Consider the following 144,179-nt stretch of genomic DNA (forward strand, 5'->3'; position numbering starts at 1 on the left):
AAGTTGATTTTTTGCATTTGTATGGCTATAACAGGGCCATTTAGAAAAGAGGTGTGGCAAAAATACACTCCAAAGCCTATAAATCCTAAGGAGAAACTCAAAACTTCACGAAAATTGTTGGGTATATGTGACATAACATGTTGAAGACACATGCAAAGTTTTATGGAGATCGGAGTATAGGGGGCGCTATAAGTGTTAAAAAGCTTTGAAAACCATGTATTCCCTATGGTGAATCTCTGTAATCTGGTGGGGTTAAAACCGCCACATAATATGCATATGTTATGATAGATCTTCTCATACTGAACAACTTTGCCTCTATAACCAATACTGTCAATCAAATCTTTATTTAAATATTCACAATTATGTTAAAAACCTCTAGTCCTAGGTTTTTTGCCTGATCGGAACCAAACCACAGCAGTATGATTCTCTGCACTCTCCTGATCAATTCATATTTAGACTTTATAAAGTCACTATTATAATATTTAAAATCACATTTTGTCAGTTTATCACTTCATTTCACCTGATATCTCTCAAATTCATTCAGTGCTTAAAAGCCTTTCATGCAAAAGGTGTCAAATGCTTAAAAACCTTAAATGGCTTGAACCCCGCTAAATGCTGCTCGCAGCTTTAATTATTATTATTATTATTATTATTATTCTGCCGTAAAACTCATCGTGCAGACCAAACCGTAAGGGCTAGAGACTTGAAACTTTGTCAATAGGTAGTCCAAAAATCGAGGAAAGGTTATCAAATTATGAGCCAGATTGGCCAATAGGTGGCGCTATAGCAATCAATTGCGCAAAAGGGCTCATAACTCCTAAACCGTTTGGTCCACACTCAAGTGTCTTATATCATTGGAAAGCTGAGACCTTGGCGAACAAAACGTATATCTCCGATTTCATTTCCGTCATGAAAATTTTTCCGCCATTTTGAATTTTGTCAAAAACCTACTTTTGCGAACTAGTCCCTGGTTTTTTGACATATCGAAACCAAACCAGTGCCAAAATGTTCTGTCTAGTCTGAATATCAATAATTATCAAAAAAAAGTTGAAATTTTGAATCATGAACGAAAAGGGGCGTGGAAATGTACATTTAAGGCGGAGCCTATTTTACTAAAGAGGCTATAACTCCAGCAAGAAATGAGATATATTCACCAAACTTGGTACACATGTTTATGGGCTCAGTCTTTGGTCACGATAAAAAAATCGCGACGATTGGCCACTTGGTGGCGCTATAACATGGAAAAAACACAAAAAGGGCTATAACCACGCGACCGCTAGTCCGATTGACTTGAAAATTGGTAAGCAGTGTCTTGGCCCAAGGTACCATGTCTGTCTATGAGAACATTGGCGTATCTCAAAAAACATGGCCGCCATCGGCCAATGAAATTTGAGCACCTATTAGACAGGGTTAACGGAGGTCGATCGGAACAAAACTCAGTGGGCATGTTTGACTCATGGTCCTAGAGGTCTGTAAGAATTTTGAAAGAAATCGGCCACTAGTTGGCGCTAACGAGTTTTATGGCTCTGCAATCACGTGGTGTTGCACACATCGGCAAAATATGCATATCATATGATAGATCTCCTCATGTTGAACAACTTTGCCTCTAGAACCATTGCTGTCAATCAAATCATTAAATAAATATTTGCAATTATGTTAAAAACCTACTTTTGCGAACTAGTCCCTGGTTTTTTGCCCAATCAGAACCAAACCAGTCTAGGACAATTCTCTGGACTCTCTAGATCAATAATTATCAAAAAAAGTTGATTTTTTGCATTTAGATGGCTATAAAAGGGCCATTTAGAAAAGAGGTGTGGCAAAATACACTCAAAAGCCTATAAATCCTAAGGGGAAACTCAAAACTTCACAAAAATTGTTGGGTATATGTGGCAGTTTATCACTTCATTTCACCTGATATCTCTCAAATTCATTCAGTGCTTAAAAGCCTTTCATGCAAAAGGTGTCAAATGCTTAAAAACCTTAAATGGCTTGAACCCCGCTAAATGCTGCTCGCAGCTTTAATTATTATTATTATTATTATTCTGCCGTAAAACTCATCGTGCAGACCAAACCGTAAATGCTAGAGACTTCAAACTTTGTCAATGGGTAGTCCAAAAATCGAGGAGAGGTTATCAAATTATGAGCCAGATTGGCCAATAGGTGGCGCTACAGCAACCAAAAACGCGAAATGGCTCATAACTCCTAAACCGTTCATCCTAAGGGTCAAATGTCTTATATCATTGGAAAGCTGAGACCTTGGCGAACAAAACGTATATCTCCGATTTCATTTCCGGTATGCAAATTTTTCCGCCATTTTGAATTTTGTCAAAAACCTACTTTTGCGAACTAGTCCCTGGTTTTTTGACATATCAGAACCAAACCAGTGCCAGAATGTTCTCTCTAGACTGAGTATCAATAATTATCAAAAAAAAGTTGAAATTTTGACTCATGAACGAAAAGGGGCGTGGAAATGTACATTTAAGGCGGAGCCTATTTTACTAAAGAGGCTATAACTTCAGCAAGAAATGAGATATCATCACCAAACTTGGTACACATGTTTATGGGCTCAGTTTTTGGTCACTATAAAAAAATCGCGACGATTGGCCACTTGGTGGCGCTATAACATGGAAAAAACACAAAAAGGGCTATAACCACGCGACCGCTAGTCCGATTGACTTGAAAATTGGTATGCAGTGTCTTGGCCCAAGGTACCATGTCTGTCTATGAGAACATTGGCGTATCTCAAAAAACATGGCCGCCATCGGCCAATGAAGTTTGAGCACCTATTAGACAGGGTTAACGGAGGTCGATCGGAACGAAACTCAGTAGGCATGTTTGACTCATGGTCCTAGAGGTCTGTAAGAATTTTGAAAGAAATCGGCCACTAGTTGGCGCTAACAAGTTTTATGTCTCTGCAATCACGTGGTGTTGGACACATCGGCAAAATATGCATATCATATGATAGATCTCCTCATGTTGAACAACTTTGCCTCTAGAACCATTTCTGTCAATCAAATCGTTAAATAAATATTTGCAATAATGTTAAAAACCTACTTTTGCGAACTAGTCCCTGGTTTTTTGGGCAATCAGAATTAAACCAGTCTAGGACAATTCTCTGGACTCTCTAGATCAATAATTATCAAAAAAAAGTTGATTTTTTGCATTTGTATGGCTATAACAGGGCCATTTAGAAAAGAGGTGTGGCAAAATACACTCAAAAGCCTATAAATCCTAAGGGGAAACTCAAAACTTCACGAAAATTGTTGGGTATATGTGGCATAACATGTTGAAGACACATGCAAAGTTTTATGGAGATCGGAGTATAGGGGGCGCTATAAGTGTTAAAAAGCTTTGAAAACCATGTATCCCCTATGGTGAATTGCCTGTAAATTGTATTTTCCATCTCTGTAATCAGGTGGGGTTAAAACAGCCACATAATATGCATATATTATGATAGATCTTCTCATACTGAACAACTTTGCCTCTATAACCAATACTGTCAATCAAATCTTTATTTAAATATTCACAATTATGTTAAAAACCTCGTTTTGCAAACTAGTCCTAGGTTTTTTGCCTGATCGGAACCAAACCACAGCAGTATGATTCTCTGCACTCTCCTGATCAATTCATATTTAGACTTTATAAAGTCACTATTATAATATTTAAAATCACATTTTATCAGTTAATCATTTCATTTCACCTGATATCTCTAAAATTCATTCAGTGCTTAAAAACCTTTCATGCAAAAGGTGTCAAATGCTTAAAGACCTTAAATGGCTTGAACCCCGCTAAATGCTGCTCGCAGCTTTAATTATTATTATTATTATTATTCTCCGCTAAAACGCATCGTGCAGACCAAACCGTAAGAGCTGGAAATTTGAAACTTTGTCAGATGGTAGTACTCATGTTGGGGAGACCCTGAGAAGCTATGACCCCAATTGGCCCATAGGTGGCGCTATAGCAATCAATTGCGAGAAAAGGCTCATAACTCCTAAACCGTTTGGTCCACACTCAAGTGTCATATATCATTGGAAAGCTGAGTCCTTGGCGAACAAAATGTATATCTCAGATTTTATTTCCAGTATGCAAATTTTTCCGCCATTTTGAATTTTATTGAAAACCTACTTTTGCAAACTAGTCCCTGGTTTTTTGACCGATCGGAACCAAACCAGTGTCAAAATGTTCTCTGGTCTCTGTTTATCAATAGTTATCAAAAAAAAGTTGAAATTTCGATTCATTTATGCTAATTGGCTTCAAAATGGACGTTCAGGGCGGAGCCTATTTTACTAAAAAGGCTATAACTCAAGAAGGAAATGAGATATCGTCACCAAACTTGGTACACATGTATATCGGCTCAATTTGAGGTCACGATAAAAAAATCGCGATGATTGGCCACTTGGTGGCGCTATAATGTGAAAAAAACATGAAAAGGGCTCTAACCACGCGACCGCTAGTCCGATTGACCTGAAAATTGGTATGCAGTGTCTTGGTCCAAGGCCCCATGTACGTCTATGAGGACATTGGCGTATCTCAAAAAACATGGCCGCCATCGGCCAATGAAATTTGAGCACCTATTAGATGGGGTTAACAGAGGCCTATCGGAACGAAACTTGATGGGCATGTTTGACTCATGGTCCTAGAGGTCTGTAAGAATTTTGAAAGAAATCGGCCACTAGTTGGCGCTAACGAGTTTTATGGCTCTGAAATCACGTGTTTTTTCACGCATCCACAAAATATGCATATCATATGATAGATCTCCTCATGCTGAACAAATTTGCCTCTGGAATCATTGCTGTCAATCAAATCATTAATTAAATATTCACAATTATGTTAAAAACCTACTTTTGCAAACTAGTCCCTGGTTTTTTGACCGATCGGAACCAAACCAGTGTCAAAATGTTCTCTGGTCTCTGTTTATCAATAGTTATCGAAAAAAAGTTGAAATTTCAATTCAGTTTTGCTAATTGGCTTCAAAATGGACGTTCAGGGCGGAGCCTATTTTACTAAAAAGGCTATAACTCAAGAAAGAAATGAGATATCGTCACCAAACTTGGTACACATGTATATCGGCTCAATTTGAGGTCACGATAAAAATATGGCGACGATTGGCCACTTGGTGGCGCTATAATGTGAAAAAAACATGAAAAGGGCTATAACCACGCGATCGCTAGTTTAATTAACCTGAAAATTGGTAAGCAGACATTGGCTTATCTCAAAAAACATGGCCGCCATCGGCCAATGAAATTTGAGCACCTGTTAGACAAGGTTAACAGAGGCCGATCGGAACGAAACTTGGTGGGCATGTTTGACTCATGGTCCTAGAAGTCTGTAAGATTTTTGAAAGAAATCGGCCACTAGTTGGCGCTAACTCAAAAGGGAAGCTCAAAAAATCACGAAAATTGTTGGGTATATGTAGCATGACATGCTGATGAAGCATGAAAAGTTTTAAAGAGATCGGACTATAGGTGGCGCTATAACTGTTAAAAAGCTATAAAAACCATGCATTTTTTATGGTAAATTGCCTATATTGGCTGTAAATGGACTTTTCCATCTATTATTTCAGTGTTTAAAATCTTGCTAAATAAAACTTAATGTCTTTAATGCCTATGTGCTTAAAAGGCCTTAAATGCTTGAACCCCGCTAAATGCTGCTTGCAGCTTTAATTATTATTATTATTATTATTATTCTCCGCTAAAACGCATCGTGCAGACCAAACCGTAAGAGCTGGAAATTTGAAACTTTGTCAGATGGTAGTACTCATGTTGGGGAGACCCTGAGAAGCTATGACCCCAATTGGCCCATAGGTGGCGCTATAGCAATCAATTGCGAGAAAAGGCTCATAACTCCTAAACCGTTTGGTCCACACTCAAATGTCATATATCATTGGAAAGCTGAGTCCTTGGCGAACAAAATGTATATCTCAGATTTTATTTCCAGTATGCAAATTTTTCCGCCATTTTGAATTTTATTGAAAACCTACTTTTGCAAACTAGTCCCTGGTTTTTTGACCGATCGGAACCAAACCAGTGTCAAAATGTTCTCTGGTATCTGTTTATCAATAATTATCAAAAAAAAGTTGAAATTTCGATTCATTTATGCTAATTGGCTTCAAAATGGACGTTCAGGGCGGAGCCTATTTTACTAAAAAGGCTATAACTCAAGAAGGAAATGAGATATCGTCACCAAACTTGGTACACATGTGTAACGGCTCAATTTGAGGTCACGATAAAAAAATCGCGATGATTGGCCACTTGGTGGCGCTATAATGCGAAAAAAACATGAAAAGGGCTGTAACCACGCGACCGCTAGTCCGATTGACCTGAAAATTGGTATGCAGTGTCTTGGTCCAAGGCCCCATGTACTTCTATGAGGACATTGGCGTATCTCAAAAAACATGGCCGCCATCGGCCAATGAAATTTGAGCACCTATTAGATGGGGTTAACAGAGGCCGATCGGAACGAAACTTGATGGGCATGTTTGACTCATGGTCCTAGAGGTCTGTAAGAATTTTGAAAGAAATCGGCCACTAGTTGGCGCTAACGAGTTTTATGGCTCTGAAATCACGTGTTTTTTCACGCATCCACAAAATATGCATATCATATGATAGATCTCCTCATGCTGAACAAATTTGCCTCTAGAACCATTGCTGTCAATCAAATCATTAATTAAATATTCACAATTATGTTAAAAACCTACTTTTGCAAACTAGTCCCTGGTTTTTTGACCGATCGGAACCAAACCAGTGTCAAAATGTTCTCTGGTCTCTGTTTATCAATAGTTATCGAAAAAAAGTTGAAATTTCAATTCATTTTTGCTAATTGCCTTCAAAATGGACGTTCAGGGCGGAGCCTATTTTACTAAAAAGGCTATAACTCAAGAAGGAAATGAGATATCGTCACCAAACTTGGTACACGTGTATATCGGCTCAATTTGAGGTCACGATAAAAATATTGCGACGATTGGCCACTTGGTGGCGCTATAATGTGAAAAAAAACATGAAAAAGGCTATAACCACGCGATCGCTAGTCCAATTAACCTGAAAATTGGTATGCAGACATTGGCGTATCTCAAAAAACATGGCCGCCATCGGCCAATGAAATTTGAGCACCTATTAGACAAGGTTAACAGAGGCCGATCGGAACGAAACTTGGTGGGCATGTTTGACTCATGGTCCTAGAGGTCTGTAAGATTTTTGAAAGAAATCGGCCACTAGTTGGCGCTAACTCAAAAGGGAAGCTCAAAAATTCACGAAATTTGTTGGGTATATGTAGCATGACATGCTGATGAAGCATGAAAAGTTTTAAAGAGATCGGACTATAGGTGGCGCTATAACTGTTAAAAAGCTATAAAAACCATGCATTTTTTATGGTAAATTGCCTATATTGGCTGTAAATGGACTTTTCCATCTATTATTTCAGTGTTTAAAATCTTGCTAAATAAAACTTAATGTCTTTAATGCCTATGTGCTTAAAAGGCCTTAAACGCTTGAACCCCGCTAAATGCTGCTTGCAGCTTTAATTATTATTATTATTATTATTCTCCGCTAAAACGCATCGTGCAGACCAAACCGTAAGAGCTGGAAATTTGAAACTTTGTCAGATGGTAGTACTCATGTTGGGGAGACCCTGAGAAGCTATGACCCCAATTGGCCCATAGGTGGCGCTATAGCAATCAATTGCGAGAAAAGGCTCATAACTCCTAAACCGTTTGGTCCACACTCAAGTGTCATATATCATTGGAAAGCTGAGTTCTTGGCGAACAAAATGTATATCTCAGATTTTATTTCCAGTATGCAAATTTTTCCGCCATTTTGAATTTTATTGAAAACCTACTTTTGCAAACTAGTCCCTGGTTTTTTGACCGATCGGAACCAAACCAGTGTCAAAATGTTCTCTGGTCTCTGTTTATCAATAGTTATCAAAAAAAAGTTGAAATTTCGATTCATTTATGCTAATTGGCTTCAAAATGGACGTTCAGGGCGGAGCCTATTTTACTAAAAAGGCTATAACTCAAGAAGGAAATGAGATATCGTCACCAAACTTGGTACACATGTATATCGGCTCAATTTGAGGTCACGATAAAAAAATCGCGATGATTGGCCACTTGGTGGCGCTATAATGTGAAAAAAACATGAAAAGGGCTCTAACCACGCGACCGCTAGTCCGATTGACCTGAAAATTGGTATGCAGTGTCTTGGTCCAAGGCCCCATGTACGTCTATGAGGACATTGGCGTATCTCAAAAAACATGGCCGCCATCGGCCAATGAAATTTGAGCACCTATTAGATGGGGTTAACAGAGGCCTATCGGAACGAAACTTGATGGGCATGTTTGACTCATGGTCCTAGAGGTCTGTAAGAATTTTGAAAGAAATCGGCCACTAGTTGGCGCTAACGAGTTTTATGGCTCTGAAATCACGTGTTTTTTCACGCATCCACAAAATATGCATATCATATGATAGATCTCCTCATGCTGAACAAATTTGCCTCTGGAATCATTGCTGTCAATCAAATCATTAATTAAATATTCACAATTATGTTAAAAACCTACTTTTGCAAACTAGTCCCTGGTTTTTTGACCGATCGGAACCAAACCAGTGTCAAAATGTTCTCTGGTCTCTGTTTATCAATAGTTATCGAAAAAAAGTTGAAATTTCAATTCAGTTTTGCTAATTGGCTTCAAAATGGACGTTCAGGGCGGAGCCTATTTTACTAAAAAGGCTATAACTCAAGAAAGAAATGAGATATCGTCACCAAACTTGGTACACATGTATATCGGCTCAATTTGAGGTCACGATAAAAATATTGCGACGATTGGCCACTTGGTGGCGCTATAATGTGAAAAAAACATGAAAAGGGCTATAACCACGCGATCGCTAGTTTAATTAACCTGAAAATTGGTAAGCAGACATTGGCTTATCTCAAAAAACATGGCCGCCATCGGCCAATGAAATTTGAGCACCTGTTAGACAAGGTTAACAGAGGCCGATCGGAACGAAACTTGGTGGGCATGTTTGACTCATGGTCCTAGAGGTCTGTAAGATTTTTGAAAGAAATCGGCCACTAGTTGGCGCTAACTCAAAAGGGAAGCTCAAAAAATCACGAAAATTGTTGGGTATATGTAGCATGACATGCTGATGAAGCATGAAAAGTTTTAAAGAGATCGGACTATAGGTGGCGCTATAACTGTTAAAAAGCTATAAAAACCATGCATTTTTTATGGTAAATTGCCTATATTGGCTGTAAATGGACTTTTCCATCTATTATTTCAGTGTTTAAAATCTTGCTAAATAAAACTTAATGTCTTTAATGCCTATGTGCTTAAAAGGCCTTAAATGCTTGAACCCCGCTAAATGCTGCTTGCAGCTTTAATTAGGGGTTCAAGCACGAAGTGCTGAAACCCTATTGTAATTGTACTGATTTTTATTATTATTATTATTATTATTATTATTATTATTATTATTATTATTATTATTCTCCGCTAAAACGCATCGTGCAGACCAAACCGTAAGAGCTGGAAATTTGAAACTTTGTCAGATGGTAGTACTCATGTTGGGGAGACCCTGAGAAGCTATGACCCCAATTGGCCCATAGGTGGCGCTATAGCAATCAATTGCGAGAAAAGGCTCATAACTCCTAAACCGTTTGGTCCACACTCAAATGTCATATATCATTGGAAAGCTGAGTCCTTGGCGAACAAAATGTATATCTCAGATTTTATTTCCAGTATGCAAATTTTTCCGCCATTTTGAATTTTATTGAAAACCTACTTTTGCAAACTAGTCCCTGGTTTTTTGACCGATCGGAACCAAACCAGTGTCAAAATGTTCTCTGGTATCTGTTTATCAATAATTATCAAAAAAAAGTTGAAATTTCGATTCATTTATGCTAATTGGCTTCAAAATGGACGTTCAGGGCGGAGCCTATTTTACTAAAAAGGCTATAACTCAAGAAGGAAATGAGATATCGTCACCAAACTTGGTACACATGTGTAACGGCTCAATTTGAGGTCACGATAAAAAAATCGCGATGATTGGCCACTTGGTGGCGCTATAATGCGAAAAAAACATGAAAAGGGCTGTAACCACGCGACCGCTAGTCCGATTGACCTGAAAATTGGTATGCAGTGTCTTGGTCCAAGGCCCCATGTACTTCTATGAGGACATTGGCGTATCTCAAAAAACATGGCCGCCATCGGCCAATGAAATTTGAGCACCTATTAGATGGGGTTAACAGAGGCCGATCGGAACGAAACTTGATGGGCATGTTTGACTCATGGTCCTAGAGGTCTGTAAGAATTTTGAAAGAAATCGGCCACTAGTTGGCGCTAACGAGTTTTATGGCTCTGAAATCACGTGTTTTTTCACGCATCCACAAAATATGCATATCATATGATAGATCTCCTCATGCTGAACAAATTTGCCTCTAGAACCATTGCTGTCAATCAAATCATTAATTAAATATTCACAATTATGTTAAAAACCTACTTTTGCAAACTAGTCCCTGGTTTTTTGACCGATCGGAACCAAACCAGTGTCAAAATGTTCTCTGGTCTCTGTTTATCAATAGTTATCGAAAAAAAGTTGAAATTTCAATTCATTTTTGCTAATTGCCTTCAAAATGGACGTTCAGGGCGGAGCCTATTTTACTAAAAAGGCTATAACTCAAGAAGGAAATGAGATATCGTCACCAAACTTGGTACACGTGTATATCGGCTCAATTTGAGGTCACGATAAAAATATTGCGACGATTGGCCACTTGGTGGCGCTATAATGTGAAAAAAAACATGAAAAAGGCTATAACCACGCGATCGCTAGTCCAATTAACCTGAAAATTGGTATGCAGACATTGGCGTATCTCAAAAAACATGGCCGCCATCGGCCAATGAAATTTGAGCACCTATTAGACAAGGTTAACAGAGGCCGATCGGAACGAAACTTGGTGGGCATGTTTGACTCATGGTCCTAGAGGTCTGTAAGATTTTTGAAAGAAATCGGCCACTAGTTGGCGCTAACTCAAAAGGGAAGCTCAAAAATTCACGAAATTTGTTGGGTATATGTAGCATGACATGCTGATGAAGCATGAAAAGTTTTAAAGAGATCGGACTATAGGTGGCGCTATAACTGTTAAAAAGCTATAAAAACCATGCATTTTTTATGGTAAATTGCCTATATTGGCTGTAAATGGACTTTTCCATCTATTATTTCAGTGTTTAAAATCTTGCTAAATAAAACTTAATGTCTTTAATGCCTATGTGCTTAAAAGGCCTTAAACGCTTGAACCCCGCTAAATGCTGCTTGCAGCTTTAATTATTATTAGGGGTTCAAGCACGAAGTGCTGAAACCCTATTGTAATTGTACTGATTTTTATTATTATTATTATTATTATTATTAGGGGTTCAAGCACGAAGTGCTGAAACACTATTGTAATTGTTAGGGTTTTTATTATTATTATTATTCTCCCCTAAAACGCATCGTGCAGACCAAACCGTAAGGGCTAGAGACTTGACACTTTGCCACATGGTAGCCCAAAAATCGAGGAGAGCTTATCAAATTATGACTCCGATTGGCCAATAGGGGGCGCTACAGCAATCAAAAGCGCAAAATGACTCATAACTCCTAAACCGTTTAGTCCACACTCAAGTGCCTTATATCATTCGAAAGCTGAGACCATGGCGAACAAAACGTATATCTCCGATTTTATTTCCGTCTGGAAAAATTTTCCGCCATTTTGAATTTTGTCGAAAAACTACTTTTGCAAACTAGTCCCTGGTTTTTTGACCGATTGGAACCAAACCAGTGCCAAAATGTTTTCTGTAGTCTGCATATCAATATTCATTGAAAAAAAGTTGAAATTTCGATTCAGGGAAGATAAGGGGATTCAAAATGGACGCTCAGGGCGGAGCCTATTTTACTAAAAAGACTATAACTCAATAATGAAATGAGATATGTTCACCAAACTTGGTATACATGTGTATGGGCTCAATTTGAGGTCACGATAAAAAAATCGCGACGATTGGCCACTTGGTGGCGCTATAATGTGAAAAAAACCTGCAAATAGCTATAACCATGCGACTGCTACTCCGATTTACCTGAAAATTGGTATGCAGTGTCTTGGCCCAAGGTAGCATGTATGTCTATGAGGATATTGGTGTATCTCAAAAAACATGGCCGCCATTGGCCAATGAAGTTTGAGCAACTATTACACAAGGTTATCGGAGGCCGATCGGAACGAAACTCGGTGGGCATGTTTGACTCATGGTCCTAGAGGTCTGTAAGAATTTTGAAAGAAATCGGCCACTAGTTGGCGCTAACGAGTTTTATGGCTCTGTAATCACGTGGTGTTGCACACATCGGCAAAATATGCATATCATTTGATAGATCTCCTCATGCTGAACAACTTTGCCTCTGGAACCATTGCTGTCAATCAAATCGTTAATTAAATATTTGCAATTATGTTAAAAACCTACTTTTGCGAACTAGTCCCTGGTTTTTTGGCCGACCGGAACAAAACCAGTCTAGGACAATTCTATAGACTCTCTAGATAAATATTCATTGAAAAAAAGTTGAACTTTTGCATTTGGATGGCTATAACAGGGCCAATTAGAAAAGAGGCGTGGCAAAATATACTCACAAGCCTATAAATCCTAAGGGAAAACTCAAAACTTCACGAAAATTGTTGGGTATATGTGGGATACCATGTTGATGAAGCATGCAACGTTTTACAAAGATCGGAGTATAGGTGGCGCTATAAGTGTTAAAAAGCTTTAAAAACCATGCATTTCCTATGGTAAATTGCCCATATTGGCTGTAAATGGACTTTTCCATCTATTATTTTAGTGTTAAAAATCTTGTTAAATAAAACTTAATGTCTTTAATGCCTATGTGCTTAAAAGGCCTTAAAGGCTTGAACCCCGCTAAATGCTGCTTGCAGCTTTAATTATTATTATTATTATTATTATTATTATTCTCCGCTAAAACGCATCGTGCAGACCAAACCGTAAGAGCTGGAAATTTGAAACTTTGTCAGATGGTAGTACTCATGTTGGGGAGACCCTGAGAAGCTATGACCCCAATTGGCCCATAGGTGGCGCTATAGCAATCAATTGCGAGAAAAGGCTCATAACTCCTAAACCGTTTGGTCCACACTCAAGTGTCATATATCATTGGAAAGCTGAGTCCTTGGCGAACAAAATGTATATCTCAGATTTTATTTCCAGTATGCAAATTTTTCCGCCATTTTGAATTTTATTGAAAACCTACTTTTGCAAACTAGTCCCTGGTTTTTTGACCGATCGGAACCAAACCAGTGTCAAAATGTTCTCTGGTCTCTTTTTATCAATAGTTATCAAAAAAAAGTTGAAATTTCGATTCATTTATGCTAATTGGCTTCAAAATGGACATTCAGGGCGGAGCCTATTTTACTAAAAAGGCTATAACTCAAGAAGGAAATGAGATATCGTCACCAAACTTGGTACACATGTATATCGGCTCAATTTGAGGTCACGATAAAAAAATCGCGATGATTGGCCACTTGGTGGCGCTATAATGCGAAAAAAACATGAAAAGGGCTATAACCACGCGACCGCTAGTCCGATTGACCTGAAAATTGGTATGCAGTGTCTTGGTCCAAGGCCCCATGTACGTCTATGAGGACATTGGCGTATCTCAAAAAACATGGCCGCCATCGGCCAATGAAATTTGAGCACCTATTAGATGGGGTTAACAGAGGCCGATCGGAACGAAACTTGATGGGCATGTTTAACTCATGGTCCTAGAGCTCTGTAAGAATTTTGAAAGAAATCGGCCACTAGTTGGCGCTAACGAGTTTTATGGCTCTGAAATCACGTGTTTTTTCACGCATCCACAAAATATGCATATCATATGATAGATCTCCTCATGCTGAACAAATTTGCCTCTGGAACCATTGCTGTCAATCAAATCATTAATTAAATATTCACAATTATGTTAAAAACCTACTTTTGCAAACTAGTCCCTGGTTTTTTGACCGATCGGAACCAAACCAGTGTCAAAATGTTCTCTGGTCTCTGTTTATCAATAGTTATCGAAAAAAAGTTGAAATTTCAATTCATTTTTGCTAATTGGCTTCAAAATGGACGTTCAGGGCGGAGCCTATTTTACTAAAAAGGCTATAACTCAAGAAGGAAATGAGATGTCGTCACCAAACTTGGTACACATGTATATCGGCTCAATTTGAGGTCATGATAAAAATATTGCGACGATTGGCCACTTGGTGGCGCTATAATGTGAAAAAAAAACATGAAAAGGGCTATAACCACGCGATCGCTAGTCCAATTAACCTGAAAATTGGTATGCAGACATTGGCGTATCTCAAAAAACATGGCCGCCATCGGCCAATGAAATTTGAGCACCTATTAGACAAGGTTAACAGAGGCCGATCGGAACGAAACTTGGTGGGCATGTTTGACTCATGGTCCTAGAGGTCTGTAAGATTTTTGAAAGAAATCGGCCACTAGTTGGCGCTAACTCAAAAGGGAAGCTCAAAAATTCACGAAAATTGTTGGGTATATGTAGCATGACATGCTGATGAAGCATGAAAAGTTTTAAAGAGATCGGACTATAGGTGGCGCTATAACTGTTAAAAAGCTATAAAAACCATGCATTTTTTATGGTAAATTGCCTATATTGGCTGTAAATGGACTTTTCCATTTATTATTTCAGTGTTTAAAATCTTGCTAAATAAAACTTAATGTCTTTAATTAGGGGTTCAAGCACGAAGTGCTGAAACCCTATTGTAATTGTACTGATTTTTAGGGGTTCAAGCACGAAGTGCTGAACACCTATTGTATTTGTGCTGATTTTTATTATTAGGGGTTCAAGCACGAAGTGCTGAAACCCTATTGTAATTGTACTGATTTTTATTATTATTATTATTATTATTATTATTATTAGGGGTTCAAGCACGAAGTGCTGAAACCCTATTGTAATTGTACTGATTTTTATTATTATTATTATTATTATTATTATTATTATTATTATTCTCCGCTAAAACGCATCGTGCAGACCAAACCGTAAGAGCTGGAAATTTGAAACTTTGTCAGATGGTAGTACTCATGTTGGGGAGACCCTGAGAAGCTATGACCCCAATTGGCCCATAGGTGGCGCTATAGCAATCAATTGCGAGAAAAGGCTCATAACTCCTAAACCGTTTGGTCCACACTCAAGTGTCATATATCATTGGAAAGCTGAGTCCTTGGCGAACAAAATGTATATCTCAGATTTTATTTCCAGTATGCAAATTTTTCCGCCATTTTGAATTTTATTGAAAACCTACTTTTGCAAACTAGTCCCTGGTTTTTTGACGGATCGGAACCAAACCAGTGTCAAAATGTTCTCTGGTCTCTGTTTATCAATAGTTATCAAAAAAAAGTTGAAATTTCGATTCATTTATGCTAATTGGCTTCAAAATGGACGTTCAGGGCGGAGCCTATTTTACTAAAAAGGCTATAACTCAAGAAGGAAATGAGATATCGTCACCAAACTTGGTACACATGTATATCGGCTCAATTTGAGGTCACGATAAAAAAATCGCGATGATTGGCCACTTGGTGGCGCTATAATGCGAAAAAAACATGAAAAGGGCTGTAACCACGCGACCGCTAGTCCGAATGACCTGAAAATTGGTATGCAGTGTCTTGGTCCAAGGCCCCATGTACATCTATGAGGACATTGGCGTATCTCAAAAAACATGGCCGCCATCGGCCAATGAAATTTGAGCACCTATTAGATGGGGTTAACAGAGGCCGATCGGAACGAAACTTGATGGGCATGTTTGACTCATGGTCCTAGAGGTCTGTAAGAATTTTGAAAGAAATCGGCCACTAGTTGGCGCTAACGAGTTTTATGGCTCTGAAATCACGTGTTTTTTCACGCATCCACAAAATATGCATATCATATGATAGATCTCCTCATGCTGAACAAATTTGCCTCTAGAACCATTGCTGTCAATCAAATCATTAATTAAATATTCACAATTATGTTAAAAACCTACTTTTGCAAACTAGTCCCTGGTTTTTTGACCGATCGGAACCAAACCAGTGTCAAAATGTTCTCTGGTCTCTGTTTATCAATAGTTATCGAAAAAAAGTTGAAATTTCAATTCATTTTTGCTAATTGGCTTCAAAATGGACGTTCAGGGCGGAGCCTATTTTACTAAAAAGGCTATAACTCAAGAAGGAAATGAGATATCGTCACCAAACTTGGTACACATGTATATCGGCTCAATTTGAGGTCACGATAAAAATATTGCGACGATTGGCCACTTGGTGGCGCTATAATGTGAAAAAAAACATGAAAAGGGCTATAACCACGCGATCGCTAGTCCAATTAACCTGAAAATTGGTATGCAGACATTGGCGTATCTCAAAAAACATGGCCGCCATCGGCCAATGAAATTTGAGCACCTGTTAGACAAGGTTAACAGAGGCCGATCGGAACGAAACTTGGTGGGCATGTTTGACTCATGGTCCTAGAGGTCTGTAAGATTTTTGAAAGAAATCGGCCACTAGTTGGCGCTAACTCAAAAGGGAAGCTCAAAAAATCACGAAAATTGTTGGGTATATGTAGCATGACATGCTGATGAAGCATGAAAAGTTTTAAAGAGATCGGACTATAGGTGGCGCTATAACTGTTAAAAAGCTATAAAAACCATGCATTTTTTATGGTAAATTGCCTATATTGGCTGTAAATGGACTTTTCCATCTATTATTTCAGTGTTTAAAATCTTGCTAAATAAAACTTAATGTCTTTAATGCCTATGTGCTTAAAAGGCCTTAAACGCTTGAACCCCGCTAAATGCTGCTTGTTATTAGGGGTTCAAGCACGAAGTGCTGAACACCTATTGTATTTGTGCTGATTTTTATTATTATTATTATTATTATTATTATTATTATTATTCTGCCGTAAAACTCATCGTGCAGACCAAACCGTAAATGCTAGAGACTTCAAACTTTGTCAATAGGTAGTCCAAAAATCGAGGAGAGGTTATCAAATTATGAGCCAGATTGGCCAATAGGTGGCGCTACAGCAACCAAAAACGCGAAATGGCTCATAACTCCTAAACTGTTGCTCCTAAGGGTCAAGTGTCTTATATCATTGGAAAGCTGAGACCTTGGCGAAAAAAACGTATATCTCCGATTTCATTTCCGGTATGCAAATTTTTCCGCCATTTTGAATTTTGTCAAAAACCTACTTTTGCGAACTAGTCCCTGGTTTTTTGACATATCAGAACCAAACCAGTGCCAAAAGGTTCTCTCTAGTCTGAATATCAATAATTATCAAAAAAAAGTTGAAATTTTGACTCATGAACGAAAAGGGGCGTGGAAATGTACATTTAAGGCGGAGCCTATTTTACTAAAGAGGCTATAACTCCAGCAAGAAATGAGATATCTTCACCAAACTTGGTAAACATGTTTATGGGCTCAGTGTTTGGTCACGATAAAAAAATCGCGACGATTGGCCACTTGGTGGCGCTATAACATGGAAAAAACACAAAAAGGGCTATAACCACGCGACCGCTAGTCCGATTGACTGGAAAATTGGTATGCAGTGTCTTGGCCCAAGGTACCATGTCTGTCTATGAGAACATTGGCGTATCTCAAAAAACATGGCCGCCATCGGCCAATGAAATTTGAGCACCTATTAGACAGGGTTAATGGAGGTCGATCGGAACGAAACTCAGTGGGCATGTTTAACTCATGGTCCTAGAGGTCTGTAAGAATTTTGAAAGAAATCGGCCACTAGTTGGCGCTAACGAGTTTTATGGCTCTGTAATCATGTGGTGTTGCACACATCGGCAAAATATGCATATCATATGATAGATCTCCACATGTTGAACAACTTTGCCTCTAAAACCATTGCTGTCAATCAAATCGTTAAATAAATATTTGCAATAATGTTAAAAACCTACTTTTGCGAACTAGTCCCAGGTTTTTTGCCCAATCAGAACCAAACCAGTCTAGGACAATTCTCTGGACTCTCTAGATCAATAATTATCAAAAAAAAGTTGAACTTTTGCATTTGCATGGCTATAACAGGGCCATTTAGAAAAGAGGCGTGGCAAAATACACTTAAAAGCCTATAAATCCTATGGGGAAACTCAAAACTTCACGAAAATTGTTGGGTATATGTGGCATAACATGTTGGAGACACATGCAAAGTTTTATGGAGATCGGAGTATAGGGGGCGCTATAAGTGTTAAAAAGCTTTGAAAACCATGTATTCCCTATGGTGAATCTCTGTAATCAGGTGGGGTTAAAACAGCCACATAATATGCATATATTATGATAGATCTTCTCATACTGAACAACTTTGCCTCCATAACCAATACTGTCAATCAAATCTTTATTTAAATATTCACAATTATGTTAAAAACCTCGTTTTGCAAACTAGTCCTAGGTTTTTTGCCTGATCGGAACCAAACCACAGCAGTATGATTCTCTGCACTCTCCTGATCAATTCATATTTAGACTATATAAAGTCACTATTATAATATTTAAAATCACATTTTGTCAGTTTATCACTTCATTTCACCTGATATCTCTCAAATTCATTCAGTGCTTAAAAGCCTTTCATGCAAAAGGTGTCAAATGCTTAAAGACCTTAAATGGCTTGAACCCCGCTAAATGCTGCTCGCAGCTTTAATTATTATTATTATTCTGCCGTAAAACTCATCGTGCAGACCAAACCGTAAATGCTAGAGACTTCAAACTTTGTCAATAGGTAGTCCAAAAATCGAGGAGAGGTTATCAAATTATGAGCCAGATTGGCCAATAGGTGGCGCTACAGCAACCAAAAACGCGAAATGGCTCATAACTCCTAAACCATTGCTCATAAGGGTCAAGTGTCATATATCATTGGAAAGCTGAGAACATGACGAACAAAACGTATATCTCCGATTTCATTTCCGGTATGCAAATTTTTCCGCCATTTTGAATTTTGTCAAAAACCTACTTTTGCGAACTAGTCCCTGGTTTTTTGACATATCAGAACCAAACCAGTGCCAAAATGTTCTCTCTAGTCTCAATATCAATAATTATCAAAAAAAAGTTGAAATTTTGACTCATGAACGAAAAGGGGCGTGGAAATGTACATTTAAGGCGGAGCCTATTTTACTAAAGAGGCTATAACTCCAGCAAGAAATGAGATATCTTCACCAAACTTGGTAAACATGTGTATGGGCTCAGTCTTTGGTCACTATAAAAAAATCGCGACGATTGTCCACTTGGTGGCGCTATAACATGGAAAAAACACAAAAAGGGCTATAACCACGCGACCGCTAGTCCGATTGACTTGAAAATTGGTATGTGGTGTCTTGGCCCAAGGTACCATGTCTGTCTATGAGAACATTGGCGTATCTCAAAAAACATGGCCGCCATCGGCCAATGAAATTTGAGCACCTATTAGACAGGGTTAACGGAGTTCGATCGGAACGAAACTCAGTAGGCATGTTTGACTCATGGTCCTAGAGGTCTGTAAGAATTTTGAAAGAAATCGGCCACTAGTTGGCGCTAACGAGTTTTATGGCTCTGCAATCACGTGGTGTTGCACACATCGGCAAAATATGCATATCATATGATAGATCTCCTCATGTTGAACAACTTTGCCTCTAGAACAATTTCTGTTAATCAAATCGTTAAATAAATATTTGCAATAATGTTAAAAACCTACTTTTGTGAACTAGTCCCTGGTTTTTTGCCCAATCAGAACCAAACTAGTCTAGGACAATTCTCTGGACTCTCTAGATCAATAATTATCAAAAAAAGTTGATTTTTTGCATTTGTATGGCTATAACAGGGCCATTTAGAAAAGAGGTGTGGCAAAAATACACTCAAAAGCCTATAAATCCTAAGGAGAAACTCAAAACTTCACGAAAATTGTTGGGTATATGTGACATAACATGTTGAAGACACATGCAAAGTTTTATGGAGATCGGAGTATAGGGGGCGCTATAAGTGTTAAAAAGCTTTGAAAACCATGTATTCCCTATGGTGAATCTCTGTAATCTGGTGGGGTTAAAACAGCCACATAATATGCATATATTATGATAGATCTTCTCATACTGAACAACTTTGCCTCTATAACCAATACTGTCAATCAAATCTTTATTTAAATATTCACAATTATGTTAAAAACCTCGTTTTGCAAACTAGTCCTAGGTTTTTTGCCTGATCGGAACCAAACCACAGCAGTATGATTCTCTGCACTCTCCTGATCAATTCATATTTAGACTTTATAAAGTCACTATTATAATATTTAAAATCACATTTTGTCAGTTTATCGCTTCATTTCACCTGATATCTCTCAAATTCATTCAGTGCTTAAAAGCCTTTCATGCAAAAGGTGTCAAATGCTTAAAAACCTTAAATGGCTTGAACCCCGCTAAATGCTGCTCGCAGCTTTAATTTAAATTGTTCTCTGATATCTACATATAGGGTATGTGACTTGTCCAGTTACTGTTTTAAAGCTACACTGTGTAACTTTTTTAGTTTATTCTTAGCTAAAAACACTAAAAACACAAATATATGCATCGGCCACCGTAGGAGTTAAAACGAAATCAGAATTGAGAGGAACAGAAACTATTATTCACTGGATGGTCATATACCTTTTCATCGCTAGATGGGGGAAAATATCACACAGTGTAGCTTTAAAGATCCATTTACAACCCCAGAAACTGTCCCTAGGTGGTAATGGTCTGTTTTTGCCTTATTTGGAAGGATCATGAATATTAATGTAGAGTTCGGCTCTGATTGGCTGTGTCACTGCGCTCATTTCTGTGACAGAAACACATCTACCCTATACTGTCAGTCATGGAGAGATTATGCATCCAATCTTATATTTGATCCTGTTTCTGACGAAGATAAAGATTTTGAGGAACAACCAATTGTTTTGAGATTGGAAATTGACTTTTTGAGTGGTAAAAAGGTGGGCGCTGCGCACTGGTGGTGGTTGAGGAGATTCCCCCTTCTATGTAAAGCGCTTTGAGTGCCTAGAAAAGCGCTATATAAATGTAATGAATTATTATTATTTATTTTAAGTAAGACCTGCAAAACGTAATGCCAGTACTATAACTTCAGCTTACATGTAAACTAGCATATAACATTAACTTTACACGTTAACTCGCATTGTCTGCAGTTAAAACTTTGTTTTTAGCCTTTTATAAACATTTTAATCACTGTAATGCGTCACCGTTGGATTTTACAACGATAGCTTCTTCACTTTGAATTACAAACTCTAAACAGCGAACTGGGTAACGTTAGCGTACAAATATGTTGTTTGTACAGTACAGTAGCCTACAGGTTTTTTTTTTTTAGAAATTGAAGTGCAGATGTCAAATTACTACCGTTTCAACTTAAGTGGTGGAGATGACGTTAGCTAGAAGGATCAAGCGAGCGATCTGTAAGCAACTAAACTAACATAGTTAGCTCCTGAGTTATGTGTTGTTGATGAAAATAGCCTATAGGCTAAATTATAATTCTATCCGAAAAAAAGGGATTGCCATATGTATCTATGGTTGTATTTTGTAGATTTGTATGATAACAGGAGGAAATAATATTAACTTTGACATGTGTCATACTAATGTATACTACTTGGAGTTTTCTATTGTTACTGTACTAGCATCTTGCGTTGGATCTAGACAACACAGGGGATATTATCGTTAATGTTGTCTCACTAAGAAACTTCCAGTTTAATTAGAAATAGCTTAGACAGTCAATAAGTGGATAAAATCCCTACTTACTGCTCGCGGGGATATAGCTTGAATTGCGTCTTCTCTAGTATCAGACGCTAAGTGAAGCCTGCTATTGTCCAGGTTAGAAAAACTGTCCGTGGTGAAATGGGCAGAGCAAACAAACAACTTTTAATTAAATTGTCGCGGTATCCGGTTATAGATAAACATGCCTGTTGACAGTTTTGTTCAGTGGGAAGGCAATGAAAAGTCCCCACGTCCCCTGCACAGCCTGGAACATAACATCTATTTCCATGATCTGACATTTTCGCTATCCTCGCGTGACGCATGCGCTGCGGTATACAAATGTTGGGGGCGTACATAATAATGATCCAAGTGATTGCGTCACAGTTTGCGTCACCGTTATGTTGACAATCACTTGTTTTTCTGTGGTTTTTCACAAACAAGGTTTACATATGAAGGAGGAAATAATGGTGTTTGAGACTCACTGTATGTGATGTCCATGTACTGAACACTTTTTATTCAACAATGCCATGGTTAATTAAATTTTTCATTCTAGGGCACCTTTAAAAGATTGAGCTTGGTCTGGTGATAGCCAGAAAACGTTTAAACACCACCTGGCTGAAAAAAAAAAATAGTTTTAACCAAACAATAATAATAAGAGTGAAAGCATTGTTATCACCATGAGATTATGGCACAAACTAAATTAACATTCTTAAAAAATGAAACCAACTCAAGTTATTGGACTCAGCTACCAACTATTTATTTGACAGACTACTCAGGAAAATATATTTAGCATTTCAAATGAAATGCCAACTCTAAAGAAAAACAAAACACAAGTTAGGAATAACAGGTTATTCAAACAGTGTTGTGTATTACATGCTGAGTACATGGCCATTCAAAGATGCCCGAGGAGAGTCCGATACAACGACGTGTAACAATTCAACATGTTTTCTTTCAATCTTACACCAAAAAATAGGTATACCAAAAACATTCCTGGAAAATCAGCAGGCAAAGTTGATCAAAATGCTTTATACAGATAACAAAAAGAATACAAAATGATCTTTGTCCAAAAATGTACAGGAAAAAAAAAAATTCTAAATAAAATCATTCTTTGTACAAATACCACATAACAACATCGATATTTGAATTACATTATATATAGACTGTATATATTTACTTTGTGATGTAAAACATGACAAAGAAGGCAGAAATATGGACATGAATTGAGCAGTGTTGACATTATGAGGGAAAGCTACAGCACTCTCTTATACAAAATGTACAAAACAGCTGCTTCTAGGTACAACTAGTTACAACATAATACTGTCTTTTTTCTTTCTTTCTTTCTTTCTTTTTTCTTTACAGTATGCCACAGTACAAAAAAACTTTTTGTGCCTAGAAGTGTTGAGGTGAAGCGAAAGTGACTCTGTGCTGCCCCCTTAGTCATGTGACTTCAGTCATGGACGCCGAATGGTTCTGAAAGACAGACAAAATTGGATTAAGAGTCGTGCTGTGCCGTCGCAGGCGGTAATAAGCACTTAAATGCTTATTACCCATCAGGCGCATTAATGGAAACACCAGAGCGCCACCGTGCAGAACGTGTAGTTTCTCAATTCCAATTCCCGTTTCGATTATTGTACTTGTCCAGAACGTGACAGAACACCTGATTTTTCTTGTTTCCCATACACATTGACTGGCATAGCCAGTTTTAAAGTGCACTAGGTTGTTGAGCAGGTGTCCAAAGCAAAGGAGGATTACTCTGAACATCTGTTGCTCAGGCGTTCCAGGTCGTCTGACAAAATTTTCCCTGCTGCAAAAAGCGTCAGAATGAAGCAGCTTTGGACCCCCCTCTTGTATAATGTGACAAATGCATCTTTTTGGAGAATAAATGACAAACCGCAAAATCAAAGCCATTTTGTGGCTTTTTACTCAGGGGCCAAATGGCCAAATTCCAGCCAAATACAGATCGAAACTTATGTTGGGAATACTACTGAAGGTGAAGCGTGAAAATGCACATTTCATGATGGCAAATTTACATAATTACATTATTCATTTATCACAAATTGTTGTGTAATATCCTGAAGCTATCAGATCCCTCTTAATTTATTCATCCTTTAGTATTGGAACCAGGGTTATTATAGTTAGGATATAATGTACTGTATAATGTACTGACTTTACATTCATAATATCATTTAAAATTTATCACGATTTTGAAAACTTGTGGTAAATCCTGTCCAGCCAGCATCATTCCGGCGCAGACTCAGCGCAAAACTTTGTTTTTTGAATGAGAAGAAATGGCAGAAGGCAGTGGCACACCCTTAAAAAATGCTCTTCTTATTTTTTATTTTTTTATTTTTTCCAGTCTAAACATCTAAACATTATTAAATACAGATGCATTTACTAGATAAGTAAAATGACATAAGATATTTTTTCTTGTTTTGCTTAAAACAAGCTAAATCATCTGCCAACGGGGTGAGACAAATAATCTTATTCCTTTTTGGGATAGAAACAAGAAACAAGATTTCAATCAGAAACAAGATTCTTTTTCTCACCCCATTGGCAGATCATTTTGCTACACCCTTACTCTTTTTCCGAAGGACATTCTGGGATATTTAATGACCACAGAGAGTCAGGACCTCGGTTTAACGTTTTATCCGAAGGACGAGAAATGACTTATTAATGGAAGTTATAAAATGTGTGAAATACCAAGAGATGATTGTGGGAAACGAGAGATAGATGATTTACAGAAGGCCACAGAAGATAACAATACCTGTGCGCTGAGAGTCTCCAGAGGGCTTTCCACACGGGGGAACGTCATCAAGGGAAGACCGCGGTAATCCTCCTGCTTCTGTTTGGTGGGAGTGGAGAGGGTCCCTTTAAAGTTGTTCACAACACAGATTCCCTACAATGAGAAAGGAGCTTTTGAAGATTGGGATGGTTATCATAAGATCTAAAGCCAAGCCCCTCAAAAAATAACTTTATTTTTCAATAGAAATTTGAATAAAATTGATCATCAAAAAAAAAGATAATTCAAACTAGGGCTGGGCGATATGACGAAATATATCGAAATATGTCTGGACGATAGAAAATGTCTATCGTTTAATATAAGGCTCTATCGCTTACGCCACGATAAGGCGTTTACGGCAGAATTTTATGTCAAGATGCACCTCACGCCACAGCATGCCCATGCACGCTGCAATACATAAACAACAAACATGGAGTAGTAGACGCGGTTCAGACCAGGGTAATTCTCCGAGTAATTAGCCTATGCCAGAGTGGCATAAGCGCTCAAAACAAACTTCAGACACAGACGCTGCAACGGGCTTTTACCCGTGGCACACCAGCCATATATTGAAATATTTTAATGGCAGGTGTAGGGATGGCGAAAACTAAACATTTTCTTGACCGACCACCGAGCCTCATTCGCCGGTTGAAACTGGTTAACCGATTAGTTTAAAATATGCTGCGCTATTTGAAATAACAGCCGCGAGCCGCGCTCCTGCTCCCTCTCTCTCTTACACACACACACACTGTCCTAGCGCTGCCGCCTCCCTTCCACTCATGTCACTTTTTTTAAATCCCCCACAGCGCGAAACATGAGTCCCGCAAACGTGCCACCGAGGAGCTTGTTTGTAATCTGAGGACAAAATGGCTCATTAGTTTCGAAATGGTTTGGGTACAAGGTGATCGCGTTGAAAATAAAGGCATTTGTCCAGCGTTAGAAGCTCATTTGTAACATTGCCGCGGCCATTTAAGAAAATGACAGCGCCGAAGAGACGCCGCTTTTGTTCAAGTTAGAGCTAACAATAATAAAGAAAGACGATCAACACCTTATGTGTTACCACTGAAATGTAGATGTAATATTAATTTCCAAATGTAAGCCCATCTTAAGCAAAATGCACGCTTCATACTGTCGTCTGCTCTGGCTCTAACCTCGAGGGTTTAGCCTGTTTACTTTTTGCAAACCTTGTGAGCGCGCAAACCCAAACGCTGTGATCTCGCGCCAAATGTTTTTATTGGTTTATTAAGTACAAACAGGGGAGTTATGAAAAATTGAGTGCGAGGGATATGTTCACTTCACACAAAAAGATTTTGGAATGAGATGGCTAACTGTAGTAGCGTTTAGTCCACTGTATAATAGCCTAATTTAGAGATCACATTTTTTTTTTTCAACCGACAACTTTGATCGGTTAGCGTTGATACGGTCAACCATCGGTCAAACAGTCATCGGTTAACATCCCTAGGCAGGTGTTAACTTTACCAACTGTCTTGCTTGAAAAAAGGTTCTAAATAAAATAAAAATGTAGTCCATACTACCTTTATTTGTTTTGTATATCATTTCAAACTGCATTTCCACATTGCAATTTTGTATAGACTATTCATAAACTGAATTAACAGAAAAATTGCTATATCGTTATGCATATCGTTATCGGGATATCAAATTAGCTATATCGGGATATGAATTTTTGGCCATATCGCCCAGCCCTAATTCAAACACACAAAAAAGACGGTTATTTATAAAGTGAGACCTATGGCTTTAAAAACTACAGTGGACGGGAAGATTTTCAGTAATACTTCTGGATTTAACTGGATTTACTGGATTTCTTGTGCAGCAGGTGACTGTGAAAAAAAAAATCAATCTTAAATAAACACAGTGCTTGCTCCACCTCAGGGAAATTATTGCCAATTATGAAGAATGGAATCTGAGTAAATAACCTCTTATACCTATGAAAGAGAGATAAAAAAGGGTTAAAAAAAGAAAAAACACAAACCCTGGCAATTCAACATCAACCCGACAATGAAACACATTGAAGGCCTGTTCTAAATCAGGGAGTGAAACCTGCTTTCACTCATCTGTAGTTAATTGCCTTTGCATGGCAGTGTACAGTCGGTGATATCTAGTAAATATACACTGATCAGGCATAACATTTTGACCCCTAATATATTCCTAATATTGTGTTGGTCCCTCTTTTGCTGTCAAAACAGCCCTGACCCATCGAGGCATGGACTCCACCAGACCCCAGAAGGTGTGCTGTGGTATCTGACCATGATGTTAGATGTTAGAAGTTGTGAGGTGATCAGACTCTATGGATCGGACTTGTTTGTTCAGCACATCCCACAGATGCTCGATTGGATTGAGATCTGAGGACTTTGTCAATGCTTTAACGGCTTCATGATATAATGATATACTTCAGTCAGAAAATATGGCGAACAGAAACTCTAAGGGCCCTATTTTAACGATCTAAGCACATGGTCTGAAGCGCATGCCGCAGATGCGCTTAGGACATAACCGAATCCACTTCTGCTAGTTTAACAACGGAAAAAATGGTCGGCGCATCAGGCGCATGGTCTAAAAGGGTTGTACCCAGAGTCTCATCTCCAATTCCCTTTAAAAGCCAGTTGTGCTTGCACCACGGCGGATTCGCTATTTACACGCGAACATATTAAATTAGCGAGTGGATAGACTGAAGGCTTCTCCAGAGAGGAATACTTTTATTTTTAATATTTAGCATGTTTGTATGTTGCTGCACGTCCTTGTGTGTGTAATAACATGCGAGTGTAGTGTGAGTGTACACGCATTGTGCAACCGCCTATATGCGCACATTACTAATGTGCCCTTTAAATAACCCCAAAAATATTATTGTTGTTTTGTTGGTCAATGGCGCAGTAGTTTTTGCTAGCCTCAAACTAGCAACACGCCAACACTGCGCCTGAACACACCTTGTTTTTAGATTAGCACGCCCATGGGCGAACAGATGGGTTCCAGTGCATTTGCTATTGAAACATCGTGGTGCTGGACGTGAATATGATAACTGCGTCGGGCTGAAACTAGCAAAAAAAATACTTGTCATGCCTGCCGTCGCATTGGGCTAGTATTGGGCTTAGCAAGAGGTAAATTAAGGATATTATTAATAATACTGTATGTACACTACCTTTCAAATGTTTAGAGGCGGTAAGATATTTTAATGCCAATGAAAAAAGTCTGCATTATTGCACTGTATCATAAATACAGTGAAAGCAGTAATATTGCGAAAACCTATTTAAAATAATTCCATTCCATTACAGTCTTCTGTCACATGATCCTTCAGAAATCATTCTAATATGCTTATTCGCTGCTCAAGAAACACATTGCTGATTATTAGTTAAAAGTTGAAAACAGTTAAAGTTAAGAACAGAAATTCATCCAAATATTTGCATATCAAAATGCTTGACCTATATTTTTGTTGTAAAAGACTACAAAAATCATCAAATCTATGTTGATGCATCACTCTATTTACTAAATATGTCACTTTCATATACAAATACATTGCTACATAGCACAATATTATATCAATATGGGGAAAACAAAACAGAGATAAAATAAAATAAAATATACATCAACATTTAAAAATTTGATATATCAATGTTTTACTCAAATAATAAAAACAATGACAGCAAACTGTGAAACTTACCAGAAAAAGAGCTATGGAGCTTCCTAATATGAAGCCAGCAATAACATCAGAGCAGTGATTGCGGTATTCTGATACACGGTTCAGGCCGGTGAGAAAAGCAGCGCACAGGATTCCCAGACAAAGTACAGGTTTGGCCAAACGACTGCTTTTCGTCTTGATGGTGCTCGTGATGTACATCTGAAACAGGCAAATACGCGCACACACACACACACACCCACACAGAGGAACCGATTAATTCACTGGATTTCTTGTGCAGCAGGTGACTGTGAGGAAATCAAGCTTAAATAAACACAGTGCTTGCTCCACCTCAGGGAAATTATTGCCAATAATGAAGAATGGAATCTGAGTAAATAACCTCTTATACCCATGAAAGAAAGATAAAAAAAGGGTAACAACAAAAAAAGAAAACACAAACCCTGGCAATTCAACATCAACCCAACAATGAAACACATTGAAGGCCTGTTCTAAATCAGGGAGTGAAACCTGCTTTCACTCATCTGTAGGTAATTGCCTTTGCATGGCAGTGTACAGTCGGTGATATCTAGTAAATATACACTGATCAGGCATAACATTTTGACCCCTAATATATTCCTAATATTGTGTTGGTCCCTCTTTTGCTGCCAAACAGCCCTGAACCATCGAGGCATGGACTCCACCAGACCCCTGAAGGTGTGCTGTGGTATCTGACCATGATGTTAGATGTTAGCAGCAGATCATTTAAGTCCTGTACGTTGTGAGGTGATCAGACTCTATGGATCGGACTTGTTCGTTCAGCACATCCCACAGATGCTTGATTGCATTAAGATCTGGGGAATTGAGGCCAAGTCAACGCCTTAAAATCATTGTTGTGCTCCTCAAACCATTCCTGAACATTCCTGTTTGCTGGCCACAGCCACCAGGGAATAACATTTCCATTAAAGGGTGTAGATAGGCTTGCATTCTTCCCATTGTGCATTCTGGTGCCATGTGTTCCCCAGGTAAGTGACACACACACACACCCGGCCACCCACGTGACATAAAAGAAAACCTGATTCATCAAACCAGGCCCTCTTCTTCCATTGCTCAGTGGTCTAGTTCTGATGCTCATGTGCCCACTGCTGGCGCTTTAGGCTGTGAACAGGGGTCAGCATGGGCACCCTGACTTCTCTATGGCTATGCAGCCTCATACACAACAAACTGCGATGCACTGTGTATTCTTTGACCCATTCTATCAGAACCAGCATAAACTTCTTGAGCAATTTGAGCTACAGTAGCTCGTCTGTTTGATCGAACAACACTGGCCAGCCTTCATTCCCCACGTGCATCAATGAGCCTTGGTTGGCCATGACCCTGTGGCAGTGGTTCACCACTGTTCTATCCTTGGATCATTTTTGATAGATTCTGACCACTGCAGACCGAGAACACCCCACAAGAGCTGCAGTTTTGGAGATGCTCTGACCCAGTCATCTAGACATCACAATTTTGCCCTCGCTCAAGTCCTTACTCTTGCTCATTTTTCCTGCTTCTAACACATCAACTTTGAGGACAAAATGTTCACTTGCTGCCTAATAAATCCCACTCACTAACAGGTGCTGTGATGAAGAGATAATCATTGTTATCCAATCACCTCATAATGTTATACCTGATTGGTGTATGTGAAAATATTTTTTTGCAATATAAATAAATCATTTTGTTACAAATACATAGACTCTAAAAAATGCTGGGTTGAAAAGGGACAAACACAGAAATTGGGTGGTTTGAATGGGTCCATTCACTGGGTTCAAACAAGCCAATTTCAGGGTTTGTCCATTTTAACCCAGCATTTTTTAGAGTGTAAGTTATTTTATGTTTGTACCTTGTTGTTTTATATTTGCATTTCCTTTGCATTTTATTTACTAATTGTTTATTTGAGAAATGCTATTCGATACAAGAAAAACATCATATTTTTATTTGTAATTTGTTCCATTGCTCAATTTCTTTCTAACCTTACATAATTGAGAAATATTTGGAGGATTATTTTATTTGGTATCTAAATTAATATTGAGAATTAGTATTGAGACTTGAGAATCTCTAGTATTGGTATCAGCTTTGCATAAGAATAAACAGTGACACTCCATATTAGGTGTCTTTAACTACTATGCACTTACATAAAATATTTATTAGGTTCAATGTACTTATTGTGTTGTTGTATTGCATTTGTATTGCACACTTTTACTGCTTTTGAGGTGAAATACAGGTAAAATCAGGACAGATTTGGTGGTATGGGTAGGTTTAAGGGAGGGTTAGAGGACAACTCAGGTGAAAAATGAACCTAGGTTGATTAACACATGGATTCCAAGTAGATCATTCTCTGGGATGCGTTTTCATGAAAATCGAATGCAAAAAGTTTTATCTCTAAAAACAGATTCGCTTATAACGCTGTGTATGGGGCATAGAATAAGTACAGTTAAATCGCTAGTAAATACCACTAACAAGGCTCAAAATAGCCTGACACTAACACGATAGCATAATGAGGGTCCCTACATGCAAACCGAAGCACTGAGAACTTTGTAAGTGTACAAACAGTTTAATAAGAAGATACTTTATAAAGACAGTACATTACGCATACACAAACAGTAGCCATCTTGGAAAACAGCCTCGACCAGTCGAGCCAAGAATCCTGTGCTAAGTGAGCTGATCGATAGGATTTAAGTGTGTGAAATCTAATTACACTGAAATGCATGAATTATATCTGTTTATTAAAATATATTGACTAACTACAAGGGAAGAAGGTGTCCCATATGAGATTCCAAGACACAGTTCATCACTTAGCACAGCGATCGTGGCTCACCTTGTCGAGACTGTTTTCCAAGATGGCTACTGTCTATATACACGTAATGCACTGTCTTTAAAAAGCATATTCTTATTACACTGTTTGAACACTTACAAAGTTCTAAATGCTTCGGTTTGCATGTAGGGACCCTCATTATGCTACCATGTTATTGTGAGGCTATTTTGAGCCTTGTTAGTGGTATTAACTAGCGATTTAATTGTACTTATTCTATGGCCCATAAACCAGCGTTATAAGCTAATCTTTTTTTAGAGATAAAACTCTTTACATTCATTTGAATGAAAAACGCATCCCAGAGAACGATCTACTCGCTAACCATCTGTTAATTACCCCTAGGGTCATTTTTCATGGGAGTTGTCATTACATAAATTAATTACAGCTGTATTTGCATTAAGATATTTTTAAAAAGAAGTACTATGTAAAATCATGTATGAACACAATAAGTGAAATGTATCAAATTATTATCAATTTAAATGTTATTGTAAAGTGGGACCCAATCAATTCTTTAAATCGTCGTCTTTACATTTAAAATGCAGAGTAGCTTACTTTGTTTTCCCTGTATAAAACCTGCAGGGTGAACAAAACACAAAATTAACACAATTAACCATGTTTCAAGTTTCCAGTGACAAGCATTTCAAGACTAATTGCTAGCCTTTTTATTGCACTGTACATGGTTGTGGAAAGCAAATTTCTTTTCAGTCAACAACTCGAAGTATGGACCAGATAAGACTAAGCAAGCACACTCTATTTAGGATGCACATTAGTGTCTTACAGTAACATAGACAGCAGAATAGACACTGAGGGAAGCATCCTTGGATGGGAAAGACCTCCTGGCTCTCTCAACGACCACCTGGTTCCCAGTGCAGATGTTTCCAATGGCGATGAACTGGTGGCTTAAGTGACAGTCCATCCCAGTGTAATTTGGCTTGCAGACGCTCAGGAAGTATGGCGCCAGATTGCCAGTCACGATCTGGCCCGCATTGACAAAGATGTCGGTGGCGAACAGGCCAAACGCGAAGACACCTGCAGTAAAAAAAGAAAGAAAAAAAGTGGCAAAAATATATTCAGCTTGTTATCCCAACCAAAGCCCAGAAAATATAAGCAAATCAGACAAGGGTTTGGAGGATGCCCATGAATACCAATGCAGTCTTGATGGAACAATGTTATTTTTATCTTCATCCAGAAGTAATTACAAATGCCCACTAGAGCAAAAGCTACATTTGCATACACCATTTGGCACAAACAAGACTACTCTACTAAATGTAATATCTTATGCATTTAATTATGTCCTCTAGTTATGCAAACTTTCTCAGTCTGACTTTTTCCAGCTGATTTTGTGATCTTGCAAGAAATGAATTGTCAACCAACAGGTGGTTGTGTGTTTTTGGTTTGTGTTTTCAATTCATGTTTATCATGAAATGTATTTTACTTTGTATTTCCTGGTTCACGTCATGTGATTTTTTTGTAACCCTTGTGTGATTCTATCCAGGGTTGGGTATCTTTGGATTTTATCGCTTCCGACTCTTATTGATTTCTAATTTAGATTCCAATAAGGTAACAAAAAAAAACAAACAAAAAAAATGCATTTAATTCAGGTTTGTCTTATTGCGAAACATTTAATTGAAGCCGAATACCATGAACAACAAACAACAGGCTAAAGAACACTTACATAAGGAACTTTAAAAATACCATAGCAAAAACAACTAGCTGAACTAATATAAATTTCAAGCATTATTAAATACAAGTAAACACTCATATAAATACAATTGAACAGTGTTTTATCGGGTATTTAGGTACAGAAACGAATCAAATGTAAAATAACATTTCACTTTATATATATATATATATATATATATATATATATATATATATATATATATATATATATATATATATATATATATATATATATATATATATATATATATATATATATATATATATATATAATATACATTTTGAATATCATTACAGAAGTTATTTAGTCAAGAACTGCCAGTGGATTTTCTCTGTTATTTGTAGTTTGATTAAAGGTCCTTGTCTTCATGATCCCATCTTTCAATCTTTAGTTAGTGTGTAATGTTGCTGTTAGAGCATAAATAATACCTGTAAAATTATAAAGCTCAAAGTTCAATGCCAAGCGAGATATTTTATTTAACAGAAGTTCCCTTTCAAAGCCTACAGCGAACGACCGGTTTGGACTACACCTCTGCACTTCCTGCTGTAATGACGTCACTAGAACCGTTTGTTGACTAACCCTCCGCCCACAAATACACGCAAAATAGGGGGCGTGGTCTTGTTGCTCTCCCACGTGGAGAAGAGCGCACATTGAACGCTTTCATCTCCCCGTTATGGTAAGAGGCGCGACCTTTCCGGGCAAAGTGCGCTAAGCACAACACGGGAAGCGCTGGCCCAATCAGAACTCGTTACGTATTTCTGAAGGAGGGACTTCATAGAACAAGGAAATCATCAGGACGTTTTTAGGACAGAGAAAACAGCGGCATACAGATAAGTAAATTGTGTGAAAAATACTGTGCTTCTGCACATTGTAAACACAATCAAGGCTTCAAAAACACACGAAAAACAGGACCTTTAATGTTATTATAGAGATTGCAGCAGGAATATTAGGCTGTTGTCACTTTAAGAGCTGCACGGATCCAATATACTGATGCATTTTCTTTCTCATCTGTTAACGTTCACTTGAGTCATAGCCAAATATGTTTACAAGAATATTTTGGACCCACTTTATATTAGGTGGCCTTAAGTACTATGTAATAACACTTAATAAATAATTTGATTCAATGCACTTATTGTGTACATACATGTTTTTACAATGTACTTACATTTAAAAAAAAAAAAACCTGTCACTTCCCTTACACCTAACCCTACCCTTAAACTGACCCACACCACCACACCTGTCCCTAACTCTACCTGTATCCCACCTCAATATCAGCAAAGGTGTTTTGCAATAAAATTTGAACACAGTAAGTACATTGTACTTATTTTTTGATGTAAGTACATAGTACTTAAGGCCACCTAATATAAAGTGGGGCCAATATGGAGATAATTGATGTGTGTGGATTTGTCTGGTCAAATACAAAAAGACTTGGAAGAGAACTCAGAAGGCAGCTTTCGGTGCGTACACCATTTTGGATGTGTGTGCAGCACAGAACACGTCGCACAAAGCTTATTGTGCTCTAATGGTTTAAAATCACATTAAAAGCACTTTTTCTGTGGCCGCGCGTTTTGGATTTGTGTGCAGTGCAAAAAAAAAAAAAACAGCATGCAGGTCTTCTAGTGCTTGGATAGTTTGAAGTCATATTAAAATACACACAAATGAATCGTTAAAGGTACAATATGTAAGATTTTTTGGACTAAAATATCCACAAATAAATTTTTTACTAGGACACGGATGAACCATGCGTCGCCTATCAATGACATCATACCGGCGTTACCCTCTAGTTACGTTTTAATTTCGTATAAAGTAACCATGGAAACACCAGAGACTTTAATATATGATATGCTTTTATTAGACAAGGGAACAACGTTTTGGATACATTTATTGAGAGAAAACTAATCATGTTATATAGCTCAACACATTTAGTCTTGTTTGAATCTCGAAACCGTGAGTACTGCAGTGTGCTACGAGTGTAGAGCGAACGCACAAAGTAATGTTAGTACATCATTTTTAACACACTCAAATATATCTAATATGATCAACATCGCTACATTAACCCTGAACGCTTGAACGGAAGAAGGCGAAGTGTATGTGTGATAGGCGACCTCTAGCGACCAAAACACGACATATTGTGCCTTTAAGATTTATCGGGGCTTTTATTTTATAACAAGTATCCGATTCCAGAATTTGGAATCCATTTTCAGTTCCCAAACCTAATCCTGTCTTCTGTAACGTGTTCTTTTTTCATTGGTTCTTGTTTCATTAGTTCATCTATTGGTTGGTTGTTTTTGTCACGTGATCATGCTGCTTCCATACCATTTCCATTGAAATTCACATAAATTCGAGCTGACAACAAGTGACTTTCTACTAAGCTTCCACAACTAAACATGGAGAATGCAGCTTTCAATGTTGCCGCTATAGCGTCAGATAGGAAAAAAAAGAAAGAAAATAAAAAGACAAGTATGCAAATGATTTGAAGCAAAGTGGAGAACAGCACAGACATTCTTTTCAACAAAAATAACTAGAGAAACAACTGTGTGTGTGTGTGTGTGTGTGTGTGTGTGTGTGTGTGTGTGTGTGTGTGTGTGTGTGTGTGTGTGTGTGTGTGTGTGTGTACGCTGTAGGCCTGCAGCCACTGGGCTATAATAATATTCATAGATCTAGTCTGTGTGATGTGGTTCCATATGATTTGGAAATATAGTGTCAAAATGCTAGTTAAAATTGGGCCGACTCACTGAAATTTTTAAACATGTTTAAAAATATCAGAAGGTCAGGAGGGTGCTCATAACGTAATAGCCTGTGAGCTGTACGCCTGGCTGTGGCTGTAGTCACTGTGACTTGTTTAACTGTGAAATTGTGTCTTGGAGTGAACTAGACTAGTGCCTCTGAACGTATTAAGGATTCCTATATGACCAAAAAGTTGAGCTACTGAAAACAAGGCAACCGCTGGAGAAAGAAAGACAAAAGAGAGCTGGAGTTCTCTCAGGCCCCGATTGCACAATATTGTGCAAAAGCTACAATACAATGGTCCATATCACTGCAATCCCAAGCCTCAGAGGATGCCCTTACCAGAGTCTCCACTACATTATGCCTCACATCCATTAAATCAAGTGCTCCCCATTCTTTTAATTTCATTTTACATCAAGCACTTGGAAACATGCTCTAAAATAAATATGAATACATAAAAGAAACACTGTGAGCGGGAAGTTTTCATGGTTTTTTTTGTTGATTGTGTCTTTCATTATGTCTGTGGAAAACATTTAAAATTGATGTGGTTTGGAGGTAGTGTTGTGCGTCCTGTCTGCTCCTAATCAATAAAACAGCCACAGCTCAGCAGTTTTACTTTCAAACTTTTACTTTCAAATCTCCAGGTAAATCATACCAGCAAACAAAGTCAAAGATTTATTGGATGTGTGTCGCACTTTTGAGCTCACTAAAGTATTACTATTAGTGTTTGCTTAGGTATTTTTATTTTTATTAATGAGCCAAGTTGATTAATCAGCCATTAAGAAATCATCTGCACTGACCAAAATGTCAAATACATATCCCATGACAGCTATAATTTAAACGGTTAGTTCAGCCAAAAATGAAATTCATGTCATTAATGACTCACCCTAATGTTGTTCCACACCCGTAAGACCATCGTTCATATTTAGAACACATTTTAAGATATTTTATATTTAGTCCAAAAGCTTTTCTGTTCCTTCATGAAAGTGAATGCACACTACACTGTCCATGTCCAGAAAGGGAATAAAAAAAGTAGTCCATATGTGACATCTGTTAGTGAGTTAGTATCTCTTGAAGCATCGAAAATACATTTTGTTCCAAAAATCACAAAAACGACATCTTTATTTAGCATTGTCTTCTCTTCCGGGTTTGTTTTCAATCGTCAAATAAAGTTTAAAACGGTTATGAATCAGCGGATTGATTCATGATTCGGATCGCCAATGTCATGTGATTTCAGCAGTTTGGTGGTTTGACACGAGATCTGAATCATGAATCGATTATTTGAGGATTGAAAACACACCAGAGAAGACAATGCTGAATAAAGTCGTAGTTTTTTGTTATTTTTGGACCAAAATGTATTTTCAATGCTTCAAGAGATTCTAATTAACTAACTGATGTCACATATAGACTACTTTGATGATGTTTTTATTCCCTTTCTGGACATGGACAGTAAAGTGTGCATACACTTGCATACACTGTCGGACTAAATATAAAATATCTTAAACTGTGTTCTGAAAATGAACGGAGGTCTTACGGGTGTGGAATGACATTAGGGTGAGTCATTAATAACATAAATTTCATTTTTGGGTGAACTAACCCTTTAACGCACCCATAAAAGCACAGCCGAATGGATTTGTACACAGCAATGGATCGGAAATGTATGTGAACGTACTGCTGCATCGAACTTTTGAGAATTATTTTTGTGGTGTTTCTATTAAGCGAGGCGTCTTCTCATAGAATAAGGATGTACAGTCTCAAGAATAATTATGAGACACCGTTGAGTCTAGTGTTGTCACCATACTAGAATTTCCAAGTTCGCTACAATCGATATTCGACACAATTTTTAATAACATGGGGAAAACGGCCAAATATACTGCCATTCAAACATCTTAATTAGTATCTCTTAATTCTTTGATTATTTGGGCAATGTTGTTGCAAAAGTATACACACAGCACAGGAAGGCTTATTTTGACACTAAATATACAACAAATGTAAACTCAAACTAAATTTCCAACAAAAGACAATAAAAAAGTCAGTAATCAAATAAGAACACAAAAATGGCAAATGATAGTAGGGTTGTGCCGATGGACGATGGCTGACCGATATCACGATGGAGAGCCACCATCGTGATGCCACGCATCTTCTGAATGAGTACTGAATCTCCTGCTCAAAACACGCGTGGGGAAGACGCAGTAAAACAAGCGATCGTATGTAAGCAGATGCATATGTAAAATAATGTGATCATCAACATTAAACAGCATATAAATCAAAACAATCTAATGTTACTGAATGAAATGTGGACCCAGGACGGGCTACAGGACTGTGAAGAATTAGGGGTGTTGAGGAACACCTCTCGCTCTGAATCTGATCTGGATGTAGTCTTTCACAAAAACTTGATTTTCTCAGCTTTTTGTTTAAAATTTATGAAACTTACCCATAATCAAGTGTTGGTAAAAAAAAGAAATGCATGAAGCTAGTTTTTTATTTTTATTTTTTTTTAACTAATAATAATTTGTAACATTTATATAGCGCTTTTCAAGGCACTCAAAGCGCTTTACATTGTTCTCCTCAACCACCACCAATGTGCAGCAACCACCTGGATGATGCGATGGCAGCAATATTGCGCCAGAACGCTCACCACACACCAACTTATGGTGGAGAGGAGACAGAAATTATAGCCATGATGGACAGGGACCAATAGGAAATTTTTGCAAGGATGCCGGGGTTACACCCCTACTCTTTAACAAAGGACATCCTGGGATTTTTAATGACCACAGAGAGTCGGGACCTCGGTTTAACGTCTCATCTGAAGGACGGTGCTCTTTTGCAGTACAGTGTCCCCATCACTACACTGGGGTGTTAGGACCCACACAGACCACAGGGCGAGTGCCCCCTGCTGGCCTCATTAACACCTCTACCAGCAGCTACCTAGTTTTCCCAGTTGGTCTCCCATCCAGGTACTGACCAGGCTCAACCCTGCTTAGCTTCAGTGGGAAACCATATAGTATATATTTATATACTATTTATATAGTATAATTACTATCAACGCTATAGTATATAACCAATAACTTGTCAAATGGTACCAATAACTTGTCAGATTTTTTGTTTTGTTTTTTTCTTAAGAATAAAAAGGACTAATTAGTCATTCAATAATTAACATTCAATAAGCAAACTGCTGACAAATGCATTTGTTTATCATTAACATGTTTATCATTTATATATTTTTTTTCAAGAAATGTACAGCAATCGTCCCCTAAACCCAGAATATAAAAAAAAAAACTTTTCATTTACTTTTGCCTTTATTTATGAGAAATCGCTGTCATTGCATTAACAACAATTCCAAGTATGCATTCTCTCACCATGGTGCCATCAATTTTGCCCACTGAAAAATCCATATTGGTACCAAACAATAACTGAGCTGAAATGATTAGCACTAATGAAAACAGAAGACTCACCAATGAACCGAATGATTCTGCGGATGAGAGGGTTTAGGTAGCAGCACTCTCCAGTCACAATGGTTTTCTCCTGGGCTATTAGGGCTTCTCTAGTGGACTTCATGACATACATGGAGATTTCCCCAACAAATATCTACAGACAGAAAAAAAACAGCAGTTTTTTAAGCAGTTAATGCAAGATTCATGTATATTATAATGTTTGGCCTTTTGCTCATCACTTGCATTGGAAGAACTATATTCTCGAAGGGTTAGTTCACCCAAAAATGAAAATTCTGTCATTAATTCCTCACCCTCATGTCACTCCAAACCCCTAAGACCTTCTGATCGTTGGAACACAAATATTTTTAATGAAATCCGAGAGCTCTCTGACCTCTCCATATAAAGCAATTTAATTACCACTTTCAAGGCCCAGAAAGGTAGTAAAGACTTAAAATAGTACATGTGACGAGAGTAAGACAATGTTAATTTTATGAAGTGTTGAGAATACGTAAAAAAAAAAAAAAAAAACTTTATTCAACAATATTTTCTTGTCTGTGTTAGTCTCCTAAGCAGTTTACATTATCCAGTTACTGCATCAGCATCACACACATTGCAACTTAATTCAGAAAAAAATGATTTTTTAATTATTGGACAGAAAAACTCTACAAGTAGTAACCGAGAATACTGTCTGAATACACTTGATGACTGCTCTGTCAAGCTCTCGTCGTCAGTGAGGAACCTGGGTGTGCTCTTTGATACCAATCTTTAATTTGAAAGCCACGTTTCTAGCATCTGTAAAACTGCATTCTACCATCTTAAAAATATATCTAAATTACGGCACATGCTTTCAATGCAAAATTCTGAACAGTTAGTACATGCATTCATGATTTCAAGGCTAGATTATTGTAATGCTCTACTAGGTGGTTGCCCTGCTCGCTTAATAAATAAACTCCAAATGGTCCAAAAAACAGCAGCTAGAGTTCTTACTAAAACGAGGAAGTACGATCATATTGGCCCAGTTCTGTCAACACTGCACTGGCTTCCTATTAAACATTGCATATATTTTAAAATCTTACTTATTACTTACAAAGCACTAAATGGTTTAGCTCCCCATTACTTTACAGACTGTACAGCCGAATCAAAATTTGTTGCAATATTTTCCTGTTTAACACTGTGAACTGCTTTGAAACAATTGTCAATGTAAAAGCGCTATATAAATAAAGTTGATTTGACTCGACATGCATTGTGGTGCTCACCAAAACAGCATCGACCAATGGTAAGCCGGCGTTTTGCCGGCGTTTCGTACCTCTGACGAAATTAAAAAGCACTGGACTGTATTTACTATGTCAACATCGTAGGAGATTGACGCAGACGAGAAGATATTGTTGAATAAATATTTTTGTTAAATTTTTTGCCAACAAGTATTCACTTCATATAATTAAGGTTGAACCAGTGTAGTCACTACCTTTCTGGGCCTTGAAAGCAGTATTTAAATTGCTGTCCATGGAGGGGGCAGAGAGCTCTCCGATTTCATCAGTCTGACGGGTTCGGAAAGACATACGGGTGATGAATTAATGACAGAATTTTCATTTTTGGGTGAACTAACCCTTTAAGTCCTTATATTATTCAAGGTGCCTTGCACCAAAAACAGTAACACTTTAGTGTCAATGGACACTTTGCCGCTGTCAGGCTAAAATGGTTCCAAGAACAATAAGGAATGGTTCCAGTTTTATATCCACTTGAGCTTGATTAAGCACGGCACGATTACAAACAACTTGTTTCGGCCCAGAATTCTCATCACGGTTGGCTAACCATGCTGTAGCCCGCTGGTACAGTCCGTGCGATGCATTGGATCTGTGTACTTTTACTTCTAAAAGTTCACACTAGTGGTGTTTGCTTATTATTATTATTATTTTTCATTATTATTATTCTGTAGTAGTTTTAATGGGCCAAGTTGATTATTCAGCCATTAAGAAATAATCTGCATTGGCCAGTGTCAAAATCTATCCACGTTTGTCAGTGGATAATCACATAGACTAAAAGAAAACCACCCCAAAAATGACCGTGCTGGTTGAATGGGTGTAGTGATATCGCCACTCAGGATTAGTCACTTGTCTGTTGCCTGGCTACCAGTTTCTCTGTAGCTGGCCAAGCTCACTATTACAGCAAAGCAAACACAAGTTTAAAACAGAAATATCTGATCATCCTCCATAACGCAGTCACTATTTGCATCTCATACCATCTGTAAACTCATGCGGTAACAAGGCAATGACTGACGCATTTGTATTACATTCCAAAAAGCTCCGTTATCAGTCTCACAGTGGAAAACAAAACTATCCACACTGGCTGGGCTGAATCGGCACGGAATGGAATGATTAGCCCGACGGTGAAAAGCAGTTATTTGTCATTAATGTTTCAAAATCTCAATCTAAAGGTTTAGTCACCATTTAGTTTTTGCTAATGTACGATTAAAGGGGTCATGAATTGAGAAATGTATGCAGTAATTGTACTATAAAAACATAGTGTATGTTTCAGAACTCAAAACTTCCTCATTAGTTTAAAAAAACGTTTTATTGCAACCAAGCTCTGAAGACGACTAGTTTCAGATTTTGTCACATTTATGCCGTAAAGACCACATCTGCGAAATCAGATCATCTGAATTGCCGCATCTTTGGCTCCGCTCACTGGCATGTTAGTGAGATGACGAGGAGAGAAGAGCGATCAGTGGATCACTGGACTAAAAATAACATTTATATCCAAAGGATTCTAATGCTAGGAATATGGTAATTTTGTTTAACCATGTGAATGTCTCAGAGCATTATTTTCTTGTTCGGTACAATTGAGTCGGTACAAAAAAAATACTGTGGATTCTTTGGTAAATCAGTTGCAATTTCGGCACAGGCTTTGCAGACATACTTTTACTGTAAGATATGGACCCAACAGTAATGCCACAACATGGAAGTAACTGTGTTACTGATCTGTGATGAATGATTCTGACATGTAATGATTCATGTACAGTCAGATGTTCGTCTATGTGTCAGTAAATGAAGCCTAAACAGTCAACTTCACATTGTTTCTCTTAGTAGCATGACGATAATCTGTTTTAAATTACAATTAAATAATATATAGAAAGCAATCAAAGAACCCTCCCTTTATAATCACAAGTTTATCAATGACAGAGTTCTGGACTCTCGCCAAAACTCCAGTTATAATCAAAGGCTGAATATACAGCACAATCAATCTCTCAATGTATTTACATTGTGTTTATGATGAAAGCATTCGTAAGAGTGCAGAAATCGACAAGATCACTGCATTCAAGCGCTCAACATGCCTGTCAATGGCAACAACGCTCATCACTGCAAGCTTTTATGCGATGGGAGTAGATCTAATTATAATGGTATCAGGGATGGAAATGAACTTTTTTTTGTCCACTGGTCACTGTGGCTGCGGGATTTCGGGATTTATTCCTTTTCTGGACATGGAGAGTATAGTGTGCCTACACAGATACACACTCTGACTAAATATAAAATATCTTAAACTGTGTTCTGAAGATGAACTGATGTCTTACAGTTGTGGAACGACATTGGGTTGAGACATTAATGACATCAATTTCATTTTTGGGTGAATTAACTCTTTAAATGAGTATAGGGCTCTGTGCGCCCTTTTTTTCCTGGATGTGGCATTTGGAGGATTTAAACCTTCCAGGTTTAGGGTTTTAGTCCTGACAATGAAACTATTAGTTTTGGCATCTTCTGAAGTATGTTGACGACATACAAAGCAGAACTTTGTCAGTAGGGATGCACTGAAATCAAAATGATTGTCCGAAACCGAAAAGGAGGAAACGAAGGCCAAAAACCGAAATGCAGAAAATAAATGATGCCAATTATTAGTACCATTGCATTTATGCCTAATGCTATTGACTGTGTAACTTTACTAAAAATCAAGGCATTGCAATTGCATACATTAATATTAAAGTTTCAAATAATAAATCAATTACAAATTATGCAAATATTTATTTAGCACATTGCAAAAATGCACAGTAGAAAAAAAAATTCAAACTAAAATGTTAAACTTGACCTCCCTCATGTTTGCATTGTAACGACAATGACTTATGAGTTTAATGTCTCGGGGAATAATTAACTCAAAAGGGATTTAATATTCAATATTCATGAATTTATGAATATAATTTGCTAGTCGTTCAGTATTAAAATTTTCCGATAGGGAAAATTGTTTAATTAAATACAAGTAACCCTTTACGGAATTGCTTGAAATTATCCTACTAAGTTTGTCCTGCAAATTAGTTATAGACTTTTCAAATCAATTCTCAATAAGGGATTACTGCTTTACGAGCGCATAAGAAACATTAACTTTACTGATCACGACAAGTTCAATATTTCAAATGGTCATACAGTTTACTTTACTAACATAGTAGCATAAGCAGTTAGGTAACGTTAGATCGTAAGTTTCATTGACTTTGTGTATGTGGGAGAACAACAGACTCAACTAATTAAATGTCTTTTGGAGGTTTAATAAACACAGACTAAAAATAACACTACGATTCACACAGAAAGTACACACTAAATATGCATCAAGAGAGTAGAAATATAGATATTAACGAAAGAATACAGAAAAGAGAATAATGAATAGACTGAAATTAGAGAGAGATAAAAGAGAGAGAGAGAGATGAGAGAGATGGGACAAAGAATTAGGGGTAAGAAGCAGCTTTCCTTCAGTTCATCAAATACAACTTTCACGGAGTTAACTTGTCCCAACGGGAAAATAACACACCCTCTTAACAGCAGTTTGAATTTGGAAGATAATACTTGCTCTAGTTGTGGCTTCTCGCGTGTGTGCGTGTGTTCCGAGTTCAAAAGCCCTGCGTGTACGGCGGTTCTTTCCGAGGTCGGGGGGAGCGGCTGGTTGCTTTTAGGGATGCTCCGTGTTCTCCTTCTGAAGAATGCCCTTGGGGCTAGTAAGTTGATGAAGCGAGGAGAAAAGGATTGTTGAAGATCGGATTGTAGAAGAGAAGATTTTTGGAAGAGCCGAGGCCTGTTGGCCCCATAGTGTGGTGGGCCTCGGTTTCTGGTCCCACACCGCACATGGCTCTGTGTCTGGAGCCCCTCCCTGCTTGGGGGGACGTGTTGGTTCAGCCAGGGAGAGAAGACAAGAGCATTTCGGAAGAGGAAGAGATTTTCAGAAGAGAGCGATTGTGGTCTCCACTGGTCTTTTAAGACAATTAATCCACGCCCCCTTCTGGGTAGTCTACCCAATCCAGAGGGTGAATTCTGAGCGGGAAAAGTTATCTTTGCCTTGGTTTACGACCTACTTTGCATGTTTCTGAGGTGTCGTAAAGGGGTGTTGATTTTGTATGGTTTTAATCCCAAGTTTGCTAAACATATTAATGATACATCTCACAATCCCATTTGGTGCATCGTTGAGTAAGTCAAAGAAATAGGAATATTTAGATATCAAACACCTTATGGCTGGGAGGTATTAAAGCAGAGATACATTCTTATACAGAAATACAAGCATTTAAAATAAACTTACATTGTTTCTACCCCATGATTGAGTAGGCATGAGTCAAGGAGCATGCATATATGAGGTTACCTGAACTAGTAAATTGTTAAGACAAAGACAAAAAGATGCAAAATACCATACAGAAGAAACATTTTACAAGACAGTTATGTGTTTACATATAATGTCCTGGGGTGCATGTTCATTTATAGATGGTTTGTCTATAATTTGAGGCAAAAGCGTGTGTCTTACAACCTTTAACTCTCTGTGTATGGAACTTTTCATGTGGCCAAATTCTTTTGGGCCGTAAAACTTCTTATCAGATGGTTTCCAGGGTAATGGAGAATCTTTCTCTGTTGTGTTGGGGGAAGGTCTGTTACTGAGCACAAAGCATTCAAAACATATTTGTTAAATGTAACTGGCGATTGTGTGTTTGATTCGCCTGAGTCGCTACATAATTAAATAATAATGTACAGGCCTACTGGCCTGCAGAAAGGTACAGAAATTTAATAATGTAATCAAATGTAAAATAACTGCATAATTAAGTGTTTAAATTACAGATTAATCATTATTAAACTTACAAAAGCTATTTAATCAAGAGTAGTGAGTGATGTCCTTATCTTTTGTTTGACATTAAACAGAGCAGTAAAGGCTACTGTCCCTTTAAGACCTGATGCAGGGAAATATCTTTCTCGACTGTATAAAGTTTTCTTAAGGCATGTGCAGAATATGCTAGGATACTTATCAAAATGGACATGTTGTAATACTTTGTGTGAGTTTGTCAGTTTAAGCGCAAGACTTCAAAGAGAACTCAATATTTGCTTGTGTGAGACGTGCGCGCTTTCGGGTGAGTGCACAGAGACAGATCTTCTCACAGTGTCGCTCCACAAAGGGTGATGACGGCGAAAACGACTGCTCATATTCGAATAGACGGCAGCACTCGCATGCACTGAACAAAGTTTACAAAGAGGTGAAAAAGTATGCAATATTTACCCGCCACCGTGGCCAGTAGGTGAAGCGTGTTTACCCGCCACAACTCAATCACCCACATTTGGCTGGAGGCGGGTGCTAATTTCCATCCCTGAATGGTATAGATCTAAATATAAATGCTATAATCAACACTTTTCACAGTTATTTAATATCGACAGCTGTAATAGTAAAAACACAGTAAAAGTTTCAGAGAGAGCTCCACATGTAATACTTTTTTCATATGCGAAGACGTTGGCCAATCACAGCAGTAGCAGATACGCACATTTAAATATTGTTCGAATCAGAGGGCTAAAATCACAGCATGACAAGCCAGACCCACATCAAGATGTTTGGTCTGGAAACTCACCATTGACAGGGCTCAATCCGAGGGGGCGGGATAAACGGTTGTCTTTCAAACTCCCTCTGCACGCAATTGGATAGCGCTACACCAACCAGAGCAACGAAGGTGAAGCAGAGCTTGTTGACTGATTAAACATTCGCCGTATCCGGTCAGCAAAACTCCGAACACTTCCCTTTTTAAGAATGACTTCAGTGCCGTTCTTTGTTCTTTTCTCAGAGAAAAGCTTAACTCCAAGTCTTCCAGAATCGCGGTCAAAGCTGATTCAAAAGACCGCTGTTCGGCAGTTTCTGTGTTTACTAGAAGCACGCAAACGCAACTCGGCCGTCGTCATTATGGCCCCGCCCACCGACTCTATACACGATGTGATTGGCCTGACAAGAGTTTGGCGATTACAGCTCAGAAGGGTATTGAGAGTTGCTAGACGACACTCGCGGGCAGATTAGATTTGCTGCCACTAGGGTACGTCTAGATTTCTAGGCTACTAAAATCAGGGTAGAAAATTACCTTTCCTTTATAAATTAGGAACATTTTTGATGTAAAAATCATACTAACATTATAAGTGCACCTCAGGAAACATTAAAAAAATGCAGTTCATCATGCCTTTAAGACATCTGTATGTAAATGGAATGTGATGTGATTGGCTAACTTCATTACATGTGAAAACAGGAGCGGTTCACACTTGCACATCGGGACGGGTTGCTGAACTGCCACACAGGCATCGCTATATAAATGTAGGCAGTCATTCGGTAATGAGCTCCTGTTCATAATTTCATAACCATGATGATTTCTTGGCATAAGAGTTTTCAAAGAATTTTTATATAAGAGTCTCCATCTCCATTTTACAGCAAAATCAGATTTTAAAAGTCCTTTGTGCGTGAAATTGAGTGAACCCCTAATGATCAGTTCACTTTGCCCCTGTATTATTTTTAATAAGCCAACTGTGACTAAACATGGAGTTTCGCACTAATGGTAATAATAATGACAATGTACAAACCAAATTCATACTCTGTCACCTGGCACAGATTTTATTTGTTGAAAAGTAGCAATATTAATAGCATAAACTATTATAAACACAATTAAGGAATATTTGATAACACTTTATTTACAGTGTCCTTGTTACACATTGCATGTATTTACTACAAACTAACCCTAAACCCAACCCTAGTTTGTAGTTAATTATTATTAATCAGTACTTAAATGTATAATTACACTGTAACACTGACACCTTAAAATAAAGTGTAAAACCCACTATTTCACCCAAAAACTAAAACTGTCAGCGTTTATTCACCCTCATGTTGTTCCAAACCCATATGCTGCCATTTTATTTGTGGCACACAAAAGGAGCATTTAAATTTATTTATTTTTTCCCCATACATCCCTTCCATCATATCTCTAAAAATATCATCATTAAAGGTGCACTCTGTAGTATTTTTGCAGTAAAAAATCCAAAAACCACTAGGCCAGTGTTATACATTTTGTTCAGTTGAGTACTTTCAATATCCCAAATGTTTCCAACTATTTGTAAATTGTGAGAAAATTGCTATTTTACCTAAGGACCCGGGACGTGTCAGCATAGCGTTTGGGGGAGTCGCCTGTCAATTGCGTCATATCTGCGCTACCCTCAGTTTTATTTGGCAGAAGCGCATGTCACCGCAGCACCGAGTGAACACACAGAGTAACGTCATAACATAATTTTAAAAAATCTTAAATGTATCTAATATGATAAACAGAGCTGCTTTAACTCATAATCATGACAGGAAATACGGAAGTTGGCGACTGTGTCCCGTCCTTTCATAATAAAAGTCCCGGTGCTGGCGAGCCGTGTGTTTGTTTAAGCAGCCGTGCTCAGCTCCACAACACTCGGTCCTGCTCTGCTTTACACTACAGTAACGTTAATAACCGCATCCATGAACATGATTTCTGCCAGAGTCCTATTTTCCACCGGCTGTGAGGTGAAGACCACATGTCCCAAGATACTGCGCTCACACTTGGCGTCATCAAACTAAGCCTTTGTTTAGAATAGGCGCCCTCCAGTGGTCACTCACGTGAGATTGACCAATAGCAAACCACAACCATCCAATCAATTCCCCACGGACCAAATGAAGCCCCGCTGTTCTCTTTCCAAAAGCCGTTACACTCGGATGTGTCACAAAAGACTAATCTCAACTTCTGTTTCATGCCAAATTTAAATTATTTTTCTTTTCCTCACACGAAAATGTGTTTTATTTATTTATCCCCAATCAATGATAAAATCGCATGAACTTTTCAAAGGTTTCAAAGGAAGTATACAAGCTTCATATGCATGCACATAAACCTACTTCCTTAGAAAATCAACATACAGTAGTGTAGACTCTTTTGGAAACTTAAAAACATTTAAATTCCACAGTTTAATAAAGTGCATTTTCAGTTTCCCACAGCATCAGTCATATTTTGCACATGCATGGGTTTCTTTACAAATGTCAAAACATACATAAAACATAACAGCAAAGTTAAAAGACAGAACTGACCAAGAAAGACCTGTTGATGGAGCAAATTTGCATAGAAAAGACACGTTTGAGCTGAAATATATATATATATATATATATATATATATATATATATATATATATATATATATATATATATATATATATTGATAATGACAAAAGTAAAGCCGTTTGGGGAATTTGCATTTCACAGGTCACTTTGAAGTCAGATATTTCTCAGCCACTGACCAATTCTCAAGTTACCAAATGCAAAAAATGTTTTTTCTTTCTTTCTGCCATATAGAGGAGAGAGAATGTTTTGTGTCACAGGGAAGGAAAAATTCAAGACCAGAGGCTGCTGCTGCAGTTCTTCATATCTCTGGAGTAAAACTGGAGTAAAAGCTGATTTCTGTGCTTGGAATTGGACTGCAGTTTTCATCTCTTAGAATAGTACAGTACAGATGAAAATCCAGCCTGTTGCTTGAGATATAGGCAGGGTTATAAAGATTAAAACTACACTACGTCCAAACTGAATGAACAAGGTAACCTACCGGTTGGACATATATTTGTACATGTTCAGTCATAATTAATAAAGCTATATAAAATTATGTTAACAATTTTTGGTTGCGCTGTGAAATTTTCATGATACGTACAGTATGCATATCTATTGAAAATAGTTTTCGCCACAGAACATATTTTCCATCTATCTATCTATCTATCTATCTATCTATCTATCTATCTATCTATCTATCTATCTATCTATCTATCTATCTATCTATCTATCTATCTATCTATCTATCTATCTATCTATCTATCTATCTATCTATCTATCTATCTATCTGGACACATTACTATTTGTAATGTTTTTGAAAGAAGTTTCTTCTGCTCATCAAGCCTGCATGTATTTGATTAAAAATACATAATTTTTTAAAATATTTTGATATATAATTACAATTTAAAATAATTGGTTTTCAATTTATTATACTTTAAATTATCATTTATTTCTGTGATGAAAACCTACATTTTCAGTATCATTCCTCCAGTCTTCAGTACCACATGATCCTTCAGAAATCATTCTAATATGATGATTCATTTTCAAAGTTAAAAACAGTTCTGCTGCTTAATATTTTTTTTTTCATAACCTGTGCTACTTTTTTATAATACTTTGATGAATAAAACGTCAAAAAAAAGAAGCAAATGTTTTACAAATAGAAATCTTTCGTAACAACAATATACACTACTGGTCAGTAATTTGGGGTCAGTCATTTTTCTTTTTTTTTTTCTTTTTTTAAATAAATCAATAATTTTATTCAGTATCATGGATGTGTTAAATTGATAAAAATTGATAGTAAAGGAGATTTATATTATTTGAAAATATGTTTTTATTTTGAATAAATGCAGTTATTTTGAACCTTTCATTCATCAAATATATTAGGCAGCAGTTTCCAACACTCATAACAAATCAGAATATTAGAATGATTTCTGAAGAATCATGTGATAGACTGGATGTGACATGTGATACTGAAGACTGGATTCAGCTTTGCATATATATACTTTTTTCTGAATATTATTTTTAATTAATTGTTTAATTTAATTAATTAATTAATTAATAACGGGACTTTAACATGTTAATTATGATTAATTCCGCAAAAATAAATAATTTTAACCACTCTTATTTTTGCATCGCAGAACGTTTTTCAATGAATGAGTTTCGACGGGCCGATTATACTGGAACACCAACTAGTGTTCACGAGTCACGACGGTCACGACCTATGGTCACGACAACAACAAACCATAGTAAACATGAACGAAGAAGCTGATGAGACCGCTTTGCTTGGTTCCGTGGATGGGAAATTTTGTTTTAAAAAAACAAAAGGATGGAAGCGTCGACAAGAGCATGGTTGTGTGAAAGCTATACAACAAGGAATTTGCGTATCACCGCAGCACATCGAGCCTCAAATATCACAAATATGCTTTTGCTACACTTAATGGCAAACATTGCACTGGTCTGCTGGAATGAAATAAATAAACAGTATTTTGTTGATTAAGCTTATGTATTCATTCATTATTCAATGGTATACTAAAAATCCATGTGAAAAATTACTTCTCATTGTTCCAGGTCAAATATTTATATGCAATTAAAATGCGATTAATTAATTACAAATAATTTTTTTTATCGAGTCCGGCCCCAATATACTGACATTCACCTTAGAATTCTGACCTTTTTCTTGCAATTCCGAAAAGAAAACAAATCTGAACTGCGAGTTTTGAAGGGGTCATGAACTGAGAAATCAAATTTTCCTTGAGCTTTTGACATAAGAGGTCATCACACTATAAGAATCCCCTGTAAGTTTCAGAACTGAAAACGTCCTTGTTAGTCCAGTAAAGGTTTTATTGACACCAGGTTTTTCAAAGTGGGGATCTATGATGTCAAAGGGAGGCAAGCACCGCGTCTGAAGAAGATCAACGCCTACTTCATCACTGCCTGTTTAGCCCCGCCCACCGATTCACGCATGACATGCAATAGAATAGGTAGCCTAAGTAACATAGGCCTATGTGGTGTTAAGCCAGATCGAACTACCAAGCAATAAACATGCTGTTGAGGATACTGCAGGGGCGGAGGGGGAACCCAGCACGCTAGAGTTGATGAGAGAGAGAGAGAGAGAGAGAGAGAGAGAGAGAGAGAGAGAGAGAGAGAGAGAGAGAGAGAGAGAGAGAGAGAGAGAGAGAGAGAGAGAGAGAGAGAGAGAGAGAGAGAGAGAGAGAGAGAGAGAGAGAGAGAGAGAGAGAGAGAGAGCGCTCTGACAACAGAAAGCAGCATTTTTAATGCATTTTTGTCTGATGATCATGCGCTGCTTTAAATTGAAATCTAGTGTAATTAGCGGCGCTGTTATATCAGTCACACAGTTACTAAACACATATAGACATACAGAGAAAATTAATAAAAAAGAAAACTGAAGCAGCCGAGTCTGCCACCCCAATATATGAGCGGACAGAGCGGCCCAACGTGAATTCTCCCGACTCTCCTGATGGCCACTCCGCCCCTGCTGCCTGGGCTCGACAGTAATGCAACATGTAAGCAACTGTGTTAATTCTAATGCATGATCTGACATGTAATGATTCATGTACAGTCAAATGTTCTTTGCCAGTGTGTGTCTGTAAATCAAACAAGTGACTAAATGTCAACTTGTTTCTCTTACGATGAAAATAATCTGATATTTAACAGTGATTCAATTCTAGAAAGAAATCGATCAAAGAAAGTTCCCGTGCTGGAGCTGTCAATCTTATTCAACAAAGCTCTTAACTATATCAGGTTTGCACTGTTAGTGAAGATGAAAGCATTTGTTAGTGTACAGAAACTGAGTTCCAATCTTGAGATCCTGCTTTCATGCGTTCAACATGTGTGTGATCGCCTACAATAATCATTTCTGCAACAATCTTAATATAATGCCATTGATCGAAATGTAATGCAACATTTTTCACGATTAGTTAGCCATGAGAGCAGTAATAGTAAAACATTGTGAAGAAAACAAAATTGTGAAGAAAAAATATATATAAATTTTAATGGCAACTTTATTATTGTGAGATATAAACTGTGAGAATTGTGAGATATAAACTGTGAAAAACAAACAAAAGAGAATTGGGAATGTGTATGAGGCTAGTTTCCAACAAAAATAAAACGTTATTTCACAATTCTGGCTTTTTTCCTCTCAATAGCGAGTACTCAAATTTCTGGGGGGGAAAAAGTCAGAATTGTGATATAGAAACAAGATTTTAAAAAAGATAATTGCTACTTTTTATCTTGTTTGTCTTGTAATTCTGACTGTGTGAGGGGGAAAAAGCCAGATTTGTAAAACAAAGTGTTTTTCTGGCAGAAAGAAGCTTCCATATATTCCAATTTCATATTACCATAATTAAAAAAACAAATAAATAATAATAAAATATTAGATTTTTACCATAAAGCTATGGTAGTATTTGTTGTACTGCCTTAATTTGTGTGCTAAAGAGATTGCTTTAGGCCATTCGATTTTTTTGCCTGGTTAACAATAAAATGAGCAATAAACCTTAATATCTCAGAGACTTGGCAGTGGGTTTTTGAGCCAGTAACAGACCACCCAGAACACACTCACAAAAAAAGACCTGTATAACTCCTAACAGCTCCATAGCACATTTGATGAAGTTCCAAACAAAGACTGTACAAATTAGATCATTTTCAGCAGAAATTAAATAAATTTGCTCTAATTTTCTTTAGTGGTTGATATGTTATGGTCCGTGTGCCTATTAAAAGTATATGGGTCACAAAGAAACCCCACTCTGGAGATTACATTTATTTTCCCATTTATGTTTTACACTATAGAAGTAAAGCAATATAAGCTTAGAGAAAACTCCAATAAAACATTTATTAACTGAATACTTTTGCTTAAAAAAATGCATGTAGTATTTGTGTGTGCTGGTTTTGCAGTGCCCTCTGCTGTTCATGTCCAACACTCACAAGAAACTAACTATTGGAGAAAAAAAAAAATCATTATATTTTGGATCATTTATTTAAAAAGGTAACACTTTACAATAAGGTTTTATTTTTTAATATTAGTTAACTATTTACCTCATTATCTTGTAAAATGACTGCTGATTACAAATCAGCAGAAACTAAAAACCAGAATGTAAAAAAAAAAGAAGAAAGAACGAAAGTTGACCTCAATAATTAACTAGTACATAAACTAGTTTGGGTCACTATTCAACCATCTTGACCCACTGCTACTTCCAAGGATTAAAAACCAAAATGTAACAAAAAAAATTATACAACACATTTTTATATAGTGGAGATCAAAATTAGAGAAACAATTTCCTAAATTTCAAGGTCACTGCTTAGTCCTTTTTGAAATGATCCTAACAGGAGCAGAAGGGCAATTTTTTAAACACATTTCACAAGTTAAATATATTCTGAACTACAGTATATACAACTTAAATAAGACAACTGAAAAATAATACGAAATACAAAAATAATACAAAAATAAGACAACTGAAAAATAATGCTGGTCAAAATTAGAGACCACTTTCAGATACCTTCAAGCTTTGGGTGTCACGAAACGAGTGTTTATGTGAGAAAACGAACCGTATTTATATCGTTTTTACCTCTTGTACACCACTACGCATGTTTCCTGTGGTGTACAGAGGTAACAATGATATAAATACAGTTCGTTTTCTCACATAAACCGCTCGATTCGTGTCTGAGGCCATCAGTTGTGTACTTACGATGGGGGATTGTTTAATTTGGACTTCTCTGTGTATGCTCTTTGAGGTGGTGACCATAGACCTGCATTATGTGAGGCACAGACAAGAACAGTTTGACCTAAAATGATTAAAATTGAAACTACTGGGGAAACAAAATACTCCTACATCTCGGATACCCATGAGGTAAGCTAAAACATATCAAAATTTAATTTCAAAGTGAACTATCCCTTTAATCTGGGACTTGGTGCTAATTTCTGTAATAATCTGGCAAACCCTATTTAACTTGAAGCAAACTTTCCAATTTTCACTAGCTTTGCAAGATGGCAAGCCACTCTAAGGTGACTGAAACCCTACGACACCAGGTTGTCAAGATGAAGGCCAAAGGGATGACCCTTTCAGCTATTGCAAAAGAAGTTGGTCATTCCAAATCTGTAATTTCTAGAATACTGAAGCTTTACAAAGACACTAATTCATTCAAGTACCCAAAAAGGTACGCAAGACCAAAGCACGAGAGGACAGGACAATACGAGACTTTCAATGTGGAATCGGTTCAACACTGCAGCTGGAATTACTCGCCAGTTCAGAGCTGAACACAGTAAGGATCTGTCTCGCCATACAGTGTCTTGTCATTTAAGAGAATTTAGACTGAAAGCTCACTCTGCAGGACCAAGCCTCTCATCAGCAGAAAGAATCAAAAGGCCAGACTAACCTTTGCTGAGGAGCATGTTGTGTGAACAGAGGAGAACTGGTCCAAAGTTCATTTTAGTGATGAATGCAAGTTTAATTTATTTGGCTCCAATGGGAAACATTATGTTCGGCATCAAAACGGGGAAAGATTGAACCCAAAAAGCCCAAAGAAGTCAGTGAAAGATGGAGGACGAAGAGGAATGGTTTTGGGGATGTTTCTGCAGCAGGAGTTGGGTCTATTATACAGCTACATGGCAGACCCTCAGAACCTGTTTATCAGAACCTCCTTTGACAACATGTGCTTCCTTCACTGCGAGCATCTCCCAATCAGCCCGCAATTTCTATTCAAGACAATGCCCCCTATCACACTGCACAATGGGTTAAGCAGTTCCTTGAATGTGAGAACATTAAAATAATGAAATGGCCAGCCTGGAGTCGGATCTAAACCTCATTGAAAATCTATATAAAATCATTGGTGACAAAATTATGGCTAAGAAACCAATATTATGTATGTATGTATGTATGTATGTATGTATATATATATGTATATATATATGTATATGTATATGTATGTATATATATATATATACACACACACACACATCACATTGCTATATATTACTTTATATCTATAAAACAAGTTGGTCAGTTTGGACCGCCTTGATCCATCTCTACTCACAATGGCCGTGGGCGCAGCAGCCACCACGCAGTACAGGATAAGAGGAGGGATGAAGCTGCTCTCCTCCGGCCCGGGATAGGGCTTCATCAGGTCAGGGTCATTACAGAAGAAACCCTGGATATGGATCCCAAATGTGTCTGTGCACTCAAAGTAGTACGCCAGCAGCACCGTCCCGGCCATGATGACCAACTGCAAAGACAACACAAAAAACAAACTTAACAGAACTATCTGTCGAGATCTTTCACCATTTCACCAACACTTTTTTTCTTTTCTTGATGTTGTTTCTTTATGCTCTTCTTGTTGTTGGGCCTAGAGCCTCTAATAAAGTGTATATACTTCTCAAAAATGTGTCTCATCTCTGCTCAGAAAGCCTCTTGTAAGCAGCTGTGTCCATCGGTTTTTCTGTTTACATTAGATCCACGTGCAAGTCATATTTGTATCCTCTTTCATTTCCAGCAGGGAAACATAAAGGGCATTTCATGTGAGGCAGCCTTGCAGGGAGTATAGCTGAAGGCACAGTTTGCATAATGTGATATATTATACAACCTACACTACTGATCAAATGTTTGGGGTCAGTTGCTGGCCCCCATTGACTTCCATAGTATGAACAAAAATGGTTACACTTCACTTTAAAGGTGCAGTGTGAAGTAATATTTATGAGGATTTATGAGGATTTATTGACAGAAATGCAATATAATATACATAACAATGTTTTCATTTGTATATAAAGTGGACCTTACATTATAAACCATTATGTTTTCATTACCTTAGAATGAGCCATTTCTATCAACATACCACTGGTCCCCTTACAGTGAAGTCGCCATTTTGTGCCGCCACGTTTCCCTAAATGGACAAACTGCTCTACAGAGTTCTAGCTACTCTCTGCTGTCTCAGACTATGACATCTTTGTCCTGTATTTTATGTGTGAACTTTATTCCGACTCAGTCCTGCCCAATAGTCCACCCCTGCAAGTCTATAGAATTGTTTCGTGTCACAGATGTTTACTGAGTTTTAACCACTAGCAAGGGCAACAACCTTTAAATTGAATTATAGTTCAACACCACCATATCAGAAGTCATATCAGGACAGAAGAGAATATTTTAAACCAGGTTGAATGTTGTCTGCACTTCTCATACAACTGAAGCCTGCAGCAATGTACTGAGTCAGCACATCATTAGTATTTCATGATCCGATGTACCATGATTCCTCACGCTTGACTTAAATGATAATATAAAAGGCATCATACAGAGCCGAAGGGTAAGCACGTCTAACCCAATTACAATTGCTTTCCACTGACTCAGCACTTGTTTCAGTAGCTGAATTTAAAAAAAAAATCTGCCCCAAACAATAGGAGGAACATTAGAGCTGTGTTTGAAATTCACTATTCACATTCACTATTCCCTACATTATTAGTGCACTAATTTAGTCCACTTGAAGGAGTGAATGAAAAAAAAAGAGCAAATTTGGAAGGGTTGCCGCTTTTGCAGTTTGTTTTTGCTTTTTATTAATCATTTGAAACTTAGCAAACTGGCAGCTCCAGTAGCAATGAAAACATTTATCTTGAACAATGCATTAATCAATTAAAAAGGAATTTATATTTGTATGATATTACTCACATTAGACCAGCAGTTTGCAAAATGCATGAATCATTCAGCTGAAGGCGCCATCTTCTGTCAAGACACAGGAATTCATTTGGCGTGATGTCACAGTGCATTATGGGTACCCGTTGAGTGTACATTGGTTAAACACTCATTATTGCAGTGCATTGAGGGTGTGACGTCACTGACATGCGACACAAAGAAAACGGTCTGTAACATTTGTTAAAGGTCCCATTCTTCGCGTGTTTTCGAAGCTTTGACTATGTTTACAGTGTGCAATATAACATGAGTTCATGTTTCGCGTGTAAAAAAAAACAGTATTTTTCACACAATTTACTTATCTGTATACCGGTGTTTCCCCAGTCCTAAAAACGGCCTGATGATTTCCTTGTTCTATGAAGTCCCTCCTTCAGAAACACGTAACGAGTTCTGATTAGGCCAGCGCTTCCCGCGCTGTGATTGGACAGCAGCTTAGCACGTTGCCCGGAAAGGTCAATTTTATTGCAAAAATGTCTATTTTGCCTTATCAATTTGAGTCAGAATCAGACCCGGAGAATATCGAAGAGGATCGATTACAACCTGCTCAGGAAAGACTTTTGCTGGATGTTTCAGAATGGTAAGCTGTCTATTCAGTAGATTAAACTGATCATTACGAACACCAACAATCGATGGTGTCTGAATGAATTACTACACTTTTATAAACTAAGTTTTTGGGATTAGTTTCAATTACCATCTAACGTTAGTTAACAAAGCTAAACAGCGTTGCACTTTGTGTCATGAGTTACATAAACTGTTAAACGGACCAACTTAAATAATGAGATACACTTACTGGTTGTGGTCCATAAACAACGCCTTCTCCAGACAAAGAGGGAACTGCATCATCTTTTTAGAATAATCTTTCTGCGAATCCGGCATTAAACTGATTGAGATTGAGGAAGCAGTCCTCAGCAAAATGTGCTGCACATAGTTTTAAATTGTGATTATAATTTTCCGGAACCGAGTTAAACATAAACTGTAGCCATTGATCTCTACGTACATCGTCCGTGGGAAGGCCAAACAAAGGTGATTTGACTCCGGGATGAAAATAACAGCGTTTCAATGGCATGGCGACAAACACACTCTACAAAAACAACGCTTCTCTCGACCTGCGAGAGCAAAAGGACAACGCCCCTGAATCTGCGTGTTCTTGTGGGCGGAGGGTTCGTCAACAAACGGTTTTAGTTGCGTCATTAAAGCAAGAAGTGCAGGGCTGTAGTCCAAACCGGCCGTTCGCTGTAGGCTTTGAAAGGGAACTTCTGTTAAATAAAATATCTCGCTTGGCATTGAACTTTGAGCTTTATAATTTTACAGGTATTATTTATGCTCTAACAGCAACATTACACACTAACTAAAGTTTGAAAGATGGAATCGCAGAGAATGGGACCTTTAAAATAGATGATTTATCTAGATTTAAACATTGTTGGAAACATTTGCGATAATGCAAGTACACAGGTCAACAAACTACGTAACATTTTTATAGTGGTTTTGGGATATTTTAAATCTGAAGATCGTCCATAATCTGAATAGCTAGCTAGTGTTAGCGAACATTTTTGTTACTTTTCGCACTTGCCAGCTGGCCAGTGTTATTAGTCGAGGTTTTTCTGCCATTGTGGTGTGCCAATTCAAGTGTTTGTTTACCATCTATTTCTTGATTTCCATTCAGCCTGACTGCAAATCTGGGGTAAAATCAGTGTTAAAGTCAGGTAATGACATCTAGCCTTTAGTCACAACAAAAAACTAAGTTTAGTCAATTACAGTTGAGTAGCGATGTTGTAACTGATGTATACTCACCTAAAGGATTATTAGGAACACCATACTAAAACTGTGTTTGACCCCCTTTTGCCTTCAGAAGTGCCTTAATTATACGTGGAATTGATTTTACAAGGAGCTAAAACAAGGCCCATATTGATCGTATAGCATCTTGCAGTTGATGGAGATTTGTGGGATGCACATCCAGGGCACGAAGCTCCTGTTCCACCACATCCCAAAGATGCTCTATTGGGTTGAGATCTGGTGACTGTGGGGGACATTTTAGTACAGTGAACTCATTGTCATGTTCAAGAAACCAATTTGAAATGATTCAAGCTTTGTGACATGGTGTGTTATCCTGCTAAGTAGCCATCAGAGGATGGGAACATGGTGGTCATAAAGGGATGGACATGGTCAGAAACAAGGCTCAGGTAGGCAGTGGTATTTAAACTAAACACTAAAGGGCCTAAAGTGTGCCAAGAAAACATACCCCACACCATTACACCACCAGCAGCCTGCACAGTGGTAACAAGGCATGATGGATCAATGTTCTTATTCTGTTTACGACAAATTCTGACTCTACCATCTGAATGTATCAACAGAAATCAAGACTCATCAGACAAGGCAACCTTTTTCCAGTCTTCAACTGTCCAATTTTGGTGAGCTTGTGCAAATTGTAGCCTCTTATTCCTATTTGTAGTGGAGATGAGTGGTACCCGGTGGGGTCTTCTGCTGTTGTAGCCCATCCGCCTCAAGGTTGTGCATGTTGTGGCTTCACAAATGCTTTGCTGCATACCTTGGTTGTAAAGAGTGGTTATTTCAGTCAAAGTTGCTCTTCTATCAGCTTGAATCATTCGGCCCATTCTCCCCTGACCTCTAGCATCAACAAGGCATTTTCGCCCACAGGACTGCCGCATACTGGATGTGTTTCCCTTTTCACACCATTCTTTGTAAACCCTCGAAATGGTTGTGCGTGAAAATCCCAGTAATTGAGCAGATTGTGAAATACTCAGACCGGCCCGTCTGGCACCAACAACCATGCCACGCTCAAAAATTGTCAGTGATGCGTAACTCTTAAATCACCTTTCTTTCCCATTCTGACATTCAGTTTGGAGTTCAGGAGATCGTCTTGACCAGGACCACACCCCTAATGCATTGAAGCAACTGCCTTGTGATTGGTTGATTAGATAATTGCATTAATGAGAAATTGAACAGGTGTTCCTAATAATCCTTTAGGTAAGTATGTTTCAACCTGATCCCATGTCAAAACAATTTTGTGGAGATTGTGTGAAAAAAGTATGTTTTAGAAAAAGTAAGTAAGAAGGTTTACTACCTAAACCTGATCATCTGTGGGACCTCCATATTAGATTATACAAGATCATACAAATTAGCCAGCAATTTGCTAAACATAAAATAGTTATGAATAGCCATTAATGTTGTGCATTTTTAACGTATTTTACTTTTGTGCGGTACAATGGTTTTAAATGTGTCCTATTTTTTCTGTCTTTTGTTTTTAACACACTGATCAAGCGTAATGCACTGCTATATTAAATTTTTAATACTTTCTAATAAATAATTAGCAATGTTCCAAATATATGTCGAACTATTGCCCTGTGAATGCACAGAATGCCAAACCACAGCGTACACGTGGGTAATAAAGTATTTCCCAGTACATGAAAGCTTTATACTTACAAACCCTAAGGACTGAACACAGTTCACTTAAAAAGTGCTTTACAACAAAGGGCTCTGAGCAAAGCCCATAAAGATGAAAATCGAGAAAAACACTGCACTACAAACAACAAGATCTCTCCCTAGAGGTTCTTAAACAGGCTTTCATATGACAGAACGAGAGGCTGCCCTACAAATAAGTAATATCCGTCACTCTCTATTGGAACTGTTTAATTTTCTAATAATTGCAAATATGTCATTCCAGGGGGGAAAATAGGCACCTTTTTTTTCAAGTGCAACAAATAAAATAAAAATATGTGTTTTAATTTTGTCATATGTTTTCATATCTGCCCTCCTTTTACAGCACCAGCATTTTCATCCAGCTTGTGGATGTCCTTGGAACTAAAATTCACTTAAAGTAGGAACTGAATTGCTTTTCCAACTATAGTTTGGAATTCTCCTATTCCATTGCAGGAGTTCCATTGTAATACTGATTTGCCAACATTGTCGCTATGATAAATTAAAATAAGCTGATAACATCACTGTTTTCGCCAGAATGACTGTACAGCCAAATAAAAGTTTGTTGCAATATATTGCAATGTTTAACACTGTGAAGCTGCTTTGACACAATTGTCATTGTAAAAGCACTGTACAAATTAAAGTTGATTGATTGATTAATTTATTGTCTATTATGTATGTTTGATATTGCCATGATACAGCCAACATTAACATATTAAAGGGGTCATATAATGGTACATGCACTTTTACAAGCTGATTGTATGAACATGTGTGTTGGCAGTGCCTGAACACAAGCATCCTATAGTAATAACGTTTTTTTTTTTTTCTCCTGTCTCAAATAGAGCTGTTCGACCATGTGACGTCACACAATCGAACGCCCCTCCCACGACAGTTGATTGTTGATTGACAATGTTGATTGACAGCAGATTCACCTCAGAGCCGCATTGAGCGAGCTCAAGCTGTCGTCGTCATAGCCCACCATTGTGGATACCCTGGAGCAGAATGTCGTCTAAGTGGTTGTGGTGTTCTGTTTTTGGGTGTAATAATGAACACAGCAGTCATTTTGATGTTCCTAAATCCGCTGAAGAGTTTTTGAGTTTTTTTTCCACCAAAACTTTAATGTTCACTCAAGCAGCGAAACATTTCTCACCAGACCTCTTTATTACCAAGGTTCAGTAACTTATAAAGAAGATTTTGCTAAGAAGCTGCTCCTGGATAAAGGATTGAGATCTGTACATGCTCTTTGTGTTCCTGCTGCATCTCCAGAAGAAGTGAGTGTAGTTTGAAAAGCTTCACGATGAATGTGGCTAAAGTGGGTAAGTTAAACAATGGCATGCTTTCTATGTACGACGTTCTAAATATAATTCAGAATCCCACGTTTATAATGAACAACACGTAATGGTTATTGTGTTATTACAAACGGTGTACGCTGGTTTTAAAGTAAACATGGACGTGGTAACACTACACTAAGCTTAATTATGTAGATGGTTTATAACTGTCTCTGTTACTGTCCAAAAAAAATAAAAAATCGTGTTGTAACAGTTATTACAATGCCTAGATAACGTTACGCATCACTGACAAACCGACATTAACAGAAAGAATTTATTGGCATTAGCTGTAACAATCTGTCAATTAATTAACATACACATCAGTAAACAGATAGCATTTGCATCTTACTACACTAAAGTTATCCTGCCAGTACATAAAGATAGGTCAAAGTGACATTATATTAACCAACCATTCAGAAGCGTCCTGTTTAGCCTTAATTGTCGAATTTTATTAGTGCCGTCATCTTGTCCCGGGTCTGACTACGGTTAAAATTGATAAAGTTGCACAGATCTGTCTCCAGAGACTCCTGTTGCCATTCTTTCGCCTCTACTATTGTAAAGGTCAACTGCTCCATGTGTTGGGCCGGCCCACAGAACAGAGGTGGGGGGTCATTTATCATTTAAAGCCGTATACACCCAAATGGCTTGGTGAAAACAGAATGGTTTTTAAGCAGGTATTTTTAATTAAAGTATATTACACAGTTTTTATTTAGACACTTAAGAATCATATTAACTAGTACAAAAATGGCATTATATGACCCCTTTAAGTAATTAAAAATTACATTAATTGGCAAAGAACAAGCAATACCCTTGCAAAAAAAAAAAAAAAAAACTTTTAAAAGTACATACAAAAATAATATACCTTAAAAGACAATACTTAAATGCATTTTTTATATTTTCAGAGACTTTACTGCAATTAATGTATTATAGTTTAAATTGATATTAAATGCAATCAGCTGAACTTTTTTACCCAATTTTTTACCCACTTAAATTGGACTTGTACATATTTACATGTAATTTCATAATTATTACTTCTGCTATCTTTGAAATATGGTTATAGTTACTGTTGAATTTACTGGCATTTATGGTAAATATACTTGAATGTCATTTCTATTGAAACATCTATGGAGGGGTCAGACAGGTCTAGGATTTCATCAAAAATATCTTAATTTGTGTCTTATCGGTTTGGAACGACATGAAGCTGGTAAATGTTCTCTCTTTCATGTCTTTGTCATTATCTCATGCTAACACACTCATCACATCTTTAATGGGTAAAGGGATGAAGATTGAGACCAAATCTGTTCCGCTGTTAAAGTGATTTAATGCTGGATACACAAATTACAACTCGTCCTTTAGATCTCTTGATCATTTTCCAACACACAATGCAATAATCAGCATGATACAAAACAAGACACAATGCCACACACTGCCTCAGCTCTCCTACAGATGGCAGTGTTTGACTACAAACGAGAACAACATGGACAAGACCAACATAATGTGTGTGCAGAGAGAGAGAGATGCTTACTACTATGCTCACTACATACTGATCTGAAATCACTGTATTCTGCTTACTATTCTAATAAATTAAGCAGTAGGGATTAAAAATAGTTCATGCTACAATTCTGACACAACTGCATTGTTGTCTGTGAGGGACATTTAGTTATCGGGGGGGGGGGGGGGGGGTTATAAAATTATAATCAGTCCATGTGTGCGCGTGCGTGTGGATGACCATGTCTGGTCAGCCACCAATGAAGACCATTTCTGACCCAGGAAAAACCCTGTATATTTTTCCATGGTATCAATGTCAAATTTGTGGCTACTGAAAATGGTAAGTGGCTAGCTCAGTTTTTTTGGGCCGATTTAGCATGGTAAATCAGCGTTGGGTCATCTGTGAGAGAGAGAGAACTCTGATTGGCTGTTCAGCTTAGCAAACGAGTCAGTGCACGAGACTAAGATTAAGCGTAAGTGATGAAAATGAGAAAAGTAGTCAAGACTGTAAAGACAGAAAGACATGTTATAATGTTACATCATCTTACCTGATCGGATAGATTTTCAAAATTATAAGCTTTGTTTGCTATTTGTATCTGCAGTCCTAGTTCCCTTCTTTTACTGAATAATGTCTTAGACAGACATTTCCTCACACAAAGGCACAGAAAGCACATGCTAGCTGACATTTGCCTTTATTCCTTTTGGTGTGTACAATGCACAACTTTATGGTCGAGACACAGCAGACGAAAGGCGACAGCACAGCTTCCTTCACCGCTAGTTCTTTGACGTTGGCTTGGTGTCCCAGGCTTTATAGATAAGCAAGCACATCGGATCAGCTTCACTTCCAGTAAGAGCAGATCAAATCTAAAACTAAACACTACAGCTGTTCCAAAGAACCAGAATCAATCATAACAGGCTGTATGCATCATAAACACAACCAGTCAGCCAACTTACAACACCAGCGGTTCAGTTGGACACGGCCTTAAAACGCACATGACGAACGACTTCAGAGAACCATTATTCATCATTCTGCTCAACCCTGAATCAAAGCAATTACATGTGGAGATGCTTCACTCTATTTTCAGAATGTGTGCTGTAAAAATAGTTTACACTGTGGCAGCGTGCTTGACACTGCATGATCATACGAGTCCCATATTGAGTTTATGGGGTTAGGCAGATCTATATAATAATAACTGATCATATTTTTTCTTCTGAATTAAAAAATTTCATGCACTTGAAATGCAAAAGTACACCTGGATATACACCGTTTTCTTACTGATGACACAATGGAGGCAGAAGCGGATACATTTTTACATCAACTGTTTAATGTTGATTGTGTAGCTAATTGAAAAAGCTCTTGATGGCTGCAAAAAAATAGCATTTGCATAATGATTATTTTTTTGATAAAAATCAAAATCAAAGGAAGCTCACAAGCAATTACATTTTCAAAGAGACATGACCTACTAACTAACTAATGTGACCAGACTTCAGAAGATTAAGGAAGCTCAAATTTTAATGCTGTTTCTATGGAACACACACAGAAAATCATTCTTTTTTTCACATATAATAGGCAGCATACACCATTTTGCCAAAAGTTTTGAGACACCTGCCTATACATGCACATGAACTTTAAATGATATTCATAGGGAACCTTAACCCATAGGGTTTAATATGTATTTGGCCCACCCTTTGCAGCTATAACAGCTTCAAATCTTCTGAGAATGTATTCCACACAAGGTTTAGGAGTGTGCTTATGGGAATTTGTATCCATTCTTATAGAAGTACATTTGTGAGGCCAAGCACTGATGTTGGACGAGAAGGCCTGGCTCGCAGTCTCTGCTCTAATTCATCCCAAATGTCTTTGACCAGTTTGAGGTCAGGACTCAAACCGATCAAAGGAGGAAGTTGCAGGCCAGTCAACTTCCTCCACAACAATCCATGTCTTTATGGACATTGCTTTGTGCACTGGTGCGCAGTCATGTTGGAACAGGAAGGGGCCCACCCCAAACTGTTCCCACAAAGTTGGAAGCATGAAATTGTCCAAAATGTCTTAATGTGCAGAAGTATTATGAACTCCTTACACTGGAACTAAGGGGCCAAGCCCAACCGCTGAAAAAAACAAAAACAAACCATAACCATTGGAGGTCTGTAGCTATTGAATCTATAGAAAGTTGGCATCTTCTGCGCACTGTGTGCCTCAGCATGCCCCTCTGTGATTTTACGGTCTACAACTTCGTGGCTGAGTTGATGTTATTCACAATTGCCCCGTTTTGAAAACCTGCGTAAAATTCAGAAGATTCCAAAAAAAGATAAGAGAATGAATGTAGTGTTATTGGTGCTGGAGAACAGATTGTTCTTAAATGTTCTTTACACAGACTATAATTTCTATTATTTTATTACATTCATCATGCAATCTGCTGTTTTCTTTGTGCGTGTCTGTTATGAGCCAGACATCTAATTCGCTCTTGAGCAATCAATCATATTCTATGATCATAACTCCTGCCCTTTCTGAATGACGACATTGTGTTCAGTGAAACTGCCTTTAAATCAAAAACAAACAAAAAAATCTGACCGACCGCATGTAGTAAAGCTGCAAAAATGACCAAAAAGGCACTAAAGTTGTCCATATTAGGGCATAAGGCATTAAACTTTAGTGCCTTTATGGTTATTTTTTGTCATTAGCACACTTACATTAGTTTTGTGTAAGGAAAGGTACAAAATGCAAGCTTTTATTTCTTGAAAATGACGCCCTCTGCAGCAACCCAACACGTATTAGCCCTTTGTGATCAGTTATGACATATATATTTTCATATTTCACTGAATATTTCAGACCAATCGTCAGACCAATCGACTGTAAAAATGCTCTGTGTGATATTGTACTATGAACTGTCATTGTATGGAAAAAGAGTTGGAGATTCTTCCAAAATTGACCATTTGCACAAATAACAGCATAAAAGTATGGAATGACATGAGGGAGTATAAAAATTACAATTTCCAGATTCTGGGATTAATGTGTGCTTGTGGAAAAGAGAAAGCCGTTTGCGCAGTCGAATTTGATTCAGCTCATTTATTTTAATAGGTTAATTACATCTCCTCAAAAATATTCACCAGTGGGCCTGTCCTAAACTCTCGTACAAATAATTAGACAGGCAGCACTTAAAGCATTTGCTGTTTTCGGTATTCAGATTTGTTTGCCGCCAAGAGTTTTCTAGAGCATGTGTCAATCATGTATATGCCTGGATTTGAGCAGCTTTACTACGTTCTTCCATGAACATACTGTCAAACTGTCTCAGGTTATTGGTTACATCACTGATTCTCTGCAGGGTTTAAAAGAGCTGAAATTCTGTTATCATTCTTGCATCTTCTGACTGATTGTGATGCAATGCATTTGAAATCTTATATGCAACTGAGAATCAACTGGCAGCACAATACATGCAGGCCATGTTTAAACAGGTGTACAACAGAGTGGTTAAATCAGACTAAGTGTATGTTTAAACGACACCGTTTTCATATGAAAACGGTAAACGTATGCGGTTTTGGCTAGGGGTGTACCATTTCGAACCATTTCAGTACAGGGCATTCGGTTCGATGCACGTGTGTACCGAATGCTTTCGAATACAAATTTTAACATTTAACAGCCGGCTTGTTTTAAGCGCAGAACACACTTCAATCCAAATTCCCACACGAACATATTAAGTATTCAGTCCATTTTATCACAAAAGCCGCTTTGACATGTTTTAATGTGACATGACTGATCACAGTATAGGCGCGGCGTCAGTTCAAATGGCGACGCGGTGCGCGATCATCTCTTCCTAAAGAATAAACGTGAATTAATATCTCTTAAGGTATGTTGAGGATACATTACAACATACTGAAATGTATCATATGTCGTGTAATCGCTGAATCAGCGTTTCAACCGCGGAAAGATAAAACAGTTTGCAATGTCCCGTAGCATCACATTTACCTCAGAAGTCATTCAGAGTCATCAGCTGTTAGTTCACTAGAGAAGCAAACACTTTCACTGAATATATGCACCCATAGCCATATTTTGAAAGTATGTTTCAGTAAAAAAAAACATCACGATTAGTTTAGTTGGCACTTGGTGCATGTCTTATAAAATATGAACAATATAAACGTCTGGGAGAAAGAGTAAGAATCGGAGAATATCAGAAGTGTATCAGTGTTTTGGATCCGTGCATTCGGCCTTAAAGTGACAGCAGCTTTGTAAAGAGCTTTGTAACTTATATGCAAGTATTTAAAATAGTTTGAGTTAGTCGTATGCTAGTATGTCAGATGGAGCATCACTGACTGGCCTAAACCATAATGACAGTGTGCATTTATACAACAATAATAAAATTATGCATTGGCATAAAAAAGGAAATTTGCTTTAGATACTTAAGTACTTTTGATAACAAATACTTCTGTACTTTTACTTGTTTTTACAACTTTCAATAAGTAAGTAATATTTGACCAGTAGTACTTTTACTTTTTTCTCAAGTAATAGAGTTGTGTACTTTGTCCAACTCTGCCATTTTCTAAATTATAGCGAATAAACTGTGAAATGTTTAAGGTGTCTGAATACATTTTGGTTTGACTTCTTTTGTAAACTAGTCCTAGGTTTTCCCGCACTATCGGAAGCAAAAACATTATTTTTGAGTCTGATTGTCCATTTCAATTGACGTCCACAACAGGACACCAAAACATTGTGGCACTAGAGCACTGAAAAATTTAAAAGAAATTGGCCACCAGGTTTTTTTTGCAAATGCCAACGATATTAATAACATATGGTAGAACTCCTGATTCTGAGCAACTTTGTCTCTAGGAGCACCGCTGTCAATCGTACCTTTTGAGATTTTTTTCAAAAACCTACTTTTGCAAGCTAGTCCTAGGTTTCTGGCTCAACCTTGGTAACTGTTAAAAAGCTTAAAAAGGTATATTTCCTTATTAAATTTAATCTATAGGTGGTTACAGGCTTGCTGAATAAAACAATACCCATGTGCTTAAAGGCCTTTAAGTGCTTGAATCTCATTAAATTCTGCTTGCAGCTATATTTCTAAGTTGTTGTTTTTTTTACAAGAAAATAGTAAAGTTTTTTTCTACTTTAAAACTTAATTCAATTCAATGTGTTACTCGCGATTTCTTGGTAAATATTTGCAAGATTTACAAGCAATTTCTGATTGAAAATTGAGCCCCACTTTATTTTAGGTGGCCTTAACTACTATGTTCTTACATCAAAAAATAAGTACAATGTACTTGTGTTCATACTGTATTGCAAAATACGTTTGCGGTTATTGAGGTGGGATACGGGTAGATTTAGGGACAGGTGTAGTGATATGGGTCAGTTTAAGGGTAGGGTTAGGTGTAAGGGAAGTGCCAACTGTGTAATTACAAATGTAACTACAGAAATTTATTACAGATGTAATTACATACAGGTATTTTTAAAAATGTAAGTACAATGTAAAACATGTTTGTACACAATTAGTGCATTGTATCAAATTATTAATTATAATTTTAAGACACAGTAGTTAAGTCTACCTAATATAAAGTTGGTCTGAAAATTGTTTCTACACCACAGTACAGTCCATATTCTACCTTTAGGCCTAAAATAGCCACTTTTACATCCGTTCCAAGAATGGAATGATCTCATTTATATTTCCACTTGAGCTTGGTTAACACGGAACGATTACAAACTGTTCTCGACCTAGGGTCCGTTCTTTGTACCTTACAGATCCCAGATCTTCTAATCATGATAACTGATCTCTGGCTAATTTGGTTCTTCAAACAAATTTGTGGATTGGATTAAAATATCTGAATTAATTTATCTAAGATTACTGTGCATTCTTGTGTGCCCTGAAGAGGGCAGATGCATCGATACTGGAAACCACGATCGGCAATGCAGTGATTGGCTGGTGTCAAGACAACGTAATGAGATCATATAATTAAAAAAGCCACCTGGCAAAAACAAAAACAAAACAACAACAAAAAAAAAACAAAAAATTTTGGACCTTTATAAGGAAACAGCCAAACGACAAAACTAACATAAAAGTTAGATAAATTAAATGTGCACTGTTTTGATGAACATGATTCCCAATTATTTATATTCATGATTTTATAGTATTTGTACACCTTTGTACACACATTTTTATTTCTATGTTGTAATTTAATTTTAAATCAATTTGAAGCAGATTTGTTATTTGACAATATTAATTAAAGTTTCTTAACAGTCAAGATCAAATTATCTGCATCTCTTGAGCTGCATCAAGCCACTCCCATAATATCCGTCACTCAAATGAATGCATGACGCAGATTAAATGCACGTGTGTAAACTTCCAATGCAACTATAAAAAAAAAACTATAAACTATATATTATTAACAAAGAAATCTCTCAATCAAGTGTATGCGTATTTAGTATTGTATTATATGCACCTTTTACACAACATTATACTATTCAAATAAACTTTCACATTATTATTATTATTATTATTATTATTATTATTATTATTATTAATAAAAAATCATTATTGCCCCTGGTTTAATCAGGAATTTTTGTAATGAAGTAGCAGTGGCTGGGACAGATTTTAAGTATCACCTCAAGATGCAATCTATTCCTGTTTACATGAAGTAAGCCTGCTCCTGAGGCTTTTTTTAGCGACGTACGAAAAACGGGCCCCTGGAGTTATCATCACGGTTGGCTAATTGCTGGTAGATTGTGTGTAATGATGTGGCCACACAGGATTGGTCACTTGTCTGTTGTCTGTCTAGCAGTTTTTCTGTAGCTGGCCAAGCGTGCTATTTGATCAAATGTAAACAAGTTAATAACAACAATATCTGACCATCCTCCATAACAGGGTCATTATTTACATCTCATGCCGTCTGCAAGCTCTTGATTTAACAAGGCAACTAAAGAGATCCGTTGTCAGCCCTGCAGTGGAAAATGAAACTGATTAATCAATGAGAACAGTTTATGGCGGAAAAGAGCCTAATGTTACCTTTCAAACAATGTTTTGGTTCTTAGTTTAGTTTCAGGCTGATTCATTTGCAGATTTTACGACATAAAAAAAAAAAACTTTAGTTTTAGCTTTAAAAATCTTAATTTCAGCTATTCAGCTAACTACAGCACTCTAGTGGATGGCTGGAGAGTACAGCACTTTGTGGCTGGACTTTTAAGATTAATAATTAATTGTGTCTGATGTTATTGGGGAATAGGTGGTTTCTTAACGGGGAACAGACCTCAAGAAGCCGGCTGAGTGAGTGGTGTCTCTAAGGCAGGGTCCAAATTTAACTTTTGGAGTAAAGTTGAGAAAATGTGCACGGCAAAATTTGTTTTGACTATGAAACTTTATTTAGCATTGTTATATAATACACACATTCTCAATAATACATAAAAGGTAAAATTGACAGCTATTTTCTACATGGTAGTTGCAGGAAAGTACCTTTTTTTTCTTTCTTTTTTATGTCTTCATGGAATCAGGACTACTGGATTATGTTGACATTCCTCCAAAAAAGATGCAAATGAATGAAATGCTCATAACAGAATATTTGTATTCCAGTCATTGTATATAGGCAAAAACAAGAATTGTACAACATGTCATTGGCCTATTGGCTGAAAAAAATAAAAACACAAACAAGATGTGATTCATTAAGCCATAATCGGATACCTCGGGTCATTAGCGACCCGGGACATCATTCATTACCCTCATTCTCATAATTGTTTTAAGTTAAACATCAACCTTCTTAGTATTCCTTAATCAATTTATTATAAACAATATAACAAGAAAAAAATATCATATTTTAAAAGAATGCCTGCTTTTCCAATCATTTTACACATTACACTAATTTCAGGAGAGTTTTATATTTTCGCGAGATCTACCCGTGTTAGATATAGATCTGGGTCGCTAAAGACCCGAATATGTTAGAATGATTGATGAAACAGTCATGCATTTAAGGGTAAACAGTCTAGTTTCTAAAAGTATTTGGTATTTCACTGGTTTTGCCTCTCTGAAGCCAATAATTCACTCAACATTTACTCTCAAAATACCGTAATTCCTCAAATAAAGACCGGGGCCTTTATTTACCTGAACTGCCGATGGAAACCGGCTTTTATTTGAAGCAGGCTTCTATTAGGGGCAGGCCTGTATTTCTAATTCCATCTGTTTGAAATATAATTGCTTTATGTAAACCGTTTTCAATTTAAAGTGATCGTTCCAGTGGACAAATATCATAGATTTTTGTAAGAAATATTTGCAAAAATATCACCATACAACAACATAATACGTATTTTTTGTAACTCCGCGTGCAGCTCCGCATCCAAATATGAACGAGTTCTCAGCGAATCTAGCCGAGCATGACGTCTCATTACACCGGCCCCAGTTTGAAATTGGCCATTTTAAATAAAGATCCATGTTTAATCAAATAAATAAATAAATCACGACATTATAGTTTAGTGAAATTAGGAAATATTTAAGAGATTGTTAATTTAGTGCATATTTTGTTCTCATGTCACAAGTAATAATATCAAGCCAAGGTTTACTGAGTTTTGCACGATTCTTTTGTAGTGTGGTTTCTGGTGAAATGTACTAAAATAAATATCATCACCTGTGCACGTTAGCCAACTTCTTCTCGACGCTTTTTCCTCATGGTTTATAGCACAATTACTCCAAATTGCCCTCTGTCGTTTCAAAGAATAGCACAACGGCGAGTGCGTCAAGTATAAACGCCTCGTCCGTTTGGGGAGGAGCGCGCGCAGTCAGCGGAGGCTCGCGCAGCGGAGACAGGCGAAAGTATAAACAAGGCGCGAGACGCGGCTGTGCGGAGCTGAGCTTCGAGGCTTGGGTGCGACCCCCTTAAGAAGACATAAAAGAGACGAGCGGCTAATATTAGGTGCGTCTTAATCAGCTCCCTATTTTAGTAGTCAGGGCACTGATCAGGACATACCGGTAAGTCAATGGGCTGACTCCCTGATCAGTGCCCTGACTACAGACGGAGCAGATTGCGCATTGTGAAGATCGATATTTGTAGCCTGCCTGGTGACACGGTATTTTCAAAGACGTCACATCTCTCATAGACTACAGTAGCCTATTTAAAATGGCACATGCATCCGTTATATTCTCAATTTCATTTACAAAGCAATCCCTGTAAAGTGTTTAGGTTAACTATAGAAGAGACCAGGATTAGTGTGTGCCGCACTGGCAATTAAATTAACGCCATTTAGGAGATTATCCACTCATTTTCCCCCGCTTTTATTTGAGACCGGCCTTTATTTGTTGGTGCTGACCACGCCCCCGGCCACTATCAGAGGGCCGGCGTTTATTTGACTGCAGGCTTTTATTTGAGGAAATACGGTACACACAATTAAATGTTTATTTGCCTTTGTATTTTCTACTGAACACAGAACTTTATAGCCTGACGTCATACTCAATTCTAAATTGAATTAAATTGAAACTGCTCCATTGGGCTGTGATTATGGGGCGTGTTTCAACCGCACCAGGAAAGACCTCAATTGGATAGACCTACAACCAATCAGAGCAACGAAGCGACGCATTGTCAAATGTCAACAGAACTCAACTGCACTATGTTGCCAAGTGCGAATTTTAGTAGCAACCAAAATAACACACATTTTACCCCCCAAACACCATTTTTTTCCAGAGAACCCCCCCGAGAAGCTATTCTTTAGGGCTAGAAGTTGGCGGGTTTTGTTGTAAAAACTTGCCAACCCTATCTGCACGTGCTGGAATAAACGATCTTTGCAAAAATAAAAGAATTTAAGGATACACAGAGTACTTACCCAACATTTTTGAGAGAAATTGTGAAGGTGAATGCATATACAAACAAGCTCTCCGTTTAGGATTAGAACAAATATAACCCCAACCCCTTTGATGACGTGCATGATTACGTTACTGTTTATCATCTGTCCGTCATCGTCTAAAGCCCGCCCTGATGATTTCATTGGTCCAAACAGTTTCTGTTCGGGGATAATTACTCCTCTATGGATCGAGGCCAGACCGAACCGCCCGACCTAAAAAATTTGGGACTAAGTTCGGTTGGCATCCAGGCATTTTGTAAAGTTCTTGGCATCCAAGAACTTTACAAAATGGCACGTAAATTAAATTTCCTTTATTGACTTGCACAGTGTTTCCCACAATTCCCAAAGCGTTTCCCACAATTCCCAAAGCGAGGGGGCGGGCAGATGGATGAATGGGGAACCATTATTTTAGTTAAAACCTGATACCTTCTTATTGGTTGAGCAAGCTTGTAACTTTCCCTCTCTGCGTTTAAATTTTTTTTTTTTAATCATTAAAGGGGGGGTGAAACACTCAGTTTCAGTCAGTGTCATGTCAATCTTGAGTACCTATAGAGTAGCATTGCATCCTGCATATCTCCGAAAAGTCTTTATTTTTTTTATAATTATATAAGAAAGATGCGCTGTTCCGAGTCTTTCCGAAAAAAGCCGAGCGGGTGGGGGCGTATCGTGTGAGCGGAGCTAAAGAATGACGTGTGCGCGCTGCTGCTATTGTGTTGAGTCGAGTGCGTCGTAAAGCTGTGTCATCCCTAACAGCGGGAAAAACTTTATTCAAAATAAAAATATGGCTTTTAATCAGATACAGCCATACATCTATGATCCGGAATCAGACCCAGAGGCTGCAGTTGAACAGGAGTAGCAGCAAAAACGACTAGAGCAGGACGTCTCTATGTGGTACAGGTTATACACTAACTATAGTATGCTTAGCGACTTGTGTTTATTCTTGAATTATATCGTCGTATTTTTGTCTTTGAAGGTGTACATGTGGGAAGTGCAGTTGTGCACGTGTGTGTGTGTGTTTACGCGTGGTTTGTGTAGACAATTGTAACGTTATTAAGCGGACTGGTTTTGCACGGCAGGCTAAGTTAGTGTTTACATAGAAAGACACGGAATAGTAGCGCATTTGAATGAAGAAGCGCGCTTATTTAGTTCAACATATTTCCCCACTCTTTGTGTATTGTTTTTTGGAGTGCTTTTACAATACACAAACATAAAGTTACACATATATATTGGCCAGCTAAACAAATGTACACGCACTACACATCGCATGCTCCATTGATCAATTTCTATATATAGTAATATATATAGTAACTATACGTGATCATGTTTGGGCTACTTGATGAGCATAGGCAAAAACACAGACATTTGAAGCAGTCTAACTCACCGCCCGCGGTTCTAACGTTGGGACCTTTATCGTTGGGACTGCTCCATCATTCAGCATTAGGCGATTGGAAAATCCGGCGTCAAGCTGGGCCTTGTTTATGAAACAGTCGGCACCGAAATGCAGCGAACAGATATAAACATTCGCGCAACTCAGTTGCTGATCCGGAAAAGCAAATTCCATCCACTGTTGCCTTACCGCGGGGTTTTTGGGGAATCTGTGCAGGACTGTCTTGGTCTGGTAACCAAAAACGCACTTTTTGATGTCATTGTTAATTGTGCACATCACCTGTGCAGCGCAGCCTACGAGCCAGCGCTTTGATGGGCGTAGCCTGTTACTTTCGCTCTCTCCCTCTCTCTCTCTCACGCTCTTCCGGTAGAATTGTCCGTAAGGCCCATACAAGGAAATTCCGCCCCCATTAACGTCAAAGGGGACGCATGATCGCAAAAAACTTGCCGAAACTTATGACTAACCGGAAGTAGTATTTTTGACAAAGAAATACTCCCATCAAACGTCCACCTTAACTTTTGAAACTTTGTCTATGTTTAGTATGGGATTCCATGTCTTTAACAGTGTAAAAAGATTAGTATGCATGAAACAGCATTTCACCCCCCCTTTAATCCTCTTAACTTCCACGGCCCCAGAATATATATTTTTTAATGAATAGACCTTAAGTAGCCCCGCCCCTTTTGTCTTCCGGTTTGTATTTCCACAGCATGAAGGCAAGATCTTGTTTTTCTAAATATAATTCCTAAATCTCTGTGTAGATTTATGAATGAACCGCTCGTTTTAAAATCTTCCCGGTCTACTGACAATTTGTTATTAGCCTAGAAATCTAGACGCACACTAGCGGCAGCAAATCTAATTCAATCTGCAGCGAGTGTCATCTAGCAACTCTCCATAAACTTGCGAGCTGGAAAAACCAAACTCTGGTCAGGCCAATCACATCGTGTATAGAGTCGGTGGGCGGGACTTAACAATGACGGCAGAGTTGCGGAGGTTCCACGTAGTACTTGTAAACAAAGAAGCTGGCGAACAGCGGCCTTTCAAATGAGCTTTGGCCGTGACCCTGGAAGACTTGGAGTTAAGCTTTTCTTTGAGAAAAGAACAAAGGACGGCAATGAAATCATTCTTAAGAACGGAAGATGTCTTCGGAGTTTTGCAGCGAAAGTTTAATCTATCAACTAGCTCCGCTTCACGTTGCTCTGGTTGGTTGTAGCGCTATCCAATTGTGTGCAGAGGGAATTTGAAAGACAACCGTTTATCCCGCCCCACTGATTGAGCCCTGCCAATGGTCAGTTCCCAGACCAAACATCTTGATGCGTGTCTGGCTTGTCGGGCTAATTTGTTATGCCATCTGCTTCAAACATTGCAATGCTCCTGATAACGTCCGTTAACTCTACATTAAGTAGATCCACTAAAAGATCAGCTAATTGCTCTTTGACAGCAATGGCATAGAAATATAGAGAGCTACTGCAAAAACAAAATTCTAAAGCTGTCTGAGTGCTTGTTTCTCTGGTGCATACGCAGTATATCAAAATAAAGAAAACAGCCTCTGCTTTTTATTCTAGCTTCATTCATTATTTTTTATTAACACTTACAACAACATTTTGAACAAAAAGAAAAAGCCAACGTTTCTTTGTGCATTTTGTGGATTGCCGGAAGTTTCAAATGCTCCACTTAGGTCCTGAGTTTCATCAAACACTGCTCAAACATAGAATTCCTCTTGAGGGCTTGGGATGCATCATGGGTAAACACCTTTTTTTGATAAATTCATGAAATTGCCTCTGAAGCTGACACAAAGTAATAATGCATATGGTATAATTACAGCCAGCAATTTCTGAATATTACTTTGATCAGAGCCAACAGTAAAAATAGGTCAACAGATGGTTGTGGTGCAGTCCAGGTATACGGCCGTCATTACTGGTGAAGACATGTAGTTTGCTTCAAATAAGTCTAACAGAAATGTATAACCAAGAAAAGCCCATCAAATTATTTGTACTAGACAAGATCTTATAGCGGCAGCCAATCATTCATTGCTCGCTTGCCTAATTATTTGGCGATCAGTGAAAAACAGGCTCAATCACTGACCACATAAACAGGAACAACATGATCAGAAGATGGCCAGTGTCCAGTTCCTGCACAGTCAGAAGCTGGAAGAGAAAGGTAGCTGGCATATGTCACCATATTGGATACGCTTCTCAGATCGGGAGCCTTTTCACAGGAATAATCTCTCTAAAGAAACTGAGCACACGACTGTATTTCTCAGCGCCTTCACGTCTTCACTAAGCAAGTATTAGGCTGCATGATCGTTTATGTGTGGCCTAGTTTCCGTCTCAGATGTGTCTTGAAAGCTTCAAGCAGATCCAGAGGCAGAGGAACAGAAACACACACTCACACACGTCCATTTAGTGGAAAGCACTGAGGAATTGAGGATTCGCCCTGTAAAAGGAATCTCTGTGACAAGCTGTGATTTCAAGTGCATTTCATCTCAGTTTGCATGAAGAGTCCCCAACTGTAGTCTGTTTGAGAAGCTACTAGTATAGACATTTTTTATTTCTATATTACACCGTTTGGAAGTGGTCTGGCACTTTGCTGCCAATGTGCAATCCCTCTATTGTACGCAGTTACAAAAGGAAAGAATCACTAAAAGGGAAAGTTAACTGTCATTCAAGCGCACACTCAGTAGGCAACTAAGAATCAAAAACAGTTATAAGTATGGAATAGCAGACTATAGATCACTAGTCACGATCACAGATCTTAAATAATGTCCACCATGGTTTCGGCTGTCCCCTCAAAAGTGCCCTATTTAAATGAAAAGGTTGCGATTCCAGACACATCCCTTTCCCCTGTCTGTTTAATTATTTAATTCACCGTTTCCTACGTATTCATTTTCTATTATTATTAAAAGCCTGTCTCCTTGAAGTCTTCACTGTCGTTCCCTGATATGTATCGCGATAGACACAATCGATATTAATTTAAAAAATAAGTTCGATCAAACGTTCGATCTTTTTTTTTTTTTTCGTCGGAAGAAGCAAGTTTGGTTGCAGGAACAAAGTAACTCGCTCTCTGGTAACCTAGCAACATTGGGAGTGACAGGCTAGCAGCCAATCATGTACCAGTATCAAGTTTGGTTGCCCCATATTGTTGTCCTGTGTTGGACTCTTTAAGTAAACAGAATCAGCGTGGAGTGATGTCGTCTGCCAATTTTGCAAGACCGTCGTCCCCACCAAGACTGGCAATACCATACACTTTTTTAACACCTTAAAGTGTAACTTCAGAGATTAGCATATGGCTTTGTATCAGTAGAAACCCCGGAGTATATTCAAATGATTTCAGTTTTGGGTGAACTAGGCTTTAAGAGGGGCATTTCCCCCACTCTATATTGAAGACAGAAATGGGAGATTATTTATAATAAACATGCTGAAACAACAAAAAAACTTATGAATTAAGTAAATGTTACACAATTAGAATTAAAGATGATAAGCCTCTGTTGTTATTGATAGCCACCGGAAGTTAAAGGTGCCCTAAAATGAAAAATGTAATAAACCTTGCCATAGTGAAATGATAAGAGTTCAGTACATGGACATTACATACTGTGAGTCTCAAACACCATTGCCTCCTCCTTCATATGTAAATCTTGTGCATGAAAAACACCATGGAAAATTAAGTGATTCTCAACATAACGCCACCTGTGACGCTGGGATCATTAATATGTACGCCTCCAACATTTGCATATGTCTAAATATGCTCAGGCAGAACTGACGGAGCCGAATCATCAGGATCTCCAGGTAAACAAGCGACACTCGAGGATAGCGAAAACGGCAGCTCTCATGAACACAAACGTCATGTTCCAGGCTGTGCAGGGACATGAGGATTTTTCATACCCTTCCCACAGACAAAAAAATGTCAACAATCTCACTCTCACTGGATATTTTCTTTTTAATAATTTGTTAATTATTACGGCATTTTTCAAAATGTAACTTGCGAGTGTAATGATGCAAATTATAACAAATAATATTACAATCTTTCTTTTATAACTATGTAAAACCTCTGTCACGATACTGAAATTTCCAACTTCGATACGATACCTTTAATATAACCAAAATATTGGTATTTGATGCCCTTTTTGATACCATGGGGGAAACTGCCATATATACTCTAAAACTGATTTTTCTCTCATTATTTTTATTTTTATAATTTGTGTAATGTTGCTGCAATAGCTTAACACACAGCACGTGGCTTTTCTGAAACTTCAAACTAAATTTACACACACACACACACACACAAAAAAAATATGAATTAATTGCAAATGATAGCACAAATAAATACATAATAATAAAGACACATTAAATAAGCACAGCTTTAAGTTTTTCAGGAGGGATAATATAGTTTACATTTTGCAATGATGCAAGCAATCAAATACTGAAGATATGATATACTATATTGTATATTGTCCTTCACATGCATACTTATAGCTGGGTGATATTTCCTGAACCAGCCTAACAACTGCCATTGAGATGAATGTGAATGTGTATAGGTAGCTCTCTCCAGGTATTATAAACCCAACTGCACTGCATGAGTAACCTGAGGCATCATGATCATAGATCCAATGGTGATTCCTCAACCCTTATAGAGCTTGAAACTAGATCTTTGACCACTAGGCTACAACTCAACCACATGATTTATGAACCCATACTAGCGCATAATTCTGCTGTAGAACAAAGCTGGATGTCCTAAATACTCCTCCAACTGTATCAGCAGCACACAGCTCTGGATATCTGGCATCCAACATTCTCAGGTTCAGACAAATGGCACAGCGGTTCATCTCACAAACCCAACAGTGCTGTCTGAGAGATATGCTCAACTCGTCTCGTGGAGGGAGAAGAGCGCTTTGAAGTGCCGACACACAGTTCCCAGTGATTCAACTGGATTTGACAGCAATTTTTAATTAAATACCCAGCCAGTTTCAGAAAGAAAAGACATATTAAAGCCGTATCAGAGACTAAGGAACAGCACAATAACTAGTGAATAGAATATGATAGCAAGCGGAAAATAAATGCAGTTAAATGTTAAGTGTTTTGGCTGTAAAATAAACTTACCTCTACAAATATGAAGCATGGTATGATGGAGTAACTACGGTGTGTATTATCTGAAGCCATTTTGCATCGATTCAGTCAAAGTTCCACAGTTGGCAATCTAAAGGAGAAATAAGTAAAACATGTCAAATGAATGCATTTAATAAAAATCATGTATTTACTACCATTCTGTGAAATGCAGAGACATGGAAAAAGGAGAAACAATTTGGAGAAACAAGAAATAGTTATCACACTTGTAAGGAGACATTTCATGTCACATTTTTCTTTTAAAAAAAAAAAAATACTACAACTACTACTAATAATAATAATTATTATTATTGCATTTACATTTAATCATTTAGCAGATGCTTTTATCCAAAGCGACTTACAAAAAAGGGGAATAATAATAAAAATAATAATAATTATTATTATTATAGTAATGATAATAGAATGAACATTAACATTCAAAAGGTGGCTGTACATTTTGTTTTAAGAAATAAAAAAACGTATATAATTATATAGCAAAGAACACATTACATTGATCAGAGACAGCAAATACATAACATAACATAAACATTGTCCTGTTCGCGACCCCATCTTTCAAACTTTAGTTAGTGTGAAATGTTGCTGTTAGAGCATGAATAATATCTGTAAAATTACAAAGCTCAAAGCCAAGGGAGATATTTTATTTAACCGAAGTTCCCTTTCAAAGCCTACAGGATGCTGCTGTAATGACATCACTAGAACCGTTTGTTGACTAACCCTCCGCCCACAAGAATACGCAAAAAAGGAGGCGTGGTCTTGTTGCTCTCCCACGTGGAGAAGAGCGCACATTGAACGCTTGCATCTCCCCGTTATAGTAAGAGGCGGGACCTTTCCGGGCAACGTGCGCTAAGCTGCTGCCCAATCACAACACAGGAACCGCTGGCCCAATCAGAACTCGTAAAGTATTTCTGAAGGAGGGACTTCATTGAACAAGGAAATCATCAGGCCGTTTTTAGGAAAAATGGGACCTTTAAATAAACCCTTTGTTTTGAAAATATATTAATTTAAGAATCCTAAAATAATCTGTTTTCAAAAATATATGAAGCAGCACTGTGTTCAACATTGATGCTAATGAGATTTTTTTTTTTTCTTGAGCAGCAAATCAAAAATATTAACTCAAACACAGTCAAACAGAATTTTCCATTATTTGAGAGAAAACACAGAAATTTCTGTGTTTCCGTGTTTCCACTGTTAGCTGAAAGGGGAAACTATTACGCATTTTCTGAATGAGTACAGAATCTCCAGATCAAAACAAATGTAAACAGTAAAACAAGCAATTGTATGCAAGCAGATGCATGCATATGTAAAAAAAAAAAAGAAAGAAAACGTGCTCATCAACATTAAACAGCATATAAATCGGTGTTACTGAATGAAATGTGGACCCAGAACAAGCTACAGAACTATGTAAGCATTAGAGGTGTTGATGGACTCAATCTTCTCCACATCTGTGTTTGATCATCGCTCTGAATATGATCTGGATGTAACCTTTCACAAAAACTTGATTTTCCCAGCTTTTTGTTCAAAATGTGTTTTTTTTTATGAAACTTACCCATATTCAAGAGTTGATTTAAAAAAAAGGATGAAGCTAGAATAAAACTTTTTTTGTTCTTTCTTGATATATTGCATGCTCAGATATTCATAAAACAAAATATTCAATGGGCTATGACATTTTTGGGAAAATAGTAAAAAAAAAACTGGCGGTGGCTGGCAACTTGGAAGGGAAAGAGTTAAATAACATTTCAGCCGATACTGATAACTCTTTATATTTGAAATCCGATAATCAATATATTGGCCTAAACCTTTAATCCAGTTTTTGTAATATAATATAGTCTCACTATTAAAAGCCTTGTCCAAAGCACACAATTATAATGTTATCATTATAATTTTATGTAGCCTATATTACAGACTTGCGCTGCACGTTGCACAACTGTATCTTTTATTTTTAAGTGATTGCAATCATATTTCAAGCAATTCAAAACCGTCATGGCAAACAGTGCACATCTGAATCATCTCAGCTGAAGGAAATAATCCATTGTTTATCAGCTTTAATATACTGGCCTCATTTTCTTATTGATACGATAACATAAAACAAAATCAATCAATCAATCAACTTTATTTATACAGCGCTTTTACAATCACGATTGTGTCAAAGCAGCTCCACAGTGTCAAACAGGACAATATTGCAACAAAATTTGATTTGGCTGTACAGTCGTTCTGGAGAAAACAGTGATGTCATCAGCTTATTTTAATTTATCATATAGCAACAATGTTGGCATATCAGTATTATAGTTTATAGAATTAAATAAAACCTAATTCATACATTTTATTTGTATAATAAGTTGAATAACTTTAATCATATTTTTAGTGTCCCCAACTGAGCAAGCCAAGCCAAAGGCGACAGTCGCAAGGAACCAAAACTCCATCACAGCATGATGGAGAAAAATAAACCTTGGGAGAAACCAGACTCAGTCGGGGTGCCAGTTCTCCTCTGGCCTATTAACACACCGTGTATAATTATTATTTTGTTAACCTTACAAATAGAAATCATATTAGATCGGAATATTCAAAATTTCAGGGTATCCCGGAAGAGACGGGTTTATTTAGGATGGGGCGTCGATTACACAAGAGTATGAATACTTGAAAGATCAGAATTTTTTGCGCCTGAGACGGGTGCAATATGTACAAAATGAGACGGGTGCAAAATGTACATATAATCGGTCCATACCAATATGGTGGCCGATATTGTGCATCCCTATAATAAATATTGCCAAAGCTATTGGAACAGCCCTCCAAATCATTGAATTCAGGTGTCTTCCACCCCTTTTCATTTACCCCTTAGATCATTTACCCCTTAGATCATTTACCCCTTAGATTCAGTGAAAGGAACTCTTAATGCTTCAGCATTCCAAGACATTTTGGACAATTTCATGCTCCCAACCTTGTGGAAATAGTTTGGGGATGGCCCCTCCCTTTTTTTCAACATGACTGTGCACAAAGCAAGGTCCATAAAGACATGATTGAGCGAGTTTGGTTTGGAGGAGCTTGACTGGCCTGCATAGAGTCCTGACCTCAGCACGATAGAACACCTTTGGGTTGAATTAGAGCGGAGATTGTGAGCCAGGCCTTCTCGTCCAACATCAGTGCCTGACCTCACAAATGCGCTTCTAGAAGAATGGTCAAAAATTACTATAAGCACACTCCTAAACCTTGTGGAAAGCCTTCCCAGAACAGTTGAAGCTGTTATAGCTCAAAAAGGTGGGCCAACTACACATTAAACCTTACAGATTAAGTTTTGGCGTCCCAGAACTTTGGACAATATATTGAAATAGAAAATAGAATAGTATTGTTCTTTCAAATAACAAATAGAATAGTTATTTTTTAAATAATTTTAACACAATTCCTCGCTGGCTTGGAAATGCCAATTCCAACTCCTCTGGGTTTTATGGCTGCAAAACTTCACAGCTCTACTGACTACTTACATTTTGGTATTCTGACTAAAACTGTGAGTGTGAGATAATAAACTGCTAATATACCACTGCAATTGAAATTATTTGTGGAATGCCCAAACATACACCACAAACAAAACAAATAGGAATTCACAACAAATGCCCCAAGGACCTAAAAAAGAGCAGCTTAAAAGAGTCTGAGGACCTCGGGCCCTTGAAGGGCATTCAGTCAGTGGAAACGGAACCAAGACAATGACAGAGAAAATACTTTAACTGTGCAGCACTCTCATTCTCAGTAGAGCAACACAAGGTCAAACACATTCTCTGCTTTTCTCTCTTTTCATCATCATTCATTCATATATTATAAATACACACGCGCGTAAGAAAAACACAGAGAAACAGAAAGAAACATTTGTACACAGGAGGTTTATTATGCAAATGTGCCGTCTCCTAGGGCAGCAATTAAAGCAAAAGTATGTTATTTTTTGTGAAAATATTTTATTCTATCTCAGCTAAATATCCAGTAACAACTCAGTAAGACATATTAAGTTGATTCTCAGAAAAGTATAAACACTGACTGTGGCACTATTTAAACATTGCTCTGGTTGAACGTTCAAACCAGCCTGATGCAACAACACATGGCATAGGTTTGGGATGGAACGATTTGGGCCTGCTTAAAACTGGTCAATTCATTGGTTCTCTGATGTGAAAGGTACTCTCCGATCATGAAAAGTACAGGGCAGGGGCGAGGCTACATAAGGGCCAGGGTGGCACTGGCCCACTCAGATTGACGGCTGGCCCACCCAATCAGAACAGACAAAAAAAAAAAAATTGGGGATAGCAGAAAGAATATGCCTATGTGACAACACAAATCACTTAAACATGTACAAAAAGTTTCATTAAAAAATAGGGCTGTCAAATATGTTAACGCGTTAACGCAAATTCATTTTAACAGCACTAAATTTATTAACGCAGCGCGCATTTTCTGTTTGATCTGTGGCATAGCCCGTAGTTGGAAAAAGTGAGAGCAGTCAGACGCAAAGGATGCAGCACCAAACATTATTAGGGAAAGAAAAGGGTTGACATTAATATTCTAAACCAAAAGTGCAGTTATTGCCTACATAAGCTACCACATAAGCAAGCTACCACATTTTTTGTTTAACTTTTATTAGACTTCAGAAAGAAAAGTGCATTTATTTTCACTGAGCGCATTCTCTGCAGTGAAGTCTGAGCGCGATGCACTGCAGCTCACTCTCGCTCATGTCTGAGGTAAATCATGATCACCGATTACAGTACACCTGTTTTATTGAACTAAATACATTACAATCGGCTAAAACGAATGCATAGGTTACTTTCCTGAACAAGCGCGCTCCCGAGTCCGTGTTCTTCACACTGTCCACGTAAATCGCAGCCCAGTTCGGCAGTTCATCTCTTAAAGGGGCCGCACTATATTCCTACTCGTGGAATATGGACCTCCTCCGGGTGAGGTGTGGTTCTGGTGCGCTCACTGGTACACATTACCAATTTTTCATACGAACTGTGCCAGTGTAAAAACTCCCTTTATATTCTTAAAATGAGAGAAATTACTTATTCTTAACTTTTACGTTTAGGCTTAAGAGACATGAACAATTTCTTAGACAAACATCTGATCTTTGTCGACGTCTAGTCTTCATGCTGTATTGATTATTATTGAATAAGTATGGTTTCATTAATAATAAATGTACATTTGCATAAAGTATGCATATTTGTCCATACCTATGTTGATTAGAGTATTAAAAACTTAATTTTAGATTTACAATTGCTAAAAATGTGCGATTAAATTGTGATTAATCGCGAGTTAACTCATGACAATCATGTGATTAATAGCGATTAAATATTTTAATCGATTGACAGCCCTATTAAAAAAATAATTACTGTAGAGCGAAAAAAAATTCATATAACTGCCTTATTGCAACAGCCAATCAGTAAGCTTAGTAGTAATGTTTAGCCAATCGCGTATTGTTGAGGGGATGGGAAGATGAGTTTACGTCTGCTAGTGAAATAAACTTTTAACACGGGCAACGGTGCATAACACGAGATGAAATTCTCACAGGTTAAGCTGCAAATACATGTTTGATATTATTGATAATACATGTTGCATTAGTTGACAATATTCCATTTTAAAATTAACCCAATTACTGAACACTGATGTCTTGTTACAGTGGTCAAATAGCAGCACAATATCTATATTTGTCTTCCTTGCAATAGGCTTTGTAGCTGCTTTTTATAAATTAATTTTGTATATATGAATTATATGAATTTGTTGGCAAAAAATAAATCATATATAGCTTATATTTACTGTCAAGTGATTTTGTCACATATTGTTAAATTTGTGTAATTTGAGAGTAGTCATTGAGGTCCACCCTATTCCACCAAGGTCCACTCAGTTAAAAATTTCTGGCTTTGCCACTGGTACAGGGGCTGTAGTCACAAACATTTTATCTCAGTTCTCCTATTTACCTAAATCCAGTAAAAGTTCTTAGGTAAGAGTTTTATCCTAAAACGTATTTACTAACCTGCAGAGAAAAACTTTACTAAGGAACAGAGATAAGTCTTGAGCTAAGAGTAAGTGTGCGGTTGACCTCGTTGCTATGGATGTCAACACGTTTACTAACCATGTTGGGTCACTGTTAGTGATTTAATCATAGAAATATTATTGAAAGTATGTTACCATTATTCAATTAAAGGTTTTAAAATAAAAAAAGTTACCATATTCAAATATAGATTTTAAAATGTAGTAAAAAGCAAGAGTCACTAATTAAACAAGAATAAACTCACCTAAAGGATTATTAGGAACACCATACTAATACTGTGTTTGACCCCCTTTTGCCTTCACATCTGCCTTATTCTATGTGGCATTGATTCAACAATTTGCTGAAAGCATTCTTTAGAAATGTTGGCCCATATTGATAGGATAGCATCTTGCAGTTGATGGAGATTTGTGGGATGCAACTCCAGGTCACGAAACTCCCGTTCCACCACATCCCAAAGATGCTCTATTTGGTTGAGATCTGATCTGGTGACTGTGGGGGGCATTTTAGTTCAGTGAACTCATTGTCATGTTCAAGAAACCAATTTAAAATGATTTGAGCTTTGTGACATGGTGCATTATCCTGCTGGAAGTCGCCATCAGAGGATGGGTACATGGTGGTCATAAAGGGATTGACATGGTCAGAAACAATGCTCAGGTAGGCAGTGGCATTTAAACAATGCCCAATTGGCACTAAGGGGCCTAAAGTGTGCCAAGAAAACATCCCCCACACCATTACTCCACCACCACCACCAGCCTGCACAGTGGTAGCAAGGCATGATGGATCCATGTTCTCGTTCCGTTTATGCCAAATTCTGACTCTACCATCTGAATATCTCAACAGAAATCGAGACTCATCAGACCAGGCAACATTTTTCCAGTCTTCAACAGTCCAATTTATGTGAGCTTGTGCAAATTGAAGCCTCTTTTACCTATTTGTAGTGGAGATGAGTGGTACCCAGTGGGGTCTTCTGCTGTTACAGCCCATCCGCCTCAAGGTTGTGTGTGTTGTGGCTTCACAAATGCTTTGTTGCATACCTTGGTTGTAACGAGTGGTTATTTTAGTCAAAGTTGCTCTTCTATCAGCTTGAATCAGTCGGCCCATTCTCCCCTGACCTCTAGCATCAACAAGGCATTTTTGCCCACAGGACTGCCGCATACTAGATGTTTTTCCCTTTTTACACCATTCTTTGTAAACCCTCGAAATGGTTGTGCGTGAAAATCCCAGTAACTGAGCAGATTGTGAAATACTCAGACCGGCCCGTCTGGCACCAACAACCATGCCACACTCAAAATTGCTTAAATCACCTTTCTTTCCCATTCTAACATTTCAGTTTGGAGTTCAGGAGATCATCTTGACCAGGAACACACCCCTAATGCATTGAAGCAACTGCCATGTGATTGGTTGATTAGATAAATGCATAAATGAGAAATTTAAAAGGTTTTCCTAATAATCCTTTAGGTGAGTGTTAGGGCTGTCATTTTTTAAAAGAATCTAATTTAAACGGATATCAAATATCAAGCAATGTATTAGAATATATTCTAATATCTACCACCCCCACACGTTTTTTTGAGTGTGAATTAATCCTGTTTGTTTAATATAAACAAACTATGAAACGTTACAGATCTGAGTCCATGTTATTGCAAAGTTTCTACAAAATGTTTACTGGTAAAGTGAAAAGTTTCCCGTTATCTGTTTGGGGAAACAAAAATAAAATAAAAAAAAAGATGCACAACAGATCATATAAGGACGCACACTCAAAAGTAATCCGGTCATGTCATTTACATGGTGAAATGCTCCGTTTGATCGATTCATGAAAAGGTGTATCCCACCCATCTCAAAACGATTACAATTTTATTCAGTTTGGGCATATTTTATTACGATTGAGGTGTTTATATGGAGCATTTTTATTCAGATTGGACTTTTAAACTGATTACAGTGATCCATGTAAATGCACCCCACTGTAAAAAATTGTGCTACATGGCACTTTAAAAACCGGATAGTTTATTTATAGTTCGATTACGGATATGTAATGTCATGTACGAATGCATATTCGAATATCGAAATAAAAAGTGACAGCCCTAGTGAGTGTATGTTCAGCTAATTATCAGCCTCTTACATGTCTGCTTCTCGAAAGATTGCAAAATTCAAGCAACAAATTATGTTTTATAAACTAAGTTTGGGAGAAGAACTACCTAATCAGCTTGAGAGGATCATATACTGTATTACACAGCCGACTCACTCAGTTACCTCAACAGTTTTCTGCACCCTGACTCTCTCTCGGCCCAGCCGGGGATACGGGGGAGTACTCCGTGTTTGGGCTAAATTCCAAGCTTGAAGCCCTCGATCCCATCTGACAGCATGGCAAATAGGCTAATTTTATACATTTTACTCCATCTGATCATGAAGTGTGAACTCGTGAAACAACTGCCATAGGTAATCAGTATTTTCTAATTTATTTATTTATTAAATATTTATTATTTGCCTGTTTATTATTATAGGACATAGCCTGACAAGCCAGACCCACATCAAGATGTTGGTTCTGGGAACTCACCATTGACAGTGCTCATTCCGAGGGGCGGGCTAAACGGTTGTCTTTCTAATTTAAAATGCACTCAAAAAATGCAGGTGTTAAAGGTCCCGTTCTTCGCGTGTTTTTGAAGCTTTGATTATGTTTACAGTGTGCAATATAACATGAGTTCATGTTTCACATGTAAAAAAAATTTTACAGTATTTTTCACACAATTTACTTATCTGTACAGCGCTGTTTCCTCTGTCCTAAAAACGGCCTGATGATTTCCTTGTTCTATGAAGTCCCTCCTTCAGAAATACGTAATGAGTTCTGATTGGGCCAGCGCTTCCCGTGTTGTGATTGGACAGCAGCTTAGCGCACTTTGCCCAGAAAGGTCCCGCCTCTTACCATTACGGGGAGAAGCAAACGCTGAATGTGCGTGTTTCTCCACATGGGAGAGCAACAAGGCCAAGGCCCCTTTTTTTGCGTATTCTTGTGGGCGGAGGATTACACAACAAACTGTTCTAGTGACGTCATTACATCCATGCACTTCCTGCTGTAGTCCAAACCGGCCGTTCGCTGTAGTCTTTGAAAGGGAACTTCTGTTAAATAAAATTTCTCACTTGGCATTGAACTTTGAGCTTTAAAATTTTACAGGTATTATTTATGCTCTAACAGCAACATTACACACTAACTAAAGTTTGAAAGATGGGATCACGAAGAACTGGACCTTTAAAAACAACCCAAGTTGGGTTTAAAACAGACAAACCCAGTGGCTGGGTTGTTTTAACCCAACGGTTGGGTTAAATATTTGCTTAAAACAACCCAATCGCTGGGTTTGTCCATTTTCAAAAAACAACTTGGATTGTTTTTAACCCAGCATTTTTTTTGAGTGTGAATTTATCCTGTTTGTGTAATACAAACAAACTATGAAACGTTACAGATCTGAGTCCATGTTATTGCAAAGTTTCTACAAAATGTTTACTGGTAAAGTGAAAAGTTTTCCGTTATCTGTTTGAGGGGGGGGGGGGGGGGGGGGGGGGGAAAGAAGCATAAAAAGATGCACAACAGAACATCTGTGATTGGAAAATAAAAATTCAAATGACTTGCAGCATTCGAGTTATGGCCATCATTCCCCGCAATCACCATTTCAGAGCAAATCCTTCATTATACTGCAAGACTCACTGACAGCAAGAATAAACTCCTACAAAGCACATATTCAAACAAGACGTCACCCGAGCAAGAAAGTAGCATTTCCTCTTTTGGCGGGTGCAACATCAATACATTTCACAAAACCTGGATTGTGCGAGCTTGTCAAAGAGGCCGTTTGAAATGTTTAAGGTAGGAAAATTCAAGGCATTCAGTATCAATCAGGACAGCAGCTGCTCTGCAACCCTTGTCAAAACAGTTGACTGGACTTGAAAGACGATCTGCGATGGCCAACTTGGCACATTGTCAGACGCAAGGTGTTAAGTCTTACATAACCAACAAGTTACACGCTGTCTCTGGATACATCTCTGACTGATGGAAGACACAGTCGCATTCATCAAGCAGTTCCTTAAGTTTTATTCATTACTTTTCCATCTTATATCACGATAGGTGTACTTTTTTTTCACAATAACAATATATAAATCACAATATAGCTATTTTTGCTTGAAATAAGGTTTAAAAAAATGTATAGAGTTGAAATCTCAATTCTCATCACCATTTTCAATATAATAATAAAAAAAGTAATACTAGCTTAAAACTCAAGCTTACTGAAGACAAACTGTGATAGAGCAAAGAAAGCAAACTACAATAGAACAAAGACAACACATGAAATAGACCAAACTGAAAAACTTCAAGCACTAGAAATACTAAATAAAATGTATAAAGTAGTGAAGAATGGGGTAAAGTGAGACATTTTGAGACACTAAGCGAGCTAAAATGATATATCAGTAAAATTGACACATTTCCCATTAATTCAGGTTGTTTTCAATGGAAATGATCAGAATGTTTTCAGGACGAATGTCAGTGAATATATAATTGTTTAAAAAAATAAAATTAAAAAGTACTCTTGTGTCTCACTTTACCCCAGTTTAGCAGACCAGAGAAATCAAGGGAGTAAATTGAACCACTTACTTTTTCTACTCTGAATCTACCATAACAACACGTTGTAACGGTTAGAATCTTGGCAGCCAGCTTGACAACCACACATTCCCCTGTACTTAACACTTAAGAAAAAGTAACTGAACAAAATCAAATACAACATAATATAATTCAAAATGTTTTAATTAACATTCAAATGACAGATAAAACCAGTTAGATTAGAACACAGTCTGGGGGTCAGAACTAGGTGGCAACCTCTTGCAGAAAAAAAAAACATGTTTACACCCTGGTACAAACTGTGGTTTTGGTCTATATGGCTAATTTTGCCCTTCATGACAACTGTGAAGGGGGTAATTTTTTTATAACTCATTCATTTACATTAAACAAAGCCTTAAAGTTCTGCATAATTAAAGCCATCTACACACTGTGCGATTTTGGCCACGATTTGGCCGTCTGAGACTAATTTAACAAATCCTAAAAGATTCCTCTGATCCTAGGCTAAAATCTGACGTCTTTGGTCGTTAGTTTGACATGTCGGCAGCCGATTAATGAGTGCTGCGATCAAATTTTATCTCAGACGAAATTCTGGCAGTGTCAGAAGATTTGGCACACAATCCTGCAGTGTGACTTCTCCTACGATGACAGTCAAATATCTCCGTTTTTCAAGACAAACTATGACCAAAACGAGAGCTAGAGATTTCTTTGTAGCCAGCATTTCAGTCCCGCATGTAATGCAGCTCACTGTCACCCAACGCGTCATTCATTGATGATATAAAACTCCGGACAAGTTTTCTTGTGCGCGTCCGTTTTTAGCGCGCCTTCACTATCGTGCAGTCTGACATTAATGCCAACTGAGATCTTACAGTGTGACATGGCTTACATCAGGGATCACGTTCGTACTTCTGACAAGGGACATTCGCAAAGGATTTTGAAAAAGTGTGCAGGACCCATAAGTGTAAAAAAGGGCCACCGGCGGATAAACAGTTATGGCACATTCACTGGTGTGGACAAAACATCAACAATATGAATTACATTGACTATGGCCAGCCCACACGTTGACTACAAACTTGGTCCTCAAAACATTACGTATTTTGCAATACATGTAATGTAAATATATGATGCTGCACTATTTCTTATTTTATATAATAATAGCTAGTAAGATATAACGGTAACCAACGTTACAGTATGCAAGTAATTATTCTATCAATGTAATTCTAAGTAAGGTTTGCTAGTACATTATTTCGGCAAAATGACAAGCCAATGAATTAGTAGGTTTCAATAGTTGCTTTTGCACAGTGCGTGCATTTTATCAATAAGATATGCGGCTAGAGTTTTGACACCGATTGAATGGGCTCCGACGAGGAATTCACACCCACAGCGACTTCGAGGAGTCAGCGGGCGGGGAGAAGAGGAAGCTGTGGTAGGTGCGGAACATCAGGCAGGGGACGGAGCAGATTTAACTATAATTTAAATAAATAATTTTTTTTTTTTTTTAAATATTGAATATCAAAATATTCGGTTGCCTATTTTGCCGTCAATACCATAGTCCATAAATACAGTGCCTTGCGAAAGTATTCGGCCCCCTTAAACTTTGCGACCTTTTGCCACATTTCAGGCTTCAAACATAATGATATAAAACTGTAATTTTTTGTGAAGAATCAACAACAGGTGGGACACAATCATGAAGTGGAACAAAATGTATTGGATATTTCAAACTTTTTTAACAAATCAAAAACGGAAAAATTGTGCGTGCAAAATTATTCTGCCCCCTTAAGTTAATACTTTGTAGCGCCACCTTTTGCTGCAATTACAGCTGTAAGTGGCTTGGGTTTGTCTCTATCAGTTTTGCACATCGAGAGACTGAAGTTTTTGCCCATTCCTCCTTGCAGAACAGCTCGAGCTCAGTGAGGTTGGATGGAGAGCAGTTTGTGAACACCAGTTTTCAGTTCTTTCCACAGAATCTCGATAGGATTCAGGTCTGGACTTTGACTTGGCCATTCTAACACCTGGATATGTTTATTTTTGAACCATTCCATTGGAGATTTTGCTTTATGTTTTGGATCATTGTCTTGTAAGAAGACAAATCTCCGTCTCAGTCTCAGGTCTTTTGCAGACTCCATCAGGTTTTCTTCCAGAATGGTCCTGTATTTGGCTCCATCCATCTTCCCATCAATTTTAACCATCTTCCCTGTCCCTGCTGAAGAAAAGCAGGCCCAAACCATGATGCTGCCACCACCTTGTTTGACAGTGGGGATGGTGTGTTCAGGGTGATGAGCTGTGTTGCTTTTACACCAAACATAACATTTTGCATTGTTGCCAAAAAGGTCAATTTTGATTGTATCTGACCAGAGCACCTACTTCCACATGTGTGGTGTGTCTCTCAGGTGGAGTATCCACTTTTTATGGTATCCACTTTTTATGGATATCTTTAAGAAATGGCTTTCTTCTTGCCAATCTTCCATAAAGGCCAGATTTGTGCAGTATACGACTGATTGTTGTCCTATGGACAGAGTCTCCCACCTCAGCTGTAGATCTCTGCAGTTCATCCAGAGTGATCATGGGCCTCTTGGCTGCATCTCTGATCAGTCTTCTCTTTATATGAGCTGAAAGTTTAGAGGGACGGCCAGGTCTTGGTAGATTTGCAGTTGTCTGATACTCTTTTCATTTCAATATTTTCGCTTGCACAGTGCTCCTTGGGATGTTTAAAGTTTGGGAAATCTTTTTGTATCCAAATCCGGCTTTAAACTTCTCCACAACAGTATCTCGGACCTGCCTGGTGTGTTCCTCTTTCTTCATGATGCTCTCTGTGCTTTAAACGGACCTCTGAGACTATCACAGTGCAGGTGCATTTATACAGAGACTTGATTATACACAGGTGGATTCTATTTACCATCATTAGTCATTTAGGTCAACATTGGATCATTCAGAGATCCTCACTAACTTCTGGAGAGTGAAAGTAAAGGGGCCGAATAATTTTGCACGCCCAATTTTTCAGTTTTTGATTTGTTAAAAAAGTTTGAAATATCCAATAAATTTCATTCCACTTCATGATGGTGTCCCACTTGTTGTTGATTCTTCACAAAAAAATACAGTTTTATATCTATGTTTGAAGTCTGCAATGTGGTCGCAAAGTTCAAGGGGGCCAAATACTTTCGCAATGCAATGTATGTATGGTCAATACTGCAGAGTGCTGATGTTGTCTTTGCTGTATCAGTAGGGTATATATTTATGTTTAATAATGAAGTATAGGCCTTCCCTGTATGTCAACTAGCAGCAGCAGCCGCGCTGCGTCAGACACGCTCCTGGTGTTCAAAAGCATAGAAAAAGACACGACAGAAACGCCAAGCTCACAGTGTGTCTCCGGCCTTAGAGACTTTCAAACATCAAAATGTCATTTATTAATACTGCCCTACAAAGGCAAAAGACCTTAACTCACTGGAGTGTGGAACTGAGAAAAATTAATTTAAAGATTTTTTGTTGTCCAGCCAAATTAATTACAGGTAGGACACTGGAAATCTGGCATTTAAATGTTTTAGTAATGAAAATTATCTACATTTTTTTTTTACACAAACTTGGCTTTTGACCCCTATTTTGAAGTTACTGCACTCTGAATTTGTGTTGTCTGCAAATTTGAGGAGTCATGCCAAGGCAAAAGGCAGTAACTTCCATATTATCAATATTTGGTTGCTGATCACCATTTACATAATCATTCTAGTAACACCTGGCATCTATTTTGGATGATTTACAATTAATTATAACCATCTTCCTATTAATATAATGTGCTTTAGTTGCATTCTGATGCCATTATTACGATATTAGACATGACACAATACCTCTTCATTGGTGTGCAGAAAAACTTACAGGTTGAGGTGACACTGAATTATATGAACAAGATAGGCTTATTTCTAATGAGTAAACATTTGCATATATAATGCAAAGATATAACAAATAGAACAAAGAACAAATCATGCACAAATTTAAAATGCATATGGGATTGGAATAAGATAAATAGTGCCGTTGGTTAATCAAGGGCTAAGTCTGGCTATCACGCTCTTTGACAGCGCTGACTGGATCGGATGGGCCAATCATAGGCTAAACAGAGTAATTATTTGTTGCAATATGTTTTTAATGTTTTTTATCTAGTAAAAAAGGATACAATAGGGTACATAGTTTAATTACTTTTACATCTTTGAATGAAAATTGCCTAGCCAAAAAGGACAACTTTTAGATTGATGTGATGGAAAAATTAAAAAAATGTCAATACCTCGATCAAATATTAGACCAAAAATGAAGTTACGGCCTTTTGCCTTTGCACGGCAGAATATGTATTTGTGTCAAAATTACATATGAACATCTTTTCCTATTCTTTTTTGCTTGGAAACGCTTCAAACACGCTTGCGTGTCACATAAAAAATATAAAAGAGTGTAACCTGTTAACATGGGAGCCAAAATAAAAACGGACACGCCTTGCAGCCGAGACCTTCACGCCACGCTTGCAGTGTGTCGCCGGCCTATAAAGTATGAAGATGTATCGTACAGGTCCCGGGATATCCACATATGATTTTGTCCGTATTGCTGTCACAACTAGTGCAACGTGATCAGCTCGCACACAAGCTTGATAAGACACTCCCCTCCTGGCTCTGATTGGATGTTTCTCAACGGGAGCGGTGTATTTCTGCAAATGGCAGTAGGACCACTGGGAGAAGCCAGAGGAGCTTGGTTTTTTCACTGATTATCTGTCTCATATTCTACTGTAAGGACAGAATGACAGGTTTAAAAAATATGTAAAAAAAAATTTGAAAAAATAAATAAAAAAAAGTTACCTACTGCAGTTTTAACTGCTTGCGGTTAGATCCAGCACTCAACTTTATTTCACTCAGCTGTGATACTAAAAAATGTTTTTTGCACTTGCCTGTGCCAAACTTGTTGCAATGATTGGGTAATTGTGGGTGGACGTTCGAGAACTGCTGGCCCAAGTTGAAAGAGTCCACCCACAAGTCCCATGATATTCCCGTCTTCACCGCTTGGGGTCCTTCCTTCAGTCCAAGTGTTGCGTTTTTCTGCATTATCATCCATAATTCCAGCTGCTTAGTATTAGAATTATCATCAAAAATAGATAGATAGATAGATAGATAGATAGATAGATAGATAGATAGATAGATAGATAGATAGATAGATAGATAGATAGATAGATAGATAGATAGATAGATAGATAGATAGATAGATAGATAGATAGATAGATAGATAGATAGATAGATAGATAGATAGATAGATAGATAGATAGATACATTTTTTAAAAAAATGTTATGGGATATAATACAGCTAAGATGGTGATTGATGCACTTGATTAGGATAATGATTTATTTAAAATATTTCATATGAAATGGATATTACTGACATTTCTAAAATCTAAAATGCAGCTGCCGTTAGAGTGAACAGACTTTCCTTGAAATGAACCTCACTCCCATCTGAGACTAAATACATTTGCATACAAACTGTAAAATTAATTTAGGTGCATGAGCGAGAAAAAAAGTTCCTGTGGGTCTTTAAAGAAAATTATGAAAAGTTTGATGAAATGGACTTTTTAGGACCTTACATTTCATAAAACTATCTCAAGTGGAATAACGTGTGTGTGTGTGTGTGTAAGTGAATCCTAGTGTACTTTTTGCATTCTAATAAATTCTTAAAGTCTTTTAATGTGCTCCTTTACTTTAACTCTTTTAACTAAAAGTCAGTGTCCAGCCCTGTATTAATCACCAAAGCAATAATTGTCTGAGATTTTCAGAAAAAACCTAAGTATGAACAATATTAATAGTAATGCTTGCCTTAGCAAAGGCCACTAATTATTCTTAAAATAGCCTTCAGCTCCTTTGATTATGCGTTCAAAAATGAGATAAAAATAACTAGGAAAAGCAAAACAGAGAAGCCATATAAATATACAGCATGCTAGCCTGACAAGCCAGACCAACATCAAGATGTTTGGTCTGGAAACTCACCATTGGCAGGGCTCAGTCCGAGGGGCGGGATAAACAGTTGTCTTTCAGATTCCCTCTGCACGCAATAGGATAGTGCTTCAACAAACCAAAGCAATGAAAGAGGTGAAGCGGAGCTAGTAGATAGATTTACCTTTGGCAAAAACACATTTTTTAAAAATGACTTCAGTGCCATTCTTTGTTCTTTTCTAAAGAAAATCTTAACTCCAAGTATTCCAGAGTCACAGCAAAAGCCGATTAGAAAGGCCGCTGTTCGCCATCTTCTTTGCTTTCAAGTAGCATGCGGAACTGTCACAACTCTGCCGTCACTATATTAAGCCCGCCCAACAACTCTATACACAATGTGATTGGCCTGACTAGAGTTTGGTTTTTCAAGCTCGCAAGTCAACGGAGATTTGCTAGACGACACTGGCTGCAAATTACATTTGCTACCGCTAGGTTTCTAGGCTAACAAAAAAATACCTCAAAAACTCCAACATGACAAAAACTTGCTGTTTGCAAGTAGAGATGACACGATTATCGGTTTCACGCTAAACCCCAATAAAATGTACTTATGGTTAGTAATATAGTTTAAAGGGGTACTTCAGCGCTGGGAAGATGAATCTGTATTTAAACTGGGTCATCAATGCAGTAGAAATGTGAAATTATTTTTGAATTTGGTGTCTTATAGACTGAGAAAAGACAGAAAATGTATTTTTGTCCCATGGGGATGAAAGACTACAATTCCCAGAATGCTTCGCTGCCCTGTGAGGCCATTCCCAACACCACCAACGTCATTACTGTGACTGAGTTAGAGAAGACACTACAATTAAAAACTGAACGTGTCTGTTCAATATAATGAGTGAGTCACCGCGGGAGTCTCACAGCACTGAGCACTAACTGCACGAGTGATGAGAGCTGAGGTAATCGCGACTACATTCGCGGCATTCACACAGGAGTTCAGTCTGGCACGCGTTTCAGTTCATGCCTTTGCAAGCTTAACTTTCATAGAAATGAATTTGAGAAGTTAAAAGACTTACATTGCTCACCATAGCTCCGTTTAAATGATCCTGTCTGCAAGCTGAGCTCTCCCTGCCAGCTGAGTGTAATCTCCCATCCCCCATGCGCAGATTCAAAACATGCGGAAATAGCTCCCTCTGCTGGCTGTAGTCTTTAGCCTCTGGGCAAACATTCCTCCTATGATGCAAAAATCGTCATTTTGCATCATAGGAGGAATTTTTCCAGAAATAAAATGCATAAATCTCTTGTCTCAGGGAGATATGAGAGGGGAAAGCACAATAATTTGAATATTCTCCAGGGTTTCTACTGATACAAAGCCATATGCTAATCGCTGAAGTAACCCTTTAAAATTTGATTATCATTAAAACCGTTTGATCATCACGATTTTGAAAACTTCCGGTAAATCCTGTCCAGTCAGCGTCAGTCTGCTGCAGCACGCTACATTTTATTTTTTATTTTAATTTAAGCCAGATCACATCAAGATGCTTGGTCTGGAAACTCACCATTGGCAGGGCTCAATCCGAGGAGTGGGATAAACGGTTGTCTTTCAAACTCCTTCTGCACACAATTGGATAGAGCTACAACCAACCAGAGCAACGTGAAGCGGAGTTAGTTGACAGATTAAACTTTCTCTGTATCCGGTCGACAAAACTCAGAACACATCATGCCCTTTTAAGAATGACTTCAGTGCCATTCTTTGTTCTTTTCTCAGAGAAAAGCTTAACTCCAAGTCTTCCAGAGTCGTGGCCAAAGCTGATTCGAAAGACTGCCGTTCGCCAGCTTCTGTGTTCACTAGTAGCATGCAAGCGCAACTTGGCCGTCATTATGTTAAGCCCCGCCCACTGATTCTATACATAATGTGATTCGCCCAACCAGAGTTTGGTTTTTACAGCTCAGAAATGTATTGAGAGTTGCTAGACGACACTAGCGACAGATTCGATTTGCTGCCGCTAGGGTGCGTCTAGATTTCTAGGCTAAATTTGGCTTCAACAAAGAAAAGTTTGCATCATGTGTCTTTGAGCCAAACACGAACAAACAAGTTCAAACGAGAATATAAAAGGAAGTGTATGTAAGATTGTGGCCAAAACTGGTACTGCAATCACTTTCAAATGACTGCAGAGCGGTGTACCCCCCTCCCCCCCGGATGTCGAATCACAACTGACTTTGTGATTGATAGACAGGTGGAGGGTAGATCTTCAGGCCGAAACATCAACATCAGTTGAGGGATGCAACAACAACTTTTAAATGACAACATCCTGGCTGGACTACTGTTGTCAGTGATATGGAAGTGTTTGAAATTAACATGATTTCTTAATGTCTAGTGACACATCAGGGCCATTTTATCATTAATTGAAATACATTTCTTACATACAGTTCCTTTAAGGGTGACATTTAAGGGATAATAATGTATATTCATTGTATACTTACAACACAGATTTTCTTTAACACATAAAAAAATTACAGGGACATATTGAATTGAAAAATCTTACCTGTTTATACATCCATTTTTTACAGTGTACAAAGCAATCGTCCAGACAAAATGATATTTGTAATAATTCTATAATTATTACTACGATCATCTTATCTGGATGATTGCTGCTTTTGGGATTTCCTTCTTTATAATGACTGTCGTCAATAAAAAGAAGGAAATCCCACAGAATAGAATCTTGTTTTTTTTTTTTTTTTTTTTTTTTGTGGATAGAGCTGCTTGGTTTTTTTGTCTGTTGATTTTCAAATATAAAACTAGCTGAAATGTTTTCAGTGTGTGCATCAGTTCTTTTTGAACACTCATCTCATTTTAACAAAACAGTGATGGTATTGAAAATCATGATAATTTGAGTCACTATAATCGTGATGTGAAATTTTCATAGCGTCCCATCCCTATTTGCTAGACATATGTGTAGGAAATCCTCCAAAACTATGTTGATGTCAGATAAAGCCCTCTGGCTGTGTCCATCCCAGCCAGGACAGCATCTGTCTGTGAGCCTGTGATCCAAGTGCTGTCCCGAGGGAGCGGCTGTGACATATCTCCAGCACAGCGTCTCTCTGACTGCCATCAGTGTAATGCGATACCAGTCAGAAGCCACTAATGGACTGGGGGTTCATGAGGCTCAGCTCAAATGATGAAAAACTGGTACATACAGACTCTGCTGCAAAACATAGAAAGCTGCCTCCTGCCCACTGCCTTCTACGGCTGAACTAAAGCTCTTCATAGACAGAAAGTCTTTATAAGAGCTCAAATGGCGCTCCTCATGCATGTTATATGCCATTGATTTCAACAAAAATACAACAGTGTTAGCATGTTGCGTCATACTCGAAAGCTTCAAGTCTGCATGAAATGGACATTCATCTATTTTCTAAAGCTGATGATACACAGATCAACTTTTTGAGCAATGTTGCCGGGCAATTTTATTATTTTATTATTTTTTTGTATTATTTTATTATTTTGTATTATTATTAAAAATGTTGCTTGGACACTTTACCATTGAGAATGGGCAACACATTTCTATTTGGATATCCAAAGAGAAATGTGTTGCCCATTCCCAATCTTTCAGTAACATTGCCCGACAACATTGCTCAAAAATTTGCCCTGTGTATCATCAGCTTTAGGCTGTATTTACTTTAGCCTACTTAGTTCAAGTTACCCAGTTCAGATGTCCCATGTGCCTAGGCATGAGACGGTATAAATTTCATATCACGATTACAGGGACCAAAATAATCAGGATTATCACGATTCAATCATTGATCAATATTATCGCGGTTGTGCTCACGCGCTCACCAAATATGTCTGTGATTGGCTACTACGATCAGCGCTTCACAAACATGTTGTTAAAGCTACACTGTGTGATATTTTTACCCCATCTAGCGGTGAAAGGGTATATGACCATCCAGTGAATAATAGTTTCTGTTCCTCTCAATTCTGATTTCGTTTTTACTCCTACGGTGGCCGATTTAGTCCAAGATTAACATGGCAATCCCCCTCTTCACATTCGACACGGTGCCATCGAGTGTTAAAATGCGAAAGGCGAAGCTTGAATTTACGGGTATGTCCCTCTTTGGCTAATGGACTTTCAAGATGGAGGGGCAACATGGCGACCGGCATTCAAACCCCTCACCCGTATGTATTTTCAATGGCATATTATAAACTTACGAGAATACTTTATTACTTGAAAGAAATAAATATAAATTAATGAGCACATATATTTTTGAAAGAACTAAGTGTTTTTAGCTAAGAATAAACTAAAAAAAGTTACACAGTGTAGCTTTAAAAATAAATCAATGACAGAGCGCTTTCACAGACACACACAGAGCGTTTGAATGCAGGTGTCTATCACACTACCGTTCCACTTGTCGACACCTGCTTGTGCTTTTAAACGCTCCCGCTTTCAAAACACTTTCAAACACTTCCGTGTTCTTTCAAACCGCTGCCGTGCGTTAATCATTGAAGCCAATCAAAGCACGTCCGATAAGCGTGTGAGCACAATGGCCAGTCAGAGGTGTTTCCGAAATTACAGCTCAACAGCACTCAAAGCATCACATTTTTAATATTTCAGTACCAATTTGGTATCACGGTCGGTACTTTTAAAAACACTACATCCACGTATCACAACAGACGTGAGCTTGTTTCATTCAAATGCAACTTGCCGCCGAAAATGAAATCAGAGGACTTTACTATTAATACTACTTTTGTTGTGATCATCTTGTCTGGATGATTGTTTTGTACGCTTTACAAAGTGGATTTATAAAAAGGTAAAATGTAAAATATCAATCAATTCAATATATCCCTGTAAGTATTTATGTGGTTAAAAAAAAAATCTGTGTAATATGTATACAAAGAATATACCAAGCAGCAACCTTCCCCAGTGGCGTAAACTGCAATTTGTTGACTGGCTTTTTTTTTGACCAGGCTTTTTTGTTGTTGACATTTCTGACGAACTGAGGCAGGCTGATACAGCTTACAATGGCTCTTGCAAACTAAACAAACTAAACAATCTAAACAAATAAAAAAATTAAAGAAGATGCAGTTTGTCTTATACCTTACACCTCCGCAAAATTATTATTAATAAGATCTTCAATTCACGCGGTATCGCCTATATTTAATTCACAGCAACGAAAGCAAAAGATTCAATTTGCATTTTATGCAGCTGCTCATTTCAAATTCAAAGACTGCAATATGAGAAAGAGCGACCTAAGCACTGGTAAGCTAATTTATTCATTTTTATTGAAGATGATTGTGTTTTTGAGCATCTAAGACTTATTTTAAGTTTAATTTACGGCCATTTGCATTGGCTTGCTTTACTCATTTGCAGCGATGCGTGTTGCAGTAGCACCATCATATCTATCTGACTACAACATATATAGCCCATAACACGCATTCAACCAGATACATTTACACTTGTCCGATTTTGTCTGAAATGCTTTCAGACCACCTTCTGAAATGGTTTGTTTGGGTAATTGGAATTAAATACATCTCGGAATCTCGGAATCTTCCAAATCTCGGAAGGCATTTAGGCCTACTCCTGGTCATTTCGCAATCAGATAGATACCTTGTTTCAAGAAAACAAATTAAGGAACCCGTTGTAAAAAGGCTATAACTCTAGAAGCTGAAGAAAAGCCTGCTGCTGCTGGCACGGACTCTATAACCCTGTGCGAGCCATGTCTTGGCAGTCGCGCAAGCTATTATGGTCTCGTGTTGTTTCCATCAGCGCAACACATCTCATTGTTTTTTTTTTAATAAAATAAATATAAAACAAAGGAGAAGCCTAAAAAAGGTCAGTGGCCCTGCCTGCGTTTAGGTATGATGTGAAAATTGTCCCGAAGCCCGGCCCTATAGGGGCGTAAAAAAGTCGGGTCCCGTCAGGCTCGGGCATAAATGCAGGGCTCTAGTGTGAATCTAGGTTCTGTTGTTGAGCTGTTCTGTATTCTGCTGTTTGCACAATACAATAAACACGTGAAAAAAATATTCTTAACAGGTAAGAGACACTCATCAATTGTATTTATATGTAATGCCAATTCAGTATTATAATCTTATCAGTTAACGGTTAATAATCGATTAATGAGCATCGGTTGTCGGCCGGGAAAAGATCAGACCAGATTGTGACAAATGTATGCTAAAAACTTTCAGAAGTTGTAGCGATGCTTTCTTTTTCCAGAGAGAATGTTTTTTCAAAATATAATTAATATAGATTTTACACACTAATAGCAATATCGTATCGCATTATTTAACAAGGTATTGCATATCGCAAAAAGACAACTTGACAGATTTGACTATTTTTGCATGTTCTTTAGACAGGGCAACCATCCACCCTCAATTAAGTTTCCCTCAGGACTTTTGTAGAAGCCAGAAATATGACCACACCTCAGATTTGTTTAATGTAAAAAGTAAAAAAAAAATCTCCTGAGCGCTGTCACCTTCTGCCATTTCTTCTTAAAAAAAAAAGCAACAACATTGCGTGGTGCACCAGACTGACGCTAGCTGGGCAGGATTTACCAAAAGTTTAAAAAATTGCATTAATCAAACAGTTTTAATGATAAAGAAATTTTAAACGATAATACTAACCATCAGTAAATTGTATCGTGGTTTATCAGGAAACCGGTAATCGTCCCATCTCTACATGTGGCACAGATCGGATATGAGCCATGAGTGTGTAAGCAAGAAAAAAGCACATGGATTCTGATATTCTCAGATCGGTGTCAGGCTTCATTAATATGTGGAAATAAATCTGATATGAATCGGACGTATGCAAGGGGCAGATCGGATATTCCCGTCAACGCATACGTCATTGAAAAAGCGACGGTGGCAAGTGGCGTCAACTCAGGTGGAAACCAACCGTGATCACATGACTCGTCAATGGCGCAATGGAGGACGGAGCTTCAGTCGGAGTCAAGCTGAAATGTTTAGTTTTACTAGTCTTTGGGGTGAAGCCTTTAAAGATGGTGCGGAAGGCAAAAGATATTAATGCAATGCAGAGCACCATGTCTGCCAATTACATCAATCTACATTACAGCTGAAAGCTTTACGAAAAAACCTGTCTGAGAGTTGCCACCATGGCGAGTGATAAAAAGGAAGCTTGACGCCGACTAGTCGCTGGCCTATAGAGGGCGCAACAGGATAAGCATTTTCCTGACATGCAGCCTCTATTTTCGCTCTCCACAAGACATGTTTGATTATACCATCTGGATGCTCAAAATTGATCGGGAGAATGGACGCTTATTGTACCCGTAAGTTAATCATCGCGCTAAACTAATGCGTGCTGCATTGCAATACACACACAGCCGATCACACATCATGCGGAGAACGCGCGCGCCTCACACAAAACCGCGCAGAAATGTATTGTAAACACTGTTCTATGATTTATCAATAAAATAGCTTAGAAACCAAAAAGTTCTAGCATATATTTCTTGTATATATTAACTAAAACTCACAGCTATTGGAAAGAGAGACGCTGGCAGGTAAAAATAATTCACACACAATCACTCACTAATGCATTCATGTACATGTAATATTTATTGTGCTACTTTATCTGTATCTTATTCAGAACGAACAGAAATCTGTAAGAAATATAACGACCATAAGACAAAAGAACTGTTACAAAAGCTGTGATGAAGGACCAATAACATTAACGGCAGTGCTGCCATAGCTGCCCTGTGCACAAGAGGACCCGTGTTTGCGTCTCAGCTCAAGGTTCAGGCTTATTTGTTCATTAATGACGTCATCAGCCACTAGTCGACGTCGACTCGACTTTACCCACATAAATGTCGACGAAAAAAAATTGGAAGTCATTCAACCCCTAACACATAACCAATACGATCTGTGACAATGCAATACAAATCACATATAAAAAAACATGTTTTACTCACATAAGTGTGTTATACCATTCCTGTCAGATCCAATATAGAAGGTCTGCAAATCCAGTGTCGACCTGTGTCTTGTTTACAAACGATTATCTTCTATCTTCGGCGTGTTTATTGCTCATTTAACTCCACGAGTCGTGGACAGGGCTACAGAAGCAGCGTACACATTTATCTATAGAGTCGGCGTTCCCCCCTTCTGTTACGTCACTGATTTGAGAGCTCTCGTTTGCTGGGCCTGGTGTCTATAAAAGATTTTCTTTTACTAACAAGGAAGCTTTCAGCTCTGAAACTTACAGGATATTCTTATTACCATGAACTTTTATATATCAAAAGCTCAAGAGAAAGTTGATTTCTCAATTCATCATCCCTTCCAAAAAATTATTTAAATAGTTACACTACACTGTAAAAAATTATTTAGAAAAAAAGTTACCTGGTTGCCTTAAAATTGAGTTCATTGAAATTAAAATTTTGAGTACATACAATGAACATTTTTTGAGATTCGACAACCTTTATTAAATATTATTAAAAGATTTTTTTAGCCATACTGGGTAATTGTGTGTGTTTTATTTCTGATGACGCAGTTAAACATGCCAAATAGTACTATTTTCATGATTTATCAATTTTTTATGTGGTTCAGATACAAAAATATTTTGAGTTTCTATTTATTAAACAAATGTCCTTCATTGTATCAACTCAAATTTTTTATTTCAATAAACTCAATTTTAAGGCAACCAGGTTACTTACTTTTTTAAGTTCAACCAACAAAAACCAACACATTTTCACAGTGTACTTACTAAATTTGTACTAAACATCTTACTAAAACTTGTACTCTGTAACCCATTATTACATTTAAGTAACCTTCCCAAAGACTGGATAAGGGTCACTTTTACAACAACCTATGGATTAAAGCAAGTCCCCTTCCTACATTTTTGTTTCCTATAATCAAATTCACTCGGATGCCGTCCGAATTCAGAAGAAGTGATCTGTCACTAGTTTGTTTACATTGCGATTTTATAACTTGCAACTCCGACTTTATCACTCGCAATTGAATTCTAAATTTATATCTCGCAATTCCAACTTCACAATGTAGTTAACAGTGCAGCACTTACAGGTTCCTACAGCAGAACGCCTTTGTATTGGCCGGCATGAGACGGATTTAATCAAAAAATATCTTTATTTGTGTTCCAAAGATAAATTAAGGTCTGCTGGTTTGGAACAAAATCAGGGTAATTAATAACAGGATTTAAATTTTTGGGTGAACTAATTCTTAAACATAAAAAAGAGAGACAGACAGCTAGATAAAAGCTGTAAATATTAGTATTGTAACTTAACGGTTTTACAATATTGTGTTATATTTTCTCCCATTTATAGTGAACACCCACAGTTTTTCATTGAAAAATTCACTTCCCAACAAAATCCCCCCAATTATTAGGAATAATTCTATCCAAATATCATTCAAGTAACAAGTCATCTGGTAAAAAAAACTTGTATTTTCATATTGAAATGTACAGAAAAACTAAATATCGCTATTTAGATGGAAATTTAGTCATAAGATGCAACCCTATAAAGCAGACAATAATGCCAATATAGTAAGCAACACTCTAGTTACAAAACAGCATTAAAAAAACACACAGAACACCTAATAACCTCCCACAACTCCCTAGAAAGCTTTGAATGGTCAACGCCACTCACATTTTCAGGAGAAAACATTTTAAACTAGTGTTAGCATATGGAGCATCGCTCTGACATACTGTATATTAACTGTGACACAAAATTATGTTTCAACTCTGTGAAGGGTTAAGTATTCATCTAACCTGTTTTTGTTTTTTTTAAATGTCAGCACGGAATTGAGCAAATGAAGCGCAGTCAAGCAGAGTTCAGTTTAAATGTGTTCTCTGGAACTAACACATAAATCCAAAGCGTCTCGTGTGGATAATTCTCGCTTTAAACACTTCAAGAGCTCTGCTCTATATCCCTTTTCCAATCCACCAGCAATTAACAGACGGGGAAAATCCATTACTGGCACAGGACAGTCAGCAGTTGTTCTACGGAGAAACCATGATTTTCCTTTGCATTTCAACTGCTAGGTAATTAAAATCTTGACTGAGGCGTTTCCGATTAGCAGCCTTAGAGAATTAACCACAGCACTTGAACGGAGTTTCAGAAAGAAACTTCAGAAGAATGAAAAGGGTAACAGTGGAGCTCAGCATTCTTCATCTTCCTGTTTTTCTGGCCAATATTACAACCGACTTCACACCTGATGGCTATCGGATCTGGCACAGTTCATAGCATTTGCGATTAAATGGGGCTTTTACAACTAAACAATCAAGTAGCTGTCTATTTATTCATGTTGTGCAAACCCTGCCAGGACACATTCCTAATAAAAATATACAAATAAGCCCTTGGCAAACACAATGTGTTCAAACACTGCATTTGTCTTGGTCTCACACATCATACACTATGTGTGGTGCTTCACATTTGCTGTATTGCTATACGAATCGACATCTCTGTGATTTGGCCAGGATTAGGCGGATTGTATATACTTTTTGCAAGCTTTTTTTCTTCCTGTGAGCATTTCTATCTTTATCTTTCACGAAGAATAAAGTCTGCATTCATAATGCGCACCGTTAATTCCCGTGCAGCCGCACCCCCACGGAGAATACTTTCACTTTAGAATGAGTATCAATTTGAGAGTAATCTGATTGAATGGTGTGTTTAATATTAACATCAATACTGTTCTGAATGAAAAACAGAACAGAACAGTATAGTACAATGACAATGTTGTTTAAATAGGTGCTTTTACATTTAGTTTTGAAACTGAATCTTCCGCCGTATATTGTCAGCTTCCTACTCGTGATAAATGAAATCTGACTCCTGCCGCTGGTCTGAGCTCAGTTCATGGCGTCTGTTCGCTAACTGAACAAAATTATATTTATTTATTAGGCTACTGTAAAATAATCAAAACGATATCGATGCCTGTTTATGATTTCATACAGCTATCTATAACGAACATCATATCCGGGAGAAGTCAGTAAATTTGAGTAAAATCACAGGCTTTGCTTATCCCGTGCGAATGCGCCACGCAAAACTCAGATGTGGAGGAGTCATTTCTAAATCACATGTCCTAGATAATACTAATCCCGTGCGAATAGTGCTTTAGATAGACGAACCACTTCCACGCCACTAAAGAAAGTTAGTCGTTCTTCTCTTATCAACTATTTATTTCTCCTTACTTGTAGAAGCTCGTTCAGTCACATTTGTGTTGCGGTCAGGGAAACTCAAATTTGTAGCTAAAACGTGCCGCGTTGGATCTATCAGCCTACTACTGCTGAGCACTGGCTGCGTGTCCGTGGTGTAGGCCTACGTCATCACGCAAGAAGCCAATCGTGTTCTGCTCTTTCTGATGGCATGCGCCCTGAACGTCAGTCATATCGAAATATCGGAAATGTGTTTAAAAATCATATCACCGTTATTTAAAAAAATTATATCGCGATATATATTGATATTGAATTATTGTCCAGCCCTATCTGAACCATCCCCAGAAAAACTCTATTAACGTTAACATCTTGTTACTTACTTACTAACAGAGTCAAGCAATTGTATCGGTTTTATAGGTTTTGTAGTTTGAAGGCGGTGACTACATTCAATCACACTGTAAACTTAATCTAAATCACCAGACAGAAAACATTCTTTGATTGTTTAACTAACAGTTCGCCCCAACGCAAACTCACGCTTGGATTAGCCAGGGGAAAAAAATCATTTCAGGATGCACAAACAAACAGAGCAATGTTTAAAATCACACACAGCAGCTTTAACTGCTTCTCAGAAGAAATGTAGATGCATACAAATGTAAGCTCTCTTATCACAGAAAATTGTGACATTTCTCCACAACTACCATGAATAATCCAGGAGCAGGACTTAACTCTTTGATACGCAGTCTGAATCCATCTATCAGCCATGTGTTCACCGCACAAGAACAGATGTTACTAAATGAATCCCTCTTTTCCTTATCCTAGAAAAGCTATGCTCGTCAACATCCTTGTTTGTCCAGGAATTCCCATCGGGTTAGGACTGGCAATGGGGCTTCAACAACATTATCAATTCCCTGTGATTTTAAAAGGATGGCAGGAATGAAGGGAGATGTCCTACTTGGCAAAAATCACAGTTGATTTACTTATTGCTCCAAAAAGCTCAAAAGCATTCTTAGTATATGAGAGGTAATAAATACATAAATAAATATTAAGTATAAAGTATAATTAAATACGGCTGTACAAACTGTGAGCATGCCTACTGACCTGAGAAACGTTTTCCATATAAATATTTCATAAATTATTATGACGACTGAAACAGCAATGTCAATCATTTGTGAAGTAATCATTATTTTTATCTTTTCAGTGAATTGGCCAAAGGGATTTGCAAAGCTGTAATTGTTTGTACTGATTTGGATTTGTTTGGACCACTCTCTCATCGAATCATCTGAAGCGGTTTCTCAGTCAGTAAAAGGAACAGATGCAGTGCTCACTGCTTACGATTATTTTTAACAATTATACAATAGATCAAAAAGTATGGTTTGTATAATATTGATTATTGGCTTCCAAACACTTATGTTCCATATAAATAAATAAAAAGTATCACAAAAGTGCTGGATGATTTCATTACATACAGCATAGTAAATGATATCAGAGTGAAGAGGATAGGGGAACATTCTGGTAATGTTAGGAGAATGTTACAGGAACGTTATGCAAACCTAAAAATGCTATTTCCATGAAGAAAACTTTCCTGACTAACCAAAAACAAACATTGAACCTTAAAATATATATATATTTTACTACAATGTTCTGAACATTTTCTGGTAACTAAAAGCAAACATTCCTAGAATGTTCTGGGATTGCTAGCTTGCTAAATTGCTAGCTGGGTAAGTGACTATTCACTAGAGAAAGTGTGTATGTGCCCAGTTGTGTTGTTTTCAGTTGTTTTCCTATTGAACTTTTGTAAGATTGATGTCTTGACGGTTTTACAGTTCTGGGGTTTAAAAAAAATTATAAAAGAAAAAGAAAAGAAAGAAAAAAATGATAAGTGGAATCGGATTTATTATCATCTTCAGAACACAGTTTAAGATATTTTATATTTTAGTCCCAGAGCATATGCAGTCTATGCCCACTATACTGTCCATGTCCAGAAAGGGAATAGAGGTCTTACGGGTGTGGAACAACATTAGGGTTCTACATGAGTCATTAATGACATCATTTTCATTTTTGGGTGAACTAACTCTTTAAGTATATACTAGAGTAAACTCATTTGACCTAAAGAAAATAAACAAATAAATAAATAAATATCCGCTCTGTCTATAAGATAAAAAATCCTTAAGGCGCCCAACATCAGTAAGTAAAAGTAATAAAAGCTTACTACAGCACAAAAAAAGACACTGTAGAATGAAACTTTAAAAGGCAATTTTTTTTTTTTAAATTTCCAACTAAGACTTCATTCAGATGCAAAAAAACTAATTCAAAAACACCAAAATTTTACCAATTCCAATACATCACCTTTATACCTGGATAATTACAGTAACGAAATGAGTCATACTTGACTAAATCCACACAAAATACCTAATAAGTTTTTTTTCCATACCCCTAATTTGGGGAAACCACAGCAACCAGAGAGCCTCCTTTAAACATGCAATATGTGGCCCACTAATGTAAGGGTTCCCCCATCATGTGACCACTTCATGTTTTCAGAGTATAGCCCACTACAGTTGTGTGCTTTGCATGCAGTAAGATCCCACATGATCAAAATTCTACAGGAAACACTGAATCAATACATAAATCACTAAATTCTGTTTTTCTATCCAAAATATATACCCAAAGGCTTATATGGACCCATCTGTGTAGCCAGCGTAACAGACACTCCAGATGACAAACCAGATAAACCATGTCAAATGCATCTGATCATCAACACGATGTGCGTAAATACTCGCATCCTATAATTTATTTCGTTTGCCAACGCGCAAAACCTTCGAAACTTCCCTATTAGTGCATGTTAAACGTTTCAAACGCGATTTCTACATCGCTGATGCATCATGCCATGAGGACAAGTGTCAATCATCGGGGAGACGAAGCTCAAGACCGTAGCATGAGAAGATCACTTGTGTCCAGCATGTAGCTTTCACATGGTGTCCGATCAAGTTGTACGTGATTTCACTATTGCAGACCGTTACCGCAGTTTTATTCCAATTTTTCTTGGAGATCCACATAAAAGGCGAATTAGGAAATCTCAGCGTTTCCTTGCCATCAGATGTAAAAACGAACACAAAATATCACCGGACGCAGGAGACAATGGCAGGTTGCAACTACCACATGCTTCATCATTTCACCCCTCCGACCTCCTCTAACAACTTACCGTGCGATGGATGTGTATTATTCCCCAATTAATCCATCAGTGCTCGTTTGCCATAGATTCGGAAAACGGGTATTCCATTATCTGTGTTTTCTGCCGCGTTTCTGCGAAGCTGGGTTTGGTGTTTGCTTGGAGATCAGTGATTAGAGGCGATCGTGAATGCTCAAGGAGTTCACACATACACACACGCGCACACACATATACACACAAACACACGCACACACAGAGAGAGAGAGAGAGAGAGAGAGAGAGACGCTGAGAATAGTGGGAGGCGGGGCCGCCCGGGAGCCCGAATGTGCCAGTCCTGCCTCATGAATATTTATGACGCAACGCGACGCTCGTCCAGTAGGGTTATCAGCGTGATGTAATTAATACTCAAAAGCCTTTGCAAGTATCAGGGCAAGGAAATTCGGGGTGGGAAGTCCTCCACAAGCAGTGGGAATTCGATTCATTTCATCGAATCGGTTTCAGTGAACTGGCTCCGTAAAATCTAAATGGACAATTCTTATTTTATTTATGGAATATTGCATTATTTAGCCTAGCTATTATGCAATTTTTATCCATGCACATTTGTAATTCATGTGCCTTCTAGTGCTGCGTTCCAGTTCGTTTTTATCATGCCCTTTACTCGCAAACTTCCCTCTGTCTCGTTCACTCGGATGTGCGTCATGCCTACGTTGCATGAGTGCCCACTACTGGCTGAAACTTTGCAAATGGACTGAACTGGAACGCCCTAAGCCCTTGATCACTTGGAATCCACTATGGCGTTGATATATTATTTATTTTTTACCTTTACGAAATTGTTTAATGCAGTATTCTATATGTATATGGATGTGTTTGGGTTGTTTTAAATGTTTTTAAAAATAGTTATAGTTGTTTGTGGTGGGGTAAATTAAACGTGATATGTGGTGACGTCACAATCGCGTTGCATTGTGGTATATGAAGCTGCCTGAAGTGTACATATGAAGTAGACTCGCTCACTCGGTCAAAATCGAGTAAGCAAGGGTCTGTCCATATAAACTTCCCTTGTCCACTTCACGAAGTGGAACGCACTTCAAAATGGCGGCAGGGATTCCCCCAAGGGGAAGTGCTTAGGGAAGTTTGCAAGTGCGTGTCTTAAAGTGGAGTGGAACACAGCATAGGTAGCCTGGATGCCAGCCGAACTTAGCCCCGCCCACACATTTTTTAGGTCGGGCAGTTCGGTCTGGCCTCAATCTTTATAGTAGTAATTATCTCCGAACAGAAACAATTCGGACCAATGAAATCATCAGGGCGGGCTTTAGACGATGACGGACAGATGATAAACAGTAACGTAATCATGCTCGTCATCAAAGGGGCTGGGCTTATATTTGTTCAAATCCTAAACAGAGAGCTTGTTTGTATGTGCATTCACCTTCACAATTTCTCTCAGAAATGATTGAATGAACTCATTCAATTATTTAATTTTTTTACAACACCGGATAAGATCGTGTATTCCAGCACGTGCAAACAGGGTTGCCAAGTTTTTACAACAAAATCCACCAACTACTAGCCCTAAACAATAGCTTCTCGGGTAGGGGGTTCTCCGGGGGGGGGGGGGGGGGGGACTTGGCAACACAAAAAACGCGGACTTGGCAACACAGTGCAGTTGAGCTCTGTTGACGTTTGACAATGCGTCGCTTCATCGCTCTGATTGGTTGTAGGTCTATCCAATTGATGTCTTTCCTGGTTCGGTTGAAACACGCCCCATAATCACAGCCCAATGGAGCAGTTTCAGACTCATATTCTGACTAGAATTGAGTATGACCACGTCAGGCTACCTTCTAGGCCTAATCTTCAATAAAAATCACATCTCTTCTCTGATGACGTGTTTGCTGGCGCAAGGGCGGGGCAACTGTCACTCACATGAAATCCACCAATAGCAAACCACAACGATTCAACTATATCCAATAGAGTGGTGCAGTCCCTTTGTAGGCCAACTGGCAGTTAGCATCACATTGGTTCCCTCAATAAAAAAAATAAAAAATAGGATTTTCCGGCTTTTGGGGTATTGCAAAAAAACAAGCTCTGTGATCAACACAATTGTATGAGACTTGCACATTTTGTCCATCAAGATAATCACAGTTGAACACAACTTTTATGAATTTTGAAGCCTAATGCAGTCAAGGGAAGTAAAAGGCTGACGGTATAGATGGACTATGCCACAGTACCGTCATTTCAACGTCACTAAGATTCCTACATCTCTTTCAGTTTTTATCTCAAAATATTTTCCTATAATGTTTGAGTTAGACTAGTTTATAAGAGCACAATTAGGAGCTTAATGAGGCTGTAAAAGTGGACTGAGTTTCGGTCGGCGGGATGACGTTTAATCTCCCGTCAACCTCTGTAGTCCCATTTAGCCACTTGTTAGCAACCACCTTTTTCAAGACACATAACAGCTTCAAAATATAATGAGTGGGGTAATTCTTATGTAGGCCTATTTATTGTAGAGTAAAACGTGAAAGCATCTTGAGCTTCTGTTCACCACAGACTTTTTTTCAGCCGTTTAAACAAAATCCTATTAAAAAAAAACATTGACTTCGCTCGGTACGAGGGAACCAGAAGTGCTAAAATGCTAACTTGTTTTGCGATTTGGCCTCCAAATTCCAATTTTTTTTTTTTTTTTTTTTTACAGAAAACCAGGAATTTCATAAGGAATCTACACAATCAAGAATTTCACATGAAGCGAATTATTTAGGCTACCCACACATTTTTCACAAGTTCAAGCTAGCCTTGCTGTCTTGACCAGCAAAAAACTTGGTATAAAGTTACGTCTGTGTCTGTTGATAATAGTGTAGCAACGCATGACTCTCAAACAATGGACCTTTTTGCCAAAATTTAGCCAAAAAATTTGCTAAAATTTGCAATTTGTGATATCCTACAATCCTATGCGTCCCATTCGATGACAGTTGAGCTAGAAAAAGAAATATGGCGTCTGAAAGTTGCAGTTGCTTGTCAGTTTCTGTGTAAATAAAGTTAATAATCTTTTAATAATAATTCTGTGTTAATAGTTAATATTTATACTACGTTGGCCTATCACCCATAATGTTTACAATATTATCCGCATCTCACATTTTTACCAGTTTTTACCTACATTTCAAATGTTTTCAAACGAATCATTAAAAAAAGATTCGGTTCAAAATAACGATTAGTTTGCGAATTAAACAATGGACAAAACTCAAGTGTGAACAGGAAGACAAACAAGCAGGACCCCCCTAATGGTTTCCAAACGTAAGCTTACTGTGATTTGACCTGCAGTTGACTACGTTTGCGTCTACTCTTGAATTATTAATTAGAAAAGGCGGTGAGAGCGTTTAGGAAGTGAAATATATTGACAGAACAGAACTCGGGACTCTCCATTCACGTTCGAACGGCTTTCGTCTTGAAAACGCAACCATCAACGCTAAGACACCATTTAAAGAACACATCCTGTTAACGGCCTCCAATCTGAATGATGTTTCACTGCTATTAGATGATAATTTGTCATGGCAGGCGCTACACACGCATCTGTCTGCGGTAAGGATGTGCTGTCAAGCGTTTAATGTATGCAGTTTGGACAAAGAGACTGGAGGAATGCAGAGAGCGCATGTTGCTTTGTGGTTTGTGTGTGTGTGTGTTTCCCCCTCAGGCCAGCAGCTCTCAATGCGTCTCAGAGGGAAGACCCTCCTTTGTGTTTAATCATTAACTATCAGGGCAAATCCTCATCCCAGACTGCAGCCCATTTCTACTTAATAAATGTAAAATGCATCTGACATTCTGTAGGCTATATTTGAAATAACTAATTTCACACACAGACACGATGCATGTGTGTGTATGTATGTATATATATATATATATATATATATATATATATATATATATATATATATATATATATATGTGTGTGTGTGTGTATATATATATATATATATATATATATATGTGTGTGTGTGTGTGTGTGTGTGTGTGTGTGTGTATGTATATATATATATATATATATATATATATATATATATATATATTTTAAAATGATATTATATACATATCAGTAGTGCTGTCAAGCGATTAAAAAAATTACTAATTGCACATTTGTTCTTTAATTAACCATGATTAAATCACAAATAAGTTTTCAATATTTGTATATTGTAATAAGTTCACAGTTACTCTCTAAATGAATGTAAGAAACAACTTAAAGACCGTATATTTTAAATATGTGTTGTAATGGCATCTTTTTTATGAATTAATTATTGTTTTCATTCACTTTTCATTTAAAGGGTTATTTCAGTGATTTAGCATTCAGCTTTGTATTTAAACTGGGTCATTAGTGTAGTATAAATGTGAAATTATTTTTGAATGTGGTGCCTTCTAGACTGAGAAAAGACTGAAAAAGTATATTTTTCTCTAATGGGGATATGAAAGACAACAACTCCCAGAATTCACTTTCTTCGCTGCCATACGAGGCCACTCCCAAAGCCTGCGCTAATGGATTACTGGATCACTTTCCCTCCGCGTTCATTTTCATAAAATCAGTTCAGTACAGACAATACAATTATAAACTGAGCTTGTCTATTAATCATTCAATATAATGTGAGTGATCCGATCGAGTGTCAAGGTGACGGCACAAATGCACCAGGAGTCAGATTATGATTGCGAGAGCTGTGGTAAACACGACCGCACTCGTAGCATACATTCAAAGCGCGTGTTCAGCCTGGTGTGTTTCCAGTTCATACCTTTGGAAGCTGAACTTTCATAGAAATTTGAAAAGTTCATGAATGCCTGCAGCTGCGCAAGCTGAGTGCTGTGAGTGCGATCCCACTCCCTATGGACAGGTGATGCAAAAATAACATCTTAAAGAAACTTAAGTGAGCTGTGAGAAAATTAGATGCGTGTGACAGCATGTCAGATCCTTGTCATCTGGCAGCAGCCGATCTTAAAGTCACAGCAGCCTAATTATTGCTGTGATGTCATTAATGTTAATTGAAGACCAAAAGTAATAGACTATAGTCTATAACAGAGAAAATTGTAGCTTTAATTAGAATTAATCTATATTTAATTTATAATTTATGTAGTTAAGACTGTAAAGTGTTTGATAACTATTCACTTAGGTTATTTTAAAAGATGAAAAATAGCCTCTGGGCTAATTCTGGCTTTTTTACTCATGTTTGTTCATGTGTTTTTATGAAATTGCGTCATCCCCTTACAAATAAAAAAATAAAAAATAAAACAAAATTATGTATTTAATATATTGTATTTATAAATGAAGGCCACAGGTAAATATGACATTATAATGGGTTAATGTGAAGATGGTTTTAAATTCCCTTAAAGGGTTACTTCCGCGTTTAAGCATATGGCTTTGTATCAGTACACTGTAAAAAAATGTATATATATATATATATATATATATATATATATATATATATATATATATATATATATATATATATATATATATATATATATATATATATTTAAAAAATAAGTTACCTGGTTGCCTTATGATCATTGGTGAGCAGAGATGTCTTTTAATAAGAGACTTTTGACCGGTATTGTGTAGATATGTAAGCTGTAGATACACTTACATTATACAGTATATTTTAGAAACATTATTTAGTATACATATTTGTGCAATTTGATTACATTAATGAGGATGAGTGGAAACTAAACTCAAAAAGCATCTTGCTCTCTGTTCTTCAAAATACCATATTGAGTAATCTCTAGATTTAGTGACTGCAAAGTTGCTTGTTCTAACGTTCATTACCCATTATAATGTGTTTACATGACTTTATTGGGAGCATGGCGGTTTAGGATTATTATATGGCTCTTGTGTTTGCAGCATATGAGTGCATCTGGGCCTGAAAATTGCCTCATGTTCTGTCTGTAAAACGACAATTAAGAACAATCATCGGCCCTAAAGACTCCCATGAAATCTGTCTAAATCATTACAGATCCACACAGAGAGTTGGCATCACAGATTGTGGGTTTGTGTACTTTATGCTGGATGGATGAAGTGTGGTGAGAGACGGCTCATCAGACAGAATTACTTCGAAGACTCTGTGTGAACTACGTTTGCATTGTTCACACCAAGGATGATCACTATAACGATGATGATACAAATATAGTTCTAAAAATCTTTCTCCACACAATAACTTAACAATGACAACACAGACAACACTTACTTCCAACTCGCCATGAAGACGCCACAGGTACCCCTCGACGTCACGCTATGGACAAACTGGGAACTCCATTGCAAAACCTAGAATATCAAAATCAACTGCAGGTGGTCGATCCTTTTCCTATTTAGCACCTAAACTCTGGAACAGTCTTCCTAGCATTGTTCAGGAAGCAGACACACTCTGTCAGTTTAAATCTAGACTAAAATGCATCTCTTTACTATGGCATACACATTGAACATTTTTAACTTACATTATTCAAATCAGAGATAAACAGCACCAGGTGAAAAACTTATGTAAGCGTCCTTTGTGTACTAGATATATGAATGTTTCCTGGTTCTGTAGAAAGCAATTTGTAATTTTTAAAAAAGATGGAAAATGTCAGGCTCTTGTCTTTAACCCATACACACCCATCTGAAAACTCAAGGAGACCTTCCCAAGCACAGACAATCTAAAAGAATACTTTTAAGGTTCACAACTAGGACGATAAGTATAAAGATATAGTTCTAAAAATCGATCTTATTATTAAAGAATAGTAAAAACACTGACAGCCAATCAGAATCCATCCTGCGAGCTCGCGCATTTAAAGTGACAGACAAGCACGGTCTTAGAATAAATAGAAAGATATCGTCCGCTGGTGTGGACGCAAATATAGTTATCTTTATAGTTATCATTCTTGGTGTGAACGGGCCTTTATGCCATTCAAAAGCTGTATACATAATTATAGCAGCTGAGGTCGTCAATTCTTAACATCTTAATTGTTGTTTAATCCTAAAAAGAGCTATACTTGACAAAGCCAGCATTGAATGGTGATCCGTATGCATAGACCCCAACTGATATTTGTATAAGTGGTACAACATCAGCGAACCTTGCACTGAAGGGTTGCCATGGCGATGTGAGAGGCTGGGACATAGGTATCTTAGGACGGCACTAAATCAATGTGTAGACAGTTCGGCTGAGCCAATATTTTGTAAATGAGACTCCAGGGAGACCAACCCACCCCGACAAATGTATCCCACGATTAATTTTCAGCTCTGAATCTGCCCAATACAACTGCTTTTAAGCTCATTCTTTGTCAGTAAATATAATAAAAAGTGCTTTTAATTGACTTTCAGTATGGTATTTTTTTAAATATGTGATATCACGTGTTTTAGGTAAAACCTTAACCTAAAACCTTAACTATGGTAGAGCAAAAAAAAAATATTAAAAAGATAAAACTATAACAAAATAAGAATGATAACAGTAAAATAATTTTTAAAAAAAATTTATATTTTGAAATCTCAAATATGATTAGGATTATATTTAGACTATCTAATTACACATATTCAAATAGGGAATGTACTGCACCAGATTTGAGGTCAACATCTATGTTTCCATCCTCCTGTTTTTATATGCATTTTGGAATATCGCATAAAAACGCTGGATGGAAACCAAGATTCGCATCAATTCCAAAAATATGCATAAAAAATGTATGTGCTCAATTAAGGCAGATACATTTTTTATTTCATAAGAAGATATTGCCAAAAGTATTAGGACACCCCTTTAAATCATTGAATTCAGGTGTTTCTCAATCACTTCCATGGCCACAGGTGTATAAAATCAATCACTTAGGCATGCAGACTGCTTCTACAAACATTTGTGAAAGAATGGGTCGCTCAGTGAATTCAAGTGTGGTAGCGTGATAGTTTAAAACTTGTAATGACAAGTCCATTTGTGAAATTTCCTCACTAATAAATATGCCATGGTCAACTGTTTAAAGTGGAAGCAATTCCATTGCCGAGTAGCTGCATCCAAGCCTTTAATCACCAAGTTCAATGCAAAACGTCGGATGCAGTGGGGTAAAGCATGCCACTACTGGACTATAGCAGTGGAGACATGTTCTCTGGAGTGATGAATCAAGCTTCTCTGTCTGGTAATCCGATGGACGAGTCTGGGTTAGTGGAGGGGGGATTATGGTGTGGGGTTGTTTTTTTAGGGGTTGAGCATGGCCCTTCAGTTCCAGTAAAAGGAACTCTTAATGCTTCAGCATAGCAAGATATTTTGGACAATTTCATGCTCCCAAATTTGTGGGAACAGTTTGGGGGTGGTTCTTTCCTGTTTCTACAGGATATCTGAACTAACTATTAATTTAATCAATGTATCAATTTGTTTGTTTTTTGAACACATGGGATGGAAAAAGTGTTTTATTTGCAATTGTTTTATGTGATATTTCAATGTTGTGTTCCAAAGTTAAATTCCTAACTTTCAATGGAAACATAGTTAATTATGTGCAATGATACTGGACATTGAATGTTTTGTAACTGGAGAATATGACTATACCAAACCACAAAATCAGGGACATTTATTCTACAGAATTTCACCACTTTTGCTACAGTAAAAAAAAAAAAAAAAAAAAAACACTATTTACTTACTTTACTTATTTACAATTATTTTTGCCAGTTGGCCAGAAATGACACATTTTTATTATTATTTTATTTCGATTTTTTAACCACAGTCAGGTATCATCTAATTTATCCTGCATAGCCAGACAGCAATGCTTCAGTGACACACAGGAAAAATGTCTTCAGACTATCTTAGGCAGAGAAAGATTGCTGGCATTTGTGTTTGCGTGAGAAATTAAGACACATGGAAATATCTGACCTCTCGTGTGATGGGTTTACTCAATGATCCCTGCTGGGTTTCCTGTCTCTTGCTCAGAGGAACCGTGAGAAACCAGGAGAAATACAAATATAGTAGCATAACAGATCCAAAGAGTTCCGAATAGAACATCACTGTGACATTTGTAAATCTGGTTCTTCTTATCATTTGGAGCTATAGGCCAGTGAAAGCAGACCTCAGGGAATATCATTTGCAAATCATATCACAGGGCACATTTTAAAATGACTCTGTTTTGTAAAATTTCATGTCTACTTCAATGACTGTCTTTGGTAGGATTGTGAATTAATTAAAATAATTAATCATGATTTCATATTTTTTATTAATGCAGTAAGGCATAATAATACAAAAAGAAAAAGGAGCTAAAATCCTTTAAAAATAACTGTTTTGCACAGCTTCTTGCGTATACTTGCACTCTGTAACTCCTGGGTAGTTAATTTTGCGACGTGGTGAAGTCTTACTTTGTGAAATAGGCCTACAGACACCACAAATGACACAAGCATGAAATGATAATGATGTATAAATTGTAAAATAACCTAAATTATTGTTCAATCTTACTTGTGAAATGTAATCCCATGCGATCTGGTATTAATATTGCGTTATTGCAACCGTGAGCTGCATGAAATACGGATATAATTGCTCGCTCTCCATTGACTCTGAATGCTAGCGTTGAGTGGAGAGACCCAACCAATATGGCGGCGACGCTGGATCACGCTCCAGCACATCATGGGGCGTCTATGCATATGATGTCTATGATCGTTAAGGTTTTGCTTACCGGTTCGGTACTTTAACCGTATACTTATCGGTACTTTTTGAGATTATATATATACACACACATAATGCAATGACTGTCTTTAGTAGGATTGTGAATTAATTAAAATAATTAATCATGATTTCATATTTTTTATTAATGCAGTAAGGCATAATAATACAAACAGAATAATAGGTGTATATGCAAATAAATAAGTGCCCTTAAATCTGAGTTTCCTTTTTTTGTTTTGGACACCTAGTCTAATCTGATTGGTCAGATGGCCCAGTCTGTTGTGATTGCTCTACTCTGCTCTGATTGGTCAGATGGCCCAGTCTGTTGTGATTGGCCTACTCTGCTCTGATTGGTCAGATGGCCCAGTCTGTTGTGATTGGCCTACTCTGCTCTGATTGGTCAGATGGCCCAGTCTGTTGTGATTGGTCTACTCTGCTCTGATTGGTCAGATGGCCCAGTCTGTTGTGATTGGTCTACTCTGCACTGATTGGTCAGATGGCCCAGTCTGTTGTGATTGGTCTACTCTGCTCTGATTGGTCAGATGGCCCAGTCTGTTGTGATTGGTCTGCTGTGCTTAGGGATGGGTATCGTTAAGGTTTTGCTTACCGGTCCTTTAGCGGTATTCTTATCGGTACTTTTTGAGATGTTATATATATACACACACACACACATAATTAACAAAGATACACATTATATAGGCCTACACAGCGCTTTAATTTCAGGAAGAATTCTAGTAATCAAATGTAAAATAACATGCATAACAATGCATAGTTTATCATAGATAGCATAAATTAATCCTTATTAAAGCTGAAGTTATTCATTCAAGAGCTGTGAGTGATTTTCTCGTTGCATTTGGTTTTTTAATTTGCAGTAATTTGTCAGCATGTTTATTTACACCGCTGCCTCTTTAAGACAGATGTGCAGATCTATAGGCGACTGATAATAGGCAGATGCACTACATTTTCTCCCAACTATATCCATAATAAGTACGTCCATTTTATACACAAACTGTGTTGTGTTTAAGAGACTCTCCAAGCCGGTCATTTTGACATAGATGTTTGTGTACATTTGATCGTTTAGACGCGAGTGTGAAACCGAAAGTGTAATTTGCTCGTCTCGTTGCGGGCTGTTTCGGAGCACGCGCCGACTTAGGAACAACCTCTTGTGCACATTTTTGTGCTTTTAATGGCTATTTTTATTATTAAACGCATCCCACAATTTACCAACAGTAGCTAGACTGTGATTGGTCTGTTCAATGTTCTGATGAAGCAAGAGTTACTATATGGCAGCTGAGAAGGCCATTCTTTGTGTTTTTTTAAAGAATTTTCAGAGCCTGATGAACTCAATATAAATGTGTTTAAGACTGCAGAATACACTCGATTTTACAGTCACTGCCCTTACCGTCCAGAATAAAAATGAACATCCCAACATTTGCCTCGCATTTCAGGATAAAAAGACGAAGGTGAAGGTGAAGGATAATCCACTTCTTACCCCCGTTATGATCTATACTACCTTATTATTTGTATTGTAAGCATTAGGCGTATTACTGATCACTGTTGACATGCTATATTTTTACTATAAAACTCTTATGACAAACGTCTTCTAATAACGTCAATTGTTGCGTATACCAAGATGCAGCGGACACATTTGTAAACGACTTTACTTTGACCCATTGTGCGAGCTGTCTCTTTAATACCATGTGTTTATATACATGTTGCTGCTGATTGGGCTGACATTTTTGCCACATTTACCAAACAAGTGAAAACGTATCTCAAACCCCGCTGCACACAGTTTCCAGGAAACATGTTATTCAACCCGGAAACCGTAGCGAAAGGTTGCACACCAGTTTGAGCTTGTATGATCTCCTGTTGTGATTGTTCTACTCTGCTCTGATCGGTCAGATGGTTTAGTCTGTTGTGATTGGTCTACTCTAATCTGATTGGTCAGATGACTCAGTCTGTTGTGATTGGGCTACTCTGCTCTGATTGGTCAGATGGCCCAGTCTGTTGTGATTGGTCTCTTGAAACGCTTCTTCAGCATTTGATACACAATGATAAAGAAATTCCATTACTGTACAAGTACAAATAATTTTATTTTAACATTGCTTTTGCTTGCCTTACCCAGATGCACTATATTATGCCTAAAACTAGCCTATTTATTTCAATTTTGAGTTGTCAGAAAAATTCCAGGCTTATGCCATTTGTTCTTGTGTGTTACATCATGACTGTCCGGCTGCTATATCGCATGTATGGGTTGTATAGTGTTGCATATAATTTGAACTTGGACCGTTTGCTTTGGCAACCTTATGTTGTGTGCGCTAGGAGAAAAGAACAGGAGGATCCAATTGCGAATAAGTAAAAGTTTATTAATAACCTCTCAAAACATCAGGTTAAATGATCAGAAATGTCTCAGAGGCTGATAACAGCAAAATCATAGAAGGAGGTTTCGCTGGGCACTGAACGTCTGTGAAGCAGGGAGGCACTCGGTAACAGACAAGGTCGGCTGGAACCGGAACCGGAGCGAAGCAATCCCATGAAGAACAGACAAGGCAGACAAGGTCGGCTGGAACTGGAACCGGAACCGGAGCGAAGCAATCCCACGAAGAACACGACAACACAGGAACCCACAGGACACACTGAAACGATCTGACAACAAGACTGAATATATGGGCCCAGTAGTGAGGTGCAGCAGGTGAGAGTTATCGGTGATGAGTAATCAGTGACCACGCCTCCAACAACACCACACAACACAGACAGAAGGAGACGGTGAATTCATGAACCGTGACACCTTAATTTATCTCTGGGGACACCTATTGTCAAAACAAAGAAATATCAAACTTCAAAAGACCTGAACCACAGATATAAGATATAATATAAAGTTCTAATACTTAATTCCTCAGATTATTAATCATTCTTAGTCAGTGAGGCTCGATGCAAAAGGACAGACACACTCTGATATGATGCTCACCGGTAAGTGTAAGGATTCCTCAAATCATCAGATTCATCCATGCAGAAGAGCAGCGCTGAAGCACTCTAACATAAAATAAATTTTCTGGAATCGAGATGCAATTTTATGCTTCAACCACAGATGGTAATAGAGAAGCCAAGTTCCGCAGTACAGCTTTGAAGTACTGTAATAAGAACTTTCACACATATTATAAATGTAATCTGTAATGATGATGTTGCTTTCTGCTGCACACTAGATCTTCATTGGTACTTATTAATAACATTTCTACACTGTAAAAAATTATTTAGAAAAAAAGTTACCTGGTTGCCTTAAAATTTTGAGTTCATTGAAATTAATTTTTTTAGTTAATACAATGAACATTTTTTGAGATTCGACAACCTTTATTAAAATATTATTAAAAGATTTTGTAAGCATATTGGGTAATTGTGTGTATTTTATTTCTGATGACGCAGTTAAACATGCCAAATAGTGCTATTTTCATGATTTATCCAATTTTTTATGTGGTTCAGATACAATAATATTTTGAGTTTCTTTTTATTAAACAAATTTCCTTCATTGTATCAACTCAAATTTTTAATTTTAATAAACTCAAAATTTGAAGGCAACCAGGTTATTTATTTTTTTAAGTTAAACCAACAAAAAACAACATTTTTTTTTTACAGTGTACAGGTGACATAATTCCACATATACTGTAGGTGACATTTCATACCAGTTTGATTAAGATTTCTATACAAATAGCAGAAATGTCTGGTAATGTGACCATATTTCTAACATCTAACATTTCTAACATTTTCTAGTTCATTGGTCAAAATATCATGGATATCTTGTTATTGCATTTTTGTAACAAGCATTACAATATTATAACTACTAATAATTATGATAGCATGAATAATTAAATGTTGCATTTTTGCAGGTAGTTTAAGCCTGGCTTTAGATTTTCTTTTTTCTTTTTTACTGTAAGGCAATACTAGTATGTTTTATGTTTTAAAAGTTATAACAATGAAAATATACAATATTTTCAACAATAATGTTTTTGGTGAGTTTATAATGTAATAATTTTCTCATGTAAAAATTGTTCTTACATTATGAAAGGAATCAGGAAGTAAAGCAGCATAAAGGAGGCAGCATGGCAAACAAAATGGCAGTCACAAAAACTGGTAATCACCCAGAACCTGGAATGTGGGGTTACTTATAAGGACTTTCCTTTCCAGACAGCCTCATCAATCACTATTGGGTTATCACTTTTGTGGACTTTGTATATACACCGGTGGACACATTTAAGTTGGGACTTTCAGGACGCTAGGAACCAATGGACTCTGCTTTTAACAGTTTAAAGGCCATTACATACTCCATTAGAACAAAGAAAAAAGTTCTTACTCCCAGGGCTGCAAGAACAAAATTATGTAATTCTGGCTTGAAAGTTCTCGCAGCTTAAGCTTGGAACATACTCTGCAAGAAGAAAGAATTTTGTTTGTTTACTTGAGGTGGCAAGAACAAAGTGTATGACTTTAACTTTAAATGTCTGACCAATCACCAATAGTTCTCCGACACCCGCAAGAAAAAAATTCTGCTCAGACGTTGTGTCGAGAACAAGCTGCGAGAACTTCCAAACCAAGGCTGCGCACGAGAACTTTTTTCTCTGTTCTTGTGGAGCATGTTGAAGCCTTTAAGCTTGGAACAAACTGCAAAAACAAAGAAATTTGTTCGTTTTCTCGAGGTGGAAAGAACAAGAACAAGAACAAAGTTCGTTCTTGCCAGTGCATTCCATACTCCACGAGAAAAGCAGGTGCCGATCATCTGCATTTCTCCACATTAACCACGCCTACTTTAAATCTAGGACCAATCACACAATAACCCTCAAGACACCCTCAAGAAAAAAGTTCTGCTCAGGCGATGTGTCGAGAACAAGCTGCGAGAACTCCCAAACTAGGGCTGTGAGAACAAAATGACGTCAATTTGTTCTCACAGCCCTCGGAGCGAGAACTTTTTTCTCTGTTCTTGCAGAGTATGTTGTAGCCTTTAAGCTTGGAACATACTCTGCAAGAACAAAGACATTTGTTCATTTTCTTGAGGTGGCAAGAAGAAGAACAAAGTTTGTTCTGCGTTCTCCGATCATCTGCGTTTCTCCACATTAACCACACCCACTTTAAATGTCTGACTAATCACACAATAGTTCTCGAACACCCGCAAGAAAAAAGTTCTGCTCAGATCGTCGAGAACAAGCTGCCTGGGGAGCGAGAATCTTTTTCTCTGTTCTTGTGGAGTATGTTGGGGCCTTGAAGCTTGGAACATACTCTGCAAGAACAAAGAAATTTGTTCGTTTTCTCGAGGTGGCAAGAATACGAACAGAGTTCGTTCTGGCAGTACATTCCATACTTCACGAGAAAAGCAGGTGCCGATCATCTGCGTTTCTCCGCATTAACCACGCCTACTTTAAATGTCTGACCAATCACACAATAGTTCTCGAACACCCGCAAGAAAAAAGTTCTGCTGAGGCGATGTGTCGAGAACAAGCTTCGAGAACTTCCAAAGCAGGGCTGCGAGAACAAAATGGCGTCATTTTGTTCTTGCAGCCCTGGGAGCGAGAACTTTTTTATCTGTTCTTGCGGAGTATGTTGCAGCCTTTATTCTCGACACATCATCTGAGCAGAACTTTTTTCTTGTGGATGTCGGAGAACTATTGTGTGATTGGTCAGAAATTTAAAGTGGGCGGGGTTAATGCAGGAATCCCCAGTTTCCCCCATTCTACCCTAATGTATGTAAATTATTTTTAATTCTTTAAGGTAGGTTTTACATAATAAGGTTCTTTATTGGTTTCTATGGATCCGCAAAGATCTTTTAACACCCATGGAATCTTATCAATGCACAAAAGGTTCTTTATAGTGGAAAAAACTTCTTTTTTTTTTTTTTAAGATTTTTACATTTTCTTCACACTCAGAAAAAAATTCATTTATTTTTAAGAAATGATCAGTGAAAGCTGCTTTGAGGAACCCAGAATGGATGTTCTACTATGGCATTGCTGCAAAAACAACAGCAAAAAAAAAAAAAAAAAACATCTTGGAAACTTTATTATTTAGAGTGTAGAAGGAACTGTTCAAATATCTACACAAAAAAGAAGTGATCTAAACCCCACATCCATCGAGAATCTGAAGGTAATGTTATAGCATGCATTCTCAGTGATTTTTTGAGCTGTGATATACCCACATCACAACACTGTTTAGTTTACAATCCGTTTTCTTTGTTTCAACCCCATGTGTTTATTTTCCAGAAGCGCTGCTATTCCAAACACATAATCCTCTTTAGCGGAGACAATACAGACAATCCACAGCCATAATATTCCTCATTCTTCTTTGTGGCTGCCATCTTGGCTCAGCGGCCTTCCTCTCGCACAGATAGTGTCTGCCTGCGGTGAGAGCTCGCAGATACTAAAAATAACCTCAGCGGAGAGAATGTAGCCATGGTAACATCACAACGGATGCTAAGGCAGGAGTGATCTCCAGAAAACATGGCCGAATTTGAAGAGCCGATTATGCGGGGAAACACACACACACACACACACACACACCATGGATCACATTTCTTCACGGTGAAGGTGAAGAAAAGTGAAAAAATGTTTCTTCACGGTGAAGGTCTGTGCTTTATGGTTTCTGTTGTTGTTTTTCCCACACATGACTGGATAACAAGGCCATGTATGCATGTAAACAGACAGTGTTGAATATTTCCCTTTCACAAGCCTAAATAGCAGCTGTGCTCCATTGCTTTTTCATTTCAGTTTTTTTTTTTAGCAATTTGTTACATTATATTACAAATGTGTTACATTTCAATGGTTTTGAAATGCCCCGCTAAAATTCGCACTCATGGATCTATATATCACATAATAGTCGCTTCAACCCGCAGACATAGAAAACAACCCGCAGGCGGAAAAAACGCGTATTTGGCAACACAGTGCAGTTGAGCTCTGTTGACGTCGCTTTGTTGCTCTGATTGGTTGTTGGTCTATCCAATTGAGGTCAGGCTAGATTTTCACAGCTTTTTGTTCAAAAGGGTGTTTTTTTTTTTTTTTTTTTTTTTATGAAACTAAATGAAGCTAGATCATGGGCTCTGTTCTTTATTTTGATATATTGCATGTTCAGATATTCATACAACTAAATATTTGTGGGGCGAATGAAACTTTTGTGAAAATGATTTAAAAAAAATGATGGTGTTGGCTAGCAATTGTTTTCCAAATACACTGGCAGGGAAAGAGTTCAACATTTGAAGGAAAACAACCATAAAAACAAAATCATACAATATAAAAATCTATTTTAATTTTGACAACAAAATTAAATCAATTGCTTTTTCCTGTTGGTAGACAGGTCCCACTATCTCACGTTCTCAGTTCAGCTATAAATGATAATCGCTCTTTATATCACTCAGAACAGCTATGCTACATTATCTCCTCGCTGTTGATATTTCCCACAGGGACCGACGGATGACATATACGAACTAGGAATTCAATGAATATTTAATGAGTCTCTCTGTTTGATGATGTAAGAGAATAATCACACCGTTTAAAAACATCAAAGCAACAAAGTGGCATATCACATGTGTTCTCTGTATTCTGTGGTGACGGTTGTTCACAGTTCAATATTTTTGCCTACAGCATTTTGTGAAGTAATTAAACGTGTCACATATGCTATCAAAATAATTCAGTGACCCAGAGATTGTGCAAAGCTTTAAAGTCAACATGAAACAGCATTCGTAACCTACTTTACTTCTCTAATGTTGTGTATTTTGGCTTCGCTTTACCCGTTAGGAATTGATTGGGTTGTGATAAGTGTTTTCTATATGACAGCTGCTTTGAAGGGAGAGACTGATAAATAGGCAGCCATCAGCCAAAAAGGGAAACATTTTAGAGGCAAAGCAAGTTTGATCAGACCTTCGCTCCCCACATGCATCAATGAGCCTTAGGTTGCTTTCACATCTCTAGTTCGGTTCATTTGGTCTGAACCAAGGGCAAACAATTATACATTGTTGAATTTTTCAGCTGTTTTAGTTCCCTTTCACACCACACTGATTGCTTTGGTGCGAACCAGTTGAAACAAACCAAAACGCAGGCACATGACAACATCCACATCACTCATTGGCCATGCGTATTTCCTAAACTGCTTTTCGATTGGTCAGAATTTACATGTGGGAAAATTCCAACAGAAGAGGAAAAGCCAGCAAACTATAATAACAATGGAGAGACGACGGCGAAGGCTGGTTTTGTTCGTGGCCATATACTACATTGTGTGTATTTACCACAGCAAACAATACATTTCTATAATGAACTGCGGATGCTACTTGAAAACAGCGTTCTAATGCACTGCTAACTGCGAGCACGCATCGCTCATCACTTCAAGGGGAGGCGTGCATTAATTATTCTTAACTCTGACATGCTCATCTTCCGAAAATATTGCCAACGATCAATCAGGTAATAATGTCATGCACGTAATGTCAGCACAGCTGACTACGGCAGCTGGTTTAGTCAAAAAATGATCAGTACCTTTGCAGTTGGTTCTGTTCGAGGTCGGATCACGTTCAGAGTTTGTTTGAAAGCGTACCGAGACCAGCTCTTCAAGAAGGTGTCGGTCCACTTGTTTGGTGCGCACCCGAGTGTGATTGCTGCTTTAACACCTGAGCAAACGAACCGCACCAAAGAGGGAAACGAACTAGTACGATTCAACAAAACTAAATTAGGTAGGTGTGAAAGCACCCTAAGGGTGCGCACCAAAAGCGGACCAAACAAGCTGAATTTAAGGCCATAGTTTCCTCAGTTCTTCGTTTGGTCTCGTCTTTGTATTATGTGGTAGTTATGATTTATTCCTGGTAATCCCCTTGTTTCCTTTTTTAATGTATTATAAAACATCGTTTTTGTTCCTACTCCTGTATCTTTTGATTTATCACAGCCACAACGTGACTCCCAAACAATGAATGATAGTGTACGTCAGTGCTTTTTTTCATTTTGGAGTTTGAAAGCCATCGTCCTATTGCTTTAATTATGCTGAAAAATCTTGTCAGGATATTTTTCATAAACCTTTTAAGCTCCATTAAATAAGGAAAGTTTGACGTAGATTGACATGAGTGTGAGAAAATAATGGCAGAATTTTTGGATCTGTCCCTTTAAGCAAAAACCAATGTGTTGAGTTGTGAACAATTCAAGTCTCCTACTCAAAATATTTTTGACACACTTTATATTAGGTGGCTTTAACTATGTACTAACATATAAATTAAAAATGTGATAATGCACTTGCTGTATACATACACAGTAGTTAACCCTTAGTAGTTAATGGCGATAGAGTTTTTTTCCTAAAACGTTCGATTTTGACTTCTTAATTTCAAAACGCTATATCTTAAAAGTGATAAAAGATAGAGACTTTCTGTAAATTAGAGAAATATTCCCATCTAATTTGCATATTATGATGTCATATGGTGGTGGCCGTCTTGGATTTTAGAATTTTCATCAAATGCAGCACTTCTTTCCCAAAATGTCCCTCGCCTTCTGTATGCTATCTTGCACAATACTGAATGCTCAAGTACATAGTAAATAGTAAACAAACTATGTAAATCATTATTAATAAATGGTAGAAACAAAGTGAATGCCTGTAGCGGTTGGCTGTAGAGATTTTTTATTTACTACATGCAGTAGGCACTCTGATTCCATGTATGAGGCACATATATATTGTATATAATATATTATGCATAATAGCCCCTCTGCACTGTGTCACACCGCATCTGCTTCTGCTACGAGCAGTGCGGCCAGATCTGCTTTGCGTGCGTGCCGAGTGTGCACAGCTCGGACTACTGTCATTGTCATTGCGACTCTCCACCCTGCCTCCACATTGCCCAACTGTCCTATGAATACTTCGACCTTGTCTAACATACCCAGTGGCATTAGACAAAGTCTCCTGTCGCAGGGATTGTGGAGGCACACGGTCAGAAGACAAAGCTTCATGGCTAGCGCGGTAAAAATCTCCCGCCTCGTTCCTCACAACACCAACATGTCAGCTAACTTCGCAATGAACCCTCTGACCCCAGGAAACATTATTCCCACTACTGACATTGGGCAAAGGACCATCTACATTGGGCAAAGGATTCACCGTTTGTGCTTGGTGTAGGGCTATACTTTCACTTTCAGAATCACCGTCATCTTCTGAAAGCAAATATTCCCCTTCAGAATCAGGGTCCGCGAATAGAAGACCCAACACTTCATTGCGAGTAAGCTTTATTGATGCCAGTAGAAAATAATAATAATAATCTAATGCAAATACTCGCTGACATTTTTGCTCTGATAAAACGGCTCACTCGAACACTAGCTCCGCTTATTTTTGCACTGATTCAATGTGCTCTTGCTCAAAGATTTTGTATAGAAGCATGGCGTTTTGTTGAGTCAATGATGAAGTATGACCTGTCTGCAATCTAGAGGGGAGGTTAAACGAAATTTGACAACCTTTTGACAAAATCGGCCATTTTATTAATTGCTGCATCTTGTCAAGTAAACTCCACCATGGCGCCTAGAGGGTTAAGGCCACCTGTGGGACCAATATTTCTATATAGTTATGTACATAATGTGCACCATATTTGGTCACTCTCAGGAGCTCAGTGATTTCAAGAGTGGTACCGTGATAGGTTGCCACTTGTGCAATAGGTCCATTCGTGAAATTTCCTCACAACTAAATATTCCCCATTTAACTGTTATTATAACAAAGTGGAAGCAACTGGGAACAACAGCAACTCAGCCATGAAGTGGTAGGCCACAGAGCAGGGTCAGTTCAGTGCATGCTGAGGCAAACAGTGTGCAGTCGCCAACCTCTAAACTTTGTGTGGCCTTCAGATTAGCTCAAGAACAGTGCTTAGAGGGCTTAATGGAATGGGTTTCCATGGCCGAGCAGCTGCATCCAAGCCTTACATCACCAAGTGCAATGCAAAGCATCAGATGCAGTTGTTTTAAGGGGTTAGGCATGGCCCCTTAGTTCCAGTGAAAGGAACTCTAAACTCTTTTTAGCATTCCAAAACATTTTGGACAATTTCATGCTCCCAACTCTGAGGGAACATTTTAGGGCTGGCCCCTTTCTGTTCCAACATGACCATGGTCCATAAAGACATGGATGAGCAAGTTTGGTGTGGAGGAACTTGCCTGGCTTGCACAGAGTCCTGACCTCAACCCAAGAGAACACCTTTGGGATGAATTAGAGCGAAGATTTTGAGCCAGGCCTTCTCGTCCAACATCAGTGCCTGACCTCACAAATGCACTTCTAGAAGAATGGTCAAAAAGTCCCATAAACACACTCCTAAACCTTGTGGAAAGCCTTCCCATAAAATTTGAAACTGTTACAGCTGCAAAGAGTTGGCCAAATCCATATTAAACCCTACGGATTAAAAATGGGATGTCATTAAAGTTCATGTAAAGGTAGGCCGCCCCAAAAATGTTGGCAATATAGTGTATTCCTATGCATTTCTTATCTGAATTTTGGGTGGACAAAATAATGCTGAAACAGACTATTTTCGGCACATGAAAGTCAAGAAACTCAGCTGAGTCATCATTGTGTGATATCTGCCTCTGAGATGAACACTGAGAGGAACAGTAAGAGCTAGAGAGAGAAAGGTTTGGAGAAAGGAAGAAAAAAAGACAGAGACAGCAAAACATAGATGAGAGTGAGCCAGGAGAGCGTTGCCCCTCAGGACACTTTCCCAGAACCTGATGAACCTTTCCAGCCATGAACAATGACTGCAGCGAGCGCTCACACTCCTGCCTGCAGCCCGCTCCAATTTATCTGATTAAAATCACCATTGAAATGCAAGAGAGCTGTGCTATTAATCTTCATTACGGGCAAATTCAAAGGAGAAAAGACACGCTTTTGACAGAGCTCTGAATAAACAGCCCTGTGACTCATCAGCAGGAATGAACTACACTCACAAAGCCCCATAACAACTGAAAAAGCTAAATCTAGAGCTGCTCGCAATTTCAGACAAGACGCAGCGTTCAGAACATGCAATAGGACAAGACAGTTAATGAATGCATTCAATATGAGCATTAGCACAGCTGTTGTAATTACTTTTTAGGTTGATACTGTCTTCAGTAGCTTAGTCAAGCTACCAGAACCATCTGTACTGCCTGAGGGTGGAAAACAGTTGCTATGGTATTAGATACTGAACTGCCCTTTTAAAAAAGAAGTACACTTTAACACTTTTTTAAAAGATTACTTATTATGGATAATGTAATATACCTTAAAATCATACTTAAGTGCAAACTGAATGCAATGCTTTCTCTTAATTGCATGTTTATAATAAATGAAAATGTTTTCTTAGTTTAAATTTGTTAATGCAGTAAGCTAAACAGTGCATCTATCCACAACTTTCCCGAACTCTGACCTTTCCCATGATCGCTATGGCAATGTAGAACACGCTGGTAACGAACTTCCGGTTTACGTTAGTCTGTACTGTTATCAGCTAAACGCTTGGTTGTATTATGAGGATTCAGGAGTAGACTTTTACAACAACGCTTGAAGTAAAATGATCACATGTCCCAGATGGTCGCATGGATCTGACTATCTTACAAGAACTTACTAATATCTGTAGCACTAATCGATTCACCCGAGTTATGCGGTGCACACATTTTGCCACTGTGTGGGCTTGGCTGTTCCTGTGATCCACGCAAGAGTTACCTTCCGTCCATGCGCCTGTAAATCGATTTTATTTTATTATAAATAAAGGTTTATTTGTTTCTAGTTATTTATTTTGTTAGATATTTCCACTTTGCGGGAGTCCCGCAAAATAATTTTATTTTCCCGCGACTCGCACACTTGCCACCCGCATCCGCATTCACCCATCAAATATTATCCTGCGCCGCACTCGGTTGTGCTCGGTCCCGCGGGAGTGCAGGTCTCATTTAATGTTAGGTTGTTTGAGCGGTCTTGCTACACAATAAATCTGTAAATTATTGAAAACAATAAACATACCCCTTGCAAAAAAATTATACAGTTGTACTGCAGTATTGTAAATAGGTTAAACTAATATATTATATAAACTCAATAATTAAATTTACAGCAATGAAATGTTAATTTTTATTACAATGCACTTAAATTAATTGAAGTTCATGCATATATTTTCATGTTGATTGAATGACATGTCTAACATGATTTCAACAATTACAAATATTAAAATATAAATATTACTTCTACATCACAATTCTTGAGTTTATTTGAAGCTCGTTGGGCATTGAATGGAGGGCGTAGGGCAACATGTCAAACAGGTCTGTTTATGTTGCATGGTTTATGGAAGCAAGGTTTCGGAGGTGTGAGTCCCAGGCGCTCAGCGTTCATTAACCCCGGCGAGAGCAGCCTTAACTCGGCTCGTCCTTCTGACGACTGCCGCTGCCTGGCAGAAGCCCCTCCCATGACACAAATTTGCGTCTGTTTAAAATATATCAAACAACACACCACATTTAAAATTCTATCAAGTGCTTTACATGTAAGCTAGTCAGCACATCAAAATAGTGTACTTTAAAGCATGACAAAATATTATTAAAACATACTGATTTAAAATTTACTGTGAAGTTAAACTTTTAATTTGATAAAAGTGCAATTTTAAGGGTGTTAAGAAACAGTAGATGACAATCTCTTTAACTTTTTACACTTAAGTGGCCTTTTATATCGGTTATATTATCTGAAAGTAGTTTTGTATACTTTTAAGACTTGAAGTACACTACAAATGTACATTCAGTACAATTAAGCACACTTTTTATTCACAAGAGTTTAGATAATTCACATTACCTTTTTTATTATTTGGCGGAAACAAGCTTCCACACTGTGTTGGTTTTAGTCAAACATTGTATAAAATACATTTCAGAGAAAGTTTTTAGAAGAGAGCTATTCTCAAATTTTTCCACTGGTCAAATATCACACACGCACCACAGCTCCAAAGTATCTTATGCTGTGTCCCAATTCGCCTACTTATACTACGTCCTAAAAGTATGTACTCTGTTTGTGAAGAAAAGGTATACTTTTGAGTGTGTAGCAGAAAAGTATGCAAGCTTCGGGACATACTACTTCGCCATCTTTAACGGACTCTGACGCTTGGTTACGTGCATCCCATCACAAATTAACTGCCCTGTCAATCATCGTCAGATTCGTCACAGTTCAAATCCTCCACATTCAGTTTAATCTCCTACCGTATCGGAGAGAAATGTAGCCGCTCGTTGATCTGCCATTTGTGGGTCTTTAATGCAGAGACTCTCCTCATGCGTTTGCAGTTGAAATATAATGATGCATTTAAAAGTTAATGGCCAAACGTGTCATTACAAAAGTTCACAATGTTGCTGCAGGTGAAATATAATGTGGACAACACTGAATAAATATATTTTTGTCAGGTTAAATATTGATAGTTGATCACTCAACCCTTTTATCGAAACTTCTCTACTTAACTGTCGAACTCACACATCCGTCATGTTTGTAGTTTTTTTAACACTTTTTATCCGCGTTTGTAGTCCTAATCGAATCCTTGTCCAATTCGCAATGGGTTGTGGGTAATATCAGCCGTTAGAGTGCCCATCGATCCATATTTAGAATTCTGACCGGAAATAGATAACCATTTGGGTATCTTTGGAATACTCTTTTCAACATACTACGATTTGGAACATACTTATTCTATTTTTAAATACTATTTAGTATGGATAGTATGTGAATTGGGACGCAGGGTCAGTCTAATTGAAGAGAAATTAGGACTTGGCTAATTAATTTGGGGAAACTTAAGAAGTCAAACCAGGAAAAGGACTGTAACAAATAACAAAAATAAAATAAATCTAATACAATTAGGCTACTGTGTCTGTGCACGACACCAACAGCAGAGGTTGTAGAGTATACTGTGCCATCTGACTTATTCAAACCATCCAATGGTCGTTCAGTCACTGAGTCCTTCAGTGTCTCAGTCTGCGTTGCCAAGCCATCTGCTTAGATGAGTCAAGTGCGCATCACTGATATTTATTGATATTTTCTCAGAACATGAGTTCTGCTATTTAGAACAATTTGAGGGGAATTATCACATGCCAAGCAATCCTCACCAATTAAAACATTAAAATATAGCATTCCATTGGAAAAGTGTTTAAAGGCAGCACATACACTATAAAATTTCAATGTTGGAACCTCTGTAAAATGACTTCATGTAATTTAAGTGCTTCTCTCCATTACACTCTAAAAATGTTGGGTTAAAAACAACCCAAGTTGGGTTAAAAATGGACAAACCCAGAAATTGGGTTGTTTTTAAAGGACAACTCTTGTGAAAAATGAACCTAGGTGTAATTAACAGATGGTTAGCGAGTAGATCGTTCTCTGGGATGTGTTTTCATGGAAATCGAATGTAAAGAGTTTTATCTCTAAAAACAGATTAGCTTATAAATCTTGTCTATGGGGCACAGGGTGGTGAAATTAAATCGCTATAGTTAATACCACTAACAAGGCTCAAAATAGCCTCACACTAACACAGTAGCATAATGAGGGTCCCTACAAGCAAACCGAAGCATTGAGAACTTTGTATGTGTACAAACAGTTTAATAAGAAGATTCTTTATAAAGACAGCGCATTACGTGTTCACGGACAGGCGCCATCTTGGAAAACAGTCTCGACTCGTCGAGCCACGAGCGCTCTGCTAAGTGATGAACTGTTACTTGGAATATCATACGGTCCGTTGTTTCCGGAAGAAAACACTGAACACAACAGAGAAAATAAATAAATAAAAATAAAAATGTCCATGTTATTACATTTCACAAACTTAATTCCTATCGACCAGCTCACTTAGAACAGCGCTCGTGGATCAATTCGTCGAGACTGCTTTCCAAGATGGCGCCTGTCCATGAACGCGCAAAACACTGTGTTTATAAAGTATCTTCTTATTAAACTGTTTGTACACTTACACTCTATGCTACCGTGTTAGTGTGAGGCTATTTTGAGCCTTGTTAGTGGTATTAACTAGTGATTTTTTAATTTTACCACCCTGTGTCTACCCTGTGCCCCAGAGACCACCGCTATAAGCTAATCTGTTTTTAGAGATAAAACTCTTTACATTCGATTTTCATGAAAACGCATCCCAGAGAACAATCTACTCGGTAACCATCTGTTAATTACCCCTAGGGTCATTTCTCACTGGAGTTGTCCTTTAACCCAGCATTTTTTAGAGTGTAATGGGAGTGGCATATTTAATCTAAATGTGTATATCAGAAGATTTAAATTCATTCAGTTTACTTCATTGCTTCGCTCTCTCCAGTAAATGTGTGTGTACGCAGGGTCTCGAGTGTCAATACGGTGCGCACATATTTACGCCTAGTTCATTTTTTAATAAATCCCAATATGTGCGTGGAAAACGTTAATAAATCAGGTCCCTGGTCAAGGGCGTCAAAGGTGGTTATGAATAATGGAATTTTGCCTCCACAGCATATGAATAATGTAATTTGTAATGTTACTCTCTACTCCTGTGCCTCTAGAGATGTTTGTCACCAGATATTGTGTTTCTATGTGTGTGTGTGTCTGTGCGTGTACATGCAGTCATCATAATACGGTACTACACATCTCTACTCACCACAAGACCTTAGTTTATCAACATATTTCGTTTGAAACAGAAAAAAATGCTAACATCAAACCAATTGTCACAACAGGGTCAGCGAAAGCAAGAGAGGATCCGAAATTAGCAGTCAGTATTTTTTTAAGATAAATCAAAACACATAAATGGGTTAACCACAGAGAACAAAGGATAAATAATGAGAACGGACAAAAAAATTGCATAATTCGTGTACGGATGACACAATTGACAAAATTATCCCTGTTCACATGGAAAATGCTGCATTATCCCAGGCCAGTAGATTCATCCCAGGCCAGTAGATGGCGATGTCACTTTGAAAAGAAACACACGTCTAAAGACTGAACATGTAATACAAATACACATGAAGTCAATGTTTTCACAAATTCACTTGTTTGTAGTTTACTCGGTGACGAGAACAGTAACAGTATTCAAAACAGTTTGCATTTTCCGGCCAACAAAACGCTATTGTCGTGTAAATTGCATAAAAGATCGGAACTGAAAAAGATTTAGCTGAAACTGTTGTGCAAACACCCCCTGAGGATATAAATACACAGGGGGAAATTGAGAACCAAATTGCTCCCTATACCCTCAAATAGGGCATTATTTGAAGGGACAGCCATTTGTAGTGGTGCCCAAAACTATAGTGGACATTATCGAGTACACTCATTCTATCCCACATTGCACCACAATTACGAGTGTACAGCCGATGTATTCTCAAAGGCTTTCCGAATTCACTCACTCGTTTTCATTCACTCCTTCAAGTGAACTGTATTAGTGGACTAATGTAGGGAATCGTGATTGAGGGTTTAGGGGGCAATTTCGGATTCAGCCCTAAAGTAATCAAAAAAGGTAGCTTGGATGCCAGCCGAACTTAACCCCGCCCACAACATTTGAGGTTGGGAAGTTTGGTCTGGACTTGATCCATTTGGAACAACTATGCTCGAACCAGAGCTGTTCGGACCAATCAAATTGTCAGTGTGGGATTTTTACGAGGATGAACACATCCATGCCACCAAACACACCCCATTAAAGCAGCACTAGGTAACTTTTCAACCTTCATAATATATTTTTTAAGACTCTTGTGATGATAAATCAACTTACAATAGGTTGAATGACACGTCTGCCATAGCCTGATGGGGTCTGTATCGTTTTTAATCGTACTTTTAAACTTTGGGTTTCGGGTAGTAACCCGAGAAAACAAAAAGAACTACAAAATTCGACTGCTTTACGGCATATACGTCACTTCCACCAACACCCACACTTCCTTAAATTCGGACGTGCGAGCCCAACTTTGTTCGTCGGATAATATAGTCATGTCCGAAGCAGCAGAGACAAATAAGAAAGAAAAGGTTTTGTTGGAGGAAAGCAATAAGAGGAAACGGGATGTGATTAAAGGCAGGACGAGGATCAACATGTGACCAGCGTTTGCTCGTCGGCGTGAGCTGAAGGAGGCGTGCACAACCGATGCTGTCCTGCTTGTTATGGTGATTACCTACCGCTCAAACATTGAACTGAAGTATCATATAGATTCTGTAAAACGCTAACCAATAGACTACTATAATGACGCTGGCTTGTAAACGTGAGCATCGTGATTATTTGGCGTTTGAAAAAAATAAAACCCATGAAATTATATTCATAAGACATGCTGAAACATATGCCACTGACTGTAACGTTACATGGGATGATGGGATGAAGACATTTCACACGCGACGCCAGAAGAACTCTGAACTCCTCTTGCAGTGTTCAGGGGAACTAGTGCTGCACTAACCCGTGGCGCCACTTTTATGAAGTTATTTGGCCCGCACTGCACCACTGTATATATTTTTACAACCCGCCGCGCACCCGCGACCATTAAATAGACATACGGGGTCCGCGGGTTATGAGACGACTCGCGCATCACTAGTTCAGGGCTATCAGGGTTGTCATGTCAACAAATGCACGCGCGATGGCATCCCCTGTTGTAGGATGACAGCTCTTACGACAGTAGTTGAGGACATTATTTTTTCCAAACTGTAGGGGGACCCCAAGAGCAAAAGTAGCCAAGTGCGGCTTTAAAGGGATAGTTCACCCAAAAAGAAAAATTTGTCCATGATTTACTCACCCTCAAGTCCTCCTATAGTGTATATGACATTCTTCTTTCAGACGAAGAAAAGTTGAGTTATATTAAAAATGTCCTGGCTAATCCAAGCTTTAAAATGGCAGGGATTGTGGTTCCGTTTTTGAAGTCCATAAAAATGCATCTGTCCATCAAATAATGTGCTCCAGGAGGTTAATAAAGGCCTTCTGAAGCAAATCGTTGCGTTTGTGTAAGAAAAAACATCCAAATTTAAAACTTTCTGAATTAAAGTTCTGGCCGATCACAGTCCGTGGAAAAGTGTTGAAAGTGCCTTTTTGGAGTTTGAGATGCGTACGCAACGTCAGACGAGCGTACCTGGTCACGCAAGCCTTTGAACTGCAGAGGCATATTCAACACTTTTTTCACCAACTGAATACAGAAGGTGATTGGCTTAACTTTACTTATAAAGTTTTAAATATGGATATTTTTCTAACAAAAACGCATCAATTCACTTCCAACGGCATTTATTAACCTCCTGGAGCCGTTTGGAGCACGTTCTTTGATGGATAGATGCATTTTTATGGACTTCAAAAACAGAACAACAATCCCTGCCATTTTAAAGCTTGGATTAGCCAGGACTTTTTTAATATAACTCAACTTTTATTCGTCTGTAAGAAGAATGTTATATACACCTAGGATTACTTAAATCATGGGCTAATTTTCATTTTTGGGTGAACTCACCCTTTAATAATAATAAGCTGATGTGTTAGAAGCTGGCAAAATGGGCAAGCGTATGGATTTGGGCAAGTTTTTCAAGGGCCAAATTGTGATGTCTAGAGCATCTCCAAAAATGCAACTCTTGTGGGGTGTTCCCGGTCTGCAGTGGTCAGTATCTATCAAAAGTATGGGGAACACATGGCACCAGGATACATTTTGGGAAGAAGGCAAGCTGGAGGAGGCAATGTGATGCTTTGGGGAATGTTCTGCTGGGAAACCTTGGGTCCTGCCATCCATGTGGATGTTACTTTGACACGTACCTCCTACCTAAGCATTGTTGCAGACTATGTACACCCAGGGAAACAGTATTCCCTGGTGAATGTGGCCTCTATCATCAGGATAATGTGCCTTGCCACAAAGCAAAAATGGTTCAGGAATTCAATCGAGCATTTGTGGAATGTGCTAAACAAACAAGTCCGCAACTTACAGGACTTGATTTGCTGCTAACATCTTGGTGGCAGATACCACGGCACACAGAGGTGATTCGTTGGAATTTAACAAAAACAAGTGAACTAATTATTACAATGTTGCCACGATTTAGTAAAACAAGTGAGTGAATTATGATACTGTGTTCTCAAAAGGTACTTAAAACGAGTAAACAAATTGGTATTAGACATACAGTATTAATAATAATAATAATAATATATTTTATTTGTAAAGCCATTTTCATAGTTAAAAACAATCCCAAAGTGCTACACATTAAAAAAAAAAAAAAAAAAAAAAAAAAAAAATGAATTAGCAAAAAGTAAAAAATGCTTGTTTATAAAGAAAGGTTTTTAGTTCTTTCTTAAAAGAGTTTATGGCTTGAGGAGCCCTTAGGTTTTCTGGAAGGGAATTCCAAAGACGCGGTGCGGCTGAGCAGAAGACTCGATCCCCCATAGTGCGGAGCTTAGTTGTGGATGGTTGAAGAAGGGCTTTATTTCCAGAACGGAGGTTGCGTGAAGAGTGTGGTGTTGCGACGAGTAGTTCCTTTAAGTAGGGGGGTGCGTTTCCGTGGATGCATTGATGGGTAAGTAAGATGATTTTATAATTAATCCTGTATGAAACAGGGAGCCAGTGGAGCGAGTGAAGGATGGGTGTGATATGGTCATATTTTCTTATCCTCATTAGGATCCTGGCAGCACTGTTCTGAATGTATTGTAATTTTTGTAGACTTTTGCCAGTAATCCCAAAAAAGAGAGCGTTGCTGTAGTCTAGCCTGGATGATATAAAAGCATGGACAAGTTTTTCAGCATCTGACAGACCAAGTGTGGGACGGAGTTTAGCAATGTTCCTGAGATGATAGAAGGAGATCTTACACAGATGTTGTATGTGGGCTTCAAATGTGAGTTGAGCATCAAATCTTACTCCCAGGTTAGTGACTGTCGATGAAATTGGAATGTTTTGACCAGAGAAGGTGATGTGCCACTGCATGAAAAGTGGGATTTTCGTCAGTAAGCGGCACTGTAGATTGTCGTGGAAGATCAGGTTTACGACTGTACACGGCAGTTTGCAGGCGACACCGAAAACTGCCGTGAATTGTCAGAAATTGACGTGGGCCTTGCTTGGCAGTTGTCCCCCCCAAGACCCCCCTTCCCTTAACTCCAGGGGAGGCTTTAACATGTAAATGAACATGCTGTGAGCTATACAAATGCAAATCAGGGTAGCAGGAGTTTTAACCCATGTGACATTTTTCTAAAAGGTATTAACTTCCTTCTAAGAAAATCTCTTAGATAGATCAGGCTCAGTATAGCCTAATTGTAAAATCTTAAACTTAAGCTTGAATTTATATATTTGATGAAAGTATTCTAGATTATTTATTGTGTGTCATTTGCAATCAGTCCCCGTGAATTCAGTGCTACTCGCAATTTTGACCAATCACCGCAACTTTTACCAATCATTGCGGTCTCCTGCTAATAAGTGGCGTCATACATCAGCAAACTTTATATATCATATATCATTGCCTGTCAAAATTAACGTGTTAACGCAAATTAATTTTAACGGCACTACATATATATATATATATATATATGTGTGTGTGTGTATATATATATATATATATACAGGGGTTGACATTAACTTTTTTGCTCACCGGCCACCGTGGCTAGTGGTTTTCCAAAGTTACTAGCCACTCAGCATTTTCACTGGCCACAATTTTGCTGTTTGGAAATTACATTGTATATGTTTAAAGTTGACTTTGGCATATATAAATTATTTGATTTTGAATCATTTTACTTTATTTAGAAGATTTAAAACCCTTTCAAACTTTCAAATGCAGAATGACCCCCCAAATCTTGTGTATCAGCTGGGATGTGCAGGTGGGCAAGGGGTGGGCAATATAATAGATTATAATAGAATATAATAGGCTAATATGAGAAAGGTAATATGACAGGCTATGAGTTATTTTAGTTAGGATATATATATATATATATATATATATATATATATATATATATATATATATATATATATATATATATATATATATATATATATATATATATAAAATTTAAAAAATACCCTAAGCAAATTACAAAAACAATAGTTATTAAAAATAAAATAAAAATTCCGATACTAATACGACACAATGTAATTTATTGAATGTAATTGTCATTGGATACGACTTTCATCGAAAAGAATGTAACAAAATGTGGGCGTGGTCTGTGTTGTGAAATGAAACCACATTAAAAAATTCCCTTAAACTGCGTTTGAAACATACAGCAAAGCAGCGACAGAGGAAAACACAGAGCCTGATATTATGCAAACATTTACCAATAATGTGGAAAGCATTTTAAATCTGTTCAGTGGAAAATCCACTGTGACGAATCTGTCCTCGTCTAACATCTGCTGTAAATCCAGGTAAAACTAGCTGCGTGCACGCGCCCGTTCCCAGATAACATGATCCCCAGTTGATCCGTAACACCGGCGGGAAGAAACAGCTGAATGCAATCATTGGGCTATCTCGTCAGCTTGCTCAGTTTGCTGCCGATTTTAACGAGCAGTTAACTTTAGTAATCTCCAGGTTGCTGTCCATAGATGATAGGTTGCTTGCTTTGGAGTCGAAAAACTGTGTGGAAGATACTAACTTTAAGAAGAGAAGACGAGTGCCTATGCTGCGTTCACACCGCACGCGAATGACGCGGCGCGAATGGCGCGATTCGCGCGAATGAAGCGGCAATGATCACGCGAATTGAGCGTTTTGCACGCGAAACACGCGAATCGCTCAAGTTGAAAAATCTGAACTTTGGCGGATATTCGCGCCGCGTTAACCAATGAGGAGCCTGCTTACTGCTGTCACGTGGTGAAGTGAAGACCAGTCCTAAGATTGCGGTAAGACTGTTATCTAAGCTAAAGTAACCTAAAGCAAAGCTTTTTAAGTAGCACAAGCTGAAATTAGCCTGGTAAAAGATCAAATGTAAGTTGCTTTATAAAAGTGTTTTCTTTTTCTGGTCATTTTACAGGAAGCAGTACGCCGTCTTCACAACTTCGTCATAACACTCATTTAATTGTTTTCCAGCTGCATGTAAGACACAGAGACAGTACGCAGGAGGTACAAACATCCAGTTCTTGCATCGCAGGCAGAAGCTGTGAAGAGTTCAGCTCGGAGTCGATTGAGAAGAAAGAGGGTAAGATTTATTAGATTAGATCCGTTTTTGGTCAGTGTGACCATTTTTCAGGTGCATTTTACGCAGTACTTCACACAATACTGATTGTCTTTATTGTTTGTTTTTACAGCTGCTACAAGAAAGAGTGTGTTAGCTGAGGATGAGGTGGGCCTTTGGAAGTGCGCATGCGTTATAGGTGATGACTGGACCTGGTGTGGTGTACCCACTAAAATAGCTTCTGTTTTGGAGCTATTAAGCTGTAGGAAGTTTGCCTTCATCCATGCCTCAATATCCTCAAGACAGGAGCTCAGAGATGACAGAGTGGCTGTAGATGAAGTGAGGTTGGTTTTTATATATAGCTGAGTGTCATCGGCATAGCAATGAAATGATATTCCATGCCTGTTGATTATGTGGCCATGGGGAAGAGTATAAATGGTGAACAAAATCGGGCCGAGGACCGACCCTTGCGGGACACCACAAGTTACTGTATGCGTCTGAGACTTTACACCTCCCAAGGAAACATACTCTGTTCTTCCAGACAGGTATGACTGGAACCAGCTCAAAGCAGTGTCAGAGAGTCCGATAGAATGATGGAGACGCTGAAGGAGGATATTGTGATCAACCATGTCAAAAGCAGCAGATAAATCCAGTAAAATGAGCAGCGATGGTGTGCCGGTATCAGCTGCCATCAACAGGTCATTTGTGACCCTGATCAGGGCTGTTTCAGAACTATGAGCGGAACGCTCATATTAGTGTTAGTATGTCATTGTAACAAATTGTTAATTCATTGCCATAATACACTTTTTTTACCGCATGTCATGTGTGGGATCTATAGAAAAAAGAAAAAAAAACTAAATATGATTTATGTCATTAAAAATCACAAGGTTAAACCATGTACACATTTTTGTAGTTTAAATGGAGGCAAAAACAGTATCTCTTTCAAAAACTTGAATTTTATAAAACCTATTTTCAAAAGTTTGCACTTTCAGCCCTCCATTTGCGGGATCTGTAGAAGAAGAAAAAAAAATGTATGTCATTAAAAATCACAAGTTTAAACCGTGCAAACTTTTTTTGCAGACTTTATCCAATACGTTATCCAATATATTACGACATATACAGGACATTAAATGCGTTACATAGTAAAAATTACTGTATTTATATAGAATGGTCTTGAGGTTATTACATTTTTTAAATTTTGCATCTGTCAAATTGTTCTATCTGAATGTTTGTTATTTGCAGAATGGACTTTGTTCTCCAACACTTTGGACTTTGTCAGTGTTTATAAGCTTTGTTAACACAAGAATTTATGAACTAAAATAATTTTCCATAGCATTCAGCTCAATTAACTATTTCTCTACACGGCACAGTAATCACATAAGAATCACCCTGTATTTCACAGATTTGATGTGCAATCATGCATTAAATGTGTGAACTGTGCACACACTTGAACTCTTTAGCTAGTGTATTCCTTTGGCGTCTGTGGTGCCCTGCTCACAGTTTGAAAGAAATCAGAGGAGAGCCGCTCTTAAAATAGGCACATTACAGGGCCTTACAATGATGTCAGAGAGTGCAGCGTTCGCTCCGGGGGCTTAACCTGAATCTATCAATGCAAACAAGCCTGGTCATTCAGCGGAAGAAAAGCACTTCTGGGCACTGTGGAGCCCTGACAACTGACAAACTCCATGCCAAGCTGTGCCCTGCAGACTGTGCCAGCCAGCATCATGAGTTAGTTAAGGAGCCATAAGTGTATCTGTCCAGATCAATAGAGCTTATTTCCTGTTTGGAGACACCTTGGCCAATCTAGAAGATAGTAGTAATCTTTGTTTAGTGTGTGCTTAAAA

At 37.8% G+C, this 144,179-nt stretch overlaps 1 protein-coding gene across 2 annotated transcripts; it reads right to left on the reverse strand.

Annotated features, from left to right (window-relative positions):
• Positions 1-22,572: 22,572 nt before the first annotated feature.
• Positions 22,573-110,009, reverse strand: plppr1 (phospholipid phosphatase related 1). Of its 2 annotated transcripts, XM_067433412.1 has the most exons (9): positions 109,783-110,009; positions 78,903-78,999; positions 54,733-54,921; positions 38,847-38,979; positions 31,759-32,009; positions 31,533-31,553; positions 28,178-28,354; positions 24,496-24,627; positions 22,573-23,201 (listed from the first exon to the last, which is right to left on the reverse strand). In XM_067433412.1, exons 2-9 carry the CDS (start codon positions 78,960-78,962, stop codon positions 23,169-23,171), a joined length of 996 nt encoding a protein of 331 aa, XP_067289513.1. In that variant the 5' UTR covers positions 78,963-78,999; positions 109,783-110,009; the 3' UTR covers positions 22,573-23,168. The 2 variants fall into 2 exon arrangements, with proteins under 2 accessions (XP_067289513.1, XP_067289514.1); XM_067433413.1 differs by lacking the exon at positions 31,533-31,553 and having other exon boundaries at positions 109,783-110,007.
• Positions 110,010-144,179: the final 34,170 nt, after the last annotated feature.

Source organism: Pseudorasbora parva, chromosome 23 (assembly GCF_024679245.1).
Source record: "Pseudorasbora parva isolate DD20220531a chromosome 23, ASM2467924v1, whole genome shotgun sequence".
Lineage (NCBI taxonomy): Eukaryota > Metazoa > Chordata > Actinopteri > Cypriniformes > Gobionidae > Pseudorasbora > Pseudorasbora parva.

Excerpts from the sequence above, each read along its gene's own strand:
- plppr1 (XM_067433412.1), bottom strand. The coding sequence starts at position 78,962 with ATGGCTTCAGATAATACACACCGTAGTTACTCCATCATACCATGCTTC. Across the intron at positions 31,554-31,758 it reads ATTCTGCTGTCTATGTTACT|GTTTTATACAGGGAAAACAA; the intron begins GTAAGACACTAA and ends TTCACCCTGCAG. Across the intron at positions 24,628-28,177 it reads GCTCCATAGCTCTTTTTCTG|GGAATCTGTGTTGTGAACAA; the intron begins GTAAGTTTCACA and ends TTCTCATTGTAG.